At 37.3% G+C, this 119,086-nt stretch overlaps 2 protein-coding genes across 7 annotated transcripts; both read right to left on the reverse strand.

The window, feature by feature from the left end:
* Window positions 1-7,985: 7,985 nt before the first annotated feature.
* Window positions 7,986-85,039, reverse strand: pdlim5a (PDZ and LIM domain 5a). Of its 6 annotated transcripts, none has more exons than XM_036143782.1 (15): window positions 84,695-85,034; window positions 84,063-84,207; window positions 69,921-70,072; window positions 46,097-46,133; window positions 45,129-45,247; window positions 40,600-40,620; window positions 40,458-40,481; window positions 40,045-40,217; window positions 39,869-39,905; window positions 23,444-23,526; window positions 19,375-19,576; window positions 14,722-14,902; window positions 13,613-13,733; window positions 10,198-10,313; window positions 7,986-9,962 (listed from the first exon to the last, which is right to left on the reverse strand). In XM_036143782.1, exons 2-15 carry the CDS (start codon window positions 84,159-84,161, stop codon window positions 9,873-9,875), a joined length of 1,455 nt encoding a protein of 484 aa, XP_035999675.1. In that variant the 5' UTR covers window positions 84,162-84,207; window positions 84,695-85,034; the 3' UTR covers window positions 7,986-9,872. The 6 variants fall into 6 exon arrangements, with proteins under 6 accessions (XP_035999675.1, XP_035999677.1, XP_035999676.1 ...); XM_036143784.1 differs by lacking the exon at window positions 45,129-45,247 and adding an exon at window positions 42,879-42,901 and having other exon boundaries at window positions 84,695-85,031; XM_036143783.1 differs by lacking the exon at window positions 40,458-40,481 and having other exon boundaries at window positions 84,695-85,033.
* A 14,949-nt stretch (window positions 85,040-99,988) lies between these two features.
* Window positions 99,989-114,744, reverse strand: LOC118556499 (melanopsin-A-like). The gene is made up of 9 exons (XM_036143789.1): window positions 113,936-114,744; window positions 108,149-108,282; window positions 107,839-108,042; window positions 106,828-106,999; window positions 106,512-106,673; window positions 105,255-105,362; window positions 103,731-103,902; window positions 103,346-103,492; window positions 99,989-103,242 (listed from the first exon to the last, which is right to left on the reverse strand). The coding sequence occupies exons 1-9, from the start codon at window positions 114,100-114,102 to the stop codon at window positions 102,835-102,837; spliced, it is 1,674 nt and encodes a 557-aa protein (XP_035999682.1). The 5' UTR covers window positions 114,103-114,744; the 3' UTR covers window positions 99,989-102,834.
* Window positions 114,745-119,086: the final 4,342 nt, after the last annotated feature.

Genomic DNA, 119,086 nt, shown 5'->3' on the forward strand with positions numbered 1-119,086 from the left:
TGCTCCTGGTCTGCCTCTGTGTGCTGGTATAAACAGTCAGTCTAAATACTTAAGACCCTCTTCAAGCAATGGTATAATGAGTGTGTACACAATCTTCTACAAAAAAAACATGTCCTGCAGAAGTGGAGTTGAGTGAAGTCAAGTGTCTTGTGTCACTTCTCAAAAACTAGAGAAAACAGCCCAAAACAATGGATTACAGCTGTCAGTTCATTAAGACTTCAGGAAAAAGCATTATGGGACTGTATCCAAACAGAGCTGTATGGAGGTTTCTCTAAATATATCTATGAATATAGCCAGCAGCAGTCTTCTACGTAATGTGTAATTCTAGGTTTCAGCTGACAATTTAAACCTAAAATGTATAAAACTCATTTAATGAGCTGCTTGTGTCATTGAATTGGAATCCTTATCCCACCCTCTTTGAACCTCATTGCTTAATGACATTTAAAGCTTTTACATAAATCAAGATGTGGTGAAGTTTGCGTCAATTTGTTTTCCACCAGAGATTATCTTCATTCTCTGTAGGTGAGATGTTTGAAGCTCACTTATGCTGCTAAACAACAACAACTTTTTGGTGTCTGTTTTTTTCCATTTGGTTAGGAAGACAGAGCCTGGACCTTGCTGACAAAGGGGAGCTGCACCAACTACAGGTTATTTTTTGTGATTTACTATTTCAGAATATTACATTGTTTTTTTTTTTGTGAAAGATTGATTTAGGAACTCAGATAAAGAAAAATCTTGGAATGTCTCAATAAATCACCCTGACACAGTAATTAAAAACGAGTAAGATCTTCAAGAGGACAGCCTCTGGCTGGAGGGCCTTATCTGGGTTTGTTTTTGATCCTTATCGCCTCCCATTCCAAATAGAGGAAATTGATCTAAGGAAGGCTTAGCACCAGCAAACTGTCCTCGACTTCACCTGAAGAGTATTCAAGCTCCTATTACCCTGCAGTCTCACTTAGTGTCTTATTTTGCCAGTTATTTTCCACCCATGAACATTTCCAAAAACTGTATGGCAAATAATTAGATTCAAAGGCTAAGTACTGAAATTTTACTAAACCCAGTTTTGAAATACAAGTGAAAGGATGAGCATAAAACAGCATAGATCTAACTTAACTCTGCTCTGCTCATCCACTTTTCTATAGACTTGAAAATTAAAACAGCTGCATTTAGTATTAGTTTCCAGCAAACTTGACCATTCACATTAACATTGGGAGTCTTAACAAGCTGATATTAGCTAGTAAAATAGTCAGGCTATCTGCTCTGGTAGTGAGCCTGAAGTTGGCTGCTTCACAGACTTGCAGCTCGTAGCTTCTCAGCTGTAGTTTTAAAAAAATGTTGACTTTACCAGGAGCAATTTCTCACTCTTCTTTAGCTTCCACATCATAACTGCCCACATTTATTTTTACCATAAATACTTTGAAAAAGCTCAATTTTCCCTTTTGTAAACATGGTAAAAAAAATCATAAGAACCTTCTTTCAACACTAATCTGACGAGCAGTGCAGCAAAAGGTGGCAGAGGGGCAGTTCCTGCATGACTTTATTTTTCCATAAAGCGTGGAAAAATCCAGTCACTTCTTCCTGCATTTCTTTAAAAAAAACTTCTAAACCGTAGGAGCGACATGACGAAAGAGCTTTGTAGTTTTGAATCACAGCTTTTTAAAACCTGGGTGTACCTTCATACCAGAAATGGTTTCCTACAGGGGCATGTTTTGCTCATTTTATTTAGAGACCTGATCTCATACTGAATGACCTCACACAGATTTTTTACTGAAAGGGCTGTGTGAATTTATTGAAAATTCCCCCGGCTAGCTTTTTCCCTTTGGTGTTTCGTTCAGCTTTCTCTCCAGAGAGTCACAAATGAAGTTTGTTTCTGACAGATTTGCTATTCTTAGTGAGTCGATTAAGGTCTAGCAATGTGATGTGAATTTCCAAGAGTCTGTGTCATAATCGCTATTTTAGTTTATATATTTTATTTTGCACACAGATAAAAATTATTTTGTTCACAGCTGCTAAGACTCAGTTGAAGAACGGATTTTTTTTTCTCATCATTTGCATGATAAATTCCTAACCTAAAGCCCAACAACAGTATACACTTTTCTAATGGACAGATGAGGAAAAAAAACATATCCCCCACCATACACACTCTCTTCTCTACACATGCATGCACGTCTGGAACTCGGCTTCTCTGTCTCATAATTGCTGAGTGTTTTCCTGCGGGGTCCCCTTGTCTTCTAACCCCCTGCACCCCCACAGATGAGGTGTGGTAAGATCTGGAGGAGCCACAGTACTGTGCCATCTGGATAGACACTTTCACATCGAAGCTCACCACACACACACACACACCACACACACACACCACACACACACACACACACATACAGATACAGATACACCTCTGCCACACACCCAACTGAGAAACCCTGGAAACTGGTTACTGGACTCAGAGGGAGAGCTGAACACTGAGTGCATGCCTGTGAATATAAGTATGGTGCGTGGGGAATACTGGGCTGTGGATTGTTCATTGCTACAGGCTGTTGTTCAGTGTGTGTGTGTGTGTGTGTGTGTGTTTTCTGCTCTGTGCTCTTGAAAAGGGAACCCTCTCTACAAATCTAAGGCATACACAGATTTGCATGCTGTTGTCTTTAAGGGAGAGAAAAGGAACTTGATGCCCACATCTTCAGATAGGTGACGAGGAATAATGACATGATGAAATTCAGGCCCCAGAAAAACATGATGCGCATTCCAGTACACAACCCGAAGAGTAGTCTACTGTTTGTTATGATAACAAGGGGTGGCATCAAACTGCAAACCAAGGTCTAGGTTATGGGCCTATATTTATTGATTTTCTTTTTTTTTTTTTTTTGGGGGGGGGGGGGGGGGGGGTTAGACGTAGACATCAGTCCCACAGCGGTGAGCGGAGAAACGTATCACCGCAGGCACAAACCTACAAGTAAACTTGCGCTTGGACTGATCTCTCGTCGTTGTAAAGAGTTGGAGCTCTAAAAGCAGAGAGGTGAATTCACACAGTAAGTACCTAAATCCGCCTCACGCGTGGACTGTCAACACCCGCAGAGTCGAGCCTGTCAAACTTCAATCTCGTTTGAGATCGCGCAGGGAAAACGAACCGACTTCACTATCTAAACCGACCCGGCTGTTTTATATCCCCCCGTAAATGTTCAATAATTTACTCACCTTTATATGATCATTGTTGCTGCTCGACTGGCGCTGATTCCAGATCGAAGTTGGAGCACTTTTCTCCGACTCAAGTCTCGCTCAGGACCAGGGGCAGAGAAAAAAGCAACAATCTCGCGGGCTGCTCAATCAGCGCCCCCCCCCCCAACTCCCACCCACCACCGGTTCAGCTAAGAAGCAGAAAGTTTAAATCCTCCACATACATTTATTGGAGAATAAATTATTATGTTTTTTTTAAGTAAGTTTCAAAACTGCTATCTTTTCCCCCTGCCTTTTCAGTCTTTTAACCCTTTTAGGACAGATGTGTCGCTTCATTTTTCTCCCATCAAAAAATAAAAAAATAAAAAATCTAACTGTTTTTGAAAGTTAAATCCTTGCTCTTTCACCCTGTGTTGGTCTTATTATGGCAAAGAACTTTCCTTAAGTCACTCAGCCATCCAATCACAGACGAAAATTCATGCTGACAAAAGAAGCTGCGCAGCTCCTCAGAGTGGTCTGAGAGGCACTGGACACTTGTTGTTTTGCGAGCATTTGGAGTGTTTTTTGAGTTTTGGTTGGATGTGATGTCAAATTGTACACCTTATTCCTAATATAATTACACAATAAAAAAGAAATGTTGTTCAACTCAAAATGTTAACAGTACTGTTATTGGTCAATGCACATTAGATCATTAATAAAATCAAACAACAAACCAAAAGATATTAGTAGGCATTCACTTAAGTCTTTAAGATTTTTCTACAGGCAGCTTTACTACAACTACTTTTTGTGCCACCCCAAGAGTTGAAGTGGCGTCATCTGGCCACCCCTGTGAAACATTTCTGGAAGCACCACTGCACCTGAGACCCCTCTAAGGCTGATTGAGGAGGATGACACAGAGGAGAACTGTGAGTTGGAGAGAGGATCAGCAGAAGAGGAGGATATAATTTTTCCGTATTGAAAGAAACTAACATGCAAATAGTAGTAGTAAGAGTCAGTATGTATGCTATCTAGCTAAAAAAAAGCATGCATGCTTTGTTTGTAACTGGGTAAGCTTTGAGTAGGAATATGCGTAAAATGGCAAAGCAGGTAAGGTGAAGCTCGGGTAAAATAGATTCATAAAACCAGGAGTTTTATGGACTCTCTAGAAAGAAAGACAAGATTGCCTTTTTTTTCTATATTTAAGTCGGAAAGACTAAGATTTGTATAGTATTTTGTGGTTTTACTGGAGATTCCTGCTAATAAAACAAAGGCATCTACCCATAGCTTTGGAGATCATGTTTACAGCTAGAGCATGACAACACACAAAGTTTGCATGGTTGATGTAAAACTAAGTGCGAAAAAAAAAACATGCCTGTTTTTCTAGTACTTGTAATCTATACTCCTTTAGTTTGTAAAAATGTATTTATCATTATTTTTTATATTTTAGTATCAGAGGCTGTGTTATAAAATGTTATTTTTTAAATTTAATTTATTTATTTGTTATTACAAACCATCTAACAGTAAATAATGTTTTTTTGTTTTGTTTTTTCCTGTAGAATGCCTTCTAGTGGGGAGCCAATGGCTATGCTGTGGTCCGAAGCCGGAGCAGAAGGTGTGGAGACGCCAGAAGCAGGTCGCTCATCAGACACAAGACTGAGAAGGAACCTGATGAGGCACCAGCACACCTGAAGTTCATCTCCAGGAGAACAACAGGTGTCCAGCCTCCGGTAAATTGGAATGAAGACTGTAAAAGCTAAACCAAAAGAGCCAGTGTGCAAAAATATTTGTAGAAATCTTTATTTTAGCCCCTGCTTGTGTAAATGTAATGCTAAAATTGAACACTTGCTTAGTGGAGTGTTGTTATTTATGTTCTTTTCTTCATTTTCTGCTTCACCGAAAAAAACAAAAAGTTATTTATTTCAACTGTTATTACCTTATTTAAGCAGCATGGTCAAAAGTTGCTAGACGTTCAAAGATGGTGTGGTCCTTTGTCAGGCAAAAGTTTTGCTGATAGCACTTTATATGTGTTTATATATAGATTACAGGCAAAAGAACTGTATTATTTCAGGTGAGCTGTGTGTCAAAGACCTAAAAATGGCTGGAACTTTCTTCATATTGAAGACTAAAAGCTAAACTAAAAGTCCAATGAGCCTCATATGTTGTGTGAATCTAAATTAGGATTCCAGGTTCCAATGTATTGTGTTACTGAGGTGATTGTAATGCATTTTCAATTACTGCTTGAAAAAAGACACCAAAAAATATTTCTGTTTTTCAAATTTACTTCCATTTCAACAGCAATTACACATTTATTTAAGAATATAATGTAAAAATAATGTCAGATATACAAAGAAGGGGTAGTTTTGTAAATAACAGTCAAAGCCTATATTCATGCCTCTTGTACTACTTTCTTTATTACCAAAACAAGAAAATGTGTCTAGGTGTATAATTAGCATTACAGTCCTTAAACAAAATCACAGAATTACTGCTGAGTTAGTGGCATTTTTCTCTGGCTGTATAGAGCAAAGAGTAATGCAGCACTGCCCCTATTTGTTGTGCTCTGCCAGTTAGATGGCTGAAGGAAGGATCCTATTTATTTAGTTTTTTACTCTTAAGCCTCTGTGATTTCTTTTCTTTTCTTTTCTTTTCGGTGGATATGCTAGTAATTGTACAGCACTTTGGAGCAGCTGCAACTGTTTTAAAAGTGCTGTATAAATAAAATTGACATTGACATATATCTAAAAAAGAACATAAAAATGCATGTGTTAGGTATGCCTAAACATGAAGAAATTAGGGATTAAAAAAAAAAAACATTGAGTTATGTAATGTCTATTGAGTAGATTTGTAACTTATAATCAGTGTTGATTTTGATAGAAACACATTCTATTGATGGATGGTGCATTACATTTTATGAGTACCTCCAAGTGGATGTGTGGTGTTATTAGGCACCCCTGAGGAATTATCATGCCAATGTGGGTAAATCTTCATCAGTACGGACAGGGCTTCTACATAGCATTGCATGAGGTTAAGTAATGTTGACATTGGGTGACTACTATAATATCTGAATAGGACTTAAAAGAAATTGATGGCAGTCTGGCTTTAACTGGATATGAAAGTGTGTATGATTCAGCTGCCTCTTTCAGGTCATACTTTAGTTGCAAGATCTATAACTGTTCAGTCAACTAAAAGGTCCTGACATAGAATAGGAGTTGTTAAAGTCGACCAACCACTTTGTTTTGCTGCAGCCCTTAGAGTTGACAGTAACCATTGTCAACTCTAGGGACTGCAGAACAAGTGCAACATTGTGATATGATACAAACAAAAGACAGCAGCTGTGGCGACACAGTCTGCTGGAATGCAAGAAGCAGCGAGACTGGGTGATCCTCCATTTTCCGTCTGGTTTGTGAAACAAGATTCTCAGCAGAATCTAGTGAAGAAAACATGTTAGGGATAGCACACGGCAACCTTGCTTATTATTTAAGCCCTGAATACATTTTGACAGCCTGCATGTGGATCGTAGTACAGAGCCAAACCAGTGAAAACCACACAGCCTGTGACCTTAGCAAATTTTATTATGTGAAAGTAAAATGTGGGTTTATTGCAGAAGTGATATGCGAAACAGGCTGACATTAAAATTCTTAGGAAAGCAGTTTTATCCACTTTATACAGAATATCGTCATTGCAGATGCAGATACAGTATTTCCTGTCAATACAAACAGTCAAAGATGAAAAACACACCAAACTATCACTCCTATAAAGGTAACGCTGTCTTAGAAGTACACTTGACAACATACAATCAGCATGTCTTCTCAGCACTCGAGCAGAGAGCCTGACTCATTAACCAGCTAACATACGCTTATGTTTAAGAAAAACAAAAAATTATGTTTTCAGCAATCTGCTCTTTAAAACTTAGGACACCTTTTGCTTATTTTATATTTTTGCTAAAGTCCTTGTTAATAAAATAAACATGATAAATGTTATAGATTGTTAAAATGCTATTTTTTTCTTGCACTGGTAGGAACAATTTTAGTGTTACTGTTTTAAATAAAAGTACTTTGATCGAATTATGTGTTTTTTCCCTTTTTGTGCTACTACTGTGATAAGAACTTCAAGCTGAGAGAATTTCATGCCACTCTGTCGGTTTTTCTGCATGGTGGTCCTTTTATGTATTTTTTTCATCTTAGTTATTTTCTGCTTCTCTGTGAGACATATGTGTTATCTATTTGTTTTTTGTTTGTATTATTTTTATTCTTTCATCATTATTCCCTAAATGCAACCTGAAACTTTTTTTTAATTCAGAGTCTACAGTTTCTGACTTGCAAACTGGGATGTGCAGAGCCTTATCTTAGTCTGACTTTGTTAACCATCAACTTGTAATCGGCTTTTACTAACATACATTGGCTTGGCGTACACTTTTGTTTTCGGGAGCGTTTAATCTAGTTGGTTCTGGAGTGCACCAACTAGTGTGTTTTTTTTTGTTTGTTTGTTTTTCTTTTCTTTTTGTTTGCTTTGCATCTAACAGTTTGCATAACCAGTGTGGGAACTTTTAAGGTTATTTTTCATTATAACAAATCTACTTTTATCTTTTCAGTTGATTATCTGACTGTTTTGGTGTAACATTCTCTATTCCTAGCCTGGTATCCATGGCTTTCTTTATATGGAACTGTTGAGGGCTTCCTTAGCAGTATGTTGAATTTTGTTTTTTTGACACAATGTGCAATATGAGGGTTTTTTTTTTAGTTAGTTTGTTTCTTTAACCACAATATTGGTTTAAGCTTGTAAAACAGTGTCATTAAAAACAGACAGCATTGAGAGCAGAAATCAAGAAACACTCAACATTAGAGGGTTGAAAAATCATAATTTATTAAACAGCACGGATATTATTATTTTTTATTTCAAACGTATGTGATAGATAATAAAAATTGACATTTAAATTCTTTTTTTTTTTTTTTTTACCATTGCACACACGCTACAACCCCCTTGTTGGTCCCACAATGAAACACCCTTCAAATCCAAAATAAGTACACAAATAATCACTGATTCAGTATAAAATAAGGCTTTTCCCCCCCTTTTATAAATGATATTAACCATACAAGTTGCAAAAAAGAACAAACTCAAACTTTCCTCCGGGTTAAAAAGTTGTACGGTACAGACTGTGATTGAAGGATTTAAACGATTTAATCTTGAAGAACTACTGCAACATCTGTCTTTTAGATATTTTTTGAGGTGAAATTAAAATATAACAGAATAATTAATGAAAAAACATTAACACTTGTTATCTAATTATTTACTTCATGTGTTTTGGGAACTTTGGTTAACCCCCAGAATAAAGAATATTGTTTAGAAAACCTTTATTACATAGGATATAACAGGAACTGTTGTATCCCTTTTTTCTGTTTAGTAACATGAAATATTTTTTTTGACATATGCCTTGAAAATACAATTAGGATGACAAATCCAATAATTATCCAAGCAGCATAGTTCAAACCTTCAATTAAATGAGTACATCCAAATTTAGTTCATGTTAATGCAGATTTTAAGTTTTTGAGCTCTATTTTAAAATGGTTCTTGAATATAGAGACATAAAATAATGCAAAGGTTAATGTAAATAACTAATAATCTGTAAATCAGATTTAACTATATGAAAATCTGAATGGTTTCATGGATAATAATTGCTCATGTCATTCTGTTGTAACACATTCTCATGGTTTACGTATGAATATGCTGTACATTTCTTGTTTTTACAATGTGAATCAGTGATTTGTAATAAGTGGGGCAGATTCTATTCTATGTCTACAGACAAACCAGCCATGTGTTTCACAATCAAAAGTAATATCAGGACCATGTAATAAAACAAAAATTTATATTTCTATTTAGGGGAAAATGAATTGTGGTGTTACAAAGATAATACCCTAACAGTGCAACTTCTTGTGTGCGTAAGTACAATACATTTATTTAAAGGGGACATATCATGCTTTTCAATTCTTCCTTTTCACATTGACATCATTCAGTTGTCGTCTATATAAGAAACCGCAGTACTCGGAATTCCTCGTTAATTTACCCCTACATCCCCGTTTTACCCTTGATGTGCATCTGAGAGCAACTCGATTTGGTGAGGTCTCTTTGAATGTAAAGGAGGCACTTCACACCCCACCACCCTCCAGGTCGTAAAGCATTTAATTCACCCTGTTCGGGCATTTTTGTAGTATACAGGGGGACAGTCTGATGATCAGCCGATGACTTATCCTTATACTTATCCTTGGACTACATAATCTCTCCAAAAAATAAAAATGTCAGATCTCGAAGTTGTTAAGCCAGAAGTCCATGATCTTGTTTAGTAGTTTAGCAGCAAATACTGTGACAATACTGATCAAAAAGCATAATAGAAACCAGAGAATACTCAAAAAATATGACCAAAAAGAATATAAAGATATCTGCGCAACTCCTGGAAAGACTAAATTCAAATTGTCTGCATTTCTAAAGACTTCAGGTATACAATACAATGTAAATGGGGGCTAAGAAGGTGGGTTTTGCAAGATATGTCCATTTTAAGGATTTAAAATTAATCTGCTTAGTTGTTTCCACATTTAACTTAGTCAAAGCCTAAAACCCCCAGTAAATATAAGCACTGTTACGTCCTCTGAAAGGAGAAACCTCCAACCTGGAGGTCAGTATTTCTGCATCCTTTGATAAGAGAGAGCAAAGACAGAGAGCCGTTTGAAGGTTCATATCTTCACCGTTAGTGCATGTTTCTTGCAAAGAGGTTTATCCTTTTTGGAGAAAAAGGTCTGGCCCTCCAGAGAGGTGCAGCACACCTGTAAAGAAGCCAGTGGACATACGCACAGTTTAAAGTTCAACAGTAATTGTTTAACTGTGGCATACGCAAAATGGCATAAAACACACACCTATAGCAAGATCCTAAAAACAAAAACTAAAAAGTTATAAGGGGTCTTTACATTGCTAAAAAAATTGTAAATATGACTATATTTGATCACACTATATCTGTCATGTCCTGGATGTAAATTTCAAGTGTGAACGATTTTCACTTACAGCGCAAACAAAGCAGGTGTCGTGCCAGGTGTAACCAAGTGCCTCCAGAAATTTGTCTCCAGCCTCAATAGGGAACTCACAGCCATGGCAACTAGTCCCAAACAAGTTGTAAAAGTCTGTTTTAAAAACAAAGAACAAGAGACACAAATTTCTTAAGCAGTCAGGATTTTTGTTCTTACTGACAAAGGCTAATACTTATTACTACTAAGTAATAATATTTGCAGAGATTCTCAAAGCAAAAATGCACAAGATGCAGGCAGCAAGAATATTACACCAAAGCATTTTGCTTTTTCAAACTTTATTACCACAGCTTTAAATACAAACCCAACTACTCCTCTTAAAAACAAGGCAACTTGTACTTTTCTACATATGACTGTTGGGTTTTACCACTGTAGGATGCTAAAATGTCTCCAAGCCTAATCAGCCTAGCCAATGTGTCCAATCAGTGGATTACACAGTCATCCGGTACCCACACAGTACCCTTCAGAAGCCTACAGGTAGTGAGCAACTGTGTCTCACATCAGAAAAATACTGAAACGCAGAGCACATGTAACCCACACTTGTCCTAATTCTGCTTCTAAGTGGTATTCAGAGCTAATTATATCCAGCAACCCACACCGATGGGGATGTTAGCAGTGATGCACCTACAGATTGAATTTAGGACTTTAGTTATTCTCAGTATGATACAACCCACTGACTTCCTTAAAAAGTGAACTTCAGACTGTGGCTTTTAAAACATGACAATAACTGATAAAAAAGGATTGAACTGGGCTGTATTTAGTTGTTGTGGATGGTATAGACTAATATGCCTTGTACAGTAATTTAATTTAAATGTACCCTAATTACTTTTTTTCTTGATAGCTCTTTGAGATGAATTAGCTGAATATATGCTACAAATAGGGTATTCTCTACACAAGTTGTTAGTCAGATATATCATGCATGCTAATATACACCTACAGGGAGTTCCAGAGTGTGAATGGTGTTAACATTGTAGCAGCCAAAATAATTAATAGTTCATGGATGAATTAAACAGTGGGCTTATTTTAACACCATATATCAAGAAGCCTGCATTTTAAACATACTGAATTCTGTCTGAATAAATAGGATTCCAGCCCAACCGTTATACAATAGCAGAGCCACAACTGTTGCCATCAGCCTGTATTTATTTCAAGAGAGTGGCAAAAGTGGATGCCTGCTGCTGACAAGATGCAGTGCCTTGAAAAAGTTTTTAAACCCCATGAACCTTTCCACAGTTTATCCCACTTCTGGGTGGGGGCTTCATTACCAAAAATAAGTAAAAGCAAAATGATAAAAGGTTTTCAAATGTTTTTTTTTTTTTTTTGAAAGAAAAGTCTGAGACCTTTGTAATGCATATGCATTTGGACCCTTCTAATCTAATATCCTTAATTAAGTCCACCGCAGCCAACCTTTAGTAGACACCTAAGTTGTAAATAGAGTCCACCTATGTATAATTTGAATACAATTGTCCACCTCTAAACTGCAAGGTTGGACAACAAAATGATTAATAACTAAACCAGGAAAGAGGCACACAGTAATTCTGGAGGAGCTGCAGAGAGCCACTATTTAGGTGGAACAATCTGTTGATAGGAAAAGTATTGAGAATGGCCTCTGCAAATCTGGCCTTGAACAGTGGAAAGAAGAAAGGCACTGGTGAAAGAAATTCATAAGAATGAGTCCTGTATAAATTCACATAAGGGACACATGAAACATGTAGAAAGTGTCTTGATCAGATAAGACTGAAATTGACCTTAGCAACATGCAAAATGCAAAACATAACACTGCACATCTCCCTGACTACAGCTTCATGCTGTAGTCAGGGAGATGTGCTTCAAGTTTCTTACTTAATCCAATAGAACATTTTTGACAAGACTTGACAAATAATGGTCACAAACATCATCCATTGACTCAGATTGAGCTTGTGCTATTTAGCAAAAATAATACATGTAGTTATCTGATGTTCTCTAATAATCCTCTCATTCCAACAGAGATTAAACTACACACAGATAGATTTGGGTAATTAATTAGGTGACTTTCTTAAGGCACTTAATTGGAATAATTGGACTAATTGGACTAGGTTAAAAAGGGAGTTGAATATCAAGGCATGCCACACTATTATGATTTTTTTTCTAAAATATGTTCCCCTTTCCCCACATTACCTGGAATTTGGTCCATCAAAATACTAAGTCCGCCACTAATCCCAAACGGATTTATATTTGATAAACTATATTGTTCAGTTCATTTAAACAACAACAAAGAAAAAAAAGGATTTTGAAGAAAATATCGATTTTAAGAATACAATAGAAATACAATTTCAGCTGTATAACTAGCTCCCAGATTTTGTGCATGAACCAGAAAAACCTAGAGTTCCTGAAGTTGTCCTGAACCATCTCTATAGTAATGCTGCCCTAGGCTTGAAGTGCTGGAGGATACTCTGATCACCTATTCTTACTCTGCTAATCTCTTTTACTACTCTCCAATTATGCATTATATGCAGTTATTGGCACCTTTAACTTTATGTTCACTCAGATTTTTTTTTTCTTCATCGAAGTTACACTTGGCTTTGTTTTTCATTTTTTCCTATCGCACCTTCCTGAAGGGGAGCATTGACTGAGCTATTGCTACCAATACATTTTAGTTATCGTTCTGTAGATAATACTTTTATCTATGTCTTTCTCTCTCTTGGACAAAGCAGTTGTAGAAATTACTACTATGAATTACTCTTTTGCATACTATATTTTTTCATTAAATATATTTTGCTGCTGGCTCAAAACTTATATGTGTAGCAGTGTTTCTCACATAGATGAAGCTTGAGTACATTGTTTGATAAACTAGGATTTAAGTGAAATAAATGCAATCAAATCTAAGTCTTTCAGCATGATTGGATTGAACTGACTATACATTTCTGTAAATATATCAGATTTTCTTTGTAAATAAATTTTTGGGAGTTGGCACTATATATCCATCCATCCATTTTCTTACTTGCGACCATCATGGGGTCATGAGGGGTGCTGGTGCCTATCTCCAGCATTTCAATGGGCGAGAGGCGGGGTACACCCTGGACAGGTCGCCAGTCTATCGCAGGGCAACACAGAGACAGACAGGACAAACAACCATTCACACACACACCTAAGGTGGTTCTACCCAGAGAGAACCACACATGCACAGGGAGAACATGTAAACTCCATGCAGAAAAACCCAGTGTTGGACTCAAACCCAGAACCTTCTTGCTGCGAGGCTACAGTGCTACCCACTGAGCCACTGTGCATCTTGGCACTAAAAAAATAAACTAAATGTAATTGAATTTGATAGAGTATTACAGTAATGGAAAATATTTCATATGGATGAAATAATCTAAAAGTAGCACAAAGACTGATGTTTCACCGTTTCGACTGACCTTGTTCACAGTAGGGTTCTCCATCCTCCAGGTGGAAGGTGTTGTTTCTGATTGGCTGCTGACAGGCAGCACACATGAAGCAGTAGACATGCCATGTTTGTTTCAGAGCATTAATCACCTCCTGAATATAAAATGCAAAACACTGGTTATAGTCTGAGACAACATACAGATTGGTATAAAGATGTGTATGGATACAAATGTTAGACTGTTACTTTCTCAACAGAGTGTTACAGAAATTAATTGACAAGGCTCTTTTAAACACCTCCCAATAGTCTTTTCTAATGCAGTCCCATGACCAGACTTATAATAGACTTCCTGATCTTTTTCCCACCTTAAACTATTAGAACAAGGAAGTTGGTGGCCCAGTGTAAAATGAAGGATTAGGAGAACAGGAGTGAGAAAAACAGGTTAATAGGAAGCCATAAGCCGGTTAAAGATGTGTGAGAAATAGAGGGTTGAAAGGATTGAGGCTAAAGAGGTTAGAACATGTGAGGGATAAATGTCAGAGCTGCTCTGAGAAATCTGATTTTAGCTTCTTGGCACTTTGGGTTTAAACCACACCTGCAAGCTTTAAGGTCTCTAAGGCTAATTCTTTCTAATTCTAAAACTTTAGATCACACACTGCATTCCTGAGTTTCAGTCGTGGTCATCATACATATTTCAACTTAAAGGTTTCAAGATAGAATGCAACAGTCTTTTTGTAGATGTTTTGATTGAGGGAGCATTTTCATATTTTATAAGTTCTGAAGTGTTTAATTTTCATGAGATAATATTTACAGACAGAATAAACATTTGAAATGAAGTGTGTTAAAGAATCTCTGCAGCAATAACAGCAGGTTTGAGGTAAGACAAAAGGCCAGTTAATAGTCGGGTTAATGGAAACAGAAACTTCAAGGATACAGGAACATGCCTGGTTGAAAATGGAGATTAACAAGAACTCAGCATCTATGGCTTTCCCATTACAGATTTTCTTTGTTGCAATATTCATTTACTGTTTGATAACTATATGCAGGTAAAAACATAAAATATTTCCTGACATTTCCAGCAAATTTATAGTCTCCTTTTTATTTGTTATATATATATATATATATATATATACATGCACTTACCCCCAATATCTTGGTCTGGCAGCGGCTGCAGGTTGGTGCAAAGAAATCTTCATAGCAGTGTTCACAATACACAGACCCCTTTTCTTCCACAAAGCCTATATCTGCTAGAGATGTATGGCAGTGGGTACAGTTAAATTCCTCCTTGTGCCACGATTTTCCCATTGCAACCAAAAAAGGCCCTCTGAAATGAGAAAATATATTAAGTACAAATGTTAAATCCTGCTGCATGGCCCTCTTTATTTACCACCCCGGGGAAAGGAAGTAAAAATCATTAAAATGAAATAATAGCTTTTGCATTTGCGCAATCACACGCTGCCATTTTGCTGTTGCTCTCTAATAATGGGATTTATGTTTTTTTTCCTCCCTTACCACAATAATTACTATTGGTGTTAGGAAGGTAGAATTGGATTCCAGTGTTGTTCATAAAAGTGTTCATAAATCACACTTTTTTTGAAAACCTTGAACTAAACAACTAGACATGAGTGCAGTCATGTAATGGCATGAAGGACTCTTTTGGTACATTACACAGAAAAGAACTGCTACATTTTCCCTCTAAGGGGAGAGAATGGTGACTGCTGTGTGTATGTGAGGACAGACATAATACCGCTGTTAAAGCACACAGAGGCAGTGGTTGTGCCGACCTGTTATGCAAAATGATTCCTTTTCTCCTCAAATTAAACTTAATGACTTCTTTTTTTTACTTTAAACATAGTGATATAAAATTAAAGCTCACACCATTACCATCAAAACTAAGAAAGGGCGTATTCACAGGAAAATCTTTCGGTCCGCCTGTTTGATCCGGAACCAAAAGCAGACTTTATTTTTCTTTCATTTGCTACAGTTTGATTTCACATTTTACTTTTTGCAAGTGATCGTTGCTCTTATTGGACAAAAATGACTAGGGCGGGAACTACCACAGACCTGGAAATGGAGGAAAACTATTATATAAATCCTGTATGCAGCACCTCTCTTTTGCATATTTGTACTGTTATTACAGCTGCTAAATCCTTGTGAGTCTCGGGACCACCTCATTTACACAGATTTTGAGACATTTTATTTCTAATTTTGGAACGGCGTCAGAGAATCCGTCCTGCCAACTAGTGGCTTTTACCCGACCACCAACTGACAGGACACGGGGCAGAGAGGGGGGAGGACTCGTGGCAATGTCCATGGGCTGGGACCCAAACTCAATATGGCTGCGCTCCACCCTCACACCACCATACCAACATCAGTTTCAGTTTATCTAAATTTTGAATAATGCTCTGACTGTTGAGAGGGCCAAGTTTATTGATGCTAATATTTATGAATTCCACAGATTCTCTTGGCTGAATTGCCTGTTCTTTTTTTCTTTCCCATCTCGAGAGGCCCTATAAGACATTAACATAATTGTCACAGCATATTTATAACCCAAGGAAGTTGTGGATACTAAAAAAAGTTTTTTAGACATGTTACGGTAGTTAGGTGTTTAAGTTTTTTGGATTTCTATGTGTCTCAGTTTTTTCGCTGTCTGTGCTCTAGTTACTTAACCTGACAACAGCCAGCTGTATGTCTCGCTCCGCCTAGCTCCACTCACATACATCTGGGACACCGCCATAGGCATTGCCTTTACTGAAGGCTGGGCCTTATCAAAACTCCTTGCATATGATTGGATAAGCCACTTGTCTGTCATCTTTATCGACGTGCTATTTCAACCACTCACACCGAAGCTAACCCGTGACGCTGATGAGACCGACGCCGGAAAAAAAAAACCTTTTTTTTTTTTTTTTATGTGTTTGCGGCTCTAGTGCAGGGTTTCCTGCAGCGCTATCTTGGCGAGGCGGCCGCGGAAAACGTGTCGTCCACCCCCCCCCCCCCCCCCCCCCCCCCCCGTCCGCGTACGCGCCCCGGAAAACAAAACTTGCCAAATCCGGTCGGGAGAAGGGCGAAAACATGGTTTCCACCAACAAAAGCCTTCAGAGCCGTTCTCTGATGTTCTTTTAATGAAACAATATCAGATAGATTGGACAACACGGAAGAAATAGCAGCATCAATGCTAACGCTTGCTTCCTCGATGCGAGCCGCCATTGTTGTTGGAATCTCACGGTGGCTTCTCCACTACGTCACATCCATGAAACACCCGCCCTGCGTCCTGATTGGCCAGACCAAAAATTTGGTTGGGGAAATCATTTTCAATGAGCCGTGTCCCAGATGTATGTGAGTGGAGCTAGGCGGAGCGAGACATACAGCTGGCTGTTGTCAGGTTACTAGTTACTTCCATTCTAAGCTAATTCTCGTGTTTTATGTATTGTTAAGGCCCACACATACTTGTGCAGACATGAGTGCGCGGACGTCTACACGGAGTCCGCGCATACTCTAGGCCACAGGTGTCAAACTCAAGGCCCGCGGGCCAAATCCGGCCCGTCAAGGTAAGTTATCAGGCCCTCAAGAGCCAAAAAAAAAAGCATATCATGTCATAAAGTAGAGGCATATATCTTTTTAAAGTGTATAAAGTGGCTAAAACTGTGCCTCCTGTAAGTGTAACTCACCCCAATATCAACTTTTTTTGCAGATAAACTGTATAAACTGAGCCTAAGGTTGCTACTTTTATGTTACTGTGCATTTTTTATACTTCTATCTGAACTGGAATGAAATTATGAAATGAAAAGTATCGTCCATACACGTGCAACCGGCCCTTTTAATGACTTCATGACGCCAAAGTGGCCCCTTATAGAAATGAGTTTGACACCCCTGCTCTAGGCGGACTCAGCACAGACAGGTACGCACCGGGCATACCTGATTGCTCACACCTGTAACCCATGTCATTCATCACACTTCCCCTCTACGCTTGCTGGTTTTCCTAGTTATTTATACCCTTGACTACATTTTGTAGGTTTCCCTTTTTATTATTTTGTTGATCTTAGGTCCTCCTACAAACACAACATCACAAGATAATTTGATCTTTCTAAAAAGTAAAGTATAAATGACAAAAATAATGCTGTGCTCACATTTATTTTACAGGGATTATTAATGGTGACAGCAACTCTAGTACTGTTGGGTATTTATTTTTATTTATTTTTTTAACTTTTCCTGACTTTTTTCCCCACTGAATAATTGTAATGCGGACTGTGATGCATGGGACCCTAAAACTCAGTTTTGCCATGTACATTGCCCAATTAATTTTTTCCGCAAATCCCCGCTTTGGCCTGAGTTTTCAGAAATTATAGTTCTTTTGTGTGACGCAAAACTGAGTTTTCATGTGGATGAAGCACCAAATCACATAAAAATGTATTAGTTTTCCCAGATATCAAGCTGCACGTGGACAAGGCCTTGGATTATGCTACTGCAACAAAAATCTAATAATTGTTTTGTCTTTTTACACATCTAAGCCAGGGGTACAAACAAATAAAGAGACTGCTATATTGTAAGGTAGGCCTACAGCATTGCACTGTTACTTATGCTTTAGGTTATTAACAACCAAATTGTTTCAGTTCTCTCTATAATAACTACAAGAACACACTTTAGAAATCTAGCAATGTAAGCAGTACTTTGCTTCAGCCAGGACAGCACCTTAGCCGTATCCTCTCTTGATGATTAAATAAAGTGAGAAAACATGGTAGCCCAATTCACTGAGAACAATGGGTGTGCTTATCTGAGCCGTGTCTGACAGCAGCCCATGCTGACAGCTGTTAGCATATGGGCAACCTGATCCTTGGTACCACGCTGTGTCAGGTGACACCATTGCAGATAACATTCAGGTCATGGCAATCTGCTACCGGAAAAGAGAGAATGTATGCCGAGAAACAAAGAGGAAGAGAATCTATTATGATGTGTTGTAGAGCAAACCTGGCCTTGCTCCAAGCTTTCAGCTGAATTGTACGAGAAACAGTGTTTTTGTTTTTATCACTTTTTTTCCTTAGAAAATCTCGGATGGTTCTGTGTAGATTCCACCCATTTTAGCTAAAACAACAGCAATGTTGGATGTGTCTGTTTTTTTCCATCTATAGTTTGGACAACTGAATCATCCATTCAGGTTTTGGATGATATAATACCTCTCTTCAGCCACAGCCAAAAGAGCTGAATCGCAGCATTTTAGTGAGCATGTGGATTTCTGAGATTTTCTGTTTTAACAAGTTGGAAAATTGGCATGGAAAAATTACAGCGTCCATATGGGCAGGGGCAAAGAAGTTGAGACAAACATATGGGATTCCCAAAGCACTATTAACATATTTTGGAACAGCTACTTGGGTATCTTTGTGCCATACAAAATTAGAAAACTAAACTGAAATTGAACAGTTTTCCCTTTAACATTATAATTAAATTTACTAGTTATGTATACATGTGCTTGAAAAAGAGTAAAGCCAGATCCCTTGACATTTTAGTCAATATTGATGATATTATATATTAGGAAAAGTGTTTGGGTTTTAATGGTTCTGTTGAGGCCAAGCTGCCGTTCTTGTGAAAAGAATCTCTACATAATTATCAATCAATGCCAAAAACTCAAATATGACTTAAATTTTGTATCAGGAGTATTGTGGTGCGTCACAACAATTAAAGGGGACGTACCATGCAAAAAAATCCTTATTTTTAGTCATTAAATTAATTTTGTTGTTGGACTGTAGGAGTGCAGAAAATTTGAACCAAGCCTTGATATTAGTTACAACAGTAGTTTCTAACCTGATCACCATGTTGCAGTGGGCACACATGGGGGTTCGCATCCCAGCAGGAATGTGTTCTGCCATCTGGACCAGGGTGTCCTCATCTTTAGGGTGGGTTTGAGGCACAGGTCGGGCTGAAACAGGACCCGTGAGGACACTGGCACTGCCATTACCCTTCATTCCAAAAGACGGCGCAATCAAGCCACTCTGTATCCTTTGGCCTACAGGATTTGGAGGAAAAATAAATGTGATGTTGCTTTGATAAAGACACAGTTATATAGAATGCCCAGCAAAAGAACTTGAAGACCTTGAACTTTTTCATCTTTTGTTACATCAAAGTTACAAACCCCACGGTATTATCTTTAGATTTAATATCACATACAAATACAAAGAACAACATATTGATAAAGTGGAAGGAGGGGTAAAATCATAAAAAAGAGGTTAAAGGCTATGAGACGTTACAGATGACTTGAGACTGAGGCAGAGGATCAGTCCAGCAGGACAACAACCCTAAGCATACAGGAAGAAGTAGAAAGGAATTGTTGAAATAAAAACATTTTTGTGTCTTGGGATGACCCAAAGTATCAAGGTGAATCCCATGGAGAAACTCTGGTAAGACCTAAGAAATTGCTTTCCACAAACGCTCTCTATCTGATCTGTTTTGCAAAGAAAAATAGGAAGAAATTTATGTCTCTGTATCTGCAAAGTATATACAGAAAGATACCCCTACGAACCTGTAGCTGTAATTGCAGACAAAGGTGACCACAAAGTATTGAGTCAGTGGGCTGGATACATATGTATTTTCTTCAAATTGTTATTTATGAAAAAATATATATATATTTTATTTCCACTTAATTATAATGCACTACCCTGTGTTAACCTGTCACATAAAATGGCAATAAAGTGCCATGAAAAACATTAAATGGAACAGCAGGAAGATATGAAAGAAAGGTCTTACGGTGTCAAAAGTCGTAAGACCGTCTTTGTTTTTTTTACAAATCCACAAAAAACAAAGATAGGTCATTTGACCTCTAACTTCTCTGATAACACAACCAACAAGTGTAATGCTGGTACATGCTGCTCGCTGACCACTGTTGTTGCAACCATGAATTCACAACATCCATTTTTAGAAACACAGAATATTATTTTTATTTTTAACACGTTCCTCGGTTTTATGTTCATGCACACAGTCCAAAATGCACACAAAGTCACACATGGACCACCAAGACTTTCCATCCACTAAAATTCAGGCACCTGACTAAACACAGAGTTTAGCTCTTCCTCCCACACTAGAGATGTAGATGTTTTTTGTATGTGGTTATGGTTAAAAATAACTAAAGACATATTTTTAACTGGAATTTAAGACTATATGTTACGTTTTACACTTTCCCTTTAGATGAGGGCAAAAAGTAATTTTAAGGGCTAGTGAGTATCAAATGTAAGTAACTTGTTTTGTTGAGGATAAACCTAAAATGTATGTGGGAAAAGCACTATATAAGGTTAAAACATTCAACCTAGTTTAAATCAAAATATGTTTTTTCTTGCCAGAAAATTCAGTGAACGTTGGTTTTACTTTTACAAAAGTTAAGTATTATTTTTAGAAATGAATACTCTGGCAAAGTCTAATAACAATCAAGTCACAAATGGAAGCTTTCTCTTAGCTTAGAATGAGTTGTTTATGAATACATATATGGGCCATGCACCTACTGGGAGACGCCATGTTGCGTCGCCATTTCTGATTTCAGGCAACGAAATTGTCAGCCATACGTGTTTTCCCTGTCCCTGTGAGAGGCGGGGGACGCACGGTACATCCGGTACAACAGGTCGCCAGTCACAGGGCTAAAATTTAACAGTTTTATTAAACTTAAAAAAGGTAAATACGTCATTTTGTAATAATATTTTGTTGTGCGATAACAGGCAAAGCAGAGATTATTGTAATGTGCGATCTGTGTTGAATTACAATGTATGACATCATCATAGTGTTGGTTACATTCAAGTCAATTCAGTTCAGTTTTTTTTAAATATCACCAATTAACAAAACATGTCATCTCAAGGCACATTGCAAAGTTATGTGTCCCGCAATGTCCCTCACAAGCATCCTATAGTCCCACATTTGGTTATTTGATATCTGGTCTGGTCATGCTAGTTATTACACACTTGACGATGAGGTTGTTTGTAATTAATTTGCCACACTAATAAATGGTGCACCAGTGTGTAAATCTTACACACTTGGGGTTTCCAAACAAACCCAGCTCTATATAAAATGTTACCTGTTAATCATAGAATAACTGATTAAACACCTTTTTTCAGATTAACCCACACTTAGCCCTAATCACTGCCCGTGGAATCAAGAAATGCCCTTATCAAAAGAAATTAAAAAAGAAGTGAGAAACAAAGTCATTGACATCTATCAGTCTGGAAGATGTAATAAAGCCATTTCTCTGGCTTTTGCACTCTAGTGAACTACTCTACCCACATATGGAAAAACATGGAAAAGAGGTGAACCGTTCTGCCGGCGTACCAAAATTACTCATTGACAAGTAATCCAGGATGGGACAAAAGAACCGTACCAAAACATCTAAAGCCCTCAGGCCCCACTTGTCTCAGTTATGGGCAGTGTTTCAGATTCAAGCATGAAAAGGAGAGACTGGGTGCGAACAGTTCCAAAGCCAAAACCACTGCTGACTAAAATGAACAATAAACTCCTGCTTCACATTTGCCAAAAAAAGACCCATCTGGATGATCTCCAAGATTTTTGGGGAAGTATTTTGTGGAACGACGAGATGAAAGGAACTTTCGAGATGTAAAACCAATTGAAGAGCTGTGTCATGACCTTTAAAAGATTGTTTTATGTGGCAGAATTAAAAAAAAATACCCTGCAAACAAGAGTAAGTCCTCATCCACTGGGATGTGACTGATAAATAGCATCCCACATGCTTGATGTCAGCTGTTACCCACAACAACGGCACAACCTGTCATTAAGTTTAACAGGGCAACATTTTCACATATGGTCAGGTTGGTTTTCTTATCTTTTTGCTTTAAGAAATGAAATAATTATTTAGAATCTCCATTCTGCATTAACTAAGGTTATCTTTTTTCGACATACCTGTAAAAGAAATACTTTTTAAACATTTCTAAGTAAATCATGTTTATTATTTCAACACAATAAACAACATAACAGACAGAATATCAACTCAGACTCTGCTAGCTGAACACTGACAGTCAAAGAATTACACTAAAGCTCCATGCATAGCCTCTAAAAGAGTTGTTTTTCATTACTCCCAGCAGGTCCTCTCTATAAATATTATCATTCTGACAAAACAGAGCCACTGCATGTATTACTGAGTAAGGTGCCAGGGGCCGATGTGGGTTTTTTAATGGCCTTCCACTGAGGAAAAACACAAGAAAGACTGCAATGACCTATTTCATAACACATGTCAAACCTCAGCCATGGAAAATAAGGCTTTTCCCTTCTTGCAAATTGGCTGTTACAACATTTGGTTTCACAACCGTAAAGCAGCTTCACATTAGGCTGTGAGTGAGAGCCAAGCTTTTTTTCCTTGTTTGTTTGCGAATGTTTGAACAGATAAAAGCTATTTTTTCTTCAATTCACTTTAATCTGTTGATATGGTTACAAATGACAAATCATATGAAAAAAAAATAGATTTAGCAAAATATCTATAGTAAATGGATATTGTTTGGGGATTTAAATATGTTTTGGGTTCGCGTACAAACCCGATGACTTGCCTTCTGTAAAAACACCATAGGCACACCCTACCGGAAACAGCTCAGCCCGATTTCTCACAATAATTTATGCACCATTTAACAAATTTCATGTAGCCTTGGCAGTTGGGGCATAATAATGTATTAGTGGTTAAAAGGAACATATTGTTCAAGATTCTATTCAGTATCTGGGCAACACACTTGTTACACACTAATATCAGGCCCATAAATCTGATTTTAGGCAGGGTGCAATAATGGCAGCTGGCAATATTTGCAACTTATACTCACTTGCTTTGTGACAGAGAGAAAAAGTGAATAAAAAAAACATAAATCATAAGTCCATCTTATCGACATACAGTGTTTACCGTGGTTTGAAGCAGTTCCTTTGATCATTGTCTTGACCACAGCGGATTCGTGGGTGTTAACCTGTATTTCCTCATTGTCCTCACTGTACAGAAACACAAATGGAGAAAACAAATTATTCAAACTACTTATATTAGGTTGTGATTTAATTTAGATTACCACAGTAAAAAACATTTCTATCAAAAGCTTTTTAAGAAATACCGAAAATGTCACATAAATTCCAGGATTTGTTTTATTGTTTGTTTAAATACCAGAGAATAGAAGTACACCAGAAACCTCAGACCTTGTACTTTCTGGCAAAACACATTAAGAGGGGGCCAGTTTAAATACAGAGCCTTATTTAAAATGCTGCAGTTCCTAACTTCCTTGTGAGCATTGTTTCAACCAAATGTTTCCTACATGCTTCATATAAAACACTATCATGCCAGCCATTCTGCTGGCGTGATAATGAAAAGCATAGGAAAGGGTTTATTCAAATTCTTAGAAGGAGAGAAAACAATGTTTCTATGTTGAACTACAGAAACAAACTAAATCTGATTTATTTTATTTGCAAAAACTGAAAAAAAAAAAATTATGTAGTTTCCAATAAACAGCCTAACAGGCTTTTTGGGTCCATCAAGTCTTTACAACAACCGTTAGACTCTAGCTACTTGCTAACTGACTCTTGGAGAGCAAAAAAGGGCCTTTTTGTCCTACTGTTGTGGACTTGTGAAACTTGTGAACATCTGCTGGGACTTTAACCTCAATTCCTGTGTGTGTTTTGCTCAGAACAGAGTAAGCCTAAGTTTTTCGGTAACAAATACTCCAGACGAATGTCTACTATTAATCATGGTGAAGAATCTTTGATGTTTTAGACTGGTGTGTCACAAACAAAACTAAATCTGGTGGACTCTTCTGATAATCTGTATATGGGACATCATCGGGTATTTTGTCAGTGGAGTCAGCCACAATCTCTTTGCCACAATGTCAGAAAACAAAAGTACTTGCAGTTTCCCGCTTATCTGGGACCGGGTCGCAAGGTCAGCAGAGTCAGCAGATTTAGCAGAGACGCCCAGACTTCTCTCTCCCCCATACACCTCCTCCAATTCTTCTGGGGGAAGCCTGAGACATTCCCAGGCCAGCCGAGAGACATGGCCTCTACATTGTGTCTCCACCGTGTCCTGGTCCGCCCCCTGGGTCTCCTCCCTAGTTGGGACATGCCTGGAACAACCTCTCAAGGGAGGCGTCTAGGGGGCATTTGGAACAAATATCCGAGCCACTCCAGCTGACTCCTCTCGATGTCGAGGAGCAGCAGCTCTACTCCGTGTCCCTCCTGGATGGTCAGACTGCTGACGGTATCTCTAAGGGAGTGCCTGGCCACCCTGCAGAAGAAGCTCATTTCAGTTCCTTGTATCAGGGATCTTCCCTCAACCATCACCCAAATGTCATCACCATAGGTAAGGGTAGTGATGTAGACCAATCAGAGCTGAGCGGAAAGGCGAAGCTCTTTCTTTACCACAACGGATTGGGGCAACGTACATATCACTGTGGCAGCTCCACCGGTCTGTCCATCTCCTGCTTGACAGATGCTCCACTCTCTTGAAAAATGCCCCAAGAACCTTAAGCTCCTCCACTCCCCTTGACAAGTTTTCAGATGATATTCCTCTTTTGATCACATAAATGGTACCAGTTCAAACGTTCCTTTTTCTTTCCTGAATACCCCATTTTTTATTTTATTTTAGAACATAAGATTTTGTGCATGTAAGAGAACTGCAGTTTCTTTCCGAAGAAGAGATTCATGTTGTACTGCAGGGTTTTTACACCGAATATGTTTATTAACTGCATGGATTTTCTTGCACTCTGCCACTGAAGTAAGATGACCAGTAATAACAGGCAGGGAGGAGGGTCTTATATACTGAATATACTTTTACAACATATGTCAGACAGATGGTGTGAAGAGTACAAACACAAAGCCGGGTAACATATGCTGTTTTATTTATGTTATGTGTAAGCCTTATATTACAAAACAATGTTTAAATCCCTTTGACACAACGTGCACGTCTATCTGCATGTGTATGTTTTTGAATGCCAGCACACAAGCTTGGGTGGGCTAACAGTCTCTCTGCAGACACATTGCAGCCATAACACATAACTGTGGTCAATGCCAACACTTGGATCACCACAACCTTTTCCCCTCGCGTCTGATTATTAGGAAACTCATGGCAGACAAATGTTATGGCAACTGCAGTCATAGTTACACTGAGTTGTGTCTGAATGTTTGTGTGAGTAAGACAGACATAGTAAAAGTGAAAATACTGAAAGCAATGGAGTCAGAGTGACCGAGATTGTACAAGCTGTACAGCCTTGTTGAGCAAAGTGCAATAAAGCATCAGTAATGTGTGTGTGTGCTATTTCAAAAATACTATATATTGTCTTTTAAAAGCCCATCCAACTCATCCATGCATTTTTTGTTTTGTCAGTTTTGACAACCTGGGTATTATGAACAAGCTGTGGTTCATTTGTGTTACTGTGTAACACATAAATCCAGATTTTTTATTATTTGTTTTCTGTCACTTGGTACATACAGTCCAGTCATTTTCTATTGCTCTACTGGTCCCCACCATGTAAATAATAACACATTAAGGGGAACACATATCAGAGGTATTGTGGTGCATCACAAAAATTAAAGGGGACACATCATGCAAAATAACACATGGTACACAAATAATTGTGTTACGTACCTAGAGTCTCTAGGAGTCCAGAAAATATACATTTATTTCAATTCAATTCAATTTTATTTATATAGTGCCAATTCATGAAACATGTCATCTCAAGGCACTTTACAAAGTAATTTATTCTCTCCAGGAGCTGAATAAATATCTGTATTTTCTTCTTTGGTCATACATTTCAAGCCATTCTGTTTTCTCTATTCCTATTACATTTTTTTTAACAAGTACTTCACAGTATTTGCTGCAGAGCTGCTAAAAAAGGTTGTGGACTTCTGGCCTATCAATTGTTGGGTCTATTAACGCACACGATTCATTTCTCTGTCACCCAGCATCCTACAAAAATGGCTTAATGGGGTGGCTCTGAAACCTGGTGGGGTTGGGTTTCGAAGTGCCTCATTTTCCATTTAAAGGGACCACACCAAAACGTTGTTCTCAGACACACCTCAGAACAGGGGCAAAAGAGTGACTGTGGGGCAACAATAAGGAATTCAGACCAAAGCATTGCAGTTCCACTTTGTATAAACCAAAACGGAATTATTTAAAAGTGAAAAGGAAGGACATAAAAGCACGATATGTCTCTTTTAAGCCATGTTAGTTTATGCATTTGTCACACATTAGTTGTATTGTGCTGAATTGTGTCTGATACTAGACTCTAGCTTTGCATGATTTTGTCAGAAGTATTGAAACTCCTCATTAGAGCAACTTGGAAAATCATTAATGGGCGCACTATCTTGAGGCATCACCCACTGATTTTTATACAATATTCTTTTAATTTACTCATGAAAGAGCAACGCTTTTATTTTAAGATCACTCATTTTTATTTTGAAAGCTAAATACCATCTTTTTTTATATCTGGTTCAGATCCATCAGGAATTTGGAACACAATATTGCAATAATCTAACTCATGAAATTTTTAAACTGTTATTTAGAAGAGCAGCTATAAACGTTTTATTGAAGGTCCAATTATTCCCCTCCTGGAAAATCTGGTTTAGTTTCGTTAGAAACTTGAAAACTACACTTGTAACTTTCCAACATACACTGTGCAAAATGTAAAGAGTATTTCTCAATTTTATTTTTTAAAACTAACCTTGTTTTTTGCATTTTTTTGCATACTGTTATTTTCTTTAACAGCAACAAGTAAAACTGTCAAAGATGCAAAAGTCCAATGAAATTAATCATGAGATGAAATTCTCTCCATTTGGTACTAAATCAGGCTCTGATGAGTTATTCCACTTTGTGGAACATTTGTATAAAATATGAAAGATGGGAGAGATGCAACAGGCCCAAATGGAAGAGAAGTTTAAATGACCAAATTAACAACATGGACACTATCTATACAATTAAAAAAGGATTTCACTTTGTGAGGAAAACTGAAGGTAACTTAGTACAGTATGGAAAACATCACAAAATGTAGCATAATGAATAAGACATAGATGTAATATGAATTATTACTAATGGCTGTGAAAACATAAATTTAATTGGGTTAATATAATTTGGATGGTGTTCATTAATCAACGGATAGACAATAGGCCTGGATGTAATAATAACCACACTTCAAGACAGGAAATGAAGATGTATTTAAAACAATATCAAGTTCCCAAGCAACATTGAGTAGTTTTTTTTTTTTTTTTGTTAAATAAAAGTAGAATCTAATCTCTGCACATATGGACTATAAGCAATAAAATATTCAAAAGGCATCTGATCAAGATACAAGTTACAGTGCGATGACATGAATTGTGACAAATGAACCGAGATGACTGTTGTGTTAGCATTGATTCCAGCTAATCAGTCTATAGGCTGCACAGCCCTAATCTAAGTAGTTGGCCATAGGAAGGAGACAATCAGGCTGTGGATCATCTCTCTTCATCTTCATTATGAGCTAATCATTTTGTGTTTCATGTGTCTGGGAGCAGAGGCCACTGGACATGTGTCACACCAAATTCTACTATATGCATCGGAAAACAAGCAGTCCAGAGAGAGGACAATATAGCTATAATTTTTACTCTCTATTAACATATCTGAAATAAACGTAACATGTAAGTGTTTGTGCACTTTCACAAACACTTACACATGCTTGGATTCAGGTACTTACAGATTCACTTCTATACAGAAACACTCTATTATTATCTTCAGCTGTCACTTTATACATTTCATTTTAATTAATACTGTATATTCTTCAGTGATGGTATTAAGGTGTTGGTTGTTTGTACCTGTAATACTTCATCGGTTGGTTTTGCTGTTGTTTTCATATCTCTTTGCAGGTGTAGAAGCAGACTCAGAGGATGTTATATTGCTCTCTCCCTTTTTTCCTCTTCTTTCTTTCACCCTTTCTCCCTTTTGGCATTTTGTCTCATTTGTTTCTCTCCTTTTTTCGTCTTCTATCTTCCTATTTCTGTATCCATTTAACATGAAATAGTCCCAGCATAAAATCTAACAAAGCATCTTGCATATATACATCAAGCGGAGCACTATGGGGAAAGCAGTAATGCTCTTACCTGACTCCGCCAGATAGATTTGCTCCGCATATCCATCTGGAAACCTTCCGTTGAAGTAATTTTGGGAAGGGGCGAAAATACTGGTTAGCTGATTGGCCTATGTTGGTGATAGACGGGCCAAATAAACCAATCAGATTCGTCGTCGCTCGTAACAGAGCGACGACGAAAACACAACCATAAGCCAAGCTACTCTTGCTGCTGCAGGTAAAGGCTCGTTAGCTCAGCAAAGAAATACTCTGTAATTCTGATAAAACTTGCTCGATAGCCACGCTAACGCTAGTTTCATCGGCTGAAGCCGCCATGTTCTTTAGACTGAACTGTCGCGCTTCCCGTTGCGTCACACCTCAACCCGCCTCAAAGCCAACGCTGATTGGACGTTCGTTTGGTGAACGGCTCCAAATTTTCTTTAACGGAGAGTAGCCAGACTGATCTGCGAGAAATACCTGGGAATATTAATTTCGAAAAATGTTATTAGAAGAGAGGAGGAAAACATTGGTAGTTGCTTAAATGGCATGAAGAGATCTTTGAGTCATTGGTTAACGAGAGATCTGACTATTTTTGGACGAACTCTTTTATCCAAAGCTGAAGGAGTATCTAAATTAATTTATCCATGCCATTCTGCTTTTATTTCTGACAAAAATATTAGAAAAGCCAATTCAATAATCTTTCAATTTATCTGGAGGAATAAAACTCACTATCTACGACGATCACATCTCGTTAAAGATTATGATAAAGGTGGTATTAGAGCTTTAGATTGTGAGGCTCTGGTTGGTTCATTTAGGATAAATTGGCTAAAGACCTTTTTGTCTCATTCCAATTCAATGTGGTTTCATATTCCTAAATCTATATTTAAAAAGCTTGGTGGCTTGGATCTCTTGCTTAAATGTGATTTTGAATTAACCAAAATTAACATTTCGCTGTCTAACTTTCATAAACAAGTTTTACATTTTTGGAAGATGATATTTACTCACAACTTTACCCCTCATGGATCCGTAGTGTGGAATAACAGATCAATATTAATAAATAGAAAATCTATTTTTAAAACTGACTGGTATGAAAACGGTATTTTGTTTGTAACTGATTTAATGGACAGCAATGGTGTTTTGCTAAATCATAGAGATTTTACCAACAAATTTAATCTGTACTGTACTTGTAATGAATATCTAAAAGTATGCAAAGCTATTCCTGTAGCTCTGATCCATCTCATCCAAAACACCTTAACATATTCAAATGTTAATCCATCTTTTACCCAAATTGAAAATCGGAGAATATTGTGTGACTGATAAAAAATGTAATAATGCGATGCTTGTGACTGCCTTCAAATCCAAATTATTTAATGATTACTGTAACAGTTTTTTGAAAACAACCAATTTGCCTATATTTGAGAGGGCGTTCTCTAAGTATGTTAAATGGCCGGTTTCACCAAAGGTTAAAGAGACTCATTTTAAAATCTCTCACAATATTTACCCAGTGGCAGAATTTTTGCACAAAAGATTTAAATTTGACTTAACATGCTGTGCCTTTTGTGAATCTCCGGATGAATCCCTTAATCATCTCTTTTTTTCCTGTCCTTTTTCCTTTAAACTATGGAGAGACATTAAAAATTGGTTGTCCCTTAAAATTGAGGACATCCCAGAAATAACCATCACTCACATATTGTATTATGTTGATGACCTTGATAGTAAAATATCAGATATGGTTAATATTGTATTCCTTCTTGTCAAATATCATATACATTGCTGTAAATGGAGAGGTTCTACTCCTTGTTTTGATTTTTTTCTTAACCAATTTAAACTGTATTACACCTCATTGAAACATTTGAAATCTGTATCTGCCAAAAAAGTAACTGCCAGTATTTCTACATTTCTTTTGTTTTGAATCTTGCTCCATAATCTTTCATTGGCCTTATTGTTTATGTATCTGTTCTTATTGTTTAGACCCATTTTTTGAAAACGTTTTCTACCCATGTTGTAATGTTTGTACCTCAACGAGTCTTTGTACACTATTTGTTTGATATATTAATAAAAAAAAAAAAAAATTAATTAAAAAAAAAGACTGATCTGCGAGTGAAACCTTGAAAGCTCGCGAGATCAGGATGGTCTCACGAGGCTAGTAATGCTCCACTTGTGAAGGTAAAATATGCTGGACTCCATTTGGCATTAAAACAACAATTCTTATTGCTACAATGTCAGACAGGACTCTTTATTAAGACATGCTGCAGAATAATAATCAAAATGTTCTTAAAGATAAAATCAACCTTCTACCCAAAGCTTGTGGGATGAGCTTAAGAGGATGAATGTTTAGAAAAGCACCTAGTGCTGACTGTTAAAAACAATGGAGGAGGTGTGACACTGAGGCCCTGTTTCACTTCCTTCTTCACCCCTGTACACGTCTAGATCAGTCAATATGTTGTGCTCAATTAATGCCTATTTTTTATGGAGCATTGAAATAGCATATGTAAATATTGAGTATACAATAGCTAATTAGATAAAGGAAAATTCAACAAACCAAGAACAAATTCAAACAAAAAGCTCATGACTTTAAATATAGATTAAGTGCATTTGGAACAGAAAGAACCAAGTACTTTGAACTTTATGTTTGAGAGTTTTCCTGGGATGCTTGACAGATTTCTGTCCAAACTAAACACAGAGTCTGGAAATTTGGTGCATAAGCAAAACAGCTCTTTCTAAATGAACTAACCTTGCCTAAGTCACTGCTCTATCTGAATGGAAATAAAACTCAGTGGGCATCAACTCATTAAGCAGAATGTTCTTGGAAGAGAACAAACAGACCACATCAAGCCATAATAGGAAATATCGTTAAAGTATCTATTTATTTAGTCCGTCCCAGCATTTTAACAACCTCCATTCCCATTACTCACAGTAGCAGGCTAATGACAGGTGACAAATGGAGCAGGAAAGATGTCTCTCAGTTAATCATTCATTAGAACTCAATAACGGAGAGTGTGTTAATATTCTCCTCCAATCAGACAAATTACATGTGAAATTGAATATGTTTTACATGGCTGGGATGTTGGTGTCGGGTTTGGTTGTGCTCAGTTAACGCTGACCATCTGGATTCACCGGGCCACATATGTATGCTGTCAACAGCAAGGGATAATTAAAGAGGAAGTGGAGGAAAACGAGCTGAACAGATTTGTTCGCTTTTGTCTTTCACTGCTTTTGTTTTGCTACCAATATATTCACACTTGCATACGAAAACTCCAGCTATATACCATAATACTTCTCTTTAGGAGGCATCTAGTTGAACCGTGTCGGTGTTAGATGAACGCTGATGTTCAATATGCTGTCAAATCATGACCTTTGTTCGGAATTTTAATGAGGCACACGGAGCAGATCTCCTATTCCTGAGTGTTTACACATGTAAAATAACATGTGTATTGTGGCTCCAAGAAGAGCTCGCTCCACGCATCTCATAAAAGTGTGGGTTTCATTTGAGAAATGAACAAATGTTTCATTAACATAGCTGACTGCTGCCCAGCAGATCTCCCTGCCACACAACAGATGGTCTATAATTTAGCACCATGATATTCTCTGGATGAAATTCAGTCCTCACACGCGCACTATACCATCCATGTGCGGATATTCTCACTCATACTATGACAAAGTCATCCATTTATTTATAAAGACACCCTTTTCCAACACACACACACACACACACACACGCACATGCAGACCTCTTAATGCTTCACGGTCCGGCTGTGTCCAGTTGTTACCGCCGACTGATGACTGATCTCTCTGAGATGCTGCCAAGTTGTTTTACAGTGACCACAGAATGTTATAGTAGCAATGAACTGTCGCCACACAGACACATGGCCAGTGTCTTGTGGTGCTGGCATGGTTTGAATAAACAGACTTTTCAGGGTCACGCATGGCATGTTCAGTGCGATCAAGCCTTTATCTGTGCTGCTGGTTAAAAATAGTTGTTCATCTAAATATCTCCCAGGATGAGTATGAAAGTGGGAAAACTACTTTATGTAAAAGCAAAGGGAATAGCTTTGCACTTTGCCTAAATGGGATTTCCTATAAACAGCGTGATGACATATGAACACTTTCTGGGAATTGGTTGTTGAGATCTATTTAGAAAAGGCTGATTGGATGTAAAACGTCAACATATTGTTGATCATTACTGCCAAACTACACGATTACCGCACACTATGTTTTCACTCTGATTGTAAAAAGAAAACTCCACAAAAGTGTAAACCATAAGGAAAAAACAAGCAAGCAAACATTGCAAGTTCATTAATTTATTAAATCAGTCAGAATGAGAATCACTACACAAATAAATAAAGGGATGAAACCAGACCATCATGCTCAGATTAAAACCAGAGCTGCAAGATGCTGGGAAAACCTCCAATTTCAATATTGTTGCAATAATCCCACATTTTCCTGACTGCTGTCTTTATTTTCCATCATCACGATTTGCCTCAACATTTGCAGCAAGCTTGGGTATTAAGGCCACCAAACCCAATCTTGTTTAGGCATCATTGGCAGTGAAAGTCCATCCAACTAGACCAATACATTAATTGCAAGCAGAGCTTTTTGGATTTCACTTAAAAATGTAACAGCCTGCTAATAAACTACATTAAAGAAATCCCTTACAACTGCCAAGTCTCGCACATTGACATCTAATTTGATGCATTGCACTTCCCATAATGAAAATGTTCCCATTTTCTTGCTCCTTCAATGCAAATGTTTAAAATGTGTAAAACATAGAGTTCAAAGAATAAATAAGAGAATTTTTTTGAATACACAAACAATGCAAAATAAATAGTAATTGTAATCCATTTTAACTGATTACAATTCATTTTAATAGTGGTGATAATTTGGTGAACATTTTTTAGAGCTCAGATGGTTAGCTAGTTACATTTGGATACAGTCTCTCTGGGCTGTGTATAGTTTTTGTAAATTATATAGAAAACAATACGAAACAAGCGCAAAGCTAAGTTAAATTGAGTGGAATTATTTTTTTTAATAATCTCAAAGGGATTTAGTTGCTGACAGGGAACACTCTGAAGCCCCGATGATTGTGTTGAGGTAAAAACCCACATAAACACTGTGGTGGATTGGCACACTTCATTAACTGTGAACAGTGCTCTGGTGTTGGACAGGTTATCTGGGGGTACTCGGGGCTTTGTGACGGGGGCAGGAGGGTGGGAAGTGCTTTGATGTGAGAGCAACATAGTGAATCTTAGTGTCTTTGCAGCAATGCAACCAAAAGAAATCAACGGCAGGATTAGTTTGGGTTTGAATTGAAAAGAATCAAGAAAAATAGGTTGAATAAACTGTACAGCTATGAAAAAAATATTTTAAGCAATCTAAAACTTTAGTTGTTTTGGGAATTACGTGTTCTTGTGCAGCAATAAATAAATAAATAAATATTTTATACTGTTTTCCCACTGTGGTGTTGAAATCATGGTTGCCACCGTCATGACCAACGTGAGCTCAAAATCTTTCCACATTTGTGCTGCCATCTAGTGGTGACTGAGGAAAACTGCTAGCACAAGTTAAATAAAGGACACAAGGAAGTGGTAAATTATCAGTCTCGTCATTATCGAAAGGTTTTGGAAAGCATTAATGATCACCACCCATCCTAGCTTAAAAATTTCTGCACTAAACTGATTTTTAGGAGTACCTGGTCAACTCAAAATGGATTTATCATAATCAATCACTGGTGGCTGGTTTGAGCTTGTAAGAAAGAGTTTCATTTGAAGTGTAGTCCAACATTTTTCCCAATGAAGCAATGAAAAGCAGACCAAGAGTGCTCAAAACCAGGGTTCCCACAGGACCTGGCCCAAGTAAAGAGTATTAAAAGTTTATTGGTTGTCTCCAAAAGTCTTTATGTGATTGTTTCAATGGCTTCACAGGACAATGACAGATGAATGGGGGGATTTAAACAAGTACATGTACCACCTGTACTACTATGTGTCTTACATTTAGTTAGATAATTAAGCTAATGATCCACTAAGTAGCTTGCCTGTTTTAAAATTTTCTGTGCGTCAACAGCAGGTGCTTCAAATAGTCATTGCTAAGAAGCTGACTGTTTAGAGAGTTGTGTATGCCAGCATATTAGTTGGAAAGTTGAGTGGAAGGTGAAGTGTTGTCGAAAAAGCACCAGCTGCAACTCCATGCGAAATTGTAAAGCAAGGCAAGCTGAAGTGTTTGGGGGAGACACACAGGGCACGGACTGCAACTGGAGTCATTGTTTTTAAAAACTGGCCACACAGATGCTTCTTCAGAGCCTTGATTATTGTATTTATTTGCGTTAATCCACATTTAGACCCACAAACAAATAAAGACAAGTTAGAAGACTTCTATTTGGGCAAAAGGGAAAACGGACTGAACAGACCAAGCGTTTTATTACATTGGGACCACTGCTCAGTAATCTCAAAGTGATAAAATGCCAAAGAAGATTTAGTATTAAATTTAGAAGACTTGTCCCAGTATATAGACGGAGACACACAGAATCAAAGCTGTTTGAGGTGTAGTGTTAAATTCTCTTTGTTAGTGATTATTTGGGGAGCCACGCCATTGGCTGATGTTGTTCCACTATGATTTATGAAGTCAGAGCAGGATGTTCTGTAAAACTTCCTGCTGTAAAACTTAATAACCATGGTATCACAGTGCTCAAATGGCCAGAAAACTCTTCTGGCCTTTGCTGTGTGACGAATCTATAAAGGATTAGATAGAGACACCAAACCCAACAATGCAGACAAACTGAAGGACACGTTGGCTTTTTTATAACAATTCAGCAGAGCCACACGCCACAACCAGAGACTGAGTATACAGGACAGTGATATATTGCTCAGTAGGCCCACATTTCTGTTTTCAAACGTTTTATTTTAAAGGTCTTAAGTAATGTTTTGCAACACTGAATTTCTGGTTTTAATCAGAGGTAAACTATAATCATCAGGATTAATAGACAAAAACACTTGAAATTATCACTCTATGTAATGAATTAATCCATCCATCCTGGCTGATGCCTCTTTCCAGCAGTCAGTGGGCGAGGGGCGGGGTGCAGTCAGTGGGCAGGTCACCAGTCAATCACAGGTATTTAATACATAACTTTACCATTTTGAATTGAATTACCAAAATGTATTTACTTTTCAATAACATTCTGATATACTGGGATGCAACAGTAGACGGTGAAATGAGACTTTGATTGCTTCAACCAGCAGGATGGCCTTAAAGATGTTTTCTTATGTAAACCTATGCACTGTTCACTCATAACTACATGAACTCTGGTTAAAATGACTGAAAGCCCCCAAAACAAGTGTTTATTACTTTTAAAAAAAATGCCCTATTCATTATAAAAACTGTGCGACACAAATATGATACAATTAAAAGCGGTCTACATAAAACAAACAGCTAATGTTTCTGTATACCACAAGACTTAGATATCTGCTAAGAAAAAGGCCATCAAATGAGCAAACATATTTGGCAAGACACTTGATCGATGTCCTTGAATGTTCAGTATAATTTTAATGATTTCCTTTATTTGGGCAGATGAAATTAGTTTTTAATGAATCATGGCATTTTATCTTTCAAGATGTGTTTAAATTTTAGTGTAAGAACTTTTCTTTTCAAAAAAAACCAAAAGAAAACTGACATTGGGAGTGCACAAGGAAGTATACAGTAGTGCAGCATCGGTTATTTAAATAATACAGGATTTCATTATTAACAGTCAAACCAGTATTTTTTCCCCTTTCATCTTCATTTAGAAAACGGCACATTTTGCAAGAGTCCTACTTATGAAAGTGTTTATCTGCTATGAAGAGATGCTCTCCTTAAGAAGATTGTATTTAATAATTAAACCAATCAATGTGAGTGCCTTTGTATTTATTTACATATTTTCAGGTGTACAGAAAGTTCCTCATTCAGATGCGCTTTAATCAGACTGCCGTTAATCAGGTGAAAGCTGACAGCATATTTCTTGCATCTGTTACTCGTGGAGTTTTAATTTTGGGAAGAAGCACATTAGCAGCAATATCACAGGTGTTAGGATCATTTTATAAAATTAGGACAAAAACTGATTGCTTTTATAGTCCCCAAATTTATTTCGCATCTGGCTGACAGGTCTGGCATCCTGAATTATATCTAACAGCAAGTGCAATGAGGGTTTTACAGACAGAAGCACAGCTGCACCAAGAAATTGTCTTGTTAATACATTGTTCACTTCTGAGTTACTTTAAAATGACCCAATGGATCAATCAGGAAAAAGTGGAATGAGGAGCATAAAATTATTTCAAGGGGCCATCGCCTGCTACTGTCGCTTGTTCAGTTATACATAGATGAAATGTAAAGGCACGGTATTTTCCTCAGCAAGGTGTCGTTCAATTAAACCTTCTACCGACATTCAAAGTAAATGCAGCATTTAATTTTACATACTGTAACACACATTTATACATTTAATTTATTTGGCAGAAAGGCAGGACCATGCATACACACATACCTGGAGTAATTTAAAATGTACAGAGAAAGTAGTTGAAAAAGGAAGGATAAATGAACAAAAGAAAAGTCAAAGGTACACAAAGCACTATCTTTGAAGATATACTCTATTTTAATAACAGAAATGTTTAAATCATGAACGTTTTATTGCTGGATGCAAAATCAATTTAACCGAACATCCCCAAACACAAAATTTGTGGAAAAGAGATAAAAAGTACGACTTGTTTTCTGCTTCCACCTAAAAAAGATGAAAATATGGCTAATAAGGGAAAACTGTAAAGCCATGCATGCAAAGATGTCACCTGCCATCTAGATCTGGCTGAAAAGGATTTATCGAATGGGCTAGAGAAGCCGACAGTTATTTTCTGGGCTAAATAGGGATAGTGAATGCCTGACCTTAAGCAGGCATAAAAAAAGATGTAAGGAAAAAGTCTATTGCACTAAATACCAGTTCTGTCCTTCCTGGCGTACTGTATGATGTTACAAATGCAGTATAAAATTACATATAACCATTTTTCTCACTTTTGGACTGAACCGTTCCTCTTTTTGCACAGTCAGGATTACCAAAAGTGTTTCTATTTGGTAATTGTCAGAATATTTAGAGAATATTCTTTTACTTTATTTAAATTCAGATGTTTGTATATATTTCCTTACTTTTTGATGCTTTTAAACTTTCACTGGGGACAAACATTTTGAGTATTCTTCTACAAGCTTCTCAGAGTAGTTTGATTGATTTTTGGCCCATTCCTTTGAACCGAACTGGTCCAACTGAGTCAGGTTATTCGCAGCCCTATCTGCAACATTCAGCTCTGCCCACAAAGTTTTGATTCTTTGGAAATCCTAACTGACCTTAAACAGAAAAGCTTTAGTCTGATTTGATGTCTGACAGTGGAAAAAAATAAGGTGATGTCTCTTTTTGAACAATGTATGTAACTATTTGGTTTCAGCTGTTTCAGATGTAATCAGTCAACATGAGACTTTATTATCTCTGAAGGTGCAAATTAATACAAAAAAACAATGAAATGCTCAAAATTCCAAAAACTGACTTTCAGTTGAGGGACGTTTTTTTTAATATATATAAAAGCTGCAGTCAAACAGTTTATCATCTAATAATGTGCAGTATATTAAAAAATCTAAGGACATATTTTAGCTGAGTGTAAAATGAAGAAATAAAGTTTTTATTTTGTATGTGTTGGGATAAAGGGATTCACACTGTTCTACTGTGCAAGGGCTGGGTCAGTTTTGGCCATTAAATCTATTTTTTGTTTTTTATATTTAAATGCAATGTAATTATTGGATCATTTAAACAGCTTGGTCTAGATTGTGATCAGATTGTGTAGGGACAGCATCAAATCTGCATGAAGGTGATTTATCTTCCTCAAAAATATCTTCCTATGCCACCAAAACACATAGGAGATATGCAATAATTTGATGAAGTTTTAGAAAAGGCCATCTCCTCTCTAATTTATTGCTTTGCATTTGTTTGACGTGAAACGACTGAAAACTCAGGAAGCCCATGGAGAAGCAAAAAAATGCAAAACAAGCTAACACCTGTCCAGTTTTCATCCCAGGATTTTATTTCTTCCACTTCCTTTTAGCGTCACCAGACCATACATCTTTTTTTTTTTCCTGTTCTTAGAAATCTGCCTCATATAGACACCTTACACCTCAGTGATGCACAAATACACCAGCATACAACCAATAACACCCACAGGTCAACAAACACTCCCACAAACACACACAAACACAAAGTCTACTGGACATTTAGGGTGCGAGCAGACACTCCGTGGTGCCAGTCTCTCAGCTCGTTGTACTTGGGTCCAACCACAAGCCGAGTGGGGATCTTGTTCTCTCTGCCATCCAGAACACATTGGTAAACGGGGAGAAACAAAAGAGAATAGAGCAAGAGAAGAAACATGAAAGAAGAACTTAAATAAAGGAGAATAATTATCCTAAACACAACTACAAGGAGATGGATAGAGGCCCATGTCAGCAGGAAAGCAGGATGCCAGTTATCAACAGCAGCTGACGACAGACAGGAAACATTTATATTAAGAGGAGTAAAAAATGTTCACTATCATTATTGCAATAAAGGAGACCCAAACAGAATAATAAAAAGAAATCTCAACATATACAAGACATACAGTTATCGTTATGTCCAAACATTTGATTTATGATCAAGGCCACACACCAACACGGACAAATGGAAGCAATCCCTGCAGTAATGTGCCACGGCAAACCAACAAGAGCATGGAGTCAACAGGTCACGCCACGGGACGACACAACCGAGGCAGAGTCCTGGTTTTCAACCACACAATCACGGGTCACATGCAGCACAACAAGGCTGTCCAGTCCACCACAACGATTAGAGGACCAAAACCAAGGCGACACACACGTTGACGGGTTATGCACATTCATTACAAACAGGTCTAAAATCAACATTGAGTAACATGAAAAAAGGAAGCAGACAAAATGTTAAGCTTTGGAAATGTTTGGAAAAATTGTACTGCATTTTTGACTCAGAATCAGATGGGACCCCTCTTTGGCTGTCTACGTGTTAGGAACTTGGCATGACTCTGATTGCTCAAATTATGCCTCAAAGAGGTGGTGTTAGGCATTCTGTTCACTTTATACATTGAGATTTTATACCAGCCGTTCAACTATGCAGTTTGAATGACAACAGTATATAAAGCAATCACCATCTTGTTATGCAGAAAGCGAGGAAAATGAAAATGTTTTCTTTCAGATGCACTTACTTTGTCTTCTTTGATGTATCAACTTCCTCATTTTGAACTAGAAGGTAAAAAAAAATAATTAAATGAATATTATTTAAATGTGCTAGAAGCTATCAATTTAATTACAATCAGAGGTGTTCAGTATTAGTTGATACTAAAGTGATGCGTAAAACTGTGCCTTTCAGTCCCCGTCGTACCGTTCTCTGTGCCTGTGATCTGAGCCAGGATCCTGAAAGATCTGGACTGGGTGGTGCCTGAGCGTGGACGCCAGTCCTCCGTGTCCTCCATTATGCGCTTTCTGCTCGCATCAGCATGAGAAGGCACATGGTAAAAATGGATGTCTGTGTCCACGACATGTTTCCTGGGAATTCTGAGGAAGGAGGGACAGATGAAGTCAGAGGACACTAGTAAAAGCTTATTTATCCTTTTATTCTCCCAGCTTTTTTCAGGTGAAAACCTCCATAACGAGTTCAATGGGATGAAATGAGTTCGTTAGACGATCACATGAGATGACACTGTATCACCCAGTAGTGCTTATTAGAGTAGAGAAAGGGCCACACCACACTGTGTTAAATGTAGTTGGTGGGAAATGTCTGCACCAGCATGATACCTTGGTGGCTGCTGCAGGGGTTTTCTTGGTAATCAAGGAGCGGAACACAAGGCACAAGAGAGTTGACGTAAAGAGAGGGGACTATAAAACGGCAGCATTCACATCTTTTATACGAAACCAAACAAACTGTGTAAAGACTTACTTCAACATATTTTGAGGTCCACTAATGCAGCATTAAAGAAAGGGGACAAAGGAATGGAAAAACCATTAAATAGTAGGGAAATGATCTGATGGAAATGTGTTCCGTAAAAATCAGCCAACAGACAGAAGGAAAAGGCATGACCTCTGATAGGAGCGCAACACGAAGGAGAAAACATTATGTTCTGTCAAATAGCAACATGTAAGTTTTATTTTCAGCCACATGGTGGTGCATTTGAACTGTTTACAAACCCACAGGGGTCGAATTGCAGTTAGTCAATTTCTTTCCTCTTTCTTTTTTTTTAAAATTTGATTAATGTGAAGCAGATTTAAAATATAGTTGTGTTTAGCTTGTGTTTGCATGCTTGCATGTACAGTAAGGGATTAAGTCTTGCTTGGCAAGCAAGCTGATGACATGTCTGTTGCAAACTGTCAGTAAATCAACTCCCAGTAAAAACAAACACATTGAGACACTCTAAGGTACTGAGTATTTCTCATGGCCTTGTCTTAATCAATCACCTATAAATATACTCTCTCTTCCTATCGGCCCCAGGCACACCGAATACTCTGATTTATGAGTGTCTCTCAACACATTCTTGTTATGGCAACAGCGATGTAGGCACAGAGATTTATTGCCGTTGTAAAGATGGCAATGCTACATTAAGAAAATATATGCTACCTGCTAAAGATTTACATTGTCTCTGATTAACTGCAGTTTCTGCACAATATAATCCTGAGTATTTGGAAAATTAAGCACACATCCTCTATGTTGAATTTTAACCAATAAAGATCTGTAATTATATGGGCACAAATATGGGCGATAATATTTTGGCATGGTGAGGTTTGCTTTACACCCCTGTGGATCAAAATAACAAATGTAGAAATAAAGGCGATATTTGTGATTCAGTTTGCAGTGTTTTTGAACATCAGCTGATAGTTGCAATGCATGAACCACAAACAGACTGGGTAGAGACAAATTGAATTGGCCTGTCAGAAGAGATCTTGTTTCATTGCTATTAGAGTCCCAAGCAAATACTGGTTTATCAGCTTAGATATATTTGAAAGTGTTGCTGTTGTTATTTCATTCATTTATGTGAGTAAATTCTGAATATCTACATGTTAAATGGGATATAAACAAGAATATCAGTGAGAACGTTCCACTGCATGTAGCAAATAGGATTCTGACACATCCCATTTGGTAAGGTTAAACACACGTTGATCTATCAACAGGTATTAAAGTTTTTAAAATTTTGGACCGATGCTGCTCTGAAAATGTAAATGTAGACTTTTTCAGAGAAACTGAGAATGTAAATTATGTTTTGACACCTATTTATTGCATAAACACAATTAAAAAAAAATATTTTTATTTTTGACAAATTAAGGAAAAACAGCTAACTTTGAACACTTATGTTTTCCTATCTGGGACCTGCATCCTTGGACAAGATGAATTGCACAACTCCGAACCTCCGGTTTTTCTGTAGCTGACTCAGAACATTAACAGTGAAAGGTTATCTGAAGGTGACAAATACACCTTTCAGGTCAGCAGTGGTTCTTGCATGATTGGTGACCTTTTAGGGTCCTCCTTCTGAGCCCACCTCACAGAACATAAATCATTACCACCTTTTTAATTGCTTTTGGCAAAGGTTTCAGGAATTGGAACCTGTTTTTTAGAGAATCTGTTATCAGAATGATGCAGTATTTAATTTAGATTCAATGGCTAATTTATGGACTGGAAAAGAAAATTAGCAACAGAAATCCTCTTTGGGTGAAAGTGCAAAATAGCTTCTTTTTTTGTCAAAAGCTCAAACCCCTCACCTTAATATCAAAAACAGCTGGTTGAGAGTTATTGTTTACATTTTACACCCACATTATTTGTAGGCATACATCTGATATAGTAATATTCAGTACATTATTTACACAGTGTAATCTGCATGATTTAACATGAAATTAACTTATTGTTTTGAGAGTCCAGTTTCTGATTGGCCACTTTAATTGGTCAGTGTCAAAATCAGTTTGATTAGGTACATGCAGAGAGTTCCTGTGTTTTCCACACTGACTTCTGCTTTGTTTCTGTAATCTGTTGCCCACAAACTCCACAAAACCTGAACCACAAATGCAACTAGAAAATCTATAAACAATGATGGGACAACTGAAGGAAAAAGGAAAATCCAAATGTTAACAGTCAAAAGAAGAAGGCGAAGGTAGAAGTGAAACAAAACGAGGTTCACAGGTGAACCTGAAAGCACCACCAGAGCAAACACTCGACATGCTTCAGACACTAACTTTGTGACTGGACGAGACGTGTTCTGCAAAGCAGAAAAATAAGGATTGAAATGAGGAGAAAACAGAAAGCACAAAAGTCTTTATCGGCATTAACACTAAAACACTTTGATCATGTCTCCCTTCTGAAACAAATCACACAGCATGCAAACAAGCAAGCAAGAGGCAAGGACATATCAGCATGCGATCCCGAAACACCAGCTTGTTTACATCACCACAGCAACAAAAGAAAAAGGAATAATCTGCAAACAGACTGGAGTGAAGTCTCTGTGGTTAAACAGGCACAGAAAGGCGGATTAACAAGTCATTTGGAGAATAATCTTTAAAGGTTTTAGGCCCACACTGACCAGTTTGTTTTTCTTATTTCCTAAAAAAAACTATCCAGTTAAGCATGTAAACTGTAACTGGTAGAAAAACTCACAGCGCAATTATTTTATTTATTTATTTTGCTAAATGACCAAAAATTAGTCAACAAACAGATAATAACCCTAAACGATCAGAGTTAAGTTTCAGCTTCTGTCTGTATAGCTATATGGTGTAAGATTGCAGTGTGTTGTGCAGAAAACTGCTGTGTTTGGACTGTCGGAGAAAGAGATGCCGTTATTTTCTTAGAAATGAACTAGAGGAATAGATTCTTAATTCCATAAAGAGGCTTAGCATGGATTTAATTCTACATGGCTTTCAGGCTGAAACCTTTGCAGGCTAACTGATTTAATGCCGATTGCCACTTAGCTCAAGTTACCTGTGCAGGATATATATACCCAGCATACATCACAGCATGGTTAATTCACTTTGCCTCTAGAGAAAGGAGAGCAGGCACTCAGATCAAAAAAGAAAAAAATAGGTGGATAATGATGGGATCTTTGTTGACAAAGAGCGCAACAAGAAGTTTAGGGCAGGAGGATGGTGCAGGGAAAATAAAAGCTGGTGATTATAAACCAATCTAGTAAAGACACAAAAAAGATGAATGTGGTATTTAAAGGGAGACTTAAATTGTCACTGAAATTATTAAATTATCACTAACACAAAATTTTAACCCCTGCAGGAAAAAAGGTTCACTATGAAGCCATTAAACTACAGTGCACTGACATGAAATAATGACCCCACTTATAGTGAAATATAAAGTAAGAACCTATTGAAATACGATGCATTGCACAATAGTATTTTTCAGTGGTATTTTATTTGGATTTATATGTTCATTAAAAACAAAGAGCTGCATGATGCAAAAAAAAAAAACATGGTTTTTTATGTTTTTTGATAAATAAAAATCTGAAGGTAGTAGCATGCCTTAATATGCAAACTCCTGCATCACTATGTAGAAACATCTTCGGCTCCAATTGCAATCTCTTGTGTCTCTGGCAGCTCACCTAGAGAGCCTAGAGACTGAAATCTTTACCTATTCTTCTTTGCTAAGTAGGTCAAACTCAGTCATGTTGGATAGAGAGAGCCACAGACTCTCATCTGGGTTAACATCCGCACTTCGACTCAGCTATTTTAACGCGTAAATACATTTTGATGTAACATTGTTATCCTGCTGAAAAGGGAGTGGCCACCCTAGGTTAAATCTTTGGCACTGGGTTTTCAAAGTTTGTGTTTAAAACATGGCAAAATGGTTGAAAAAATGGTATAGTGGTATGAATATTTTTTTCCCAATACGCTGCACATCTTTTCAGTATAAAATGCATCTAAGGCATTTCTACTCCAAAAGGTAATTTTGGAAAGGATAAAAGGATGGACAGTATAACACAAATTTATTTAAATGTGTCATAATGCTAGAAGCTGATGAAAAAGTCAACAGTAAACAAATAATTCTTAACATTAAGGAAAAATCTACAATGTGTTTTTCACCAACCCATCAGAAGAATAAAGTATTACTGCAGACAGTCAAACTGCAGGTTACGGTATATAACATCTGATCAGAGGTGGTCTATACTCTTTTCATCACAAATGATGCCTCTGACTTGTCAAGCTGAGTATCCAAGTCTCTTCTTTCTTTGTTAAAACAGCATGTTTTAAAATATAAGAGGCAGGACGGTGTCACAAATGCCTCACTATAACCTCCCAAGTCAAATCAAAATGTTGTTGACGTATCCTTCAGTATGAAGTCAGAGACAACAGTGGAGAAATCCTTTGATATAATTAGAGATACAACTCCCAAGTTTCAAGGAGAAATTTAATGAAAAAAAGGATGATTCATGGATTCAATGGATTAATTCATGTGATTGGTTAACATGTCCACCAGTCATTACTCACCCATTAAACTGTGGTAGGGCTCCTCCCTGACTCTCCAACAAGCCCCGCCTTTGCCCCATGGCCACCTCACAAGCATTCTCAGTGGAGTAGAGGTTGATCGGTGTGTTGTACACCGATGGCTGAGGCGGAACCAGGACAGGGGGCGAGGAGGAGGAGGAAGAGGACGGGTAAGAGACCAAAGGAGGAGAAGGGGGGCGAGGAGGAGGAGGAGGAGGAGGAGGGGGACTAATGTGGGATGAGGCAGGGCTGAAGGCAGAGGATGGGGAAGGGATGAAGGTGGTGAAAGGTGAAGGAGAGCATGCACCCTCAGATCGGCAACACCCGTAAGGTTTGGGGGTCTTGTTGTAGGGGGCAGAGCACTGAGACTGGGGATGTTGTGGAGCGGAGGGATGGGTGATGGCTACTGGTTTTATGAGATCTGTTCGGTTATCCTACCGATATCAAAACATAGAACATGCAAATACACACAAAAACAAATTAAATCAAAGCACACAACACTGATGCCTCCTACATACGGATGTCCAATAAAACAATAGCACGGTGTACTTTTTGTTTAATAACGTATTCATTCTTGCAAGCTAAAAGTGTAACGTTTGGCTTCTAGGAAAGCATCATTGTTTCTCAGTGTGTTTCATGAAAAAAAATCCAACGCAGATAAGTGAGAACATGCAACAAAAACTCTGAACAGCATTGTTTCAGAAGGGTGTGACGGTGTAAAAGATGCGTTCAAGGCACGATTTTCAATTCAGTAACTTTTCAGGATCAATTATTGTAATCAATATTCAACTGCTTCATAAAAAATAAAAAAATAGAACATCTCTACCCAAGCCAATAGCACAATATGTTAAAATGTGTAATTTTGATTTTTGTTTTCACTTTTTCTTTACTTTTTAAAGAAGGGTCATGTTTTGAAAATGTAATTTGTAGAAAAGGTTCAGATTTGTTTTATGAAAACAGTTGTACATTACCTTTGGTGCCACTGGAGGGGGTTTAGAAACACTGGATCTGGAATGAAGAGAAAAGAAAAACAGCATAAACTATTATTGAAAACCCCGTTTCCTTCTCGTCTAGAAATATCTCCTAATGTTTGTTTTCTTTACCTCTAGCCTAGAATTGCGCAAAACTCTTCCAAAGTATTTATTGATATTTATTAAAACCATGCTATCAAAGCTTAAGACAATACTAAGTGTTTCAAAAAAAAAAAAAAAAAAAGGAGAGAGAATCGCTGTTACAGTGAATAACAGCCGAGCCTGAGCTCTGAGCGTTAAAACCAATGTGAAAAGGTTTCTGTCATCGGCTCTGACAGAGTCCAAACGGCTCTGGCTGTGTCTGCATGCCAAAGAGAGAAATGTGAGTTGCAAAAGTGGGGAAATGTGGTATTGTTCAACTTTTTTTTATAAAGCAGCTGGTTTTATTCAGTTAAGGTCCGTATCGGTCTAATACGCTAGTGTTTTATACTGTAAACGTTTGTTTGTGCCAGGTTGTCCACTAAACGCCTTTTTAGCAGCGTTCTTGCAAGTCCACACACACCTAATTTTATTCAGAAAACAAACTGGTTCAGCACTACATCCTTGCATTTATTTGGCTGAAATAATTTTTAATCCATTGACATAAGCCTTTGCTGAATTAACTAGTTTACAATGCAATTATTTCTGAAGAAGAAAACTTTACAAGCTAAAACAAACAGCTGGTAGGACCTCAAAAAAATCATTATGTTTTTTAAGAAATAAAAATAACTAATAAATAACTTTCCACAATTCAATTAAACAAAGGAAGACAAAAATTAGTTACCATAAATCAAGAGGCTAAGTAAACCAAACTGTAACTGAAGACATACAAATGTCAGCTGCCTTGCATTTCTTTCAGAGCAGCTCCTCTGGAACCTTCCTCAGGGAGCTCCGTGTCCTTCAGCCCTTTAAATTTGAACCAACACTCTTGCTGTGCTTAAGAACACATTAGTCCGCAGATACAGATACATCTATGGCCTTTTCTGCTCGACTCCTGTTTCCCACTGGTTTGCCAGCAACGCGCTGATACTGTGACCATGGTCTTTAAACTTGGAGTGAGATAGGCTATCTTAAGGAACTATTTTAAGGGGGAAATCTAGGAAAATCCTATTTAAAACAACTTATTAGTAACCGATTAAAGGTATACTTGGCTCTAAAAAACTATTATCTTCAACATTAATTAAAATGTTAAAGATTAAAAACGTATCACTATGGTTTCAACTGGAATATTTGGATCAGCATTTCCAATTCCAATGTATAGTACTTTGCCAATATAGGCATACTCCTTCAACTTTTTGACTTTTTTTAACATAATACATACTTTAATCTATTTTATTGAGATTTTATGTCATAAACAAACACAAATTAGTGTACAATTGCTAAGTGGACCTGTATTCATCCCACCTTAGGCAATGACCACTTGTTGCTGCTAATATAGCTTTATGCGTTTGGGGCGTGTCTTTACCAGCTTTGCACTTCTACAGACAGATGTTCAGACCTGCTTTTGTTAGCTAAATTGCTCAGGCTCAGCCTGACTGGATGCTGAGCACCTGTGACAATAAGATGGCTAATCTTCCCACAAATTCTCTATTTAGGCCTGGTCTTTGACTGAGCCGTTACAAAGACAAAAACATCCTTTTGATCAAAATGATTCCACTGTTGTGCATTTATACTCGCTGCTCACTAGCTTACCTGATTTCACAGCATAATACTGTCACTGTCATGTTTCACTGGTCTGGGTGAAGAGTTTTCCTCCCCACAACATTGTGGATGTGGGCCAAAAAAGCCCAATTATTGTCTCATCTGAACGGAGCACCTTCTTCCACGTGTTTGCTGTGTTATCCATAGGGGAACTTCATGGTTTTCTTTCAGCACGGTAACTATTTTGTAACTCTTATATAGAGGACTCACTTGAGTTGGGTTCACAACTAATAGGTGATCAGTTTATTCTTCCACCTGAGCAGTGGATCTCTGCAGCCCCTCCAGAGTTGCAGTGGGCCTCTTGGCTGCTCCTCTAACTAATGCTCTCCTTCCCCAACTGGACAGTTTAGGTGGACGGCCATTGTCTCTGTAGGTGTGTAGTTGCTCCATACTCTTTCATACTAAAAATTTAATTAAGTTTATTCCACAATTTGAATAAAAAGGGAGTTTATTTAATTTAGGGGTGTCAGAGTAAAATGGACTGAACCAATATGCACATGACTTTTCAGATTTTTCTTTAAACCAGGGGTCTCTTTCCTTCCACCTCTCAGAAAGGTGGAGTTTTCTTTCGGTCTATTACACAAAATTCTAATAGAAATACATTGAAGTTTGTATTTCAGCTGAAAACAGAATAATGCAAAGCTTAAAATATCTTCTTGATTGACAGAACACACCCCATACTTCCTATAGCCTCTATAAGACTGCATCAGCCTGCGAGTTTCCATGGACACACTATACTGTAAATAGTCTACCTAGTACTCAGTTATCTGTGGACAGCTCTCAGTTGCACAACTTGTGGCATGGAAATATGTCTGGCACAGGAGGCATGAAGGGGAAGACTGGGGTATTAAGTAGGGATTATAAATATGACCCCGTCATCCCAGAAGGCTGCTGCCTCGATTACAAAGCGTCTATAACAGGAAAACAGCAACATGGAAATAGGTTGCTGTCATACACCAAAATGGATGAGGTATTCAAGCCGGAGTCTAATGTTATCATTAAGGCTTTTCATTATAACTGGGAAATTGGATCAAATGCAATTTAATGTTTTACACCAAGAAATTCACAGATTTACAAAAATTCCTGCTGAACTTATGTTGACCTTTGCTGTCAATTAAGTAGTAAGTATGGCGTTTTGTCAATTTATTTTCTGATTAAGGATTACACAATCCAACATTTTTAATTGATGTAGAAATTTTGCTGCATTAAAAACTTTACCAAGGAAATCTGTCTTTTGGAGAAATTTGAGATTCTTTGGCCAATCACACTTTCTGTTTTCTGTCTCCAGCTAACCCTATTTCCTGCATCTTCTTTCACACCAACTGCCTTCATGTCCCCTTTCACTCCATCTGTAAATTTCCACCTTGGTCTTCCTTTAGGCCTCCTGAATGGCAGTTCCAGCCTTAACCTCCTTCTACCCAATGTCCTCACTATCCCTCCTCTGTACATGTCCAAACCACCTCAGCCTGGCCTCCCTGACTTTATCCCCAAAACATCCAGCATGAGCTGTCCATCTGATGGACTCATTCCTGATCCTATCCATCCTCGTCGCTCCCAAAGAGAGCCTCAACGTTATCCTCTCTGCTACCTCCAGCTCTGCCTCCTGTCTCTTCCTCAGTGCCACTGTCTCTAAAGCAGACAACATCGCTGCTCTCACCCCTGTCTCGTACACCTTTCCTTCCGTTCTTGCTTATACTCTTTTATCGCACAACACATCTGACACTTTTCTCCAATAATTCCAGCCTGCTTGGCCATGTATTTTCACTTCTTTTGGACACTCACCATTGCTCTGGACTGTTGACCCGAAGTACTTAACATCCTCAACCCTCTTTTTCTCTGCTCCCTGTGACATCACAGCTTCACTTGGGTCCCTCTCATACACACACATGTATTCTGTCTTGCTCAAGTAACCCTCATTCCTCTGCTTTCCAGGGCAAACCTCCATCTCTCTAGATTTTCCTTCCCCATTTAGCGAATAAGTATAAGTATGGTATATTGGAAATATTCCCACTGTGCCCCCCCCAAAAAATAGCAGTATTTGTGGTTCCCACCATTGTTTGCTGTATGTATAGTATATATTGGGCAGAAATTTGAGTTTGATGTTGCTCCGGTCCATTGTGTTCTGTTGAAACAGTGGACTAGCCTCTTGTGTAACTGTAAGCATCCCTTTAGGGAGCAAGTAGATTGTCCCTAAAGGTGCTTCCATGAACCATGAAACACTACTAAAGGTTATTAAATTAAGGATTGAATTTGAGTTTTCCTGCTATAATAAAATCTACTCCAAAAGAACAGCCGTTCATCTGTAATTCTGTGGTCTTATTGATTCTGGTCCAAATACAGATTTATATCAGAATAATATTTTTCATGGTTGAGGCTGAACTTTTTTTAAACTTGTGAACACCTCAGAAATGATCATGTTTACCTTATTCAAACGGCCAATAATTGAAGAGGTCTTTTTTTTAAACAAGTATGTCTAGTAATATTAAATAAAAGTACCACCTCTTCTTCCTCTAAAGCCACACATGTCCAGGGTTATCCAGGGTTCCTTGTTCTGTCTTTCTTTTTAATCTGTCCAGTCTATTCTTACTCAAATGACACCACTGAACTTTGTTGCCTGGGCCATGCATTAACATGCCACCAGCTGTGTTATGAACAAACCCAGAGAGACAGACTAGGACAGGAAGAGATTGGCAGCCCTGTTTGACTTCATTAAAAATAAAAGCTTATTGCCCCTAAAGAAAAATGCCTACAAACTTACCTCAGTCCTTGTTTGAGCCCCTTTTGCAACATTGACAGTGTTTTGACAGAATTATGCAAGCTAGACTGCTGAAAAGTACAGGTTTGGAAAAAGTTTGCTGGGTTACCACTGGTGTGTTTTCTGATAGAAAATAATACAATGAAATTTTTTGACCAATGTCTGTTGGTCACTAATGTGTCCTTTTCTTTTAGACCTCTTTCTTATCCTGAGGCCTTGATCACTCTGCAAAATGGTTTTTTGTTAGAGTTCCTCTATGGTTTCCTGTATCAGTGTTTTAAATTACCATGACTACTCCCACAACATAACAGACTGTTTAACAACAGAGATGAAAATAATAAGCTTGTGCTGTCCCACCCTTGAACATCATAAGATATATAGATTTATTATTTTTTCATTCCTCTCACCCTCGTCCAAGAGTCTTTTCCTCCTCACCCCTAGTAGACATCCTCATAAAAAGCACCACCAAGCAACAATGACAGGTGTCATTACTCGGTGGTGTTATTTACGAGGAGCATGACACAAGCTAGATGAATAGGATGCTACAGAGAGTAGACTATGATCAAACATGGCAGGTATATATATATATATATATATATATATATATATATATATATATATATATATATATATATATATATATATATATATATATATATGTGTGTGTGTATATATATATATATATATATATATGTGTGTGTATATATATATATATATATATATATATATATATATGTGTGTGTGTGTGTGTGTGTGTGTGTGTGTGTGTGTGTGTGTGTGTGTGTGGGTGTGTGTATAATGTGTCCGAATGGTTTAATCTCAGTAGTGACTGTTTCATTAATTATTAGGAAGGACATACACTAGGGTTTTCAGATTAGGTGGCAGGTACAAGGGGTCGAGTGCATTGACAGAGTAGCTATGAAACAAATTGCTAGGCCGATTAAAAGTTGTAATAAATCCAAATATGCTATGGGTAGGAACAATTTTGGTCTTGACCTAATGCATTGGAGGCATGTTCAAATTAGAGAATGTTTATCAACATGGAAACTATGTTGGTAACTGTTGTGTGTGAGCCAAAGTTCTTCCTTCCAATCAAACATGTCTTTATTTTTTAGCAAGCATTGAATTGTATTTACAACAAATGAAGTCTTTATAGAAGTGTCCCTCCGTTTATATGACAGGTTCCTCCAAGGTAATGAATGCATAAAAGCAAGTCAATGTGTATTCTCACAAAGCACACACATACCATGATGTGGTATGCTGGGTGTGGTGACAGTGATTTCAGCCATGAGAAGTTAGCCTGGGAAACGTTTCTGGGCGAGGGCAACAACACAGACTACAAGGACCAGTTTATTCCCTCCATGGCATCTGGCCTGCAAATACCGCTTAATGAATTCAAACTCGCACAAAGACGCACAGTATGTCAAACCAACTTTTTTTTTTTCTTTTTGCTTTAAAACACTTTGACCACTGACATTTTTTGTGCCCCTATTCTGAAATATCTGATTAATATTTATTATTACGCATAAGTATTTTTAGCCCAGTTTTCTGACACATCACTGGCTGTTTGTTTTGATCTTAGACTCTTTTTTTTTTTTTTCTGAACTTTTTTTATTTTGAAACTTGAACAAATAAACAATAAATGGAATCTTTAAGGTGTTAGATTGTTATCACTAAAGGTTCAATATAATGTATATGTAGTGTAACTTTTAGAGGGACAAAACTGAATCTTTAGCATATCTTCCTTGAGGTGATTGAATATAAACGACAGCAATATTTATTATTTTAATATGTTTGTCTGAGTTTGTCTCAAACTGTTTTTTGAATCAATCAGTCTGCTCGATTTTAGGCCAGACCAGAAAACAAAAGGTATTCAGATCTCATGCTGTGGTTTTTCTGGATTCAAGAGGTTTGTTTTTTTTCCAAGCTCATTACACTTTATCGGTGTGCAAGTGTGTTTTTGTGATATCCTGCACATTCCTTATCTGTCTACCTCCCACAATTGTCTTGGCAGAAGCCATTGCAGGCTTTTCAAAGAGAATGACATCACATGGACTGCTAAAAGAAACCCTGACACTGACCAGACAGAGGAAAAATCTATGTTTAAACTGCACCAGCTTCCCTCCAATAACATTACTCATTTAAATAAATGTGTGGAAAAACAGCAGTTCAGTGCTCCATATTAGAGCAATCACAGTCACTTTGCTTCAGCTGCTAAATTCAAAGATCGTTACATATTCTTATCTGCTGTTGGGGTGTAACGTCTCATTCAGCACACAAAATGAGATAATAGAAGACGTTGGCTTCAGGAATGTTTGACAGCATTTAGGTTAATGGCAAAAAACCCATTTTCTGTTATCAGACAGAGCATGAAGGTCTCATACGTGCACTGGTCATTTTATTATTTACACCTTGCTAGTAACAGGTTAGACACTCCTTTGCCTTCAGAACCGCCTTAATTATTTGAAGCATGCAAATTTACCAAGATGTCAGAAGCCCATGACAATTATGAATTGCAAGGGCAAGATGTAAACAAGAATGACAGTGTAAGATACAATGAAAGACTACAGCGCCCAGTACAGGGGGACAAAGAGAGCAGCAGATGAAGCTCCGGTGTGTCTAATCTAAGAAACATGTTGATTGACTGTATCCGATGCAGATGTTTAGCATGGCACTCAACTTTCTTCACACAGATAAAAGGCACAGTGTGCATTTGGATCTTAGACACACATATCTTACACATACTGCTCAGGTTTATAGTAGTTACAGTTTTAACTCACGCCCCTTTGGTTCCCAAATGTCAGCTGCATGCATCTGCATCTGGAGTGACTTGTATGACAGCTATGACAAAATTATCATAAATATATTTTTGTGCTGCAGACCTCATGGATTTATTTTATGGCCCCGCCTTACAAATCAGTATCACTCAGAGGGGCCAGTGCTACCTTTTCTGTAGTGGTGTTAGTGGCATTGATTTATGAGGCCGCCTGCAGCTGTGCAGCTAAACTAGTTGGATGTTAGAGTTTATTTTGTGAGACACAGTAACAGTTATCAAATATATCGTGGTGTACCTTAGCGCAGGAAGCAAAAAAAGTAAAAAAAAAAAAAAATTATGCGTGGTTTCATTATAAATTTGACTCAAATTAGATTAGATTAGATTCCACAATTTAATTGCTGCAAGGAGCAATAAATTAAATCCTTAAGAATATTAAAACAATTTTTTTACAGTATTTTATAAATATAGTCCTTATTCAATTAAAACAATTACAGATAATACACAATAATTTAATTATCGATTTAGTTTTGGGATTTGTGTCACTTTTAGCTTTTTGTACAGCAGAAATATCATCTAGAAACTATGGCATACATGTGGAAACAAGGTGACAGAATACAATATCAAGTATGTCTTGCAAAGATAGATAACAGCAAATATTCCACTTGTTACAAAATATCATGGGCAGCGGCCCATTTTATATTATGTTGTCCTGGGCCCAGGGAAGGCTGTCAGATGGCCTGATCATACCTAATGTAGCATTAGCATAACAATAGTTACCATTTTGATGATTCACTTTAAATTCAAGGCTAAATTCAAGATTTCAGCTCGAGGATGTTTTTATGAGTGAATTATTCAGCCATTATTTGAAAGAACTGTGGTTACCAGGTCCTGGCCACAGCTTCTGTTTGTGTGTCTGCCTGATCACTGATTTTAAATCATGGACTTCTGAAATTTATAGGTTCATTACAAGAAGTTAAAGAGGTGACAGAGAATGCCACAACTTTGCTTTCTAGTGTAACATAGCAACAAATTGGCACATTTCGACGTCTAACAAAACACTCTGCGGTGCACCGGGACCCTGAGGAGTCTTAAACACAAATCATGAGAGGAAACAGACACATTAAGTCAAAACCTGCCAAGGCAGGAGAAAGGAGGTAATGTTTCCAGCAGCTTGCTAGTCAACACCAGAACACAAAACCCGGACACAGCAAGAGCCAGAAGAAGAGCGGAGAGGGAACCAACAACTTATCAACTGGAAAAATAAATATGCGTGAATGAAAGTGCAAAGTAGGAGGTTAAAGGCAGAATAAACCACTGCTATGTATGTTTTACTGAGTTTCTACATTGGAAGTTAAAAAAAAAATCAATTAAACTGCAAAGGCATTTGCTGGTGAAGGCTACATTAAGGGACAGTGGTGTCCATTTCCTCTAGTGTAACCATACACTTCTCTAGAAAAATTAAAAAAGTAAGTTGCAGGATTCCATTGTCTATCCATTCATTGCAGGATATAATCCTAATAAATTAGTTTCATTTGTTTTGATGATCTGTATTTGCATGTTTGGTTACTTTTGTCTAAAATGTATTTGTTGTTTTTGGGAAAATTGGTTAATTCTACTCAAGTGCCTTTCCCCCCACTATCTCTATAGTTATGCTGCTATATGCTTATGTTGCTGCAGGACATCAAGATCTATTTCTCTCATTCTGCTGAGCAACCCTACTGTTTACTGTTCTCCAACACATTTGTTGTTATTTCATCTTTTAGCCTTATATTCTCTCTGTCTTTTTCTTCTCTTCATAGAAGGTACATCTGGTCTGGTGTTGTTTGTTGTGACACCATCTAAGGGGGCAGATCATCTGCCATTACCATGTAACATAGAAAAGATTCCTGCAGAAATGTCTGCTTCTGTGCTTTTGTGTCTCTGCTCTGTCTTCTGTAACCCCCAGGCGGTCGAGGCAGATGACCGTTCACACTGAGCCTGGTTCTGATAGATGTTTTTCCTTCCTGTTAAAGGGGAGTTTCCCTCTCCACTGTCATTTCATGCATGTTCAGTATGAGGGATTGCTGCAAAACCATTGACAATGCAGATGACTGTCCACTGCGGCTCTGCGCTCTTTCAGGAGGAGTGAATGCTGCTTGTCAAGACTCGATGCAATCTGCTGGGTTTCCTTAGAGAGGAAACTTTTTCACCAATCTGTCTGTATGATTTGCTTGAATTTGACTTTATAAAGTGCCTTGAGATCACGCGTGTTGTGAATTGGCGCTATATAAATAAAATTGAATTGAATTGAAATAGGTGGGAAGTTAAGCTAGTGGCAGGACACCTTGAGCTCCGGTCATGGGTTTGCATTGTTTTCATGTCAGCAATGCACTGCCTTGCTTATGATTGTTAGGGAACCAATTACATTATTTTTGTCAGCTTATTTGCATTCTACTAGAAAATAATTATATTATATGTTTTAAAGTTTAGTTTTGTTATAAAAACCTACTTTAAATAATTGAGTGTTAGGAGTAAAATACTTTAGCAGCCCAAGGAGCTCCCCTAAGAAACTGCAGTGTTTTGAGGATTGTGGTATCATAGGACTGTTCAATCGCTCACCATTTGTCAGTTTAACCTGTTGTTCCTATTCATACTTTCATTGGTGTAGAGGTGCTGGAGAGGTGGACTTAAATGGAGACAATTATGCACCATGAGTTAAATGTGTTCTGTTTAATGACCTCCACTGTTTGTTCCATGCAAAACTGATTATAAAACTGTGCTCCAGTGTTTAATTATGATTGGGCAGCTGTGTAAGTTAAGCCAAAGTGTGGAATTACAGTGTGATATATCCTTAATAATTAAAAGCTTCATTTTAATTGTTTATTAATAACAATTAGGAGTTTAAAGTGTAATTAATTAATGTAAAAAAACAATAGCTTCTCCTATATTTAGCACTTTGCCTTTAGAATTAAGATTTGTGCATTGTTTTGTGAACTGTAGAAACTCAGTGCAGACGAATGAATGAAAGAGCAGTGATCGGGTCTTATTTTGTCATTGTTCCCCTTCTATCTTCCTTTTTAAGTTGTGACATGAGCTCACAATGAGATAAACTTGCTTATAAACACTGAAAAAAAGAGTACAAAAGCTAAAACCAAAATATATTTCAAAACTGCTTTTGTGAACTACTGTGCAGGGGTTTAAGCTGTCTGAATTGTTTTTGTTAATCCTTGATCTTTCCTGTTTGCCAGATTTGAGAAATCCACATTTTTCCATCTCTGTGAGATTTAAAGTGCAACTGATTAGATCAATAAATCATTTTTTGATGTGCAGGCAGCCTGTGTAAACAAGAACTGTCTGTACACCACAAAGAATTGCTCCCCGACAATCCTATTGACTGTGTCAGCAAAAAAACACACTTTGAAGACCAGAGAGATTTCTTGAAATAAATCTGGGATCCTCTAAGTCAAGCTGTCAACCTTACTTAACCTGCTTCATAAATTACATTTCTGGAATAACAGAGGTTAAATCCATCGCCGGTGTAAATTTCGGTCTACAAATGAAGAGTTTCTGAAATTTGGGTTCTGTGCAGAACAAGCCTTCTTTGTTTCTTTGACTAATCATTTACATGGTGAGGTTCCACAGGAAAAACAAATGGCACAGTGGGCTAATCAAATCACCCACATTGTTTGTTTTTTTAATGCAAGGAAGCAAAACAGTTGAATAATAAAAGGTCCAAAGCCTGTTTAGTAAGAATGCAAGCGGAAGAGACATTTCATTTACTGTAGCTTTTTTTTTTTTTTGTATTTATGTCTGGCAGCTCACTATAATTTTTAAAACAGCAAGGACAGAAAGTACAAACTGCATAAATCAAAGTAAAGAGCGACAGGCCAAATAGACTGGACTCCAGCAGGGTTTACGTCTCAGCGTTAAGACAGCGCTTATCATGATGATCCACAGCTGGAACAGGAAGTGAGTTCCACGGTGAGCATCTGGCCTGAGGTCTGCTCAAGAGGTTATAGATATCAATAACAGTTAGCAGCCGTCAGGCATGCGCCCAGGCACATGAAATATTTAGTGATGTTATTTTTTTCCCCCATGTATATTTAGGAGTTCTAGCAATTTTACTTTTAATTCAATAATTTCAATCCACCTCTTTACTTCTGTTTACCTGATACATTTTCTGCATCCTCTACATTTGACTCTTTCCCAACACAAATCTATGAAATGTTCACTCATACCTGCAGGCTTTATTGAGCTGTACAATTATAAGCAATGAAGCAATGATTTTAAAATCCAACTAACTTGAATAGTAAACAGAAGTGTTGAAGTGTTGCGCTATAAAACTGCAACACTTCAGCATATGAGCACTGAGCAGAGATGCAGTAGTGGTGAAGAAATATGCCATAGCCTGTCTGCAAGCGTGTGCTTACTTACATATATGCATTATTATTCTCTATCTATATTCTCTCTATATTGTCTATTTTGGTATTAAAGATCAAATATGTAGAATATACTAGACAATATTAGAACATTTCTCCTTACTCCTACTTTCTGGTTAATCAGCATATTAATATTCACTTGGAATTTAAAGTCAAGCTTTAGACTTCGCTATTACTACTTTTTCCCTTAATGACCATTTTGCAATGATTCCCAAATTTCCCATATTTAGCCTCATCACTCTTTTATATATATATATATATATATATATATATATATATATATATATATATATATATATATATATATATATATATATATATATATATATATATATATACATATATATATACATATATATATATATATATGTATATATATATATATATATATATATATATATATATATATATATATATATGGAAATTAGTAAACCTCTCCTGACCTACAAGTCTGAACACAGCTGAAAATAGATGTACACAACAATTTGACCATAAATAGAAGTAGGAAAGCAGTAAAACTGTGTATAATTACACATTTTGGCCGAGCCGAACATGATGTCATATTGATGTATACATATAACTCAATGGAATGGCCCAGAATGGAATTTGAATGTTACCCGGACAGACTGAGAGAATAACAGAAAGCCCTGAAGTTAAATGTGAGACCCAGGAGAGAAGATGGCAAATTAGGTCTGGGAACAATTATGAACTGTGTTTCAAAATGTTTTAATGAGAATTTATTATATAGCCATTCATCTGATGTGGAACAATATTCGCTGGGAATACAATATATGGTTTCAATGTGTTTCAACTCGCTTAATGCAAATACTCAACATCATTTACAATAAGAAATACAGCCTCTTATTTTCTTTTTACATCAGAGCAAATGACTCTTCAAATCACTGCGGATCCTTCAACCATCCTGGCAGGCATGGAGATGAGTGCTGTTGGCCAAGCTTAAGACGTATTTGGCGAACAGCGGAGAAGAAGAAAAAAAACCGAAAAGACAGATGATCTTTACACAATGTTCTTGGCGTCATAGTATCTGTGGGCTACCTTCTCTCACTATAATGTTACTAGGATTTGTATTTTATTTGGAAAGAAATAACGGACTTGAAAAAAGACGTGCTGAGACAGGTGTGTAAAGCTGTGCTTTCTGTTCCCCTGGAATTAAGATATCAGAGGCGGATTCAGCGGGCGTTGCCAAAGATGACAGCAACCGCTTTTAGATGGTCTTTGGCGACTTCCAAAAAGCGGTGAGGGACAGAGACAGGTGGGCTCAGTGTAGCGCCATAGGATTTGGAGCAACTTTGGCAGCTATCAATCAAATTACTGACAATGGCAGCTACAGAGAGGGGACCTTGAGTAGCGCTACAGACATTTGCAGCAATAGATGTCACACAACTCCACAGTGAGTAGATCAGAAATATGCCGATTTACCATGTTTTCACAAGTTACACAAAATGTATACATACAGACGTACTCTGTTGGTTACTACTTTTAATGTGGCGCCATGCAAATGTTTGCCAATAGGGCAGGTTAGGTGCAATCATTCAAAGATTTCTTTCTCTGAATCCTGAACTCATCCAGACATGCTGTTCTTGTTACTTGCAGCTCAATTCCAAGTAAGCACGGCTTACAAAATGGGTCCCATTTCATTGCGGGTTTAAAAATAGGCAGTATGTCATTTTATTAAAGTATCAGCATTACCTTAAATCAGGTAACCACATTACTCCTTCCATAAATCAAACAGCTAGTTATATAACTCGTGCTTTCTCATGTTTCTAAAGAGAAACTACATTTTAGATGAACAAAGCGTATCTGAAAGAACTAGGCTGTAAAAACAATGGTTGTTCAGACTGTGGTGCAAGTATCACTATCCATACAATGAGGCTGCCTTTGGGGGTAAACATTCTTGCGAGGTAAATATGATGGAAGTTAGCTGCAACATAGTGTTAAAACGCCGTGATAAAATAAAAGATAAGTTCAAGAACATTGATCTTTGCCTCACAAAGATACTCCTCATACAAGCAGTGTGGTGGAGAAAATTTCCATAACTGCTCAGAAGAAACTGAAGTAAACAACATTGAACCTAGAAGAATAGCTGATGTTTACTATTGTTGTTTGCGCTGCGGCAGTATGGTGGTACCAGGATAAGCTAGGATTTAGTAAACTGGAACTTTTTATAAACCGTTTTAAAACAACCAATAAAATATTCTTGCTTAATTAGTGTATTTTCGTCCTGCACAGTTTTATTTATTGTCCATGTTGTACTTAGACTGTTGGGTTTGTGGTATGGTAATACTGTACATTGGAATGACCTGCGTAAGCAAGAAACTGTGTTGTGGCTATGATGAAAACACAACATAAACAAACTGAAATCATATCGCCCGACTCTATGTAAACCTCCCTTTCCCCACCCCTTGTCTGTCATTCGGCCCACTTCAGAACTTAAAATAGCTCAGGCAGCCGCTTGAGTTTGATTCTGTTTGATCATTTCAATGTATATGCATGCTTGCTTATGTTTTCGGTCAGTACACAATGTTCAGTTTCACCCTTGCTGTTTTCAATGACTGATCACTGCTTGTGAAACAAAACTTATCAATCTGAGGTGAACTTTATAAGAGAATTCATGACTGTAGATAACAGCACCGGTAAATTGATGCCGCACTAGCAAAACACTACTGCAATAAATGCTACTATACTTAACCGGAGAGGTTAAGCTGAGGGTGCTGATCATTTTACCCTTTTCACCATTTCTGCCTTTTTGGTGATGTCGAACCAACTTTTTTCAGTTACAGGAAAGGAGCCGGCTGCCACAGGGTGTTTTGTATCAACCATGCCTCAATTCATATGTGACTGATGGACATTTTGTGCCTGCTTCCAACCTGATTTATGTTGATCTTTTCTAATCTAGCCATATTTTTCTGGTAAGAAATGTAGTTGAGTGAGTCAGACAAACATTATTTACCAAGAGGAGGCTGTTAAGGATTGTTTTGGTTTGATCAGGAGCTATAAACTCTTATATTTCATTAGGATTATAATGAATAATATCCTCATTTGGATTTTTCACAAATGAGGTTTAGAACCATTATCAGCTGGGTTGCAATATAAACTGTTCAAAAAAATAATATAGACTAAAGTCATGCAGTAAATATGATTATTCCTGTCATTATCTATCACAATACCTACGCCCCTGACTTGCCAAGTAAGGTAGTCAGAGGCCTGCATCAGTTGATTTGTATAGGGGTAAGCTAGCATTGCTGGTCGAGGGAGCGATGGAGTGATGACTTATGGTTTGTGTAACAAGTCAGCCAAAAGATTTAAAAATTTGAACACAAATAAAATAGAATAGAACAGAATATATACTTTTTTGTCCCACTAATTTGATCAAGACCATTAAATCATGAAAAAAGTAAGAAAGTGAGATATTTACCTGAAATTTGAAGCATTTTATTTGTGTGTCAATACAGGATTGCTACACTCTGTTCAACTACCGTTTTATTTTGGGAAAAAATGGTATGGGGACACTTCCCGAAACAGATTTTATAAGTAATGTTTACATCAGTGCCAAACCACACCTGTCTTGCTACACTGCGTGCTTTATTTAAAAAAACTTACAGCTGTTTGGAATGTTACCGTCTCCACCGATGAATGAACAGAGCTTATCTTTACAGGTTTCAGATGGAAATGTTTTGTGAAAAAAGCTTATAAGCTTTATGGTTTATGCATGTAAACCATGACTCCATATTTCAGAACGTAATCAAAAAAGAAACCACTTGCCAAAAAAACAGCAATTACCCTGTTTGGGCACCAGCTAAAAACTAAAACACTAAAAGTGATAAAAGATAGACGGACCCAAATGAGCAAAACAAAAAGCTGCTTTTGACCTTTTGAATGAGCAGTTGCCTTTTCGTTAACTACGGATGTTATGTATACCAATTATACTGATCTTACAGCACACTATAATCCTGTAGCAAACAGAAAATCTTGATAATTTATGCACTTTTGCCCGGCTGTGTCTTGGTTTGACATTTTAACGCCCTGGATCTTTTGGCTATGCCATTAAAAGTGAAAACCAAGCAAAACATACACAGAGACCTATTAAACAGTCACAGGCTTCAGAACGGCTTTACCACAGGGAATAAACCATTCAGCCAGGCACTAATGGCTGAAGCACATTACAGCAACATACAAAGGGGGTTTTGTTGAGGAATACAATAATTAGAAGAAATGAACAGTTTAATGCTTTGGTGTACATCTAAATGGAATAGTTGTTGTAGTAATGAGCGCATTTTAAATGTTGAAACTTTGTAATTTCCCAAAGGAGACTGACTCAAGGCAAAGCCATCAGCAGGGAGGAAAACCCTTTTTGTTTTTGTGAATCCTGACATTTTCCAAAGAGGGATATTTTCCAAACTTTGAAATTTTCTTACCACCCACTTCATTCCTTTCAGCAGCTGCTTCCTTCCTGCTTTACTCGTATCTCTGTGTTTGGTAATTTCGTTCTCTTTTCCTGGTGCTCCTTCTTTTGACAGTATCTTCTTAAGTTCTGGTTTATTTCTATATTTTTCGGTTGTCTGCCATTTTTCCAAGTTTCACCTGTCCAGCAACACAGTAGAGACTCAATATAGCACTCCTTTTTCTCTGATTAACTTAACTGTTGTGAATTAACTGATCCGAAACTTTCAAAGCCTTGACTTACAGCTATAGTTGGTAATACTGTTCAGAAAAAAAGTTTGGTATAGTGGGTGAAATAGACCTTCCATCCTGACTGTAGTCAATGCATTATGTATTCAGAAAAAGGGAGGTAGAATATTAGATCTCTGTGAGAGCTGCAGGCCTGTAAAAACCCTGACCAATCCCTGCCTTTCGGTCCGAATGGCAGGGATTGGTCAAAGGACGGATCCTGTCCCCCCCTCTGTCCCTCAAGTACCAACAGATAAGGCAATACCCTCAGGGGTATCAGCTTATCTACTGGTTGTCCTACATGCCAATCATTGTGACGGGCTCATGTAACAGCAATGTGCGTGCATTATGATTTTTATTTTCCGCTTGCTGGCCACGCGTGCACACTTCTAGTGTTTATATATCCAGTTAGCTTAGCGGTTAGCTTGTTAGCCTTCCATTGTAGCTCCACTGCTCTCACCATAGACTTTGAATGTGGCTGAGAGTCACAAGAAGCAAACCGCATGCATGAGAAGAAGAGGAAGGCCTCAGTAGGAAGAATAAGACCAGAGTGGAATTAGGAGATTCTTTTCACTAGATCCCCCTGAGGAGCGGAAGAGCAAGTAAGACGGTGTTGGGCATGCACAGTTATTCAAAAATGGACTTGGGGAAACTTCCGGAAAAACTGCTGACTCTACCTTTAACAATTACTGTGTGTTAACTTCTCAATTTGGTGAAAGTATGAGAAATATCTAAAAAAAAAAATTACAAATATTAGGGCAATAAAACACAGAAAAAAACTTTGGTAATCCTAAATGACCTAACGTTTATTTTGACCTCATCTCAGTGAGAAAAGAATCTTGTTTTTTTTGTTTTTTTTACACAGTATATGTTACAATGTGTGCCCATGCTATAGTCTTGTAACATGTTTCTTTCTTTCTTTTTGGGATGTTTGGGGAGAGGGAGTTGGTCAAATCAAGCAGAATTTAGCTTGAAGCAAAACATGGGAAAAAAAAATCACTTGACTAAATGAAGAAATTCCAGGGCTATCAACTGTGTTATTTTCTTCATAGCTCTGAATAAAATGAAAGAAAATTGACTGTTAAACTTTAAGTGTTCAGATGTCAACCAAGCTAATGGCTTGAAGATTTTGTCTCCGCCTGTGACCAGGATTTTTTTTACGACATCCTCAATATAGGCAGGGAAACAGCAAGAACTGTCCTGCTGCTTGAACGAAGAGGCCGAGACCTTATATGTCAAAAAACAAAAATAGGTGTTTTAAAAGCCGTAGCATTACAGAGTGCAGTCCAAGACCAATCATGAACTCAGGGGAGACTGAGGTTTTCTGTGTTTTGTAAAACAACAACTGAAACTATTTTCCTTCAGTCAATCTTTTGCCTCTTTGGATTTTGATGTGGTTTGTGAAGAAAGGGACGAAGGAGTAAGCCCTATGTAAACCATCCTGACAATACTGATCTTCAGGTCAGAATCTCAAACCAGTTTTGTTTATCAGAGCCTTGCTTCTTTCCAGATGCTTTAATTTACACACAACATAGGCTGTCATTTGCATTTAAGTCCGATACGCCCTAACTCCTTGTGCAAACTCTTAAAATACGCAAACAAAAAAATCTTTATGGAAGTGCATTTTTATTATTCACAGCCTTATGGTTTGTATTTCTCTAATTAACCGGTCAAGTTCTTGTGTTAAATCCGTTTGACATTGTTTAATATACATTCATGCCAAAAATCAATTGTAGTCCTGGCAGATTTAGGTTTAAAATTATTTTTCATTCAACTAACTAAGTGAGATGGACATCTCCCAAATGACATTGGAACAAAGTAAAAGGAGAATTTGTTTCTTTGTTTATTGGGACCTTGATAATGAAAGAAAAAATATTTGCTGGCATAACAGCAATTAAACCATTTTTATAGGTGCTGACCAGATGTTTGTGTGTTTTATTTATCTTTTGGTGATTACCTCAAGGTCTTAGAGGTTTAAAGGCATTCTTTCCATCACACTAATCTTTAGCTACTTCCACATATTTCCTATCACATTAAAGTCAGAACCTTGTCTGAGTCATCCTAAAACATTAATATTACTGGAAGTAATATTAATGAGATATGTTGGGGAATGTGTTCTGTAAGTAGTTGAATGTAAATTCGAGCTTAGTGACAATAACACAATTTAAAAAATGTCATCATATTGGAAATGTCTTAAATGTTTCAGCATATAATGTGATCATTAAGTCTTAGTGGGAACTGTGTCTTGGATGTTGCGGTGTGAATGGATTATGAATTTGGATTATGAAAAATTGCTTATTCAAAAGACACTTTGTGCCCAGGAACATGGGGAGAAAACGTAAATGAAATAGCATAACTGTTTGAATAGTTTAGGTAAAAATCCTCTTCCTTTTCAGCCAGTCTAATTATGTGAAGTTAAAGTGTGCACACAGACACAACACATTGATGTCAGAGACTTAAGCTTAAATATTTCTCCTCTTTTCATATTCTGTTTTTGGTTTGTCTCTACTCTCTAAACGCAACTAAGAAACATCCTAACTGCACTAAATCAAGCCGACACAGAGAAACAACACTGAACAGAGCATCCGGCATTCCAAGTTGGAAGCTTAAAAATAAGTTACTCATTGTTTAAAGAAATAAAAAATGGATTTTGTTCAATTTGATGTGTCTGTAAGATATAAAAACCGTCATCAAATAAATGTCTTTATGAGAAGCTGCTTTTGACCAGAATTATGATGTATCAACACTCACAAGGAAAATCTGAGCTATTTTTTTAAAGAAGAAATAGTGTCAAAGACCTCTTTATCTAAATTATTTTAAATCTACTATTGTTTCACACAGGGCACAGATTACTAACGGCTGGCCAAGCTTACCTATTTGTTTATAAGATTTTTCTGTAAAATTGAAGCCTCACAGATTGTTCTGCAAAAAAAAATGTGTACAGTTAATGCACACTATGACACTGCAGTCACATATTTAAAATTAATACATTTCTCCTCTTTTCCATTTTTTTACCTCATGAATGACTCTGTTCCAAGATTACTCTTTGTTCATAATAAGCCAATACAAATTATACTCCTTAGTTAAAAAAAATGCATTTTTTCTTTTTTACTTTGCCACTTTTTATATCATGTCTTCTTTTATATCATCACTTCTCTAATTAATTGTAGAAATAGAATAAGCTGTCTATTTTTCAAGAGCACTTGTTCAGACAGCACATGCATTGTTAACTTTTGTCCCTGTCTGTTCACTGTTATCATTCCATTTGCTGTGTGACCCAGCGACAAACCCAATCAAAATGTGCTGGTGGAAGGGAAAAGGGAAAGAGAACAGAGTGACTCCTATAAAATCTTAAAGAGACAACGGGATGAAGCGTGTTTTTTCCACTGTTTAAACTCAATAAAGCCCAGATGTTGACCCTGGTGTGACACTGTCTGAATACACAGAATGTCCATCAAAGTACCAATGAGCGCCAAACAACAAACTAAATAGAACCCTGGAACTGATTTTTTTCACGTTCGTAAATTAAGCAATGGCAAGAGATGCAAATAGATAGCTGCCACTTTGACTTTATAGTCAAATTAACGTTTTAAGTAAATTAAGTAAAGTAGAGAATAAAAAGCATTGTAATCCTTTTGGTTATGTTCTTAATGCACAAACTGTAAGTTTAGCCAATAAACTGTTGTTCATATATGCCTTAGATTAGCAAATGATTTATGCTAATTCAATTGTTATACTTGTTTTTCTTACTTTTTTAGTTTTTTTGAGCCTGGCTAAAAAATAATAATAATTTGGAGTTAAACACAACACAAGCTGTTTAAATTTAAACCTCTCTGCAAAAATGCATCCTTTCTGTTTAAAATATTGTTTTCAAAATGCAGGAATCTTTGAAATGGTGCATTAGCGTCATTCATCCCATCCCATCTAGCCTTTAGATCTAATTTATTATTTTTTCTAATCAGTCTGTCTAAACACTGTTCTTTAAATTTTATTTTTTTAAAGTAGGTCTCCAGTAAGGTGAATGAGCACTTCTTTCAAAATATCTGAATATTCACCTAAATTAGAATATTTCCTTAAGATTTGGTCTTAATAAGTGTCTGTTTTTTTGTTGTTGTTGTTGTTTTTTTTAATGGCACCTTGTAGTACAGCTTTGTTTTCAACATTACCTTAAGGTAGTGGCAAAACAGCATGTTATTTGGCATCTGAAACAAAAATTTCACCCTTCCAAAAAGTTAAATAGTCAATATAATCCGGGGTCTTTATCTGCTGCCCCTGGGTTATTTAGAAAGCATTGCAAGGTGGAAGTCACAGAGATATACAAGCTAATTTTTTACTGCTTGAACATATACGGAACATATATTGCTCCCCACTTATTTACTGGATTGGGGCAAAATGAAGAAACCTGTACATACACTACCAATAACCTTTCATCTGTCGAAAAAGGTTTCTGGAGCAGGACTGAAGAAAATAGTGTATATTCATTAGAAGTTTTCATCTCTATTAGATAGAAATGTTTATCCAAAATGGAGCTGTTGCTAACTTTAGCATTCCTTGAAATAAATGACTGAATACTATTTTATTTGTTACTTTCTCTCAGATACAGCTGCAATTGATGTTCTTCAGAGTCAGGTTATAAAGGGTATGTAAAAAAAAGTTTGTTATGGTGATTTGTGAGCTATAGTACTTAGGATTGTATGAGTAATGGATGAACTAACCCCATTATGAAAAGTATGACTGCTCCTTTTTTTGTGAATGTGAATGTTTTCTGTTTGTTTGTGTGAGAGTTGTCAGAGGAAAGGGACAGTTGGTAATGCAATATTCAGGAAATTTGTGAATTTGACATATAGTTTCTATCAAACTGATTTCCAAATGCCTATTGGTGGTTGTCTAAAATATTCACTATTTTTTTCTGACTTTTAGATTGTTCTTCTTTTGACAGGAACAGAAAATGGTTTGGCGGGAGGGTTGAGATGACAACTAATCAAAGTGGGACGAGATGCAGAATGAAAGTGTGACATCTTGAAATAACTCCAATCTGACAACGTTATTGTGATTCAAAGAGCCCTACGTTTCACCACCATTACATTTATACTAGATAGTCAACAACACATTATTCAATAACTATTTGCTTTGAAGACTATATCGAGAAAGAAGTATTTCTTGTAAAGAAATGAAAGAGCTAGTATGTAGAAATATCACAAAAAGAATACTCGGGATGAGAGTCCTGCTTCAGCTTCCTATTGCTGCTGAGGAAAAGTTTCACTTTTCCACAGAAACGCTGTGCAACATGTAATATTATGACAATGAAAATGCTCACAAGTGTGCAGCTTTATATGCCACCAATAAATAAAAACACTAACAAAAATTGCAAAGACTATTAAACAAGTAAATACAAAAACATGTTTAGTGTGTAGTTTACCATCCTCATTTATAAACTAGGGAAAAAAGCAAAGACCAGAATGGTAGATTATCCTGGACTCGGTGAATAAATGACTGATTGATCATCGGGTTGAATAATGCACTGAACACAATCAAAGCTTTTAGTTCCCGCTACACCATTATTAGACTTGTTAACAATGTCATAATTTGTCAGTTTGCATTTTACCACCTACCACTCTTTCCATGTTCAGTTTTCATTTTAAATTATGCTGGTGTCACAGCCTATTTAGTAGTTGGAGCTACCGCATGCCGTCACTAAGTTGCAGAGAATTTACTGTAGCTTGTAAAAGTACTCATCTCCCTCCAGCATTTCCAGATATTTTCACAGTACCGCCACATCTTCATTGTATTTTACTGGAATGTTATATCATGGACTGACACAAAGAAGCAAAAATGAAAGGTGGAAGGAAAATTATACATGCTTTAAGGTGTATAGTATATTTGTATTGAGCCATCTTGAATCATCCACCTTAGCACCTTTCTGTGAAACCAGAGCTTTAAGTCTTTTTTTGTATGTCTCCACAAGCTTTCCACGTTGAAAGAGTAAAATAAATGCTCTCCTAACCCTACTTTAGATTTTTCCATGTCTTTATTCCTCACTTGTCTGGCGTGCTCCTTTGTTTCCATAATGCTGTTTGTTCACCAGTGTTCTCTAAGCAACCTCTGAGGCCTTCACAGAACAGCTGTAGTTATACTGACAATAAAACTCACTCACATGCACATTTAATTATCTAAGAGGTCACTGTGGAATCACTGCATTTTATTAAAAGGTATCATAGTAAAATAGGGTGATTTTATATACACGCCATGCTTCTCAGATTTTTTGGGGGGAACTCACAATAAAAGACATTGAAGTCTGTGGTTGTAATGTGACACAGTTTGACAAAATGTACGAGTTACAAATAATTTTTCAAGTCAACGTACATCTATATACTGTTTTAAGGTACATATCCACTGTCATGAGTTTGAAAACAACATTCCATAAAAACCAGAGACCTTACTTCGAAAATTAGGTCATCTCATATCCCGTTACTATCTGTCTCTCATCATTCAAAGGAACCTCCAAAATAACTTTGTTTGATTCACAGTAATTTACTCTATAAAAAAAAAAGCCACACGCTGGTTTGCAAAAAGTAATGGAGTGTTTAGTGCAAGCAGACGCTTGCTGCCATTAGACCAAAAGTAATCATCTTCATTTTGTCATCATTTGGATGCAGATTAGAAGATATGCTCAGTTAGGCTCAAATGAGGAGAGGGATGAGGGAACACAGGAAGTTCAAATGAGAGGGAGCACAATGAGAAGTCCAGACAATGAGACAAGAAGACACAGGCGCAAAAACCTAAAAGAAAACTAGGTAGTTCATACAGTTTTTAAATTTGGTTTACAATAATCTGTATTTTGTGTTTTCATTTTGGCTGGGGTGTTTTAATGCTCTCCTTTCTTTCATGAAGGGAACGTGTTGCAGCCTTGAACATCTCACAGTGTTAAAGTAAAAACACACACTTCAACATTTGCTGCCAAAAAAACAGCCAATTCAAACCACATGAGATCCTAGATGAAGCCACACATACACACTCTTTAGCAGAAATGCTGAAGATAAATCATCGACACAGCAGAGGATTCCAGTCGAGAATAAGATCTCGGGGGAAAGTTGATCCTCCACGTGCAATATGCTTTTCTTGTTGTTTTAGTTATTCTTATTTTCATCAGAGAATATATAGTTTAGGCAGAACTATTTGTGTCAGTGTGTGTCAAAACAAACAACAACTCATTACTACAGCGGCAGCGATTAACTGCCTGGTTGGGGGATCTTCAGGGGTTTAACTGGGAAGTGTGTAAATTTGTTACACAAATTGCATAATTTTTTCCCTTTTTGCTCTGAAAGGGTCCTTTTGGAGCCTGGTGTTTACATCCGGACAAAGACAACCTGTCGCTTTTGCACATTAATTGTTCTAACATAAATTGTTTTTCTCAGAGACGCAGGCGAGCGTGAGGTCATTGCTTACTTCTGCAAAGTGAGGCTGAGGTTCCCAGTGCAGTTCTTGATTTTGTTCTGGGCCTCCAGGTGGTTCATGCCCTCTGTAGAAATACCGTCGATGGAAAGAACCGTGTCGCCGACTGCAACACCTCCTTTAGCAGCTTTCCCACCATCCGTCAGCTGTAGAAACACAGAAACCACAAACAGCTTTAATTGTCTCCCATCACCGGCAACATTGCAGCCAGGATTACTGGGCAGCACAGGGGAGGTCAAGGCGATCTGAGGAGCACACACTCACTCTGTGATCTTTCAGAAGATTTTACGGTTTCATTCTGTTTCAGAAATATGTGAGAGAGATCAATGAAGGCCTAGCTCTTTACCACAAAATAAGGGGTGTAGTTACATTACCCAATACATGTAAAATAGCAGGACCCGTTCTTTATTCTCTCTACTCTGCTTTTACTGGGCACAAATTGCTCTACACAATTTGTGTTGGTACTCCTATAGCCCTGTAACCTGACTCTCTCCAGATGGATGTAGTTCCGCCGAACTCCACACGGCGCTCTGAGGTAAGAAATCCATCTGGCGACTGTCAGGTTAATAGGCCTGTCATTCCTTTTTTAAATTAATGTAAATTAAGCTTTTAAAAACGTCCTTTATCCTTTTATTGGGTTGAGCAAAGCTTCTATGAACCCATAATTAACTTATAATGACAGATATTAATCATAGCAATACATTCTGTGATATAAATATTATGGAACGGGAAGATCCACTAACCCAATCGAACAGATGTAAACCGATAAATATCTTCCCACGATGCTCTGTCTGCAGAATCATATGTAAAAAAAAAAACAGTTCCTGACTCACTGTTAGGAGCTGAGACCGACATGTTAGGAGCAATCAAATCTCCATAGCAACCATTAGATAATATCTAAATGCTTTCAATGGAAGAGTAATTGATTTAACCTTTATGGGGAAAATCTGATTGATTTGGTGTGAAGAAAAACATCAACTTACTTTGTTTCACTCTAGCCAATTTAAACTTGAAATATTGATATCTTTGAGTCAAACATATGGCGAAGCCAAGGCAGAGATGGTTCACAATACATAAAAATCAATCATCTAGTAAATGCAAACACAGATCCTTGCAGGGGAACTGAAGAAAGAAGTGTACAGGACAAGACTGAGGAGTCTGGATGATCTAGAGCTTGCGCAAAGAGGAATGGTGAAAGTTCCCTCTCTCTGGATGCCCAGATCTCCTAAAATGTTAAAGGAGAAGAGAAAATCTTTTCCTTTTTGGAAAAAAATGAGGACATGTTGTAAGCTGATGATGCTGAATGTCTAAAACTGCAGCTGAAGCGCCAGTAATTTAACATCTGTGTTTTATAATGTGTCAGCTTGTGTAAGGAAATACCTGAGGCAACAGACACCCTGAACTGTTACTTCACTCTAAAGATGAAGCAAAGTAATTAATCGCTCATAAAAAGTCATTATGTCAATGATCTTGTAGGAAAAAATGTTGTTTAAAAGGTACAAAAAGGATAATAAGACACTACACAGTCAGACACACACAACCCTCACAGAATTTGAAGAAACAGAAGTTGATGGCTGTTAGGTTTACGGGCTTTATAAAATATATATAAACCTCTCCTGACTGGTATTCATTGGGCTCCATTATTTTTTTGAAATGCATGCAAAATATTTAGACAGGGTTTAATTGCTTCACTTACATAGAGAAGGAAATTGGCTAATTTAAAAGAGATTCAAACTGAAGGATTTTGTTTTTTATTGTACTAACTACAGTTTTTTTCAAGGCTTGACCTACTGCAATATTTAACAATTTCTTATTTCCAAAGCAACGGTCCAGTAGGACTCATACTCGCAGTTGTTTTTAAAATAATAGCAGTGTGTTTAAAAAAGTGTGACATATGCAGCATATCAATAATTGTTTAACTGCTTTAATTTTGTGTTGCATGGAGCATTTTCTGGCAGCTGTAAACAGATAATCCAGCTCAGGTAGATTGGACTAAATTCTACAGTTCCTCCACATTTCTAAATTTTGCCTCAGACACAGCATGTTTGATGTCACCCCTGAAGTTTTCTTTTTGGAAGAAGGTTTGGGGAACTGTCTGCCCACTTCCTAACATTAATCTTGTTGGTCCAACAAGCTCTTCGCTTACTGGTCTGTTTGGAGTTGTTTTAAAATTTAAAAACATCCAACACAATTTTTTCTTAAATAATGTATGTTTATGCATTCAGATTGATCTGTAATGCCTGGTATAAATAGTTAACCCTAAACTCACACTTAGAAAATATTTTCCATTGCATGATTTCTGAGCCACCAGGTCAGTGAATGTGTTCTTCGGCTAACTGTACCTCTCCTGCTCATGCAGATTTTTCACCAATGGGTCTTTGTGGGGTAATTTCTTGGAAAAAATAAATAAATCTTGGCTTTGTGTAGGTACCTTCTAATTGTTACAGTACTCACATGTAACTGTAGACCTGCCTCACCCTGGAGCTGATCGTTAGCAGATTCTTTGCTATTATGGCTACTCTTTGATCCATTTAAATGATAATTTTCTGTTTTCTTCCACATCTTTCTGATTTCTGTTTGCATTGCATTTCAGCTGAACAGACTAATTTAAATAGTTTCCACTTTCCAATCAAAGTTTCAAATCAAAGAACGGTGTTTTTTCTGAGTAATGTGTGGAACAACCCATTTTGCTCAGATTTGCAGAGCGGAATGCAACATTTGCTGCCTTTATATAATCTTTATCTTTGAACACAGCCTTTTCAATCATGGAGTCAATTACACAAACCGTCAGTATGCACATCTTGACTGCTGGTTCTGTTGATTTTCTATTACTCTACTATACCTACTATTAGTAAATTATTTGCCATCTTTACCCAAGATAGTGATTGACCTGGTTGGTGATGTTGGGCTATCATTTTGAACACAACTCTTGCTGCAAAGAAAAACTAAAATAGAAACAAATACCTTCTACATACATAGCTGATTATGCTGCTGTTGTATGAAGAAGTAAAAAAAATGAAGTTTCCATAAGTATTGTATCTATAGAGTGGAGTGAATAAGTTCTTTGTGTTTATCCCAATAATTAACAGGATTGAGATATAGTTTAAGCAAATGCCCTATTGCTTGCAGCTGTTGCTCTCACCATTCCTGATCGCACTGACTGTCTACATGTGTCTAAATGTGAGTGAGGTAATTTGTTTCTTTTAACTCCATGACAAAGGACCTCACGTGCTGCTGTTGTGAACACACACGTCCAAACCAGTTCATAGGGACTAAGTGTCCCTATGAACTGATTCTTTTTTTGCTGACACTAAATGACGTGAAGTGTTGAAGTTGAACCCTTTGTTCATACAAGAAAGCATTGTTCTTTTCTATTAAGTAAGGATCTTAGAGTATTTTGACTTGTACCTTTTTCTATACTACACACAGTAAAAGTCTTACAGGAAAACACACAAATCCACAGTCGCACACATACAGAAGTAAAGACAGACACAGGCAGGGCCAATAAAAGAGGTTATGCAGCCGGATTAGTGTAAAGACTCTGCGGCCCCAACCCTTTTATAGTCATATTAGCCCAACACACGCAAGATCACTCACCACCACTCTCAGACTCATATAGCTTGAAGAACCGAGTAATGAAGAACTAGACATAACATTGATTAAATGAGTTGTATGAAACACAGTCAGAGACAGAAAGAAAGAAAAAAAGAATGCCACTGGGCACATCTGTGGGCTCTTAATTGAGCACATTTGACCTGTTTCCAGGCGTGTGTTTCGGCTAACCTGCTTAGGATTGTTATGGACCAAGTCACAAAAGGTCCAGTTCAGTTTTTTCCCCTGTTAGTCCTCTACTTCTGGCCCCTACTTACACATTATCCATCTAATTTTAAGCATCAGTGATTCACGTTTCATTAAAGTAACCTCCAAAAGAGAAAAAGATATCTTTTGGTTTAAGGAAGTAAGATCGTAAAATGTGCGTTTTTAGTTGGTGTTGCAAATATTTGATATATGAGTTTTAATTTCAAAGGTCTCCGGCAGTTAGTTGTCTTGGATAGATAATGGTAACCTATGTTTTTAATTATAATGAAATACAGGTTTCACAGCTAAAAGTAGTTTCAATTTTTATATCAAAGACAGTTCAACAAATCATTGTGAAAATAAGAGGCAGACATCCATATTACCTCAGTCTGCAAAAAGTTTGAAGCTTCAGCTTTCCCAGGGTATTTAATTTATGCCTTTAGGCTGTGGCAGGAAACAGCAGTATTAACGCTGCACAAATATCTATTGGAGAGAACAGAACATACATATATATTGTAAGATTTCGTTTTGTTGTTGTTTTTTACGTGTCCTGTCTAGCAATGTGGAGTTAAGAATTGCTGCCTTAATGCCAAAGAGAGCCCAACAGATTTAGTGGAGCAGCCCTGCTTTCGCCATAGTGCTCTGCTTGATATATATATATATATATGCAGAAAGCTTTACTAGATATTATCTTGGGACTATTTCACATTCAATGGACACAAAAACGGAAAGGTAAAGGAGAAAAAATGAAGAGAAAAACATCAGACAAGATGCTAAAATGGAGAAAAGGTGACAAAAAAGAGAGTACAAGATAACACCCTCAGAATCTGCTTCTACATCTGTATATATATATATATATATATATATATATATATATATATATATATATAGATAGATAGATAGATAGATAGATAGATAGATAGATAGATAGATAGATAGATAGATAGATAGATAGATAGATAGATAGATAGATAGATAGATAGAGCAAAACCTAGCAGTAAAGTTTTACAAGTACAAGTAACCAATGCCTTGACAGCATCACTGAAAAATAAGTGGTACTATTTAATACAAGATGTATAAAATGACAGCCAAAGCTAACGATAGGGTTTATCTGTATTGAAGGGAGTCTGTAAGCACCTGCATCCAAGCACCTGTAGGTGTTTGTGAGAGTGCACTTGTATATTTAAGTTTTATCCATAAAAAAAATGCTCAGTAGTGATTGTGGGGAGCCAAAGACATTCACACGTCCCCACCCTAGTGACCAACATGCTAAGACTCTTACTCATATAAGAATAAAAAAAGGGATGCTGTAAACACACTCACACTCCCCACACACATCCTATAGTCCCAGGTCCAGGTGCCGGCACCCCAGAGGGGTAACCAATCCCCAGACCTGGTAGGTGAACCCCATCATGAGGGTGGGGGTGGGACCCCCCCCAAACCCAGCAGCCCCATACCGGACATATCTTGTCCATACTCCAGCTCCATCTAGAAATATTTCTATCTACGTCCCGTAGATAGAAATCCCGCGTGGAAAACATGGTGGATGAGCAAGAGCTTCTCCGGATCAACAAATTGTTAACAATTCCTGGATAGAAACCGTTACTCTTGGAAGAAGGTAAGAGGCTTAATTGTTGGAAACAACTGTGTTTTCTACGTCTAGTAGTATGCTTGGCGTAGGAGCGAAACACTGCCCTCTAGAGTCCAGGAGAATAGTGCTACTTCAGAGGAAGAGCCGCAAACAGCATAAATGATGCAGACATTGTGCCCGCACGTCTCATTTCTGCGTGGAACCTACGTGTGTCAAGCACAAAGCAACCTTTACAGATTTTTTCAATATTTTCCGTATGCAGTGCTGTCCGAATACTGCCTGAATTTGTTATTTTGTAATTATGCTATCCTTTGAATATACTTTCATTTTAGTTTTTAAAATACCGGAATTTGCATATAGCTTTATATTTTTGTCTGTCCCAGTACATCACTTTTCTATATTAAATTAGATGTTATGATTAGTTACTCTACTTGGGTAACCTTCTTAGGGAATACTTTTTTATTTATACTTGACTAATTTCTTGGCTGATTGCTCTTTCCTCTTACTTGAGTAAAAATATGTTGAAGTAGTGCTACTCTTACCTGAGTACAATGTTTGGCTACTCTACCCACCTCTATTGGTCACCTGTCTGACCAATGCCAATGTGAGCCTGACTAGTGAAGTTTATAGGTGGTAAAATAAAACATCTCCAGTTTTTATCAACAGGCTGTTCTGGGGCAAGAGAGAATATTTGTTTAAAAATTATTTATTGCTGCCATTTAAAATAGTTGGACTCCGAACAGATCATCTGAACACTGACAAAGGAATGCACCAAAGCTCCATTGTAAATTAATCAGAGTAGATAAATATTTAGGAATTTAAATGGCTCGTTTTGTAAAATTGGTGCACACTAATCTCACTGTAGATGAAGTGTCCGAAGAACAACTTAGCCTAAACAAGAACAGATTATTAGTCATAAAAAATTATCTTAAAATGGAATGTTAAGCAAATGTAATATATCCAGCCATCCTAATAAGTTATGTTTTATATTCCCCATGTGTAGAATAACACTGCCTTTTTATCATTTCTTGCAGAAGAGAAGTACTGTTGTATAACAAAGAAAGAGAAAGAATCTGATACACTAGCAGAGAGTTTTTAGACTTTAAAGTAGATGAGCTTGCCAATATTCTTCCAGCGATGTCCGATTTCAACACATATGAGCTTTGCAAATATTTTCAACATGGATCAGTAAAAGTTTTTCTAGAAGGCTCCAACATTGTTCGGTTTGTAGGCACAGTGATGGGCCTGAGTGCCTTGAACAATGCTTGCTTTTAGTGCACTGAGTGACACAGATGATATGCAGACGTTCTGTGTCTGTGTTTGAGACTCACAGAAGGAACAATTTGTTTTTTTCTGTAACATTTAACTTCTTGCTGTTTATCAGCTGGCTTCTTATGTTAAAGCCAAAAATTACATCAAATGAGACATCTGTTGACAATTGTGTTATAACTGCTGTGTTTTTAGTTCTTAGCAAAAGCGGAGAAAAAAAACGAAATATTTTTTCAAATTAGATGAAGCGGTCCAGACAGTTTAACAAGACAAAGTAGGAGAAATACAGGAGTGAGTAAGATGAATGAAAGAGGAAAAGAAATACAACAGAAAGAAATGAAGCAAAAGATTAAAGAGGTGCTGGAGTCTGAAGTAGAGCAGACAATATGTCAGCCCACATATATGTATCCATCAATAACGTGTTAAGAGTGCAGCAATATTCCCCGACACGATTTATCATCCCAAATAACAGAATGTTCATTTTCAGCTTCCATTGTTTGGTTGAACCCTAAAGCTGACAGATGATTTGATTTCAATTCCACATTCTGGAAATTATAATTGGACAATCAAGTCCAATTAACTGCTTTAGTAAAGAATCATTTTGATGTTAGAGAGGTTGATTCAGTCTCTGCTACACATTGGCCATGATTAATGAACAAACACAACATCCTCCAATGAAATAAGTAGAGCACATAGGATAAAACAAAGCAAGGCACATTATTTATTTATAAGAGAGTATACAATACTGTCCAGAGGTTGTACTGTGCAAAAAAAAGGCAATTCTGCAAATGCTAGTCAGAATAAATTTGACAATAAACAACAGCTTAAAGAATGATTTCTTCCATGGTAAATATATCAACAATCATATGTGTACACATATTATGGAAACGTTTTTAAAACAAAGTAATATGAAAGAAATTAGAGATACCTATGAAAGTCTGTTTTTATAGCATATTTTGACATATAACAATTTAAGACATATCATTAACTAAACAAAATAAAAGAGGTTGTCATTTTTTTTTTTTTTTGGTAAAATGTCACTTAAAGTAATTGAATTTCTTGTGAGGAATAAATTAGGACACCACCACATTAATTCCAATTTAAAATGGCTAATGTCACACAGGGACATCGCATCAGGTAACCTAACGATGGGAGCAGTTTTCCTGTTTGTTTACAGTTTGTTTAAACATCAGACATTTGGTTTGGTGTACTCCATGCTGATGGTAAGCACCATGGTGAGATTGAAAATAGCTGCCTGAGGCTTACAGATAGACGACTGTTGCAACTGAGTTATGGGAACTCAACAGCCACAGCTGCCAAACCCCATGAACACAGCAACATAAAGTTTAATATGAGCTCTGGGCAAAATATGCAGCGTCTGCAAGCATCCCCGTACAAGCACAATCCAAGAGATGTAATTCGGAGTGACAAGCATTATAGGAACTCTTCCATATTTATTTCCTCTCAAAAAATGATTGAAATCCAATGTTCCTTCTGCAGTTATCAAACCATTGTTGAAAAAGAGCTATTTGGACAAACGGTAACACTTTACAATAAGGTACACAAAATTTGATTTACTACAAGGGAATGCCCTGGGAACTACTTAATCATGTACTAATGGGTAGTGAACCTGTACTTACCGGAGAACACGCAGCCCACCCTGATTGTTAGCTGGGAAACAAAGAGGAACTAGTCTTCCCGTATTTTGTTTGTATATGGGACGTATATGGACATATCACTGTCTCGAATAGTAACCTATCTTTATCCTTTTAATCTAGCATGTAACAATCTAAATAAGGGTTTTGTAGCGGCTTTAGATTGACCTATTTCTAAATGGCATCTTCACATCCCCTTAATGTTAAACTCAAATCTGCTGCTCAGTAGGTTGTTGGCCATACAATATTGATGAAGTGCAGCATTTTATTTTAATGGACTTTAAAGTTCCCAAGCATCTAGATGCCAATGTTTTATTAACTTTAATGAAGTATCCAACCGTGACTTGGTATTGTCAAATATCTAACCTTAAATGAGTCAGATAGATGTTAGGCACAAAATCTTCTGACTAGGACCTTCCTATCGCTGCTGTTTCGTTATCAAGGTTTCAGTCTTATGATTACTAGGATTATTTTCAACTGTAATGATAACAAGGACAATTATGTTCAGTACTTTAGAATCTGCTCGACCAACCTTCGTTAAAGAAAACGAGGCAATCTACAGTCCTTTATGGAGGAAGCATTGCGAGGTTTGTGTAGACAATAATGTCAGGACAGCAGCTGGAACAATAATTCTCATTTTGATGATCGCTTGGTTTCACTTATATGATGGTAACTGAAAGGCGTGATATTGCACTTAATTGACTCTTCATGAGGGAAGCTTTTTTCTCACAAAATCACATTATGTTTGATACTAGATATTTTTCACAATCTTTAGTTAATTCTGGTCTAGAAGTATATGATTGATAATGTGAAAAGCTGCCACTGTAAAGCCAAACCATTTTCTTTTGCTTCCATTCTTGTGAGTCCTTGGACTCCACTGCTATTATGAACAAGCGTGATGAGGCCAGGCAGCCATCCTGGGAGGAAGGCCGAGGAGACATAACGGGATTAACAGCTTTAGTGGAAAATCCATTATAGCAGCATTTAACAATAAGTTATTCTCTCATCCACATTGTGAATTTACTGCAGTTTGTTATGACTCGGCTGCATTGTTCTGCCAGGGTTGTAAAGGTTCTTTGGCCTCAGAGGATTCTGTTCCTTGAATTGAAACAGCAGTCCTTAAAAACATATGTAACTAGAGCTAAGAAATGGTTACATGCACTCTGTTCGATGCAACAATGTAAGGCAAGGCAAATTTATTTGTATAGCACATTTCAGCAAAAAGACAATGCAAAGTGCTTTACATGATTAAAATATAGGAAAATAAAAACAGAATAAAAGCAAGTTGGAATCAAATGTAGAAAAATTGAAATAAAATGAAACATGGGAAATTGGAAACTAGAAGCAAATATTAAAAGCAGTTGGACTACAAACTTGAACTAATGATCTTTCAGTAAAACAGTTTCACTAGAACACTGTATTCAGTGTTTTATTTCATTTGTTAGTAACTTGAGAAGGATAAAATAACGTAGGATGTTTTCCATCTAGGGATAAAAGCTGAAAATGTTTGTCATAAAAAAAACACATATAAATGTATTATCCTGACATCATTTAAATGCTATATGATATGCATTTTCCACTTTTGATTATTTTCTAACACTAATAGAATAAATATTAATAATCGTGAACAATATTATTTTTTACTGCACTACTAAGGTTAAGATTGTTGTGGGCAACAATTTGCTGCAGGACCTGCTGAGAGTGTAGAGATCATACATTAAAAAAACAGAAATTGAAAGTTGACTTTTTTGGTACTAACCAATGGGGGTGGGCTAGCAGAGTTCTTGACCTGATATGAACTAATATGGCAAAACAATAGTGAAAATAACAAATGAATATGACAACAACATAAGAACATTATAAACAGGGAAACCATCAAATCACAAAAGAAAATCATAACCCAGACATATGGATCATGATGCTATACCAAACTCTTGTGTTTTATGTCCATAAAATATATTCTTTGCATATAGACATTCAAACATCAGCCTCAAATAATAAGTAAATCAAATTAAACTTAAGCATTTAGGAAATTACACATCCATGCGCAAATCAACAGTTAAAGTTTCAGGTGGAAAATATTGGAGTGCAAAAATGGAACAGGAAAGCTATGTGTTTTATCTCAAATGGCTTGATAGATGCCATTTATAACCTGATAATTTCTATACATGTTGAGCATTTTTAATGTACCATAAAATATACCTTAACGAATACCGAACTTCAGCCCAGTAGATTTGTGCTCAGAAGATGTGAGGCCACTCTTCTTAGACTGAGTGATTATAAAAAGCAGGCTATTCTTAGACGTCTAATGCATGTTCTCCCATGGGTTGCTTTAAACTATTTTGCAGTGGAAAGTGCAAATAGATTGCCATTTCAAAGGTTTATATATTGATTCACTTTATTGATTTCCCTTTAGCTTTGAATAATGTTACAGAAAGACTGTTCTGTTCTGTTCTGTTCACCGGAATCCAAAAGTTATATCCAAGGTAATATTTGAGTGATCAGAATCATTTTGCTTCTGACAAAAACATGCTTTATGTATTTCATTCAAACAGGAAAGATAGAAAATATTTTTAACCTAGAACTGACACACGGACCCTTTAATCCTTTAAACAGCTATTTACCTCAGCCCAAAACTCTTAGTTCTTACTGAAATCCTCTTTGAATAAGAGCACAGGCATTGTTACTCACTTTAATTGTGCTTATATGAGGTTGAAGAACACAATGGAACCTATTCTATAACGCTGTTCATGCTGCTTTCTCCTCTTCATCTCTGCTTCTGGACAACCTCAACGGGGTAAGCTGTTAACATGTTTTACTGGGACTTGAGCATGTGGCACCAGCAATTTTACCCATGTAAATAGTTAAAAATAAAAAGATGAATTTGGAAATGAGGCCAATATGCCTGAAAGCAAGTATCACATAGCATCCTTGCAAGGATGCTACGTGTTTATACTACATGCACATATTGTACTAGAAACAAAATGCATGCTTTGTTCACATGTGTGTTGACCTTAGCAACAGCAGCTGTTGGTGTAACTGTGGTTTGGCAGTAGTGCTGCATTCTCTAATAACCCCTGCTCTGCGGTCTCTGCTTAGAACCAACACTATGGTTAGACTGGCAGAGCTCTAACGTGTGTTTTAATTTGGGTGTTCAAGTTTGCATAGGTATATGTGGCCACATGTGCTGACTTTTCACCGTCATTAGCCGGATTTAATAGGGCGGTGATGATTAGAGTCGGTTTGACTCTTGGTATTGGACTGAAAATGTTATGTTTGTGTGGAATGATCCATGTGTTGCGCAAAGTCTGAGCGATAAACACTAAGTGGAAAGGAACCTACACAATAGGATGTTATGGTGCGGAAAGAAGGATCGCTATAGATGATCTTCAGAGTGACGTCTTACTTTTGAGTCAAACAAACGGACTGTCATTGGCTTCTCAGAGTTGAAGTCTAAAGCTGTGTGCAAAAAAAAAAAACAAAAACACTGCCAGGTGCAATCATTTAAACTGAACACATCACTACAAACCAAAGCTCTTCTAGGAAATGAGTAATGGCATTAACAAGAATGTTACTTTGACTCATACTGGAGTAGAGTACTCTAAACACACTGTTTGGCAAGTGTTTTAGGGTTTTTGATAATTAATGTTAACACCAAGAGGTGATTTAATTGTATAAACGGTACATTTGATATCCGTTTACAGACGAAAATGTCATTTTCATCCACATTTATAAGCATGTTAATACAGATTTGCAAAATGCCTTGAAATAAGTTAATCTTTTTTATTACAACAACTTTCTCACTTAAGAGAGAAAGCTCAGGGAGCTTTGGATAACTTTTATCTTTCACTCTTTTGTCATCCAGGATGGTGTCAGATGCTTTAAATAGTTGATTACTGCTCTGTGTGTAAATATGTACATTTTTGTGTTGTTGCAACATTTCCCTGATCAAGGGAATATTTAAAGTGAAATAAAAGTTACAAAAAAATTACTGAAATTAAAGATTCGATTTTTCTAAAGTTTTCAGTGTAAGATTATGCTGCTGCAATGAGAGATGAAGGGCTTTGTCGTATTTTTACCACGGGTCCCAGTACATGAAGTGGGTGATATACATTGTTCTTTTTTGGTGATTTAAAGCAGCACTTTTAACTTGTGACTTTTAGTCACTAGGAGCACTAGATCTGCAACTTCCAGATTTAGTGCCCTTGAAGGCCACTGGCAACACTGCACTGTTGGAAAATTAAACAGTCTTCTTCCGTGTTTTGGAATTTGATAGCAGACCACTTTGAACCAGCAGACTGAGAAGTTATGTGGTTGCTTGTAAAGACAAGGCCACATACACCCCACTAGATTAAATCCTGCATCAGAGAACCAAAAACATGTGTGATCAGATAAGTGTCATATCTGTTTTATTTTGCTCCTATGGCAGTCAGCGACGCATCCAACCCTCTCAAGTCACATAGGCGGGTTTTTAAGAAGGGCAGACACACCAAGTGCTGTACATTGACCTGAAAAATCCTGTATTGCTCAAATTAATCTAATACTTGGGTCAAAACATACACTGTGCTGCTTTACATTTAAATGATGTGCTTTCTCAGTTCAGTCATTCCATTGCAATCTATGTAGCAATTATTTTTTTAAATAAATCCGAAGAACTTTTGACAACTATAGACAAACTCACTTACCACTTAGACTGAAAGAAGTTCAGATTCAGCCAGTTCTTCGAAACATATAAATATATTGACGATCGCATTACTATTACAGTTTCTCAATACAGCGGCAGATTACTTTTTTTGGAGAAAAAATAGATTGCCACACAAATAAAACCCTCAATGAATTTGTGGTAAGCCAAGTAATAGGGACCTAAAAACACACATGAAAGGTGTGGTTATAGGACAAGCAGTGCTTTAGTCAAACCACATCAATACACAGTGTGATGTTGCAGTCTCAGTTCAGAGTCAACTACCGACAGAGTTATAGTCTACATACTGCCAGCTTTGCACGGTAATGTGAATCCTCTCGTTTCTTTGGAATTTGAATGTTTTTATAAGAAAATATATTTTCTTTTATGTTTTTTTTATTTTCAAACAGTTTCAAGCCCTGCAGGAATTTCTTTTTTTTTTATGTAACAGCACTGAATGTTTTGTCATTGAGTAATGTTCTTGTTTTCTTTTTATTTCTTCCATCTTGGATGTTTGCTCTGTGTTTTCCAAAAAGTGTCTTTCATAATCTTGTCTCCATGTTTGACTCCAGCCTTCAAACTCACACATACAGGCGCAGACCGGGATAAGAGTTCACATGGCTTCAATCAGTGGGGAAAAATATCACATCCAAACTAATTATACAAACATGGCAACCCAAAATGGCCCCAAAAGGGTATTGGCACAGGATCTGCCAAGCCATTCATAATCAGATCTGTGGCACCAGTGTTGCGTGCGCTGCCAGTGTCTGTGACATTCTTCATGACTGTGCGTTTTTATGTCACAACTGATGTGGATGTTACAGACGTCCAAGGATAACAAAACTGAGTCTTTACTAACATAAAAAAAAGGATTATCTTCTTCCTAGATCTCAATGCATCTAAAGTGACGAGGGAAGCAGATTTTGGAACATTGTGTGTGAAAGATTGTCTGGGTAATGCAATGTAAGGCTATGGGACTAGCACATAAAACCAAGGGACCGTCAATTTACTTCTTCAAGTATCAGAAGCCAAGCCAAGATTTTTGTGCCAGAACTTGGATTGCTACACTTTCGACAAAGACGCTCGAAGTGAAGTGGAATGCAAAGAAAGCGAGAATAGGTTTCTTTGTTTTTGTCACTTACCCTGGAGATGGTGAGGGGCATGTTAAAGTCCTTTCCTCCTTGTAGCCTGAAGCCCCAAGGGGCCGGCCCCAGCAGAGTGACGCTGTAGTTCCCACTCATGGTCTCTCTAAATTATGCTGTTCAGTATTGATCACTAGAAAAGATGCTGGTAGCAGGGGGGGGGGGGGGGAATAAACAACAGATCAAGTAATTAGAGCTTAGCTTTAAAAGGTCTGTTATGCTGCTTCAAGATTGTCTGTGTGGTATGACAGAATTTTTTTTTTTTTTTGTATGAAACAAAGGAAAGAAAATTTGGTGGATGTGAAAGGTCAGGGGAACAATACAAAGGAAAGAGTTGAGAAAAATATGTCAAATTAAAATGAGAAAAATTAACTTTTGGAAACATTACATATTTTTTTTTAGCTTTTAATCGCTGTTATTTGTCTAAGATTAAAAAATAAGTTTATTTTCTATACAGCTCTGCACATTTTACTGCTTTTATTGAATTAGTTACATTTTATGCAGTATGTTGCAAGATTGTTCTGCGAGAAATGTGCAGCCCTCTTACAAACAGACCTTCATTAACTAAACATTCATTCTAGTGCAATTTTGTGCGAGCATTTGGTGTCATAGCACAAACTTAAACAACATACCTCTTCAATGGGAATTCCAGAAAGGACCACAACTCCAGAGAGGCACTAGTGACGGTGTAGTTTCCCCTTCACACACCCCCTTTCTAGCAATCCCACAGTGTGTGACAGAGCCAAAGAGGGATGCAATGCTCTTTTATACTATAGTTAATGACAGTGGGAGGGGAAAGATGGAGGAGGGGAGAGAAAGGAGGAAGGGAGGGGAGATGACGAATGTGCAGAGGTTAGGGTAGAAGGGGATAAAAGAGGAGGAGATTCAGCAAGGGGAGGAGAAATGAAGGAGATAATATGAAGGGTGAGATTAAGGTGTAGAAGAGGACAACACCGAGGGGGTGACGCAGAGGGGGAAAACTTGGATTATAGAAAAGAGTGTGAGAGCATGACACGCAAAGAGACTGACAAGAGGAGGGAGGGGTGGCACAGGAGGGGGACGTGGGGACCAAAGGAGAGAGAGGACAGTTTAGCTTTCATCTGGATATTTTGGGAACATGGAGTCATTGCTGTGGGCCGCTTCCTTTAAGATATAAGTAACCATGATCAAGAGCAAAGAACACATCCCAGAGGTTTCAATGAAAAGGTCTCCTTGAGGTTGATGATGTCATATAAACAGAGGATTGTCTCATTCCTGTTAGAAATGTGTTTCGCCGCTCCAGTGCAGTCGTTCCAACAATAGCGCAAAGGGTAGCAGGTTGTTAATCGGCGCTCTTTATTTGAACAAGTCTGTTTTAATTATGGTATACTTCATGCATGGGAACCCAGACTGTTTTATCAGCTTCCCAGTCTTTAAATGCTAAGGAAACAAAATTATATAATCAAGAAATTAAATTACATAAACTCTAGCATGATCCCTGGTGCATTTTGGCTTTTATGCTTACGCAATGTGGAGCCAAATGCAGCACACAAACTTTTGCTTTATTTATATTTCCGTTCCTTCATTATTTTTATCCTGACTGTTAGCAATTTTTCTATCTTGGTGCTGGATTTTATTCACTTTATCTTTTTAGTCCAGACAGATTAATATTGACTTTGCAGTTATACACATATAGCACTGGCTTAATTAGATCCTTATGTCATTCCCAACTTGATCCTGTCTACAGTACACATACACACAGAGTCTAAGTCATGGCTCCGAATGGTGAACGGTGCCTTAGTACAGCCTTACAAACACTCATTTAAAGGAGGATTTCTAATGGAAAAGGGACAAACACAGGAGGAGATGCCAGACGGAGCTGAAGTCAGATAAAGTGTCAGTAGAAAACAAGAAGATGAGGAAAATTTTTTTCCAAAACCCAGGAAAAATCCCTCTTCAGAGAGAGGCCAACAAAATGAGTAGAATGAAAAGATTTTTCTTTTGTACGCTGCATTTTTATATTTAGAATTAATTGTCATAAAGAAATTCAGTATAGGCAAATAAAGTGATTGAGAGATTTTCTGAGGCCCCCCGGGCATATGCACCTTCAAAAAGGTGCATATGGTTTAGTTCATATTTGTACCTAGTCCATGCAGCTGGGTTACCTAAGAGAGATCTGATATTGGCAAAGGAGTCAGAGGCAGAATGTTGTTTCTGTCCTCAAGAAAAATGAAGATACCAAAAAAGAAAGAAGTTAATATTCACCAATCTTTGACAAGAGAGGTGAGTAGTAAAACGCAGCGCTCGAGCTAAAATCAGCAGCAGATGTCTCAAAGTGGAGTTAGTCTTTAACTTTGACAGCATAAAATAATTACTCTCATAAATTCGTCAGCAATAAAGTTACTACCACCAATAATTTGACACTGAGATGTTACAGACCTCAGGGTAAAATAAAGTTCAAATTTGTATAGATTTTTTTTTGCCCTTTATTACAGACATGTTTGCTATGAATGGATTCATTGCATCTGAAAAAACTGAAGGCAACAGAGCTAAGGCACTAATGTTAATACCAAGTCACTGAGCATGATTTACCAGTAAACCTGATCAAAGAAAACATAGGATGAAACAAATTTAAACCTGAAGAGCATAATCATTAATAAGTGTGGCTGAGTCTAATCATTATATCACCTACTGTATCCATTTTGACAATACTGTTCTTCCTTGTACAGTAGAAGAGAGATGATGTACATTAGAGAAGGCAAGGTGAATGTCCCTCAGAAGGTAGAAAGGAGAATGATGAGAGGACAAAGGGGGGGGGGGAGAAAAAATAGAGAAAGGCTGAGAAATGCTGGAAATTAGGCATGTTGTCGGTATGCAGGTTAAACAAGATCTAATCTATTATCTTTGTCTTAAACCAAAACCACCTTTATTTTTGCATGTTCCTGGCAAGCCCATAAAGCGGACGCACAAGCGATATCCACAAAAACAAAAGAAAAAGTGATAGGTGATGAAGCTGCTCTTGGCCCGCTGGGCGCAAACTTCTGCTTCAAAAGACGATCTGATGGGACCTTGGAAACGACTATTGTTGTGTGCAAGTTGCGCAAAAAGGAGTTTGCCTATCACTGAAGTTATTCAAGCCTAAAATATCATCTCAATGCAAAACATGTTGAGGCAAGCACAGATGTCCCCAACGCTAATGCCAGCGTCCAAAGCCGTGGCATAAATAAATGCAATACCTAGTTTACATTGGACCAGATGACAAGCTTCAAAGCCAAAATAAGTAAGTCTACATCTGAAAAAGTAGATAACTCTCTGGCAAAACGGATCGCTGTAGATTGTAGACCCCTCTCAGGGGTAGAGGGTAGAGGGCTACAGTCCATGTTACAAATAGTAACATCTGACCAAGCTTACGAACTACCATGTAGAAAAACAATGGCGAGCAAGATCAAGCAGCTTTACGATGATGAGGAGCAGACAAAAAAAGACGTATTGAAGACAGCTGACTTTAATGTTTTGACAGGGGATCATTGGACCTTCGTGAGCAATTCCAACTACCTTGGCGTGACCACACCATATACGTTATCAACAAACACTGGCATTTAGCGTCTTTCGCCCTCACTGTACAAAAGAACAATGACAGACTATGCGCTAAACTGCGCAGACCAGCCATTCTTGAGCCATGCAGGTAAATGGAACAACATATATCTTTTCATAAATATTTATTGCCTTCAATTGATCATTGTTTTTGCTAAAATAATAAAACTCATGTTCTGTTGTGTTACCTGCCCTCCCATACCAGGACCACATGATGAAGGTCTCTGATGAGGACTCAACCTACATAGTGAGATTCAAGATTGCCTAAATGAAGGACTTGTCTGAGCGCAAAACTGCACTCAACAGTAATTGGCTCAAAATGGGTACAGTGCTTGACCCTCGCTTTAAGGATTTAAAGTGTCTCCCAAAAAAAGAGCGAGACATAGCTTAGAGTACCCCCTGCAAGAAGAATCCAATAAAGCTACCGGGGAGCCCAGGAAGGAGCTACCAAAAACAAAAAGCCTCCTGTTCTTTTCTTTAGACTCTGACTCTCATGATGAGGGCCCTAACCATGCCCTGAGCCAGAGCATCAGAGCCACTATTGAAGAGAATATAATGATAAAACTGGTTTACAGGTACTTGTTTCTACCTGTGCTTCAACTGTTAGAAAAAGTCCCAAAACATTATTATTGAATGTGACAAGATCTTCGGAGGTAAAGCTAAGCACACAGACACGCACACCGTTGATTGTTTTGAAACTGAGTGCCTCTATCATCGGCTGCTTTGCAAGTCATACCCAAGAGAAGCGAAAGAATAACACGGGAGAAAGACTGCACACATAGCAAACCGGGGGATATACTGGAACAACAAGGCAAGGGTCACGAGAGCTATGCTTTGATCTGGCTTGCATTGTGAATGGTGTGTCAGCCAATGATATCCTAAACATTCATGTTTGGAAGTGTGAAAGATTTCCCTGGGAATGTATTACATATAGCTGGTAGATAAGATATTGCTGTGCGTTTACAAAGTGAAGTTTACGATACAGAAAGTTAAAAGTGATCGTGTTTTTATGTGTGGTACACAACACTAGATTAGCCGATACTAATCAACAACAGTTTTAAAAGAGAACATTGTTAAGTTTGTAGATGTTTTCCCATTCAATCCACATTCTTGCTACTATAAGCTAGTCCAGGCTAATGGCTGTGTCAAGCCACCTGATCAGGGAAAGCACAGGAAATTACCATCGTTAATGTAGCTGCACATATGTCCACCTATCGCATAATCAAACGTTTACTCCTTTTTTGTTGGACTTAGTGTGGCTGATATGGTAGATTGCTACAGTTCAGCGTATGCGCCGACATATTTAGCTTCAGTGTAATAACTCCACTGTTGATCAACTAAGAAATAAGCAAGCTAGCTAAATAGTGCTTGTGAAAGTCTACATGTTTAATATGAGCAATTTATTTTTGTTAGAAACAACACCTTGAATAGAAACCTTGTCAGTTTTGTTGTTTTAATTTGATAAAATATGTTAAAATTAAATTTCTGTCTAACTAGCTGTTTGACCACTCCTAGGATCTATTCATTCTTCTATGAATATACAGCAATACTTTTATTTTACAGTTAATGGAAGCCTTGCTGATAATAACTTCACAACAATAAATTTTGAAAGATCTGGATAACTAACAATCAAATTTAAGTTGCAGTTGACACTACCTTGCAAAATTTCACAAACGGAAAAAAAAAAAACTTTTATGGGGCTATAAATGTTTCATTATATGTTTTTCCTAAATACTTGATAGTAAGTTGCACTAAAATGATAATCATCATCTTACTATGAAATAGGTGAGGTTTTTTTATATTGCACACACCTCTCATATTTATGTTCAACAACAAAATCTGGTCAATTTGCTATTGAATGCAGTATTTGAAGGATTCATGCTGAACCAGGATAGTATGCCCCCCCCCCCTCCCCTCTCCTGTGTTCTTTTTCAGTGAAGTGTTTTGATCACTAGCTTGGACTGTCAAATATGGCCAGTGGCTAAAATCTGTTGCCACCAGAACAAAGGGGGATATGTGAGGAACAGGATAATTATACAAAACCTTAACAATAGAGAGTGCAGAAGCACAGAAAACTCAGGCACCCTGGGGTTTTGTCCTGTCCAATGGTCTGTTCCAGCCCCCATATGCTCCCTTCTCCACATGCTTAAAGATCACAGCTTAGCTACTCGCTGCCAGACACACACATGGTCACCCTGAGACTAATAGGATGATAATCTACCCCCCCCCCCCCTCCGCCCTTGAATGACGTTTAATACATCATCCACGTAAGAAAAGAGGTACCCACACCCCTCATTCCCACAGCTGAACCCCTAAGCTAGCCTAACCCACCCACGTACACACAAATGCACACCACAACCTGGTAGAATATACAATATCAGTTGTTTATAAATCCCTCTTTCCAGGTTACATTCAGGCACAACAACACTGACCTGAATAATGGTAATGTAAATTAGTGTGACGTTTTTTTTTTTTTTCCACAGAACGTTTTACCAACTACAAAGAGCTCTGACCTCAACAAAGTACACACAAATCTCTGGATGTCACTCCTTTCCACCCTTCTCGGATGTTAAGAAAGTTTAATTAGTAAATAGATGTTTAAAGGCAAATATAAAGTTGCACACAAACTTAATGTAGAAATAGTTTTTATTGTGTAAAATAGCTGATGAAATATATTTTTTGTATGTGCAATGATTATTTTCCAGACATGTTCCTACTTACAGTTTCTACAAATAGCTGCAAACATCAGTGTAATGGTTTATTTTTGGGGAGTGTTCTTTGTCTGGCCCCCGATCTAATCAGTCTGACCCTCTCAGACTAATATAAGCCGATAGTTAATCCCTCCACCCATCTTTGTACAGTTAATCACACATAGTTTGTTTTCCCTCTAAGGCTTTTTACAGTAGAGTCTGCAACATAAAACACAATCTGTAGCTTTGCATGATGGAAAAGCCCCTTTCTTACAAATGTGTTAAAGAAGTGAGCCATTTTACTTTAAACTTGATAACTTAATAAGTTTGTAACTTTCTGATTATTACCTTTGTGTAAAAGCTTAGCACATACTTTGCAAGATCCCAAGAGGTGTGAATAACATTTTGCTTGAAAGCATGTGCAGAATTAAGAGATAATGCTATTATAATTTACTCCTTTTTAAACACCATCGATTTTCACAACGGCTCACTTTCACAGAAAACCATCCACCCCCACCCCGCCCCCATCCACCCCCACCCCTTCTGTCAAGCAATCAGGGCTGGACAGAGGAGTGCACCAGGAGACATATGTCTCAGTCCTCTGACAGTCTAGTTCAAAACAGAAAAGAGGCAAACTGATCACTTTCACAGACATGTGGTGTAGCCATAAAGACACACAGACAGCTTTTTGGACCTCATATATGTTGTACACACAACTGCTTAATGCATAGGTCAAAGCGAGGTCATTCTAAGGATGATATTTAAAAGCCAAGTGTAATGTTTCCTTTGGGATATAAGGAGCACAAATGTCAAAGAGACCATCAAGCACTTAAGACTGTGGGCATCACCTGCTTGAAACCGTTCTGTCAGCCTCCTATTTAGGGGCACAGTAAATAACAGTGGTGCAGCAAGAGTGACGCTTTCCAATATACAATCACAAAAAAAATGTTGTTACATACCAGCGATGGTGTTCAAGGTATCTAGTAACTATCTAGTGAGTATCTAGTTTATCTTTTTATTTTTTTTGTTTTTTACTGAGTGCAACTCGTTTTGGTACAGTGGAGGCACACCCCGCCCCCTCCTGGTCACAGAGTGTTCCACTTCCCTCCGTTTGGCCATTTTTGAAGTATGCTGGGGGACGGTGTAATGAACAACCAATGACCTTCAGCCTGGACCACAAAAATTTAATAAATAGATATCAATGCATCTCCTGGAGAGACTACATTAAAATTTACTGCACTTCTAGGAAACAGGTCCTAATGCTCAATTCCAATATTTTCTGAAATCTTTTTATTATTTATTTTCATTTGGTGTGGTAGTTCCAATTACTTTTAAAATCTGCCTATATCAGACTTCAGTGTGAACTGTTTGCGGCTCCAAACTGATCCACATGCTCAAAAGCAAAGTTTTAATGACTTCATGGAGCCTGCTTTACTCCAGCAAACATGGAAGAAATACCTTTATTCAAGTGTCCAACAGACGTGATTTATTGTTTCAGCGTGTGCTGAGGGGGAAATAAAAAGAAAGTGAAACTCTGGCATTTTAAGTGGTTTTGGCTAAACATAGGTCTGTTTGGCAGCGGGGAAGCAGCCAGAACTGGTGGGGCAAGGATTTTAACAACTTCCTAAATATAGGAAGTCGAGGGCAACTTTTCATAATATCAGCGCAACAACCCCCCCCCCCCCCCCCCTCCCCCTGCAATGCAATTACAATCCTCCGTTTGCAGGGTTGTATACAACCTTTGCACGTTACGCCCCTCATCCAAACGGTTCCTATGGACAAGTTTCACAGGCATTTTTGGTTTACTTCTGCAATTAAGCTATGTCTGCTAGTCATTTCCGGTTGAGTATGGTCCGCGTTTATTTACATTGCATGGTGATGGCTCTAAAATGGGTGCATTCTCATTTAGTTCTCATAAAAGGTGGTTGAACTAGGAGGATAATATGATGAAACAGCCTAGTGTTACAACGAGGAAACATATTTCTTGAGTCCTTAAAGGGGAACGCTATCAACCAGCTGAAAAGCTCGGAAGCTTATCAGTACATATATAGCGATAAAGTCGGATGTGTCCCAATACGCAAACATAGGAATTAGGTGTACATGAAGCAAGCCAGTGAATGAATGATTCCTGCCAGAACGCTTGGGTGGTTACGGAGAATGGAGAGATGGAGACTCCGAAAAGCAAGTTCGCTCACCTTACAATTAACATATTTATTCGTTAATATGTTGTTATTTGTGAGTAAGTTGTTGAAATTGCTGTAATGTGTGCAATGATGTGGTCTATTTATTACATTATCATGAGTGTCTAATATCTGTCTTATTGTATGTGATTTGCTGGCAATCAACTACAATTGCCACAGAGTCCACCCCATCTCCCCGAACGCAATGTTGATATAAAAAATTATTATAAAAATTACTCTGTTCGTTCATAGCGCTATTTCTCCCTAACATTCTCATTCACACAGAAACATATACACACACTCAGACAGAGAAGCCCGCATACATGCCAGTGGTGCAGAGGTCCACTGTAGCCTGTTACATGACTCAGAGACGTCATTGAACAAGGCTGATTAGCTCACCACAAGTATGGCACCTGTAAAATAAGTGACAAACATGGATAAAGCTGCTGCAGGAACGGCTCTGGAATGGCCTGCATGATAGCTGGTCGCGCTAGTTTCTCAGAGTTTTGCTTTGGGTTGGGGCAGCTCATCCAGGGGGAGACAACGTAGCTCATTTATTATTATTATTATTATTATTATTATTATTATTATTATTATTATTATTATTATTATTATCATTATTATTTAACACCATACAGAGCTGCTGTCTTTAGTCAGAACTCAAACCACAAACCAAAAAATATCCAGTGACCATGCAAACCGGAGGGTCTTTGCAGAAACCATCAAAAGTGGTGGCTCCCGTAGTTCTGTGAAACTTGTCTACCTGAGTAGTCTCGAGTAGAAGTTCTGCTAAGATATAAAATCTTGCTGCCTCTCCTGACTGGCACTGTGGCAGGCAACTGCTGTCTGCCTTGCTAATGCTAACTGCTATCACCTCCAGCTGGGCCCCAAAGTTGTGACACGTTGAATTGAAAGTGACGTCAAAGACACATTAAATCTACCTTGGTGGTTCCCACTGGAGTCACGTTCAAGTTGAGATACGGATCAGATCCAGGACCACGTATAGAAATGGTTCAGATGTGACTTGAAAAGATCAGATTTGGGCCTGATCTCAGCATCCCCAATGGTTCTAAAACGTCTGACCTGGACACATTTGCCTGTAGCGGGAACGGGGCTCTAGAGACCACAATTACAAAACAAAATGTATTTAAGGGCTAAAAAAGTGGATTTTGCATGATTTAACACTCTGTGACCTGCAAATTGCTATCGCATAACCATATGCGCTGCCATGGTTATTTCGGTTCAGCTGCTCGACAGCTCTTGCTTTTGTCGCAGCTGTATGTCCTGTCTTAAACCATAATACTGTAATAAACTATTTTTGGTTCAGGTCCAAAAGGTTGAGACGAGGGCAGGACAAGATGGATTCTCGTATGTTTGTGAATGCACAAATACCGCCAGAATTTAAGTTGCAGGCAAGGTTATCCTTTAAGTAATGATTTCTACATTTAAATATTTAATAATGCATTTCATAAGATATTTCAAGAATGTTTATTTACTTGTTAATGTAGGTATTTTTTTATAAGATTAAATATAAATATTTATAGTTAGTAAATTGTAGCTCTTTTGACAATCAATAGCTCCATGTCATTTACCTGCAGAGACAGAAGCTCTTGTTCCTCACCAATAATCAGACTCACCAGACAACCTTTTATCCATCCATCCCCTCATTCTCGCTCCTCTTGTGTCCCTTCGGAGTGATTGACTTTGTAGTGTAAATAAGCAGTTTAACAATATTAGAATCTCAGAAAAAAAGCATAGGGTCCAAGATTGTGAGAAGATGCTAGATTTATTTGCCGTCATTGGTGATTTAGATCATTCTGACTAACAGAATTTGACCAAAGTAAAAATTTCCCACTATTACAGCTCATAATTGACTGCAAATCATACCACTATGCAGCCTGATTCTTTTAGATACTCTTGAAAACAGTCATTATTGTCTTGCAAAGCCTTAATAATTCTAATTTTGTTGTAATTATCAAGAGTTGTGCCTTACTTTAAGTACATTCACTCAATGCCATGACCCAGGTTTCAAAGGATAATGAATTATGCATGGTTAGAGCGCTCCCTATCAATTTCAGGAGAATGTGTTCTCATAAAACAAGAAATGTCAACAGGCTAAGCCATTACTAATCTGAATTGTACAAAGCCAGAAACATGACAAATAAATACGGTAGTCAAAGAAAGAAGGGAAAGAGATTGAAAAAGTATGAACTGAACAAACCTACTATCTAAGTAAGATGAAAGGTTTAAGGTGAAGTTGTATGTTTACAGTTGCAATTAACAGTTTGAGGCGAGAGGAAGAACGGGTCTCTTTTGGACGTTTAGATTTCATATTAGCAGGCAAATTAGATTTTTCAGTTGTATTTGTAAGTAATAACCACCAGAATATTACCATGCTGAGGATCCCTGAGAAACACAGATGTATACATGTACGTCCTCTTTGCTTATAGTTGTGATCATCACTCAGTTACCAGAGTGAGAGCTTAGAGGCAACACGTCTTACCTTGTTTAAGGTAAGACCATCTGTCCCAAGGTAAGACCATCTGTCCCTAGCTGACTGAACATCAATGTTCAGTCAGCTTTTAGTCTGTGCTTATGTGTGTAAAGGAAGTGAGTGCGGTATACTGCATGGATACAGTATACTTTAACACACATAAGCTCTATGTTGTCTATGTAGTCACTCTACAACAACTCCCCCACCCATTAACATGGGTTAACTTGCTTTCAGTGCAAGTACCGGTAACTGTTACTTGGACTGTGAGTCCAAGTGAGTCTCGTATTGATTTCTCAACACTAATGCAGTTGCCAGTACTATTTTTAACAAACGGAGGCACATGGAGTTAGGGACCTAACTGGATAATGATATGGTTGTTAGAGTAATAATTGTTCAATAAATGAGGCTGCTTTTCAAAGAAATAGGCAACCCAATATAAGTAAACGTGGGTAAAGGACTTTCTAATCCATCTTTATACCGGAAAGAAATAATAATCATAACTCAACAGCCTATTTAACAGTTTCAACTATGGTTACTCTGAGGGAGAAAATTTTTTTTTTTTTTGAAAACATAGCAAACAGATTGATTTCTTGAAAGCACCCATTGTACCTATAATATAAGCAGATATACTCCTCATTATCCATTTAAGCCATAAAAAGAAAGCAATGAGATTGCACTGGGAGGGCTAAATTCTTCATTAACACAAACGGCCTAAGCTGGCATGTGGAAACCTATGCCAATATTATGACATATATATGTTGACATAATATTATATTATAACATAGTCACAGGTTGCATACTGAAGTAATTCTGAGTCATTAACATAGTCATTTTTATCACTTTAAGAGATGCCGTCTTTCTCATTATAAACTGTGGTACAGAAAATTTGATTTGGATTATTATCTTAACAAAAGCCCCCCATGATAACCCATTTTGGGTTTTCTTGGCAGAGGTAACCAGATTTCTATTAAAAATCACAACACTTCAACAGGGTTCTCTGGCTCTTTGAATGAAGGGGCCCTGCTGAGTATAATACATTCTTCACCATACTTAACAGTGGGTATTAACTGCTATTTCAAACATGTTTTCTTTTGGAGTATTTGTCATAAGAAAATCTGTTTTTTTCTCTTTTCACAAAGCACACAATTTTAGTTAAAGTCTGAGCACCATTTGGCACACTCATCATGTTTACATTTGCAGAAAATATTTTTTCCTTTGCCTTTTCTGTAGTGCTGTGACTGTGACCTTTGGTATTTTTTGTTTTTCTTTTTTCTTGTTTGTCTTCTGTATTTCAAGTTCCCGAACCTACTTGGTAGTAAATAGTCATGACTCCTTCTCCAGTCTAGCAGCCAATGATGTCATGAAATATGTTGGAACAGGACCAAAATGCTGATATGAACTCTGGATAACCATTATAAAAAGAAATATTTAATTGAAATCAAAGAAACTTTCAAGATTCAGTATGAGGAAAACAGGGCATGGAAGCAGGGAGAGTACAACAGAAGACACCAGCAGGGAAAAATGAAGCAAGGGAGCTTAAATACTGAGGAATGAAGAATGACATTCAAAGCAGGTGAGTCTGTTCAGATAACAGTAGGGAAAATGTTTATTCCTTTGTTCTTCTTCTTTTTGCAGACGCTTGTGCTGCTTCCTCCTAACATGGTGGTTTGGCAGAATAACAGTTTTGCTTTTAGGTTAATGTGTTATTTAATGGCAAGTTCTCATTAACAACTCATGATAACTGGTCCCATTACTTGGCTGATATTTCAAGTTTGAAATACTGAAAAACTAAAAATTCATACATTTTATGTTTTCAGTTCTATTTACAGGATGGTGGTAAAACATTTCAACCTGTTGGGAAAGCTCTGCATTATTCGGCAACGGTCGTTCCAGTTTTTGATCGATACACGATCCAGCTGCCTTTCTTAACTTAAGTCAGAGAGAAACAATGTGAAGACAGCTGCAGTGGCCCAAAAAAAAAAAAAAAGACAATACATCCGAAAACCCAATGCACATTGAAATCTCAGTGGAATGCAGCTTCAAGAGTGTCCTTACATGTAAGGACACTCTGCTGTAGACATTTGTTTACTGACATTTTGGACCCCATAATGTTTGTTTTCAATAACCCCCAGCTTTGCTAACACTTGGTTTACATTCACATTAGAACCGGTGTACCTTTTCAAACTCACCGGGTTTATTTTTCACCTGAACTGTTGGTTCCAACCTCTACTTTTACCCTGAAACTGAAAAAAAAACAAAAGAACAAAAAAACACTTACACGTTGTATTTAAAAGCACTTGAAGAAGCAATGATGATATGTTTCTTGTCCAGTCGTTGGGGCAGAAATCTTAATTTACAATTACTGTGACTTCTTCAACAGCTACATTTTTATCATAAAAAAAATGTTAGGAGCATATTGATAAATTAGTACAGTAAGTTGACCATAAACGGGAGAATTCAGGTAAGGTGAGCAAAAAGAAACATTAAATGTCATCAAGAAAACAAAAAAATGTTCCCTTTATACAGCTATATGTGTAGATTATTGTATAAGAACTGTATTTTAAAATTATTTTTATTTATTAGTATTTAGGGACAAAGTTATAAGTTAATTATAGAGCATCAACAAATAATTTTGGTCATGGAAAAGTTAAACAGGAAATTTTATTTTTTTTCCAATGTGTTTTTGCTGCTTGCATTCAAAGTGTTGTGTTCACAAACAGAATAAGCTAAACTTTTGTTGCTATGTTGAAACACGGTTAACATTGTTTTGACATTCTAACTCTATGGAGAGTATCCATTTCCTATGACTTTACTGCAGTACTTGGTTTGGTTTGTTTTTCTAAATGACCATAATATAGGAAAGAAGATCCAGAAGCAATTGAGGAAACACATTCTGAATGTTGTTGTCAAGTTCCCTCTAGTGGCCTTTTGCTGCCAGTGTACTTCAAATCAGATGTGCTGTATCAATAGGCTCAAGTACTACACTACACAAAGGATTTTGTGGCATTACGTTTGTTGTGCATTTAAAAAGGGTTAAATTTAATGCAAATGGCAGTGCTGCTTCTGATCAACTAATTGTATACCTTCTCAAAGAAAACTCATGACAAACATGTAGTCAAATCATTTGGGCACTGCCTATAACCTTTGTTTAATATAGCTTGCTCTTTACATAAGACCTTTTTTTCTTGTTAAATGATAAGTAGACATGCTTTTCCAGTCATACTGACCACTCAAATTGCCGGTCACTCAGGCACAGTCACCCCAGTCTGCACTCACAACCACGGCCAACTAAAGTCCAAAAATTTGCAAATTACGTCAACAGGCATTTTACATTGAGGATGTGAATGTAAGCGTGCTGGTTGTCTCATGTGGCTCTGTCTTGGGGTTGAAATGGATGGCTGACCTGTTCAACACGCATCGTCTGTAACACCCAGGGATGACTCTCGCTTCTCCTGACCCAGAAAAGAGCAAAGTAGGTTTGGTAGTTAAATTGACATCTGGATGGGGGATTTTCTGACATTTCTGCCTCTGCAGGCTTCAAATCAACATGACGTTTATTATAGCTATTCTTGAAAAACAAGTAAATCTCTGTTTGCAAAATATCACATTTGTCCTTCTGTGTTTTAGTTTCTTTTCTTGTTCGATAAAGCTAAAAAAAAAAAGCAAGTGAGAACACACAGAAAGCCTTTAGGTTGACTTGTAATTTTATGAATAGCTTTACCAACAAACATGTAATTTCAAGTGTCCAACAAACATAGAATTTCAACAAACATATATTTTGGTTTGCATATGTCTCAATTCAGCGACAGTTTTACTTCTGACTGAAAACATATTGTTCATCAATAACATTCTTTTCTTGGCATATCCTGTTCATCCTGGAAATATAACAGTGATTGGATGTGAAAAGCTTTTATTTGTTCACTGACTTCCTTGGAGGACCAGGTGTGCATGGTCCGAAGCTCTACCGTATTTCATACTAATCTTTTCTTTTCCGCAATACCCATTGCTTCCTGTTGGACACATAAAAGTATTCACATTATCCTCTTATCAAAAATGGAAGGCCAAAGTGGAGTTTAAAACAAGTTTACTACTTATAATCACATAATTTTTTTATATGTCGTGGCTATATGTAGCTAATATACAGTAGATACCATTTTTATACCAAAAATAGTGTCTAAAATGGGGTACAAAAGGGGAAGAAAAAGCAGAACACACAGCAGCCACAGTCTGACATTTGAACCATTATACAACCTCTACAGCAAGCTACAGAAAGGATGAAGGAAAGGTTTGGACAAACAGTAACAGGATGAAATTAAAGCCATTGTTGGAAGTACAACAGGGACATTGATATGGAGAAAATGTGCAAGGTATGGCAGGTAAGTAAGATTTGTTCTTACAAAATCTACTTTTTACATAGTTTGCAGGAATTGAATCTCTTGGCTTCATATCTACAAACATTGGTAAAAATTGGAATAAAATAAGCTTTGGTGGGCAATGATTTTGGCATTAGCAAGCTGGAATACTGGCAAAAAAACATATTGTCCTTGACAATATACATCATCTACATCCAAAACCAACCTTTATCGACATTTTAAGAGTCTTGTTAGTTCACTTTTTTGTTCGATTGTTTACAAAAGGCTTCGGGGTATCCATGTTCCAGTCAAGAGAGTTGGATATTTTTATACACTAAATGTTGGCTTGTGATCCCTCTGTGTTGTCAGTTGTCAAAATGATGTGAAAATGGTGACAGATGGACATGCAGTAAGAAAAAAAATCTATTTAAACAGTAGAAAATCTGTTAAAAGCTGGGGCAGATTGAGACTGACTGCTTTGATCTTTTGGTTAAATGCAACTTAAAAGATTTCAGACATGCACTGATGAAATAATCATCAATTTTCTGTGTTATTGGTAAAACTTAAACAGCCAGTCCCACCTTAGGCAGCTTGTTATGTTTTATGTGATCCAATAAACTCAGCTGCCAAGACAATGTTTAAATTTACAGTAAAACAATATTTTTATTACACTAAAAGATATTACATACAGAAATGTATTATTCAGTTGACCTGTATGGATGTGAATTGGTGAAATAAACGTTTCAACATATCTGCAACATTTTCAAATTAGCTCCAGATGATACTCAATATTAAAAATGAACACCAACTATAAATGCAATGAAATGACCATAATGGGCTTTGGATGTGAAGGTTATAACTCATACTTGATGAGAACAAACAGGTATCAGAGGACACTGTATGTGAACTGTCTGAATCGCATCCATAAACGTGGTTACACTGTTGCTAAAGAAAAGGTATTTGCAATGCAATATATTGACATTTTACAGGACAGCCAAAGAAATATCAACCATTTTCATAGCTGTAGCATTTTATGTGTAAGAAAAGCAACCACAACCAACTGTAATGTAACTCAACCATGACATAAATGTACATCTTTGTAGTATTTTTTATTGATGGCATGCTTTGTAAAAGCAACATAATTAAATTGGCACCATTCTAATTTAATTTGAGGGAGTGGACTGCATCCTGCGGTGCTACTTTGTTGCTTAGGCTTTTTAAAGGAATGTCTCCAAATGACATAATGAACTGGAGAACTTACTGAAGCTACTGCAGCTGCTTTGGGCCAGAAATGAAGCCTTTAGTTTTAATTAAACATGCACATGTTTCCATAATGGTAAATAAAGAAGAATACCAGTTTTAATGTAAAGAAAGCATTCTTGTGAATCATATTAAAAAATAAAAGTTATAAGTTATTTCCTTTGAGTGCAAAGCTATTGTAACATTTATTAACATAAGTATAATATTTTCCCAACAAAAGGGGCTGAAACAAATTGATATTACGCAACAAAATTATATATTTTTCTCAGTAAATTGTTGTTCAGGTTTCCTTTTCTTAATTTTAAATATTCAGCCTGTTGACACAATCACAAAACAAAAAGCCCCACTTGACTTTTTTATAAAAAAGGGTATTTGATTGGTTTAGGCTCCCTTTTCGTCTTCAATAAAATTAAACTGACTTTAGATAATATACATGTGCAATCCAGTAAGTTGGAATCCCATAAAAAGCTACTTTATTTCCAAAAAATACTGGAGATAGACACCTGCCCCATATATGTACTCAACACTTGCTTGTTGCTCCTTCTGCATGAATTAATGCATCAGTGCAGCGTGGTGACCAGCCTGTGGTTCCGCTGAGGTGTTGAGAAAACCTGGGTTGCTTTGATAGCAGCCTTCAGCTCATCTGCGGTACTAGATCCCGTGTCTCTTGTCATCTCCGTGACAATACTCCGTAGATCCTAAGTGGGGTTTGAATCAGGCTAGTTTGTAGGCTAATCAAACAGGGTCATGACGTGGTCAGTTTGTACTTTTTTGTTATTGTGGGAAAAGTGCCAAGTCCTGCTGGAAGTTAGGTCAGCATCTGCATAAAGCTTGTCCGCAGAGAAAAGCATAATGAGCTCCATAACTTCCTGGTAGATGGCTACTCTGATATTGGACTTGATAGTAGACGCTGGACCAACACCAGTGGACGACACATGCTCTCTAAATCATCTCTGACGTTGGAAACTTCTCATGGGGCCCAAAGAAACCTCTCAACTGTTTCTCCAGACGGGGTCCTTGGTTTCCATGTGAAAGTTTCATCTGAAAGGAAGGCTTCGAACCACTAAATTTGATTTGCTTCACTTTCCTCTGAAAGCTGTGGTTATCCAAGTGGGTTTCACAATTTTCTACAAAACTTTTGCCTTCGACACAACTTTCTGTTATTATACTTCGATACACAACTCTGTAAGCGTCCAGCTTCTTTAACAAACACACTTTGGGACTTACCTTCCTTGAGGAGGGTGTCAACAGTCTCATGTAGGCCAACACTTCTATATCACAATGTTATAGTTTACCTACTTAGTTTTAGATTCTAATTGTGAACAGGCCATTATATCATGTTCTAATCTTTTGCAGCAGTCCCTCATCCTGAGCATGACTGTGACAGCAGGGAGAATCAGAGATCCCCTTTAACAGGAAGAAACCCCCAGCACCTTTATGCATGCAGAACCTTTATAACACATTTTCTCATTTTGAACTGAATTCCTGAAATAAGGTACGTTTTTCATGGGATTCTAATTTGCCGAGTTGCACCAGTTGCCCATCTGCTACAGGGTAGTATCAGAGCGTTGAGCACAGAAAGAAATGTCATGGTTTTATGGGAGATATCCTACCTTTCCTGAGGGTTTGAACGGCTTTGCTTTTCATTACACCGCTGAACTGTTGCCAGTTTAAACCTGGTCCATGTGGCCTACGGAAACTAGTATAACAAGATGAAACTGAATATCTTCGCTTAAGCACGTGGTTACAGCATGTTATTGCTGTGCCTTCCTTCAGTTCCTTTCTGATTTAAAGGAGTAAAGCAGAACAAAACTCTTTCGTCGTTATAGCTCCCTTTTTCTTACCTGCCACTAATTTCAATGCAATGTCAGATTTTATGAATAACAGAAGACTTTTCCAAAGATTTTTCGATCCACATCACGATTCACCAGACAAACATTAACTGTGACATACTGTCTCAAGCTATGAAAAACATTATTGTTTTTTTTTTTTTTGTGAGAAAACATGCAGCAACCCTTTGTAGGTACATCTTTCCCAGCCAAAGAGAACTTTACACAAGAAACGGTATACTTTGTTTAATTTCCCAAATTTCTTATGCTCTGCCGTTTCGGTGGCAAAGGAGAGATCACAGTTCAACACGCTGGGAAAAAAAGGATAGGAACTTGACCTCTGTCCATTTGATTGTCTTTTAGTCCAAAATTAAACATGTATATATCCATGTGGTCAAGAGAGTAGTTTCACTGCCTCAAATACTTCCGTTGAGAAGTTTAGACTAACAAAAACGTTGCTGTCCATTGCCTCGATGCTGTCTTCTAATCGGACGCCATCTTGATTGATGATGCCGCTTTCAGAGGTGGGACTGATAACAATTATGCGAGGAATGCTCTGAGGCGACCTGGGATCAGCAAAGGGTTTATTCCCGAGATTCAGGGAATCAAAAGAGCTGCTCTTCTGGCTGTTTAGCCGATCTCTGACGTCACTTTTCTCGTTGCATGTGTGTAAAATCTCATCGGTCAAACTCTCACTCCGCCTCCTGGTGAGAACAAGTAACGGCAGAGTGGCGATGGTCAGCGAGCTGGAAACCAGGTCATGGTTGTGGGTCCTCAGTGGGTCACTCATAGCAGGTGGTTGCTATACAAATGGACGTAATAAAGCGTAAATGTGTTATTTTTGAGTTTGCTCAAGCAATATTATCCTGATCAAAGAAATCACTAATTAAGCTGAATGATCTCACCTTTGCTGGTGTGTACTTGTTAAATACCTTCTGCTCAGATGGCCTCTTATAGGACCTGCCTCTGTATGACTGCCTGTATGATGACATGCTTTTGAAGGAGTCTCCTGACTTCCTCTGAAGATGTTCCAGCTCTACATCCTTCAATACCTGGTAAAAAAGGAGATACCAAAAGTGGCAGAATAGGACAAAATCCCATCAATAAGTATATTTGTTAATCAGGAACGAAGGTTTTGGTATCAAGTGGCAAAGGGAAGAAAAATCCATGAAAAGCACTGACAGAAAATGATGCATATAGCTCTTTCAAAATAAATGGAATAAAATCAATAAATGTTGGTAAATATAGAAATCCATGTGGCTATATTCGAGCTTGGCTGTGGATAGTTACCATATCGATGCGGTTGGGCAAAGCGTTGAGGAAATGAGTCCGGGAAGTGTTGGACTGTCTACTGATGATGGAGTCCCTGAGAGAGGAATCGCTGATGGAGTAGGACAGGCATTCCTTCCTGGGAGCCGGAAACAAAAACCACAGACAGGGCACTTTTTCTGCCAGAGTCATCCTGTTGAGTTTAAGAATAGATGGCAATTTAATAATAACTTTATTTAAAAAGGGACAATGTACAGCACAAACACAAATTTCAGCATGCACCAGATTATAGCACAAACTAATTTGCATCTGCAGTCCCTTAACATATACAATAATTAATAATAATAATAATAATAATAATAATAATAATAATAATAATAATAATAATAATAATAATAATAATAATAATAATAATAATAATAATAATAATAATATTACATTTAACACTACAAGTGCTGTTCTCATCACACTACACAGGCAAACACACATACAGAGACTTAATCACTGGCTCACACAGCCACACAATTAATGATTACATATCTGAGCAGTGTTTAACAAATTTTTTCAAGTTAGATTATAAAACTCTCAGAGAGCTGCAGCTCTTCGCAGTTTAGATACAAACAGTTCAAACTAGATATTACAGTACAGTATATAAAGATACAGTGAATCTCTCTCTCTCTCATAGCATGTAAGTGAGAAAATCTATTTCGGGTCAGACATGATTACCAAAATGATTCATATTTGCCAAATGGAACAATAATGAGAGAGTTTCTAAAACTTTAACTTTCAGACGTTTACATCCATTAAAAACTACTATACCTTTGAACAATTTGGGAAAGCTTAACTATTAATGTAATGGTTTTGGTGCTTCTAATTCAAACCATTTGAGTTAAATACAGTCCCACCTGTGGATGCATTTTAAGGAGCCACCACAAAACGCTTATATAACCTCATTGAAAACTCAAAAGAAATCAGGCACGATATCAGCATAATAATTGCATCAGCCAGTAGGACAATCCTTGGAATCAAAGGGGTTTAACAAATGGACTATTACTTGAATCATAATTAGTCAAAAAAGTGGACTGCAAAGACAAAGTAGTAAAGTTTCAGAAAGGCCACCATAAATCAAAGTCCCAACAAAATTTTAATGCAGAGCCGAAAACGTGTGTGCAAGCAAAGAGGCCTACAAACCGTATTTAGTTACAGCAGTTCTGAAGGAGGAATGGTCCAAAATTCCTGCAGACTATTCTGAGAAGCTCATACATGGACACCCAAAACATTTAACCCAAGACAAACAGTTAGAAAAAGTATCTTATTAATCTTTTTCTAATATCTAAAAAATAAAATACATTTTGTCAATCCCAACAGACTTAAAACTGGGAAAGATGTGTCTTATTTAATGCCTGATTTAATGCCATATACTGAATTTTCGTGCAACTTCTGGTTTCTAACCCTTCCAGAGTGAGAGTGGGAAAGTTTTGATAATTCTTTAAGAACAAGAATAAAAATGGGTAGTCAAAAAAAAAAAACTTGATTGTTCGTTACCTGTATTTGTTGTGTATGATGGCGTAGATAATTGGGTTATAGATTGTGGAGGCCTTTGCAATTACTGCAGGGACAGCCTTGGAGTATGGAGACAATATGTTGGCATGACTGGATGAGACAAAAAAAAGGTGGGAAAAAAAGGCACTTAAAACTCTCCCTTGGTAAAGCACCAAGCATAGTTTTTCATTCAGTTCTCTGCAGTTGTTTGCTTTGCTTGTTTCATGAAAAACGCAATATCACATCAAAACTCAAAGTGAGCTCTCATTTCTGTGCTTTGTGACATTATAAGGGGTCATGTTTTGTTGGAGATTAACTTTTGCCATCTGGTAGGGACGGTTGGTTAAATCCATCTGATGTTTGCTCATGTGCTTAGATGTGTTTGTGTGCTTGCATGCATAGGCTACTGCCCCCAAGAGAAAAATAAGAAAAAAAGATGTGATTTCAGACTGACGTAACTTCATTTTAATCCAGTGTATGGCCAAAGGTACAAGAGGCTTACTGAAGGTTACAATAAGATTACAGGAGGACAAATGAACAGAATCCTCAACTTCAACATATGTTATGTATCATCGTCATCATGAGGTACTTAGCTTCCTAGTGAGACAATACCATATAATGACTCATCAAAAACCAATTCCAGAAATCACCCTCATTCCCAGAAAAACGACTCTTATTGCAAAATCCATTGTCTCTGACAATGGACCTTTGTAATCTCTGAAAAAGATTTTTTAATGCATTCTTGAACCGCTACACCTCAGCCACATTAGCGGTTTAAAAAATATATACCACTATATGGAATATTTGCCCCCTCCTTCATCAGTGTGACCAGTGAGACGCATCTAACTTGAAAGAACAGTCTCTGTGTGCAATGATAACAAATTCAAGATGTTCAACACACGTGACTTGATGACAGTCTTATAATGTTGGGGATTATATATTGGATTGAAGATTTCTTCCTCTAATGCAAGCAGGAATTATTGGAAAATCTCTTGCACTGTAATTTGAAGTCCTAGCTAAAAAAGAAAAAAGATTACTTAAACTCTTATTGTTTTTTTTGTGGTATAATTATTCTCAGAAATTGCAGTGCAACATGAAGTTCTACATTATTCAGTTGCTGCCTTTGCTCTCAAACTTATCGTATGTTTTACTTTTGCTAGGTGTGATCTTAAATAACATAACCTTGCTTGATGGTTGTGACAAATTAATGCAGTACAGAACCCAACTTTAAAAAAAAAACTATCCATAAATAGATCTTACCCAGCCCAGGAAATCAATGTGACACAGGCGTACGGTGACCAGGAGAGTACATACACCACAATGACAACAAAGGCGATCTTTGCCAGTTTCCACTCACTCCTGATGGACTTCTGTTGGATAAGAGTGCTTTTTCTGACCTGAGTGCCCAAACGCTCAACCTCCCTGTAAATGAAGCAGGATAAAGAACGCAGGTAAATGAAACCCGAGAGCCAGCGACAGATTTTAGGTAATGCATGTAAATGCTGCATTTTTACCAACAGGTTGATAACACATTTAAGGTATATGCACATGTGCAAACATATTTAGGTTAAAGTACCTTCCAGTCTTTCGTATAGAAAGAAACATTCGAAGATAGCAGTAAAAGATGATTCCAAGTGGGATAAAGAAGACAAAACAGCAGAGCATCATGGTGTAGCTTCTGTTAGCTGCTGTATATGTAACATAATCCCATGTGCAAGATGTCATCAGGCCCTCTGGGATATAGGAGCCTAGAGGGATAGAAGAGCATCAGATATATGAAGGTTTAAAGAAAGCCAGATCGATCTGATTGTGTTGGTGGTGGGTGAATAACCATCTGGCAGATGCGACCATTTTCTGAGGGTTTGTTTGACCAAGTATTCATGCATGTGTACTGATAGTCTTAAGTCAATTAGTTATTAATAGAGTATTTTAAATACCACTTAGTCAGTTTTTAGAATTTGATGATTTCTTTTGTCCTGGGGGGACGGTTATGGTAATTGTGTATAAATAAGAAGAAATTAAACACTTTCTGAGGAATATAAGATCCTATTACAGTTTGGATTTGTGTATATTAATTTTGATGCACCTTAGTTGTGGATCGTGTATATGTACTGTGATGAAGGTGGTAAAATTTAGTGTTTGAGGGTCAGAAATTTGTATTTTACTTTTGCTGTGACGTTTTTCCATCTTCCAGAGTTAACATACCTTCTGGGCATGAAGGTTAAATGTTCTATTGGGGAATTGATTAGAAAATAAGTCTGCCGGCTGTCAGTTTAAGGTTTTAGTTAGTAGAGGGACTTTCATTAGAGCAGACAGAGTGTCAGCATAGAGTAGCAAGAGAAATAATATTATTAGTGGGTTAGGGTTAGTGGGTCCTTTACCCAACATTTGTGTAGCAGTTATGTACATTTTACAATGTGAATGTTGCTATATGTCCAAATAATGTGTGTCAGCCTGGCATAGCTGATAATCAAATTGTGTTACAATATCAAATGTATGGAAAGGTGATATTTTCTTATAGCTGTGCATTTTCCTATTCATTTGAAACAGATACACAGTTCTGTAACAGCAGTGTTGAGAAACTTACTCCAGCCAACAAGAGGAGCCAGACTCCAAGCCAAAGAATAAAACCAGATGAGAAAGATGGCAAAAATTGTTCTCCGTTTGGAGCTCCAATGCATGGTCTGCAGTGGTTTGGTGATCACCAGATACCGTTCAATCGAGATGGCCAGAAGGTTTATCATGGAAGAAATGCCAAAAAGGGCACCACAGAAAGCATAGATCTTACATCCTACAATAAATGAACACAGCAAAAAAAATAGATGGATAAATAAACCATCGAACAGTTCAATTTAAAGAGAAAGTGGGGTTTTTTTCTAGATAAAAATGATACTCACCCATGTCTCCAAACATCCATTCTTTGTAGAGGCAGTTGATGAAGAAGATGGGAGACTGTGTGAAAGCCATGAGGAAGTCGCTCACCGCCAAGTTCATGATGAAGTAGTTAGGCAGCTTACGCAGCTTTTTGTTGCTATGCAAACAGGAAAAAGTACAGTCATTTCTAAGATAACATTCATCAATCAGCATATTTTGGTGATTTTGTAGAAAGGGCTCTGGTTATTTGTTAGATTTTTGTGAACATATTGGTAACTGTGCAATGATTACATCCTAATGAATCCATGAAACATTTAAAAAAAAATTAATTTGATGGACTGTGTTTTCAATGAAGCAGTACTGATTATTCAGTCAAAGGGTAGCATTTAGAACATAATTTAAATACCCTTTAAATACCCTTTAATGTCCCAGATTCAGATATACCAGCAGCACAATTAAAGAAAAATGGGAGCGTGCAAATACCCACATTGGTAAAGTATAAAAAGAAATGAAAAACACCATAATTCTGTGGCTCTACACTCTTTCAGGAGGACTGCTTGTCAATCTGCTGGGTTTCCTTAGATAGGAAGCACCATAAGAAAAATAAAACGGTATCGTTATTATGACTATCATACTAGGATTTTTTTATGTGCAATGGTGCAGGTTAATTTAAGAAATTTACAAAATAAATGTGTATAGTTGTGCATAAAAAGCAGCAACAGACTATTTACATCAAATGAAAAAAAAACTGTACAAAAAAAACAGTGAGGATGTAAACAATTTTTATGTTTAAGTTTGTATTTTTAAACAGATAGTTTTGTGACACATAAAAATATAACATGCTTTGTTTGAAGGGAGAAGAAATCTAGCCTTAATAATTGTATTCACCCCCAAGGTAAAGAGGTAAATAAGTGAGGTAAATAAGTTTTAGAGTGATTTGTTAGTGATCACAATTTTCTCCTCTGTTATATTTAACTGGGTGATGAATCCCATCTCAGACAGCAGAGATTTACAGGAGATTCTAAATTGTCTTTTTCACATGTCATAAAAATGTGGAGACTACTGTCTTACATGTGGATATTTTAGGTGGCCCAAACTACAATCATTTCACATAATGCAACTCTAACCAGAAATAGCTGTAAATGAAACTCCAAAATTTCCAAATACGACAGAACATGTCGAATTAGCCAGTGTATCTTCCACCATCAGTCACTCATACCGTTTGAGGGTGGACATTTTTCATAAACTGCCTCTGGTGAAGTAAAGAGTTACATCACTTGTCTGACTGAATATCCACGGGGAACCTTTTCCGCGTTGGCATTATTCCTCCTCCTTGAAGAGGAGTTCTTGGATCAGCTCTTTAGGGCTGCTCTGCTGCTTGATAATGTGACCTGCAATCCCTGCCCAGGAGAAGTGTTTACCCTTCCTGTGTACTGTATGTATAATGACAATTTTTCCTCAGTGGCTTACACAGTTTAGCAACTGTTAATTTACAACCCTAATAGCTATATAGATATAGCAAAATCACATTAGCTGCTGCAACCTATTGTTTTTTAAAGTAGCAAATATATTTAAAAGAGGTGCAGGATTTTGCTTTCCAATTTTAACAAATCAGTTCATTCTGCCAACACTAAAATGCTATAAGGATGTAAAACAAGCATCAAATGAATCTCTGAATCACATATAGACTGCCCATTTTATCAGCAAAACTCGTTACATAATAATAGATGTTGTCAAATTAGGTCATCGCTTTTATCTGTGTAACTAAACAAAATTAAAACTGAGCAGTTAATTGTCAAATAATCCAACACCACAGAAACAAGTGGTAGGTTTTTTTTAAATGAAATGCTGAATAAAAAAAAAAGTTGGTGCAGATGAGTATTAAAAATATTTTATCTGAGAAATTCTGAGATGTGTTTTTTTCATGCTTGTTCTCCAGGCGGTTGACAGTGTCAGCCTTGTGTAACAACCAAATAATACATTTATCTCTTTTGTGAATGAAAAGTTATGTTTTTCCACATCTTCTAACAAGGTTATCATAAATTCAGGTTGCTATAGTCATCTGAACCTAACACCTTCTTTTTGAAAATGAAAATCAGGCCCAGAAAAGGAGTGGCCAGCCTCTTGTCATTTCAAGACACTGTTTTAAAAGAAAAATTAAAAGACCTAAAATAATTTTTACTTTTGGCTAATCTTCCTGTTTGAGTATTAATACTTGTTCGGTGGGGGTTCAAAGTATTAAAAAGATTGTGATGAAATCAGTACTGTTAAAGGAGCAATAACTAAGAAACTTACTGTAAAATTGATCAAAAACCTTCTCATTTGTCACCCAGGATAGAAGTAACATTCCCTATATACAATCGGTCCTCTCCATCAACAACGTCTTAGGCTTTGTACACACGTAGCCGAGAATTTATGAAAAGGAATATCTCCCCCACATTGTTTTCATCCACATAAACCTGTCTAAATTCACCACTGACCATTGTTTTAAATGTGCCAGATGCATTGGGGGCAGTCAGCCAGGTACAGTAGAGTCCTTCAAAATAAAAAAGATTTTAAGTAGCATTGTGTCTGTGTAAAACAACTGACATTCAAGAATTATTTCAACATATTGGTGCAACTGGGCTTGTAAAAAAAAAAAAAAATATAAAAGCATCTGAACTACCTTTAATGCTTAAAATGTTCCATTTCTGCTTTTACTTTGAAGTCTCAATACAGAGACAAAGACAGGAAATTGTAGAGGTAACCTCAGTAGAAATAAATGACCCAGAGATGCCATAGGCTAGTGAATTTGTCCGGTTTAACATTGACTAGACACACACTGTTAACAGTCAATCACAAAAACAACGTAGAAATCAGCACTTCTTTGACAACATTAATTTTTTACTCCACTATGGACAAGTCTATAACAATGGCAAACACATGTGAGGTCAGCGCCGCAAAACGCCATTTAGGTGTGGATGAAAGACATAACCGCATACAAATTGTATCCGTTTACTCAGATACCCAGCTACATGTGGACTAGACCTTAGTCAAGTTTTACTTCTTTCAGAATTACAGGTACGGTGCGGAACTACTTCGGTGCAGTGTGTAGCCTGTGTTTACTTCCAGGTTCACTAGCCAATCATGTGAGAGTTCCCAGGGTTCTCGAAACAGAGCGCAGCATTTGGCATTTTATGTTGGCAAAAGAGCAGCAGCCTGCAAACATGGAGGCCAGTAAGAGAAGCGAACCAGAAATAGAACAGAATACAACAGCATGTACCCATCCTGTGTAAGTAAAGATTTAGTCGGGTTAGTGGGGCATGTATTTGGCTGCGTTTCACAGCAGCACGGTTGAGGAAACGACATAGGCTGTTGTCAATGGCAGACTGTTAGCTCTTTGTGGATTTCCTTGTCTTTGTGGGCAATCTGTTTATTCAACAATAACAACTTACTTTGGCTGAACAGTCTTCACTCTACGTCTCGAATTTAGCCGTGCCATGTCCTCGTCACTCTTGACTTGGCAACCTGTGCGACACTCTCCGAAGAGTTTGTGTATTTTTCTGATTTGAAACACTAGGTGTCATCATCCCCTTCCGACATGCATCGGTATGGCTCTTAAGATAATCTTAAGCGATATTTCTGCCGCGTGTGTACACCTCACACCAGGAATATCTAACAACTTGAATTGTCTAGGCCCGATATCCTACTCTGTGTGGTGTCCTGTCGACGACAAACAAGCACAGCGCCTGTTGAATGTGATGTGTAGCCAATCAGAAAGCAAGGTGAGGGAAACTCCGAGAAAAAAAACAGACAACTCACCTCTATATCATTGTGTCGCAAGCACAGAGCTCCTTTTCACGCTGCCTTCCCTCTTTAATCCATTGCCTTCTTCAGTGTTTTTTTCTCTGTCAAAATTAATCCACAATCTATCCCCATTATTCTTCCTCGTCATCCATGTTTATTTATTCTAAACTCACATTTAATCTCAAAAGGTTTTGCAGGATTTGAGTGAAATCTGTTCGTATGTGGTATGTTGTGCTTGTCGTGTGACCAGACAGCACACACTGTACTAGCAAACCAGTTATATTTAGGATTTTTTTTATCAGCCGACAATTTTAAAATGTAGCTGTGTGAACCAGCCTTTACTTATTGCTCCTTTAAGTTGGTAGAAATAAGCGTAACATTGACAGTTTGCTTTTTGAGCTATTCACTAATTAAAGCATATTACCTAAATCCTAGTTTGAATTTACTGATCTCCAGCTAGAACTAAATGGTGTGGAATTAGGATCAGGCATCTTGAATGTGTTAAGATGCGCGCTTTTGTTTTCCTTTGTGTGCTTCTCTGTTGGTAAAGTACATAGGTATCTATAAGAAAATTCATCCATTACCAATTCCTTCTCTGTGCAAGAATCTGCCATCATGTAAAACCATAAAAATGTCCCTATTTATAAGCAAGAAATTGGTTGTACATTGAATATCTTTCGCAGAAGTGATCACAACATACACATTTCTGATTGCTAGAACTCAAATTGTCTGCGCAACGAAATGGAGAAACCATCTAATCTTTGTTGATAGACAGATGCAATCTGAGCGCTCCTGACAATCCCCAGAACGCACACAAATGTACAACCCCACACACAGACACACACACTGACCCAGTTTCTGTGGAACATTTAACATCAGTGGCACAAATGAGAAGTCATAGTTTCTCCAGATTATATGGCACGTAACACATGTTCTCCCTCCAGGACTTCCAACAGAAGTCTTAACTTTAACCTCCAGAATGACTCATCTCTCCAAATGACGTATAAGATTTGAAAGAAGTCCCCTAAATCTGGCCTAACCTGATGGACGGAGTACACTTAATGGCCAGTTACAGATGTTTGTATGCGTTGGGTTCATGGTAAAATGCACATTTTCAGTCAGTTTATGCATTTAGGAAATAACACTGTAACCTGTGATACTTTGCTGAGTAAAATGTTGCTGTTAGAGGGAAGCCACGTTTGCTCATGCTAAGAAAATTTAGATATCCACAAAGGTAATGAGTTGAAAGGTTTATTGCTTTCTTATTTTGCGTATGGCACAACATCCTTGATGACAGCTTACATAAATATTTGAACCAATTACCTTTAGGGAAATTAAATAAAGCTCATGAGAGTAAGATTAAGCAGTTCTGCTGCAATTGCTTTGTACATAAATGTATAATTTTCTTATCTGATTATCACTAGTCTCTCAGATGCTAAGGTACCTTTGCACATGCCTTAGCTACTCTAAGATGTTGCTGTACAATCATGCATATTGCATGTTTTCTCATTGGCTGCCGTTTTTTTATCTGTTTGACTGAATATATCACTTTTTTTTACTTCAATATGCCATATCATCAAGAACTGTGAAATGCTTATCTAATTTAATTTTCATTTTATTTTAGCCTTTTTGATAAATTCCTTTTATGTTGCTTTAGAAATAACTTTAGATTAGATTAGCTTGTTTTTTTTAATCACTGTGAGGCACACATTATCTTATTGTGGGACAATAAAGGAATTTCTTAACTTATAAAAATATATCTTTTTCCTTTTGATCTTCTATCTCAAATTTAGATTAATTTACGCCGCCAGTCCCCTCACATTTATTATTGTTTTGTGTCATAGCAATAATAGAGCCACACTAGTTTAATATACTTCTCAGATATGGGCTCCCAGACCGCTATTGTACTTTTTTACAAGGACAGCTCACATAGCAAAAGTCCAAGGGCTATATAAGTGGATTAACACTTTGCTTTTGGAATGCTTAAAATAAAATTAATCTTTTAAAAAGTATTTCAGACTCACCTGTAGAAAGCAAACATAACCAGGGCGTTCCCAGTGATGCCGAGTGCCCCAATAACAAAGACAAAGACAGCGAAGACATAGTGAGCATGGTCGGGCACATCCACCTTGCTGAACAAGCTTCTCTTGCTGGGTGCTATCGCTGGCTCCATGCTCTCAGTGGGCCACATGATTCAAACATCTTGGCAGGATTTCCAACCTGGCGGTATGCATTAGTTGTACCAACTGGTAATCCCATCCTTTCTGCCAGTGTCGAGCCTCCATTACTGTACCATCGGTGGTGATGTATAGCATCTTGATGTCACAGGTTTTTGAATTTAACTTTATCAATTATTTTTTTTTAGATCACACACATTGTTCTCATGCTAATTAATCTGTGCAGCACTTTCAAAAAAAATTGCAAATGGAACTGAGTCTTAGATAGAAAAGTGAGCACGGTTTTCTGCACTATATTGGCTACCAAACGTGAAATGATGTCCAGATGCTCTCCAAATCTTCAGCGTCCACTTTTTCATTCTCTTTTTGCGCCGTAGTTCCAAAGCCGATCTTCCACCTGTGGTTCTCAAGTATTTCCTGTTATTACCGGGAGAATTGAAATGATTATGTCGTTCCGGCACAATAAATCCCACCCTCGCTCCACAATGTCACTGTCAGTCCGCTCAGCATTTGCCGGCAACCTCTTCAGCCATCACCACCAGTTGTATTCCATGCTCCAACCTCTCATCTCTTTCTATCTTTCCATCTCCTTCACTGTCCCATGTTGCTCTGGGATGCAGTTCACTCTGTCTTTCGCACATCACTCTGCCTCCCACCCCCGCTGTCATGTAATATAGCCGAGCCCTGAGCTCTAACCCTTTAACTACCACATTCTTACATAACTGACATGTTGTTCACAAAAACTGTCAACAGCCACTTCGGCTCAGAAAGATTTTTATAATGGCATGATATTATTTGAAATTCACATTGGCTGGTGATGGGGTGGAACGTGTGATAGTGCTCAGAATCATAAGTTTTTTTGAGCGCCTTTCACAGACAAAACCATCCCAAAAGCACTGCAAAGAAAACCAATAAAGTAGAATAAAATAAAATAACTATTGAAATGGTGCAGATAAAAGAAGATAAAATAACACACAATAAAAATAATACAATAAAATAAATACGCAAGAAAAAGCTAGTTCAAACGAGAAAGCCTTTCATTTAATTTTTTTTAAAGTTCATAGTCGATTAAATGTAGCTGTTGAGGTAGAAACACTAATTTAGTAAAGTAATGATCGTTTTTGTGACGAGCGGAAACCTTTTTCTCATATTGTTAAGCAGATTGATTTGGAGATGAACTACCTGTCTCCGAGAAGCTATAAATAAACTATAATAGCTATGTTTTTAAAATACGACCTGAGCTCATGTTGCATTTTTATTGTTAACATAAAAACATCTGTTTTCCAGACATATTCCATACAAATTGAACCCCCCCCCCCCCCCATCTCATTAGATTTATGTACACCATACATTTTTAAGTTATTCAACACCATATGTGCCATAGATGACGTGCACGTCTACATGTTCACATTGATCCTATTTAATTGTAAAATAGAAAATTTTATTTCTAAGACAATATCTGGAGTTTCTTTGGGCTCACTTTCTGACACGAGCGAGCTGTTCTCAAATATTGGTTGCACAACTGTCGGCTGGACAAGGGTCAAAAGAGCCCGTCGGGCGGTCATTGCTTTTTATGGTGCTGGACATTTTTAATAAATGGAGATGAAGGGAGACGAAGAATGCGGAGTTCAGAGAGAGATGTCAACTAAACCCCTCAAGCAAGAAGAAGCCTTAATCTGAACAGTGTTCATGCATGTGGATGAGTATTTGGTCTGTCTTGAAAAAGAACTCACATTTATTCTGCCTGTAAATGTGCAGTGTGTCATTTTTTTTTGGGTGTGCGTGTGTGTGGTTTGATGCACCATATCATTTTGTTTATGCACTTGTGGAACCTTGTGCACTACTTACCACAAAGTAGATGGACAGATGTATGTTTGGGGATTAATGTTGCCACTTTCACTGAGCCTGTCACAGCTGCTGCGTTTATGTTTGTGTGTCAGCTGGGAATTATGCATCAATACACCTGTTGCAACTTGGCATTACGTGAGATGTGCTGCTCAGATTAGTTTTACTCCATTTATAGCGCCAAATGATAAAAAATGTAATCTCACGCCATCCGAGATAAAAAGCACACACACACACACACATACACAGGCCTAATTCAAATCTTGTTTAGGTTGGATTCATAACAGTTTATTTGGATCTCACTTGTGTTATATTTACATTAAAATGGTCCAATTCAATCATATTCAAATTCTACTAAAAACAATCTATTTCTGACCAATCAGTAAATAAATGTCTGTCAAAGAAAGAAGAAGCCCAGGATCTGTGAAATGTTACCAGTGAGATTTAAAGGAATGAAAGCTGATGTGTGACAGTTTATTGAGATGACTGGGGAAAAATAAATACAATGTTAGTTTATTTCAAACATGTTTGGAAAATAAAAAAGTGAAAGAAAGAATAATTTAAAAATTGTTTGTACAATCAACAGAGATTTCACACTATTCACGGCATAACAGCTTAAAGTAGCAATAAGCAAAATTTCAATATTTTAGATAGAAAGAAATCTGTGCAAACTACAGGTTGCTTTTTAAGCCTATCCTTAAAAAGTGACCAGGGCATTTCTTGCCTACATTTCCGGAAAAATTATCCACTCTACCTTTAAGTTTGCTTATGGGCATTTATTTATTTATTCGAAAGGTCCTTATGTATCGCTATCTATCACCCATGCAAGCATGACTAACACTGGGGTTTTAAGTGTTGCAGAAGCTAGGGAGTTCGCTCCGACAGTCTCAGTCGGTGTTGTGACCCTGGGCAAGAGACTTCACCCGCTCTGCCCTGTTGCTGGTGGTCAGAGGGCCTGGTGGAGCAAATGCTTGGCAGCCTTGTTTTCTGTCAGCCTGCCCCAGGGCGGTTGAGGCTACAAATGTAGCTCACCACTGTCAGCATGTGAGTATGTACGTGAATGGGTGATTGACTAAATGTAGTGAAAGCGCTTTGGAGTCCTCTGGATTTAATAGGGCACTATACAAGTACAGGCCATTTACTATTTTGAATCCTTATGATAAAGTTGATCTATGATTAAAGTCTGATATGGAGGGAAATTGAATGTCTTTGAGGAATCATCATGCAGTGTGGCTGCAATTGACCACTTTACCATCTGCATTGCCAGTTTCCCATCAACAAAATGAGAGTAAGCATGGGTCAGAGTTGTCGTTAGGACAGATCCCGACAGATCCCGACTTTTGCATGGAAACTGACGTATGCAGGTGGCATGGCCCATTTTGTGCATACGCAAGCTCTATAAATGAGGCCCCAGATCTCTGCCTCCAGCATATTCAGCTCATCATCTTCTGCTGTGAGCAGCCTGCTGTCTGCACCTAGCTTTTGTTTATTGTTTTATTCTTTAAATACACCTTTTGAGCGCAATTCAGTATTTGGATTGAATATCGGGTTATCTGTAGCCTGAGCATTACATTTCTGTCATTAGTAAATGTATTGCCTATTAATGTTACACTATAGAAACAATTAACCTTTGAATGTCATTGATGAAGCTTGTTACAGTGAAACTGAAGAAGTCTAGTCAAGAATTTACTTACCTTATTCCTTTGTTAAGGTTATGTTTTCTATACCTATGTAACATTTCCCTCTGTAATGTTTTTCTGGTCATGTACAGCACTTTTAATTGTCTTGTTGCTGAAAAGTGCTACATAAATAAACTTGCCCCTGCCTTGCCTTGCCTTGCCTTGCCTTGCCTTGCCTACAAGCAGTAACCCTGCTAGGTCTAGTAATTTTTGAGTATAATTCCTTGCTGTACATTAGATTCAAAAACTCTTCTGTAAGTTTGTGTTTATTTTGACTTAATAGGTCAATATCGGAATCTCCACAGATGATCAATTTGCTAATGGTTTTATTTATCTAATGTTTGTCACAATACTGCTGAAAAGACTGTTTTGCCACAGGTTAGTGATAGGAAATTAAAAGAAGTTCAGACATTTTAATTTAAGTGATTTTTTTTAATAGATTGATTCATCAGTGTTTCTTGATAAATATAACTTAGTTTTCATCAGAATAGTAAAAACATCATTTTTCCTATGCTCTCTAACTATGGGAACATTTGCATCCAACAAAATCCACATTGAACAAAAGCATAAAGTGAAAAAAGACCAGGCCAAGCACTGTAGAGCTTTATATCTAAATTAGAAAGATTTATCAACAAAATAAGTAAGCTGGAATCTCTTTGGCTAATAGTTTTTAAACCAGCCGTGTGCTGTTGATGTCTAAGCTTCCATAAAAAATATTAAAATCCATTTTATTATATTTTGCGATATAACAGTAATTGCATAAACACTAGACTTATATGTAAAGCTGTAGGAATGTCATTTGATACATCACCAGTTTTATGTAGAAACTGTAGGGAAAAACATATTTTCTGGCTAAAAGGGATTAAATATTCTGGGTCTTGAAAAGAAGCTTAAAAAAACCAGCAGGGTGCTGTTATTGAAAGCTCATACCTTTTTCAATGAAAGCTCTGCAAAAAAATGAAAGCGATGGATAAAATAATTCAAAGTATTATCTCAATATGTTGAGTGTGTCAAAATTGTTTTACTTTCTTTACAGTACTCATACATTTATAAAGTGTTTTTATAAATACAATTATTTACTTTTAATTACAAGCCGTATGCAACGAAATTTCGTTCTGTATGTACTCTGTACATACAAAATGACAAATAAAGATGTCTAAGTCTAAGTGAATGAAAATATTCTCTTTTCCTTCGATCTGTTGTGGTACAATGCTCAGGAGGGTCTGCATTCTTCTGATCGTGTCATGTGGCTTTTTTCTGTTTCAGTGCACCATATACTTTGTCATTATGAATAAAGGCATCAGTGGTTTGGGACGTAAAGTGCATGACCTCAACACTGTGGTTCAGTGTTCCACATGTCAATGAGTCATTTACTATTGAACTAGCTGGTGCTCTGCATGGGCTTGAATCCCTGTTAAATAAATAACCAGCACGCAAAGGAAAGATACTAATTATAATTGACTGTTGGGTGCTT

The sequence above is a fragment of the Fundulus heteroclitus genome, chromosome 12 (genome assembly GCF_011125445.2).
Source record: "Fundulus heteroclitus isolate FHET01 chromosome 12, MU-UCD_Fhet_4.1, whole genome shotgun sequence".
NCBI lineage: Eukaryota > Metazoa > Chordata > Actinopteri > Cyprinodontiformes > Fundulidae > Fundulus > Fundulus heteroclitus.

What these genes read in the sequence shown, in the direction of transcription:
- pdlim5a (XM_036143781.1), bottom strand. Translation starts at nt 84,161, where the DNA reads ATGAGTGGGAACTACAGCGTCACTCTGCTGGGGCCGGCCCCTTGGGGC. An exon ending in TGCCCCTCACCATCTCCAGG is followed by an intron (nt 70,073 to 84,062) that starts GTAAGTGACAAA and finishes GTGTTTCTACAG; the next exon opens with CTGACGGATGGTGGGAAAGC. An exon ending in AGAACCCTACTGTGAACAAG is followed by an intron (nt 10,314 to 13,612) that starts GTCAGTCGAAAC and finishes TTTTTAAAACAG; the next exon opens with ACTTTTACAACTTGTTTGGG.
- LOC118556499 (XM_036143789.1), bottom strand. Translation starts at nt 114,102, where the DNA reads ATGTGGCCCACTGAGAGCATGGAGCCAGCGATAGCACCCAGCAAGAGA. An exon ending in GGCTCCTCTTGTTGGCTGGA is followed by an intron (nt 107,000 to 107,838) that starts GTAAGTTTCTCA and finishes CTATCCCTCTAG; the next exon opens with GCTCCTATATCCCAGAGGGC. An exon ending in ACAAGTACACACCAGCAAAG is followed by an intron (nt 103,243 to 103,345) that starts GTGAGATCATTC and finishes CCATTTGTATAG; the next exon opens with CAACCACCTGCTATGAGTGA.